The sequence below is a fragment of the Copadichromis virginalis genome, linkage group LG2 (assembly GCF_057382275.1).
Source record: "Copadichromis virginalis isolate Kocher_CV1m ecotype Utaka linkage group LG2, C_Virginalis_male_GT1.1, whole genome shotgun sequence".
Classification (NCBI taxonomy): Eukaryota; Metazoa; Chordata; class Actinopteri; order Cichliformes; family Cichlidae; genus Copadichromis; species Copadichromis virginalis.
The window spans coordinates 23,986,589-24,130,767 of NC_140619.1; the positions used below are offsets into that span (position 1 = coordinate 23,986,589).

The 144,179-nt window shown below is 41.7% G+C and overlaps 3 protein-coding genes across 8 annotated transcripts in view; all 3 read right to left on the bottom strand.

The window, feature by feature from the left end:
- The window catches only part of LOC146717336 (teneurin-2-like), a 106,807-nt gene extending 106,525 nt beyond the window's left edge, over positions 1 to 282 (bottom strand). For all 4 annotated transcript variants that reach the window (XM_085474628.1, XM_085474613.1, XM_085474622.1 and 1 more), the window contains exon 1: positions 1 to 282. This exon is cut by the window's left edge and continues 462 nt beyond it. The gene's annotated coding sequence lies outside the window, so the exon portion shown is untranslated.
- Positions 283 to 18,186: 17,904 nt separating this feature from the next.
- Positions 18,187 to 19,529, bottom strand: LOC146717337 (general transcription factor II-I repeat domain-containing protein 2A-like). Its single transcript, XM_085474641.1, has one exon. It carries the CDS (start codon positions 19,523 to 19,525, stop codon positions 18,350 to 18,352), a length of 1,176 nt encoding a protein of 391 aa, XP_085330767.1. The 5' UTR covers positions 19,526 to 19,529; the 3' UTR covers positions 18,187 to 18,349.
- A 10,012-nt stretch (positions 19,530 to 29,541) lies between these two features.
- LOC146717338 (teneurin-2-like) lies at positions 29,542 to 115,999 on the bottom strand. 3 transcript variants are annotated; one of them, XM_085474651.1, is made up of 4 exons: positions 115,467 to 115,999; positions 57,004 to 57,356; positions 32,896 to 33,189; positions 29,542 to 29,863 (listed from the first exon to the last, which is right to left on the bottom strand). In XM_085474651.1, exons 2-4 carry the CDS (start codon positions 57,227 to 57,229, stop codon positions 29,823 to 29,825), a joined length of 561 nt encoding a protein of 186 aa, XP_085330777.1. In that variant the 5' UTR covers positions 57,230 to 57,356; positions 115,467 to 115,999; the 3' UTR covers positions 29,542 to 29,822. The 3 variants fall into 3 exon arrangements, with proteins under 3 accessions (XP_085330777.1, XP_085330795.1, XP_085330785.1); XM_085474669.1 differs by lacking the exon at positions 115,467 to 115,999 and adding an exon at positions 104,896 to 104,956; XM_085474659.1 differs by lacking the exon at positions 115,467 to 115,999 and adding an exon at positions 64,550 to 65,477.
- Positions 116,000 to 144,179: the final 28,180 nt, after the last annotated feature.

Below are 144,179 nucleotides of genomic sequence, written 5' to 3' on the forward strand. Positions count from 1 at the left end.
CTGTTGCTCTGCAGAGATGAACGGCACAACACCAAAACACCGGTGGGGGGGGGGAAATGATGAGCGCAATGCCCTGCACTGCTCTCCCTGCTTTTCCAGGAGACTGCAGGTCTTTTTTGTCTCCCCTCCTGCTTCTAGTCCTCAGTCCTTTTTTTTGCTCAATCCGTCACAGATCAAGGCCAACTCGGGCACAGGGGAATGGATGGATGAGAAAACACTGAGAGTGAGAGCGCCTTTCAGCCTGTGGCAGGCAGCGCAGAAGACAAGGAGAGATGTGGCTGTGGCTCCATCCTCCATCTGCCCACAGCTGAGACTGAGAGCAGACTCAACACACACACGCACACACACCAGCTCCCTCGCCCTCTCTCTCTCCCGCTTGCTCTCTCCCTCGCTCTCCCAGCAGCGATGCACCAGCGAGATGGAGGGGGAGTAAGGATGACGGCGGGAACTAACGAATGAGCCGAAGGAGAAAGAGAAAAGGGGTTGGGGTGAGACAGTGAAAGAGGGATGGTGTAGTGGTAGAAAGGAGGAGGAGGAGTAGGAGGTGGCAACGAGGGCGGCAACACGCAATGGAGCCCACAAGCGCTAGAGAGAAAAAGAGTGACAGAATCATGGGAATGTGACAAAGCATGCACATTAGAGGAAAGGGGAAGGGATAGAACGGTTACGAGGAAAATACAAGGGAGTGGGTGTGAGAGAGGAAAGATGGAAAAAGAGAGGAGGAAAGGAAAGGTAGGAGAACAGGGGTGAGGTTAAAAGGAGAAAAGACAAGGCAGCAAAGCGGAGACGTGGAGCAGGACAGGGGGGAGGAAGGGCAGAGGACACTGCGGCGCTGAAGCCGGTAATATGTCAGATCTCACATGGGCACGCTCACATCCACACCGTGTGCCTAAAAAGGAACGATACAATGTCAAACAACGCAGGACGATAGCAGCCTGTGAAACAACACTTTTTAAACCTCACAAGATAAAATAAAAAAGCGGTACTTTTCATTTTTCTTTTAAAAATAAAAAATCATAAATTATTTGTTCAGTGGCAGACAATGATAAACAGAAGCTCGCACATCAAGCTTGTCAGACAAATCTTCGAAAATACAAAACTGTACTTTCTATCTCCATAAATGGACTCCGGCCAAAGTCTCAGGTGGGAGGTTACCAGGTGAGTGAAGGTCCTCGCACTGCCCAGCAGAGGGCACACATCTAGTCAAATATCAACCACAAAAAGAAAAAAAAAAAGGCTGAGGCCAACCAACTCATCATGTTTTTACAATATTAGCATAACCCCACATGATTAAACACATTAATCAACATTCAGTATGCATCCAGGCACATCATTTAAGACACTTATCAGACATTATGCAGCGATGCATCTTCAAAGCTGCTCATCAGATATTTCAACGCTACTATGAAAGATATATAAGCTAGTCATTGGTAAGCCAGTCTGTACGTTCCTCTGTTTTTGCACGCTGGAGAACCAATGTGGAAGGTAAACTTTGCTATAAGTCAGACAACAAGGATGCTGCTCAAAAAGAAGTGGATGCTTATTAAACAGATACAGTCTTGCATGCGGTGAGGGGCAGGTATGAAGCTGCTACACAGGCAAAGAATCCGGTGTGTGTAGTAATGAAGAGAGAGGACGAGATGAGCAGGTATGACCCATGAGGCTCTACTCCAGGGGACCACTGTCAGCCCCATTTTCTATTTCTTCATGCAACATTCTCACACGCCATTCATCATCCTCAACGAGTCACGTCGTGACTTGTGCACAATGTGCCGCTGCGGCACCCTGGCGTGCGCACACTCCAGTTGATATGTGGGGGCATGTACACACATGTTCGCACATATGTATGCGGAGAACAAGAGCCGCGCGCACGCGTGCAGGTACTCTCCCTCAGCACCCACGGTAGCAGGTGCTGAGAGTCGATTTACGGCGAGAAAAGGAAGGGGTGGCAATTGGGGTGGCGGCGGAAGAGGGTAGAAGGGAGGGGTATGGGGGGGGGTGGGTTGTGGTTATGACTTCATCATATTAAAGTTGAGAGCGCAGCCTGGGTAGAATCGGAGGGGGTGCAGGAGGAGATGCTGGATTTTTAGATGAGGTTCACGTCGATTTGTCATGATAAAGAAAAAAACATCTGAGAGAGAAACAAATTGCTTTTTTGACAACACCTTGTAATACTCCATCATGCACACACACACACACACACACACACACACACACACACACACACACACCCCTGCGCATATACACATGTTCGTACATACGCGCGCAAACACAAAGCAATGCATTTTCCTCAAGCTGGCTATTTATCAATGCCATTCAGCATCATTATACCTGGCATATCTGTATAACCATATATATCAGGTGTATACATGTATGAGAGCTACACACACAATTTCCCCACTCAGTGTGAATTGCTCACTGGAGAGGCCGTTCAACCTGTAGTTGAAGTATAGAGGACACAAGGCTGTGCGGCGAGGATGTAAAGAGAAGCAGACGTATGTGTTAAAGAAAAGAATATGCAAAGGTCACACAGGCAAAGGTGAGCAAGGCTCATGTAACTGCATGAGCTGAAGCGAAACCTGTGCAGCCTTTATGCAGATTTATATTCCTTCTTTCCTTTTCGTCATCTCACTATTACACTCACAGGTTAATACGGGGTTTCTAGAGCTCAAACTAGGCAGTCTAAATGGAAACCTGTCAATTTATATATTCCTAGCAGGTCACTGAGTACTTTTTCCCCTTTTCGTGCTCTCTATTCAACAATTAGTTTCTTTCTTCCCTCAGTGACACTTTTTGTTCTTTCTTCCTTACTTTGCTACCATCCACCTACCTTCTCGTTTCTCCCACTACTACCCACCTCATGAACTGAAACACCAGGGGATAGTGGGTGAAGAGGAGGGGAGAGGGCAGGTCTGCTGTAAGGTGCCCCATGGGTTGAACATGGTCATTTGTCATGAGGCTGAAAGCTTAAGAAAAGACTAGTTAACCTTTACAGCTGATTCCCGCGAGACGGGAAAGAACACAGCCAGGCAAAACACCTCCAGGAGAAGGCGGAGCGTACATGCATGTGTATACACACGCACACACACACGTGCACAGACGCATGCATGAATGGCGCTTGCGGCATAGTCTCCAGAAATCGATATCTACGGGAAGCAAGAGAGGTTACCGTTTTTACACCACCACACCACCCTCCCCGACTCGCTTCTCCCTCGGCATAAAGACTCAGTGTCTCCGTGGTCCTTTTCCTTCCTCCTTCATCCCACCACCCCCCAATCCTTCTCATCCCCACACCCTGCCAGAGTAATTAATCACCTTGTGCTAATGAGCTATTAACTAATGACAGATTGACATGTCGCTGCCTGTGTGCGCATGTCTGAGTGTGTCTGTGGAGGCATGTGTGAGTGTTGCCAGAGCCACCCTCGGCACACTAATGTGATTAATAAGGTTAAGCTCTTATTACTGAGGGAGCAACAAAAAAGGAGTACACACACACATACACACACATGCACCGGTGCACACAACGGCCAACATGCATGCACAAAAATACAAAAGTGACAAATTTCTTTCATGCACAGGGCAAAGAATGACTAGTGTCAGGCTGCTTCAAAGTATAAATAAAACTAGGGCACAGAAGAAAAGAAAAGACATCGAACGCTACCTTTCACCATATATTCTCATTACCCAGAGGCTGACTCTGCTATACACAATCACATCTCAGGGAAAAAGAGGGAAGCATTCCAGTAAAGCACTTCACTACAATTGAGTTACAACTGCCTAAAAAAAAAAGAAAGAAAAAAAACCTATAAAAAAACTTACAAGTCTTCTTGTGTCTTTGTCAACATTTTCAGTCACTTGTCAACATTTTTACAATGATTCAGTCGACCACTCATAGGTGCCCAATTGTTGGTTTGCTGCTGCTGACACATACCAACACAGGCACACATGCCTCCTATCACGTTAAGCCTGGTTTCAGCACCACGGACAGCTACACAAAGGAGGCGCTTTATGAACACATTTCAAGAGTCCCTGAAACAGCGTCCTTTGGCGTTTTGGTGCACAGCGAGAGACTCCTTCTTTGTAATAACACTCACATCCTAATATGTGTACCGAACGCACCGAACAATTACCGTGCCAAACAGACACACTATATCAAACCGTAACGCAAATAGGAAGGTATTGCTTGAGACAGGTAGTTACGCCTGAAGAAGTCACTACCTGGAGCCTGTTTAATCGGATGTATTGGACTGTAATGTCTCTGCACTCCAATTCTAAGAGAAATGTAGTTACAGCAAGATCATTTGATACTCAAGAGGATCCTTGCACTACATAATAGCGAGTCTAACTCAGCTACATGTGAGTGCATAGCATGTAAGCGTGTATGTGCGTGTGGCAGCACATGTACTGTACTGTATGTGTGTCTGTGACCTAACAGTGCGTCCCCCTGGAGAAGTTTTGGCGCATACCGAGACTCATTTGCATTCTCGCAGCTCTCTCATTTTTTTCCGTGGCTTTAGAAGTGAACAGCTGCTTAATGGTCATAGCTCTTCAGAGACGGGACATTGGGAAGCGCAGAGGGGGTTAGCCAGGGTTTCTGCGCTGCCAAACGCACAACTACACGGGGTGGAGACACACACAAAGGCACATGCACGTGCGCGCTTGGAGCACACACCAGGTAAATCCTGGTTTAGCTATGGCTCTGAGAGTGAGATGTGACCATTTAGCAGATGTTTTCCTTCCCAATAGTGACTTTGGAGGCTTTCCACACTGTTGAATTTAACTACAATGGAAGACAAACCAAGATGCACGCGCATTACACTTGAGCTGATGTGACAACAACAGAGAGAAATCCTTTGCTCAGTATGGCTAAAACAACACTGGTACGTGTATGTTAACAGTAAGCGCCGAGCTGGTATAGCTGCATGTTCCAAGCAAGTGATAGCAGCATAATACCTTTTCTGTAATCCACTGAAATCACTTAAATCTGGATTTTTATTGGATGGATGGCTGGACGGTGCAGTGGAGGATGGTTGTAAAACCTGATTTAAAAAGCAAAAGAGGGGATTGTCAGTGGATGTTTTTAGGGGGGCGAGGGGAGGTTGAGTGCTTTCTCTATTTTTTTTTCCATGGCGCACGCAAACTTAAACCCCGTGCCACAGACACAGTGACACACATTCGAGCAAGACTACATGAAATGGCCTTCATCTCCATGCGCATTTGACTGCTTCGCTTGCCGACACACACACATGGGTTGTGTTTCATGAGATGCCAAAAGAAGGGATTTGGTGAAGTGAGAGAAGGTTATCACCTCACAGCTGGAAGTGCGAAGAGCCGTTCTGGTTCCACGGCGCTCTTCTCAGCGGGAAGCCTTGTGTTTTGACCTTTACGTGTTAGAAATTACTCAAAATTGTCAAGAGCATGTCAATGAAGCATACCAATATATAAAAAAAGGCAAATGAATGATTGGGTTGGCAGGGTTATTGACCTCACAGATCATAATTTAGTTACCGGACCTAAAAATAAATCCAAGAACAAAATGTTGAAATATATTTGATCTAATATTACAAAATGAAAGGTAGCTGTTTTGTCTTAATTGAGACAAAAACAACAGGAACTTGTTGAGGATGATAAATGCAAAATATGTCTATTTTTAAAATGACCACCTCTTGGCAAATCCATATTCAGTTCAGTTTTATTTATATGGCCTCAAATTACAACAAGAGTCACCTCGAGGTGCTTTATGTTGTGAGCTAAAGGCTGCATAATAACAGAGATAATACCCCATGAATCAGATGACTACCTATGAGCAAGCATTTGGTGAGAGTGGGGAGGAAAAATCTCCCTTTTAACAGGAATTCTCCTGCCGAAACAGATTCAGAGACGGGAGGCTCTCTGTTGTGAATGGTTGGGGTGAGGTGGGAAAGACAGGACAAAAGACACATTGCAGAGGAAAATGTATTAATCACTAATGATTAAATGTAAAGTGATGTATAAACACAGAGAGTGAAAAGAGGTGAGTGAAGAAGAAACACTCAGTGCATCATTCGAATTCCACGCTGTGGAAATGCTGTGGAAAGTAACTAAGGGAGGGTTCAGGGTCACCTGATCAAGCTTTAACTGTAAGGTTTGTCAAAAAGGAAAGTTTTGAGTCGAATCTTAAAAGTAGATTGTGTCTATGAAGACTAACTGACCCTTCCTGCCCTAACATACCAGACATGGTCCCAGTGAAAGCCAAATATTATTTACTTAAAATATGGTAAAATAAAATGTATTTAAACATGCTGAGTTTTTGTTACTTGTATTAACAGACTTATTTTTTAAAAAAAAAACAATCCCCCAAACTCCAAATATGTCTATTTGAATTGCTTTTAAAGTGGCATTAAAAGACTTTTCTTTTAATATTTTTTTAATCGTTTTGCAGATCTTTCACAAAGTCAGTACATTATCTATATCTATATAGACAGTATGATTGGTATAATAAAAATATTTGGTTGGCAGGTGTTCTGTCTGTAACCACACCACGATTATTAGCACATCTGTTGCCCATCTGTTCCTCCTGCTATTATCCGGTGCTACTTGGGACTAAATAGAAACACAAGCTAGTATGTAAAGTATATGATTTATTATTGGACTAAAAGTTTGAGCAAAAACTTAACAGGTAACTAAAAGTAATTGATAGGCAGCAGAAAATAAGCAAATGTAATGTGATGGTCAAAAAGCGAATGAATGGTTCAAGTTCGCTGCTAAAAGTGTGATCGCCAGTTTAAACGAAAACCAATAAAATACAATAGACGGCTAAAATGATTTTATTTTATTCTAAGGAATTAAAGTGCTTACAATACATGGGTAAGACTGGTCACAAAGCTTAATGAAAAAAGCATCAGGACAACAGTATTGGCTGAATGGCTGCAAAGTAGGCTAATAGGACAATTTAAGGACAAAATAAGATCTATTTAGAATGAATTCAACTGAACTCATCTGAGCATGAGAGGATTTAATGAAGATGGTTTTTTGGGTCTACCTGACTGGTCTGTGTTGTTTGTCAGATGTAAAAAAGAAAAAGAAAAAAGTTGATAAGATATGTAATAAAAAAAACTCACCAAAACACAAGTGAGCTTGTTTGTCTCCTTGTTTAAAGGTAATTTTGTAGATACAATCTAGCTTTATTTTTCATCATTCATAACAATTCAGTTATTCTTGGCATTATTCTTTCTCTGACTTAAGCTTGTAAGGCAACATTTCTTTCAGGAAGTATCAATCCAGCCTCTTTCTCTGTGACTCACAAACAGGTAGAGATGTCTTAATCTGTGAGTAGCTCCTTAAAATAATCTAATGACCACCAACTTTTCTTCATTTCCTAGCCGCTATTATAACACACCGGCTTTAGCTTGTTGGTTGCACAGACTGTGATAAATGACTGGTTTCCTTGAGATGGATTGGAATATCTGTCAAGGTCTGCAATGTCTTTAGATTTTCATTTGTTTTTCTTCTTGTGTTTTTGCCTTCTACCCGTCCCCGTGTCTCCCCTCACTGCATTTTCTCTGCTTGCCTGTGTGTTTCATGTCCTCTTTTCTGTGGCTTCCCATTGTATTTTGAAGGTTATGTCCTGGCACGGCTTGCTGTTTCTACTTCCCGTGTTTGTTCTTTTTCTGCCCTCATTATTGTTTAATTTGGCTTACCAATGCCTTATTACCACTCTGAATATTTCAACAGTCACTTTGTCAAGTTATCAGCCTCTCCTCCTGCATCTTCCCTCATGTCTCATGAGTTTGTTTTTCCTATCATCTTTTTGGCTTTCCAGTACTTTTCCCGTTGGGCTTTTTAAAAATTCATTTTTATTTCGTTTTTGCTAGTCTTTTTTTACATTTCTTTTTTCTTGCAAACTACCTATCTGCTTCCTCGATAACATGCACTTGACTGTTCAAGAACTCTCCCTTAAAAGAAAAACAACAATATCTCCTTCATGGGCTCAGCGTGACAATTTTCTCCTGATCTAAACATACAGCACCATGTTCAAAATAACAGCGGATGGATGAATGGAGTCAGACAGGGCCATTATGAGGATGCTTTTAAGTAGTTTCTGTTTGTCAATTTGTTTTAAACAAAGTGGCATACTATGTTCTTCTTCTTCTGTTATTGAGTCTGGCTGTGCATTTGCGGTCACCGTCATGAAGTGCAGAATAAATTCTACACCGAACAGATGCCTCTGCAATGCTTCAAGGGTCTAAAATATTTATACAAGGCCATACATTAATGCAAAAGAACAAAAAACAAATAAAAAATGAAAACAAAACCCCCACATATATCAAGTATATCTGATGAAGAGTTACAAGAATTTGTAGGATCCAGACAAAACAAGGGAGGGAGACAGGACAGCTCTAACATAGAGACAAATGACCTCCTAGCACCATGAACAGGGTGGGTATGAGCAGTACCGGGTTAAAAAAAAAATCAAAGTTTGTATCCAATGAATACAGAAGGCAAAATACACAAAGGTAGATGGTGAGAGCTAGACCAAACACAAGGATTGATGGCCTTGTAATTTCTTCTATTCTGCCTGCTAAAGATGATGAATCCCTCCACGAGGAATTTAATCAAACTCCAACAGTGTACACAGGTAGTGCTACAGCTAACCTTTCATGGTTAAGCAAACAGCGCGGTACAAACAAATACAAAGCTTACGCGTAACCTTATATGTGACGTGAAATAAAAATACACATAAATTCTCAAATTCTGGCCTCGATTCAAAGTCACGTTATCCAGCCATAAACAAACACTACAGTCCAGAATGCATGTGTGCATTTTCCTTCTGGAAAGTGTGTGTACGTGTCCTGTATTGGCTCTTTATTGTGTAGACTGAAGAGATTACAATACCCAAGCCTCATGGATCAATACTCACAAGCTATGGACATATGAATTGCTTGTGGCAATGTAAGGAAGACCACAAAACTTGTGCAAGGAAGAATAACCCTTGGGGGAGGGGAGGGGCGACGTAACACTGTGTGTGTTTGTGTGTGTTTGAGCTTGTTGCCAGAGTCAGCTGTGCATGCTTAAAATAGTTATTGTTAGTCAATAAGCAATTTCTGTGTGAGAGGCTTCAATATACAGCCTTATTAATTCAATTACAGCAGTCGGCCTTGACTCGACAGTAAAATATGCAGAAAAACAGAGAGTTGCAGAATGGAGCGAAAGCAAGAAAAGGGGGTAAGAGGAGAGAAGAAGCAGGTGAGTTTGGGGGTTTCTGTCATTATGATGGATAGATCAAGCGAACAGGGGCTCCCACAAGGAGGGATATAAAAATAGGCGAGCACCTCTCTCTTGCCGGTGCTCCACTCTGCCCATTTATCGAATCACAAGTCTCCTCGTTTTGTGATTCCCTTTCTTTTCACCTTCGACTGCCGTGGCCTTGCGCTTCCCCTCTCAAAACTATTCTTCTTCACTGGTTTCTCCCAGCATCCTCCTCCCCTCCTTCCTTCTCTGCTCATTGACATGACTGCTTACCCCCACATCCAGCACAGACAAAACACAAAACCAATCCATCCCACTGGGTTTCTTCTTCATCACACTCAGCCAGAAAGGGTTTTTTTTTTTTTACTGATCCCAGATGACACACTAACTCAGTACCCACAATTTTTCCCCTTCTTTTTTTTTTCTTATGAAAAACCTATATTTACACCCAGGGATTGCTTAGAGACTCTTCTGTCCTTTTATCTCAGTTGCCTTTCCCTGCTTTGTATTCATGCTGCTATACAAATTCAACACATTCAAACTAGTGGTCTATGAGGGATACTAATGGAAGTCGTTCAGAGCACCACTTATTGTCCTGTGTGTCTCAAATGCTCAACAAACCAAACAGCGCAGAGACCGCTAAGGAAAGAATAGAAACAGTCCTCTGCTGCTTCCCCCCCAAGTTTTCACCCAAGTCTCACTTCCATTCTTCTTCTGTCCTCCCCAATCTCTATCACTTTCTCACTCATTAACCACACCCCCACTGCCATCCCTCCATTCCTCTTCCTCGCTCTCTGGAGAGGAAAAACAAACAGCTGTCAGGGTCAGGCTCGCAGATGAATTCCAAATGACTTTGAAGGGCAGAGGGGCCGACCAACTTTCTCTAGAGGAGAAGCTGGTTACAAACATGCACGCAAACAGCATAGAATAAATATGGTCCATTCATCGAATCCCCCACCCCCAATACCACACTCACAGAAGCAGAGTGCTGCTACTCCTTGAATCAATACTGTGTCTTAAGTCGGCCTGCTGTCAAGGTAAAGGGAGCTTGTGTGTGTAAAATGGATCTGTGGGTGGTTACACACACACACACACACACACACACACAAACACCCGCATATGCTGAAGTGTGTCAGTGAGAGTGTGTACACAAGTGGCCAAAGCTTGCTCCCATGTGATGACACAGATATTGTAAATCTCGATAAACATAGAGGCATTGAGCACAGGTTTGCTCACTTCCTCTTTGATTGATTTCACAAGTCCTCCTTCAAACTTTCTAAAGACGCAAGAAGTCAATATCTCCTTCACCAGCTTGCCACCCATGGCTCCATTTGCAGCTCTCGCTGGGTCAAGATGAGCCGATGAATCATTTTTCATCTTATCAATCATATCTATGCGGTACCTCTCCATCTTGTCTCTTGAGTCCACTCTCTATCACTGTCTGTTACCATTCATCCATCATGAATAAAGGAGACCTTTGAATTATTCAGTGGTGCTAAGCAAAGGTTTAATCAAGGCATTAGCTCCATTCTTAATTCTTTCATGATGTTTTCTCACTGGTAGCGTCCTCTGAAGGACCTCAAAGGTCACAGGCCCCCGGGATTCTGTTTGCTTGACCAGGATCATGGAAAACATGGTTACCTTTTTCCTTGATCTATACCCTGGTCACACTGACTGATTACAACAAAACAAAAGTTAATAAACAGAGTTATATGGACAGATTTGTCCATATAACCCTTTGATCCACAAGGGGTCCAGTCATTTTCAAGACACAACCAGCTAGGCCTCTATGTAAGACTGCTGCTCCTCCCTGAGTTTGGTTCTGCTGGAGGTTTCTTCCTGTTAAAAGTGAGGTTTTCATTTCTACTGTCGCCACGTTCTTGCTTAGAGTGGGTTATCTGATTGTTGAAGTAATCTAAAACCCACTATACCCACTTTTTACCTAAACCAAACAACTTTTTCCAAAAGTCAAATGTGTCATGTTAGGAAGAGTGACCATGTAAAACCAACTCAAAACATTTACTGCAGCTTGTTTGATCAAACTACTAGAAAGGATAGTGTTAGTTTAAACTGACTGTACCAGCTGCATGTTGCCTTGTTATGGGTGCATCTGAAATTATTATTATTATTTTATTTCTTACCCATCTGTATATATTGAATAAGAGCCTCACTACAATGCAATGTATGTATGCTTACTATATGCCGGTGCTAATTTGTTTGCTATAAATAAAACCACGATGGTTGATTAGATTCAGTGTTAAAATGAAAAAAATGAGAGAGTAATAATTTTTCCAGCCACACATGTAACTTGTACTCATGTCTCACAGGTTTCAACACTGGCTGACGAAATTTAATTCAAGACTTTTTAGCACTCGGGTATACGTCTGTGTGTATGTGCCTGCTCGTGTGTGCGTATTAGTCCTTCCAAGTCTTTGAGTTTTGGCAGCAAGATCAGAGGAAATGTGTGTTGTTGTGTTTGCGAGTGTGCGTTCGTGATTTTGTGTGTGTGTCACAGAGAGAGAAACGTTTGATGTCGAAGAACAGCGTCTGCTGTCTGTCTGCCAACTGCCAACCCTCTATCACCGTCCCAACACATGGCCTCCGCAAAGTGTGTGCATGCGAATGCGTGTGTGTGCGCAAGTGGCCTGATTAGGCGGGGACTTGGCGATGTGACACTGCTACAGAGCTAGTTAGACTCATAACGTGCACCTCACTGTGTCACAGTGTTAATGTGTGGGCCTGAGAACGCAAAATAGGATTTCGTTTTGAATCACATGACAGAGATGGAGGAAGAGGTGCGCGTGTGTGTGTGTGTTTGTGGGCGTACTGGAAAGGGTGAGTAATCTGTCACATTTTATACCTCTCATCTTTCACCAGTGATCTTTGGATGGCTCCTTAACATACAGAGTCAAGTATACTTAAGCCTAATTGTTAATGTTGTGTATGTGTGGCTCTGTGCATGCATATGCTGTATGTTTATGAACATATCTTTGGATCGTGTTTGTCCATGTGTGTGTAGACTGTGTTGCAACACTTTGAGAAATACTGCAAAAGCTATTCCAACATGTCTGCAATTACAGACAAGCAAATCCTGTTTTTAACTTTAACTCCAACTTTGTCCAACTAAGGTTAAAAGAGTACAAAATACGCTTGCGAAACAAAGAAAAAGAAATAAAAAAAAACAGCAAATGAGACATACCGCTTGCTATATTTGGCCTCAGAAGGCCAAGGGATCCCTTTATGACGAGTTTTACTTTGCTAAGAAGCAAAAACAGAAAAGATCCGAAAACGTCTGAAGAACTGAAAGCCGGGGGAACAAAAAACATTAAAAGGGAGATGGAGAAGAAAGGAGAAAAATGAGATCTGTTTAAAAAAAAAAAAAAAGTCAAACACTTGTCTTGACTCACACTAGCAGACGTGCGTGCCTACGCAAACTTAAGCACAAACAAACAAAATAAAAACAGTGATTGAGGTACTAACAGATGCGCGCGTACAAAAACCCCCAAAACATACTGAAACATTGGCAGAGCAAAGGGCTCAAAGATCAGGTGAATCTACAGAGCAAAAGACACATGGGTCTTTCTTTTGCACCCTTCTTGACATTTTCACTCTGATAGGGCCAGATATAGCTCTCCTGCCTCCTCACAGCTCACAAACACGCACACTGTGAGAATGAATAGTTCAAGATCGAGGGGGAGTGAGTTATTTTGGAGGAAAAAAAACAGAACAGAATATGGTAACAAGAAAAAAAGAAAGCGAACACTGGAGAAGCGATGGAAACGTCTTGTGGCAACAGACAAATAAGTGGTGCTACTGGAGTGATCCCGGCACCTCGTGTCGGCTACATTGATGAGGAAATTCACAATGCTGAAAGGCTTGAGAAATTGAAGAAGAAAAAGCAGAATGAGATGGGGCCTAGAATCAAAAGTAAGAAAAATCAATACAGAGGCTCGAGACAAGATACAAAAGGACTTGAGACTGAAAACTGGTTTACACTGAATAGATAAAGACGTGGAATTTTCTCAATGCTTTGTGCCCTTTGTGTGATATTTGCGCTTGCAATGTCGTGTCTCTATTGTCTTTGGATAGAAACATAGAGGCAAGAGCGCTCCACCGATCTGCAATTAGTCGGTTCTGAGGGCTGTGTTGCATTAATTACGCCCAGGGGTGACAGGAGCATAATAATATTGATCGGTTTGGATGATTCCGATTTAGTCTTTTAGTTGCCAAGGTGTGGGGTGAAAGTTACCTGATGACTGCATCTGCATACGTAATGTGTCAATATCATCAATTCTGGCCAGTGCTGGGTCACGTGTTAACCTAAGACTGCCTTAGAAATTTGATTAATTTCGCAGTTTGTCTCTACAGCTGTCTGTTTTTTGTGAGCATTATCATATGACAGCTCTTGTAACCTACTTTTGTTTATAATACTATGTGGTTAGGTTCAGGAAAACATGCTCGGGGGGAAAATAGCAGATGGCATAATGGACTTGTATGTATATTGCACCTCAAAACATCTTCTACTACAAGTCTCACCCATCCAGTCAGTCAGCACTTTTTGTCTAACATTCACACACACATACAGATGCACAGGAGGATGCTTCGACATGCAGAGGTGATGAGCTGGGGTTTGATACGCCAACCTTCCAATTGGTGGACGACTTGTTCCACCACTTGACTCGCAGCCACCAGACTTCAGGGTACTCAAACTTCTTTTGACTGCCTTGACTCCCTTGCAAGGGGTCATGACACTGGATAATCATCCTGATGGTTCCAATCTCAGTTTCGGGGATCTATCACATGCCAGGCAAATGTACTAAACAAGGGCTGCCATTGTTCTTAAGTATATGATGGTAAAGCGTCCAGATTTAGGATATATGTGCAATAAGTTGGGAGTAAGACCCATCTCACCATTGCAATTACCCACTGAGTACTGGCACTCATGCCAAAGGACACCTTGTGTGTACCTCTCAAACATGAGCAGTTTTGCCAGAATCTGGAAATGAAAATAGGTTTTTTCTTTCCATCCTGACATAATGTGGTTCTCTCATTTCCAAAGATCTACTGTTAATTGACGATTAAACAATTTTATCAGATCTTTTATAGATGTTTATCATCACTTAACATTTTAATTAAAACCCACTGCTGTTAAATGACCCACAGCTACAACAGATTTACAGTTCTGAATTGGTACAAGAAGAACAATTAGTATCATAAACTTTAGATTTAAGATCTTAAGACACTTGTCAGATGATACTTGTTGCAGTTAAACGACTCTGTGTTTGAGAAAAACAACTAATGGTTTTCTATGGCACTTTAATACTGTTTCTGTGCAATGAGCAGTGCCAGTGTGGAAGTATAATGGCAGGAAGGTTTGAACAGGATTTGGACTGCCTCTCTCTTTTAATCCTTAGCATATGCTCTCAACCAACAACAGCATTTTAGTGATGTCGTAATCCTGCAAAATGTTGCTGAAATAGATACAAAGCTGCTGTTTGTTTTAATTTAAAGCAGATCTGTTGGCATTGACCGCTGATGGTTGCTACTACTGAGGCGGCTGTGTTTTGTGCACACGCTTACAACCTTCGGCATCAAGATATAGTTTTACAGTATTTTAATTCATACCAATTTTTTAAAACATCCCTCTGCAACTGATCTCAAGTATAAGCTTATGTAGGATACTGTAACGGATATCAGCAACTTGCTGTTGTCTCCTAAAATAGATAGTTATGACTTTGCAAAGGGACCACTGGGGACAATGGATGGGGTAGTCTAGAGTGACCCATTGATTACGTACAAAGGTGACCGTGGCGCACTATCGATTGCAACTGGGCAGGACAGACATACTCCTGCATAAACCGGACAAAGCTTCCAATTTGACAAAATGGAGAAAAGAGAGGAGATGAAGACAGACTGAACACTTCTCCTAGGTTTTTTTTTCTTTTGTAAAGTCAAGACATTATGAAAATGGCAGCTGATGAGAATCCAAATAGTCATATTTCTCTGTTCTCTGGGCTTTCGCCTGACTGCCTGCCTGTACAACTGATACTTGGCTTTGCCATGGAAAGGGCTCAAAAAGGAAGATTTGGGACCAGCTGAGATACCAGGCTGTCTCCATCCCCGTTTATGGAGATGGAGGATAAAGTCAGATACTTGTCTGATGATTAGCCAGCACTGAGTATTAAGTGGCAAAACAAAGAAGACTTGCACAATTAGAGGTTAGCGACTCGAATATAGATCTATTCATCTCGTCTCTTTCCTCCCATTTGACTCGCCGTGAAACAAAGCCAACCTATTAAAGCAAGTATTGAGTGGAGAAGAAATGGTTTTAACAGAAATATTGACATTACCACTGCCTGCTTGTTTCTGCTGAGCAGGGCGCTTTTAATCGGAGTCTGTTTCTTCGTTTGGTATCCATACAATAACTGAGCACAGTGTTTAGGTTTTATGAATGCAACAAATTCATGAGGAAGGATGGTCTGTGCCTCGTGTTTAAAACCAGTGAATTACTATATATGTGTTATATGTGACACGACTGATGGGTACATCTTTTCATCACAGTGGTGCTTGTTGGATAGTGTAACTGAGATATCGTAAGGTTTATTCACACTTTAATTTACCACTACAGCACTAGTGGCAATGAGAGAAAATAACTGTCCAATCAGAGATAATTACCTAAATTTGCTACTGTAATGCCTAACACCCTCGCAAGCATCAGGCTCATAAGAGGAACCTGCTACTTCAAGTCTGTATGTGTGAAACAGTAATCATCAATAGCGAGAGCACCTCTTTAATCTTAATCTAGCAATGACGTTCCATAGGTGGGTGCATGTGTGCTATAGGTGTCTCTTATTAAAAATGTTGCTCTCTGCTGCCAGACTGTACCTGCCTTTTTATCAGGTAATCTCCCACTCCTTCTCTTTCACACATAAACAAACACTGGCCGGCAGAGACCTGCAAGGTAACGCCATTGCATGCCTCGCCATGCTGTGTGATGCCCCGCGGTGCTGCGCTCCATTCGGTGAGGCAGCATGAAGCACAAATCAATATGGATTAAAACTCTGTAAGGCGCTATCTACTCACCTCCTCGCACTACATACAGAAGGGAAACGTGTGCACTTAGTATGCCAGATTGCTGAATTTCCCCCCTTTTAAATCAGAGAGGAAAAGTGAAGAGTTTGAGATAAGCTAGCTGTAAAGTAAGGGTTACCCTGACAATGAAGAAAAGCACCTGTGCTGCGTCCAGCTCACGACACCCGTGGTTCATATCCATCATGCTGCTTAGAGGGCAGCATGATGGGGGGGCTGGAATCAGCACCTTATTCCACCTGCCACACCTAGACTGAGCGTCGCACACGAGGACTCACACATGCACATGGAGTGACAGCCCTGGTGGTAGGCCTCAACCCCCATAGCAATGGTGGGCCTCCCACAGTGCACTGCAGGACACCAGAGATTATCCCGACACTTGCAGACAGTCACAGAATGTTAATCCTCAGCCATCTCTTCTACTGTGCTGTTAAATCTGGATCTTACTCTCAATTGCTCCTCCTACAAATCTCCCTTCTTTCTTTATCCATCACTCACCACATCCTCTCCCCCACAATCCACTAGAATCTTCCTCAAATTCCCTGCTCTAACCCCTTCCTACCGCCTGTTTTTAACTCCATCCTCTCCTCCCCTAAAATCTCTTGATCCCTGTTTTCTACTCGAGAGCGACAAGGCATCATCCCCATTTTTCTCTTATCCTTTCTCTCCGCTCCCAGCCCAGCCCTCGCTATCAGCGATCTTCTCATCCCCAAGAACACAAAACACCAATCAGCCTGTCATAATCACTCTGTTGGAAGAGGAAGCTCTGAACGCCAAGCGCAGCTGCTACGTGTTGAATTAGAGAAAGCAGAAATGCTAACGCTGCAGCTCATAGTAGTATGGGTTGTTTTTGTTGTTGTTGCTTGAACATTTTACTGGATGCGTTCTATTTTTAAATATGCAGAAAAGGGAATTCGAAGGTTTATTAACTACACTGTTGATTCCATTCTGCTAATGATAATACTGATTCTCATTCCTTTTTTATTTGTATCCTGGAACAATAAAGCGACAGCTGCCGGGACTGTTCATTTAAAAAATTACAGAGGAACAACCTCTGAATGGTATCTGGTCTCCCGCAGCTTCCCTTCTTATTCACTGCGATTTGACTCATAAAAATTGCCCTCTACAGCTTGTACTTTTTTTTAACTACTCGTCCCAAAGGATTTTTCATCAGGACACTGTGTCTGCTAACTTCCAAACAATAAATGCAGTTTACGATCTGTCAGCAGTCTCCAGCCCGTTAACTTCCTCATACTGCTGTTGTCATGCAAAACACATGCAAACTTCTTGTCTTCATATACGTCAGCAACTTTCCACCACTGGTGATGTTGAAGAGTCAATAAAAGTAAGGTTGAAATGTTTTCTGTGATGCACTTAGATCTTAATTAAACATTAAGAAATACAATCACGGTGAAAAGAAAAGGCTCGCTCTTTCCCTTCTAAGGTTTGATGGGTCATAGAAATTGAAAAAAAAAACAAACAAACAACAAATCCACAAGCTACATCTCATACTCTAGAGCAGGGGTGGGCAAACTTTTTGATTCGTGGGCCACATTGAGTTCTAACATTTGACAAATGGGCCGGAACAGGAGTAGATAGATGGCATGCTTTGAAAACATCACCTCATTGGGGGAAAAATACACATCTTGGGATATGGAGAAAACATGTGCTTTAATTTCATTTTTTTAAATGAAGTAAAGCATTACAATAAAATCTCTGACTTCGAAATGAGCCTTTAAACACTGAAAATCAAATAAATGAACATTTTATTTTAAAGCACTGAAAGTTCTGTTATCCTTCAGGATATCACATCACTCTCCTCCTAACTTTTTTTTTTTTTTTTTCCAAAAACGGTAGGAGATGCAGATGTACTTGTCCTGTTCCTTTTATTCAATTTGTTTCCCCGGTGCCAAAAGTCAACAACGACCAGTGCAAGTTCGAAACAGTTGCAGCAAGTCAGTCTGTGAAGCGTTATATTTGATCTGCGCGCACTGTTCATTTTAACAACGTGCGTATCACGGAGACACACATTTTAATGGGAGCAGTGTTGTTGGTCTCCTTTTTTAGCCAGCGCATCAAAGTCTGGAGTTAGTTTTGTTGTGGCGATTCTCAGGATTGATCTGAGGTGTAGGTCTGTTAACTTGGATCTGTGGCTGGCTTTGTTGATGTTCATGACGCTGAATGTCTGTTCACACACGAAGGTAGAGCCGAACAAAGCCAACATCATCTGCGCTTTTCGCCTTAGATTTGGAAACGCGGCATCATTGAGTGAAGCATAGAAGTCATTTAGTTTCAGAGAGCTGAATTTCTCTTTTAAGGCAGGGTCGGACTGAAGGTCGATGAGTTCGAGCTGAAGCTCCTCTGGAGCTGTTTCGGGGTCTTGTGACAGAGGAAAGGCCACCAATTGAAGTGACTTGTCAATTTTATCGAAATCCAAAAACCGACGGCAGAATTCTCCGTGCAGTGCATCCAGTGACTCACTGTATTTCTTTACTTTTGCTCCGGCCTCTTTCAGCGTGGCTAGTGTAGGAAAATGAGTGAATGACTTGTTCAAAATCTGCCTGGAGAATAAAGCCAGCTTGGATTTGAAGGCTTTCACGTTTGTGTGCATGTCATGCACAAACTGCTCCTTCCCCTGCAGTTTCACGTTGAGCTCATTCAAGTGTGAAAATATGTCCGTAGCAAACGCGAAGTCACACATCCAGCTCTTGTTGCTCAGCTCAGGAAATTCATCAGTCTTCCCCTGCCGCTCCAAAAACATGCCAATCTCCTCTTTGAGCTCCCACACTCGTTGAAACACTTTGCCCAAACTCAACCAGCGGACACGGGAGTGATAAAGCAGGTCCTGGTGATCCGCATCAGTTTCCTCCAGGAACGCAATGAACTGACGGTGCTGAAGTCCCCGTGCGCGTATGAAATTGACAAGTTTCACCACAGGATTCACAACATGATTCAGCTGTAACACCGATTTACATAGAGATTCCTGGTGGAGGATGCAGTGGAGGAAAATCACATCCTGGTCAGGGTTTTCATCTTTCACTTTATTCTGGATTCTCCTCAGCAGGCCAACGTTTTTTCCCGTTAAATTTGGAGATCCATCTGTGGTGACGTTAACAAGCTTACTCCAGGGAAGCTTCATGTTTTCGATGGCAGCAGACACCCGTTCAAACAAGTCCTCTCCCCGTGTTTGTCCTTTCAGAGACTCCATTGTCAAAAACTCCTCCGTTATTTCAAAGGTTTTGTTGATTCCTCGGATAAAAATCAGGAGCTCAGCAGTGTCTTTGACATCATTGCTTTCATCCAGTGCTACAGAATAAAAAGTGAATGACTTCGCCTTTTTGTTTAATATGCTGGTGATATCTTCATCTATTAGTTCTACACGGCGAGTCACTGTCCGCCGTGATAAACTGATTTTCTCAAATTTGTCTTTGGTCTCCGGGCACAAAATACCTGCTGTCTCTACCATACATTCTTTTAAAAACTCGCCCTCTGACAGTGGTTTGCTGGCCTTTGCTATTTTGAATGAAAGCATAAAACTGGCCTTGGTACTTGATTCTTGAATGGCAGTTTGACGGTGAAAAAAACTTTGCTGAGCCTTCAAATTAGCTGCCAACTTCTCAGCAGCAGCTTCCCGTTCTTTTGTTGAGAGCTTGCTAGCATAATTTGTGTGCTTTGTGGCAAAGTGACGGCTAATATTATACTCTTTAAAAACCGCCACAGTTTCTTGGCATATCAGGCAAACAGCAGATGATCGGTGTACAGTGAAAAAATATTTAGTTGTCCACTCCTTTTTGAACACTCGACATTCTCTGTCCACTTTCCTTTTCTTGGGTCCGCTCATCTTCATAGAGGGGCGGTAGGTCACAGGGTAAAGTGCAAACGTGGAGTAATAGGCCTACGCCGCTTCACCTCAACAAAGCCAATATATCTAGAGTGCGCCATCTAGTGAGGAAACATCAGAATTGCAGGGGAAATAAAACATTAACAAGGTTAATTTATTACATTTTTTTTCCAAGTTTGGCGGGCCGGATCAAAACGTTTAACGGGCCGCACGTGGCCCCCGGGCCGTAGTTCGCCCATGCCTGCTCTAGAGGCATCAGTTAGCATGTTAAATTTGATAACAGTACAAAATCAGAAAAAGGCTGAACAAGTATTGTGGCTTGTTTGGGAGGACTGCCAGAAGAAAGACTCATCTCTCTAACGAGAACATGGCAGCGCAAGTTTGCAAAGTTACAGCTGAACATACATGAAGATGTTTCGCAATAATGCAACGCCGTGTTTGGAGCAAACCAAACACAGCATCAACGCCTGATATCAACTGTCAGGCACGGTGGTGGAGGGGTAATGATTTGGACTTGTTTTGCAGCCACAGCATCTCGGTACCTTGCGGCCACTGAGTCGACCATGATCTCCTCTCTATGAAATTTGACAGCGAAAGCTTGGCTGAAACTGAGTCCCACAACAGGACAACGATTCCAGGCACAGCAGCAAATCCACAATAGAACGTGTCAAAAAGGAAAGAATAATGCTGTTGTTAAAGTTGAGACGAGTGGGCCAGAATTCCTCCACAGCAACGTGAGAGACTGATAAAGTCATACAGAAAATTGTTACTTCAAGTCAGAACCACATTACTTTTTCTTCTATCCAGATGCATAAAACCTAAGTAATGCAAGAGTGCATACTTTCTTCTTACAATGACTGTACTGTCAATCTGTAAAATGTATCCTTAAATTATTTACACATATTATAGTTTGTAATTAACTCACTCTTCCATATTGTTCTAGAGTGCCCTAATCACAAGACCCTAGGGTCATCCACACTTCAACCGGTGGTGACATTAACCAATGCTGTGACATTTTTTTTCTGTCTTTTTAGTCGCTTCTCATCTCACAGCTTCATGTATTATGCAAATATTCAACAAACAAAATAGTTACATGATTCAGCGACGTCTGAGAGCAGAATAAAGCATCAAAAGCACACTAGAGATGTCTTTTGTTAATGGTTACTTTTTTAACACTGTATGGCAGTTCAAAATGTTCTGATGCTGTTCGTTTCTGTTTCTGTGACAAGCTGCAAGCTTTCTGCTAGTTTACCATCTAAAGTATCTGTTTTCACAAATTATATATTATTAGAAATTACTGATATCACACTATTTAACCAACTGGAAGGGCTTTTTACACTGTGTGACGCTGTCTGAGAAGAAAGATGGCTGTCGTCAAAGGAACGCGGTCAGCTCTGAGGTCATCAATCCAGAACAGCGATCCTAGATCGCGCTGTGAGAAATGTTTGGAGCTTTGGCGACTACAGTGAGCCTGCAGCAAAACCGAGGCGGTGTCAGAAACATAGGATTACACTCCCACAGCGTGGCTGCTGTTACAACCCACATGTACTAGCCAACAAATCGGTTTGTGATTGGTCAGTGTGACATTTTATATGTGCCATTTAAAGAAAAAAGCCTATATTGATTTAATAGCGTTATTGGAAGGAGACAGCCAAGACTCTCTCACCCACTGTCATCACCCAAACAAAGCCACGCAGCCACTCTGAAACTATACACACATTAGACAAGAACATTAACAAGTGCACAGCAATTATTATCAAATTAGAATACAATGTTCTACTGGGACACCATCAGTCTGGTTTGGAGCAGCAGTGGGATGCTCAAAAGAAACTGTTTTCTTCACATCACTGAACCATGGAGTTATTTATGGTCATTAAACAGTTACAGTCACTGATCACCCCCTAACTAGATAAGAGGTCCATGCCCTGTTGGTAAGCCCTGGTTTTGTCCATAGGGTGATTGTGTTTTGTATGGAAAGCAAAGTCAAAATCAATGTGAATGTGGGAAGGAAACATCAAAAGGAAACCGACAGTGTTGCTTTAGTTCATCCCAAGCGAAACATCACCGTCTGGATCAAATTCATCTAATAATTTTGACTTATTTTCATTTATGCTAATACAGGGAAAGTCAGATCACCAAAGTGATTAAGGTTTATCGTCTGGGTACCACGAGAGTTGTGAAAAATATCCAAAATGATCTGGCAGTATAAGGTTACTACTATTTCAGAAAGTGTGAGAACAGTGGAAAAAACTTCTAAGCATATATAATAAATGTTAGACATATAGAAGTGAGTGTTAACAGATGAATAAGCAAAAACAAAACAAAACAAAAACAAGCAAGAGACACACACAACAAAAAGGCACAATAATTGTATAGGTCTTTTCAGGTCTAGTTATGTACCTATGCATGCTGAACATTGGAGCTCATATCAATATAACTGTTGAGAAGACTGATGATAGAGTAGCTTGTTGTCCTCTACAGTGACTGGTGGGGTTGTATATCATTCTTTGGACATCTGACATCTGTATGAATGATTTAGCCAGTAGACAGTTTGTCAGTTATTGGTTTCAGATTGTAGACGTTGATAAGGCTGTCATCTTCAAAGATGTGCATAAAGATAGTTGGCTGCTTTACACAATTAAGTATTTATACTCATATAGCATGTCGCTGAAGTTAAATTAATTTAAACAAGGAAATACATGATAAATAATTGTATTTTATAATTTGAATTCTTTCATTTTAAATATAAATTACATGGACCTTAAATGATATTTAAAGCCCATGGTGCTACTGAAGCGCTGAAACAGAGTTGAAATACACCGAAATGAAATACGGCTTTAATAATTGCAGAACTGGTGGTCGGAGAATGAGAGTTTTTTGATTTGTGCAGTTGTCAGGATTTGGCTGATGACCGTACTGTATGTTCTATATTAGTATCAGGGAGGAGCCGGCGATTTAGATGGGAACTTTCTCATCTTTTTTTTTCCATTTACCTAAATTGATATAGTTTCTTTTTTTATTGCTACCCACTCTCAAAGTAAATGCATGCGAATACAATAAAGCCGTTCCCACCTATTGTATTTCTTGTGCGCTATAAGGCAAATGCAATATACAGTTTTTTAAGATTTTAATTTCCAGAGAAGTCATGCTATTTACTCACCACAGAACACTGCGCAAAGCAAATAGTATATTTCTGACTTGCTTCCACGGACAGAAAGTAATAAAATAAGGCATTGAGGGAAATTATCATCAGCAAATATCAAAGGTAAAAACTTTGCTTCCATAAGGATTTAAACTGAGCCAGAAAAGCAAACTCTGTGAATTTATGAAGCAACAATTTTAACCTGAAAGTGTCAGTGTCACAGCCCTCTGTTATTTGTTTATTGTAAAAGTGTGGGTCAGAATATGTCAAGAAGATAAACCTTTACATGATCCGATTTAGATAATCTGCGCTCCAACATCTCCTCACGTCTTTGCTGCCACGTGAATGAATACCTTTGTATTGCCTTCATGGTTGCGAACTTGAGAAAAATCCTGCTAAACGAACCATAATGGTATTAAATAAAAAATAACCTTCAACCTCTAACATAAAAAAATGTTTATTTTCCTTTTCTAATACGCACTCTGCTCTTACTCCTTTCTACCACTTCTTACTAATAAAAACAGATGAAAACTCTGCGGCCCAATAACACGAGCATTAACACTAACCCACGCTCACAGAGACAAACAATCTCTGAAACAGGAGTAAATATGGCTGACTTTTCAATAGTGGAGGAGGAGAAAAAAAATGGACCCTCTGGGAAATTTTCTCTGATCAAGTGCAAAGAGATTAACCAGTTGGACGTGTGCTAATGAACAGAAGATCATAATGAGAGGCGCTCGTAAATGTAGATGAGGCATGTGAAGAAGAACAGTGGCTTCGTCTTGTATCAGATGAAACACAAGAGTAATGTACGGAAACCAATTATTTTACTGTTCCCTTTCTACCCAACATCCTGACACTGTCTAATGATGGACTGATGAAAATGTCAAGTCTTGATTTAAAGCGTGGATAGGAAAATAATGCTATAATAATTTCCAGCGGTAGCCAAGTTAGAAAATAGGATTACATAGGTTGCAGTGCCTATACACAGCAACTAATATACACTTCTCAAAAAAATTAAAGGAACACTTTTTAATCAGAGAATAGCATCAAATAAATTTAACTTCTGGGATATTGATCTGGTCATTTAAATAGCAGAGGGGGTTGTTAATCAGTTTCAGATGCTTTGGTGTAAACTCCTGCAGGATGGCACATCAATATGTTTGCTGTGTCGCCCAGCACCATGTCTAGAGCACGGAGGAGATTCCAGGAGACGTGCAGTTAGTCTAGGAGAGCTTGACTTGGTTGTAGAAGGTCCTTAACATATCAGCGGGACCGGTATCTGCTGTTTTTTTGAATGAGGAACAGGGTGAGCACTTTGAAAGCTGCAAACCTGCAGCAGGACACGGCTGTGAATGTCTGATTAAAAAACAAACAGAAATAGACTTAATAAGGGTAGTCTGAGGAACCAACACCCTTCCTCTCGTGGACCTTGTGCTAACTGCCTGGCACGATTGAGCCAATTAGCATTTGCCATAGAATACTAGAATTGGCAGGTGCACTACTCGTGCCCTGTGCTTTTCACAGAAAGAAAATGTTATCCTGAGCACATGTGACAGACATGAAAGGGTCTGGAGATGCCGTGGAAAACTCTATGTTGCCTGTAACATTGTTCAACATGACTGCAAATGGGTATCAGGATGAAATCCTTGGACCCATTGTCGGACCCTATACTGATACAGTGGGTCCTGGGTTTCTCTTGGTCCACAACAATGCCCAGCCTCATGTGACGAGAGTGTATAGGCAGTGGAGGATGAAGGAATTGATACCACTGCCTGGCTCCCATGCTTGCCAGACCAGAATCCAATACGTTCCAATAATCCAGTACCTCAGAGACATTATGTTTTAGTCCATCCGGCGCATTGCATCCTCAGACCATCCAGCAGCTCAGTGATGCCCTGCTCCAGATCTGGGAGGGGATCCTACAGGACACCATCTAATGTCTCATGCATACAAGCACATGGTCAAACTATTAAGTACTATTTTGAGTTGCTGTAACGAAACTTTGGTAAAATGGACTATATCGGGGGGTTTTTTACTTTGATTTTTGCAGTGCCTTTGAATTTTGCCCTCTGTAGTCTAATAATTTCCATTTCCATCAAACAATGTCACAGCGTTCTGTTCCTAACACATCATCGGGTCTATATCAGTGTAGATATTCAGCATGATATTTCTTTTCCCATTGACCCGATGTGTTTTCAGAGTGTTCCTGTAATTTGTTTGAACAATGCATATTACTACCAGTTAAATATCGTAGCACATCACATACAAGGGGATCTAAAATGGGTTCAATAATCACAAGGAGGCTACAGTCAGTTGTGACTTACTGATCACATAGTCTCCGAATGGATCGTCATCATCCTCATCATCCAGGTAAGCTGGAGCAGAAGTAACGGAAGAAAGAAAAGGCGAGAGAAAAGAAACAAACAAAAAAAAGATTGTGAAAAATCAAGAGAGAAAGCATGAGAAACAAACCAAAAACAAAACTGAAAGTGCTCAAGACAATCAGAGAAACGAAAACAAAAACAAAGCGAATTTCAGTCTTCTAACCTCCGATCATCTGCCTTTTTTTATACTCATTCTTGTTCTCAGCCTGATACTTCCAGCCTTCATTAGGAGGCAAAGCGCTGACCATTAAACTACAAAAGTAGTTTCAGCACCACGCGGAGGAAAATATGATCACTCATAATTGACTAGAGAATTCTCAGCTTGCTCTCAGCGCTGCTTCTCACCGTTACACTCCTTTCTTTCTCTAGGCAGGTTCTGACGATGGCATGAGAGCCCATTACGGCTCACTAAATTCCCTATTAGGATGGCAGCACAGTCGTCAGCAAGTTACAAGTCCAACACAAACGATATTTTACAATGTGTGTAACTTCTTTTTAAAAACTGATAATAATATTGTTACTATGAGTGGACCCTCACTGCCTGCTTACACCAGCAAGTTGGCACAATAACGCATATTTGACTGCCCTCTTTGTCAGCTGTATAGGAAAATCCCTCCCTCATCATCCTCTTTCCATTTATTCATCGTTTAGGTTTTCCTCTTCTTCTCTGCCTTTCTATCACTCCCGGTTCCCTTCCCTTAATGTGAGTTAGCATCCATCTACTGAAATCGATATCCCGGGGCTTTTATTAAACACTGCTCTTATGCATCTGTGTGTGTGTCTGTGGTGTGGACCTGCCTGCCCGTCTTTGTGCATGTGTATTATCAGCTCCAGGTCCAGCAATACCATACAGTCAGAAATGCTCGACAAGGACAGGGAAAATTTTTTATTCATCGCTTAATTTTGTGCGAGTGTGTGAGCACGTATGAGCACCATGTTGAATAGACCAATCATTATTGATCCTGACTGCGGGGAATATTTCAAACCCTTGGCTTAACCAGAGGACATACGCATGCAGATGGATGCTGCATGCGCGTGTGTGTGTCTATTACCACTTTTCTCATTCCGGCATGCACGGCGCTTAGTACATGGACAAAAAGTCCTTGAACCGCTGGGTGAAGTATGGAGGTGTACGCACACATACACATAGCATGCGCACGCTCTCAGTGGTGTGTATTTCTGAAAGCGAACTGTCAGTGCTGCTCTCACACACCATTCATCACAAGCTACTAATTCTGTTAGACCATTGTCGAGCCTTTCGCACCCCACGTTGCTCTCTGAAAACTCAATCAGAGGCTAATGCCCCCAACCCTCCCAACACACAAACACGCGTGCTCTCACTCTCAGTTTCTTACTCGCACACACTCACAGAGACCCTGAGGGGACAGCAGTGGTCTTGGGGGACCCCACCAGCCCAACTCTATAAGTGTTGCTCGAATTTGATAGACAGGCGAGGCACGAACTGAGTTACTCATGTTGAGAGTGGCTGCAGTGTAAATCTAACTGCTAACACCTGAAAGCAAGAAAAAGGTCTTACAGTCACTCTGTGGCATATAATTATAATCTGCGTTGCATAGTATAAAGCACTTTTTATTCAAAACGAAAATGATCATAATTAAACATTATCTTAATATCCTTGATTACAAGACAATCACTTGAGCGCCGTGACTGTCTAAGGTAAAAAAAATTTAGAAAAATCCCTGTCAGCCGATTTGAATGCAGTTTGATTTACGGTTCACATTGTGGGGGAATATTAAAAAAAAGAGGACAGCGCTGGTGCAGGCACTCTGCCACCTGTGCTAGTAGATTTGATTAGTTAATCAGAGGAATCACTTTGCCCAACTCTGCTTTTATAAAGCATAATTACAGCTCCAGCTACCAAGGAAATGAAAAAAAGAAAAGAACAAAAGGGGAAAAAAAAGTTCTCAACTGCAGATGTTTTTAGAGACATTTGGAAAGTTTTGTTTCTGGTCTTTTCAAAAAAGAGAATTAACACTTTAGCATAATAAAAGCATCACAGCAAAGCTCCTTAATAAAAACAGAGTGAAGAAAGGCTCTGCGAGGAGGGGAATTAAGGCATTTGAGCAAGCCCAGATCGGGGGCAGGGTTAGTCAGAAAAGGCCAGACTAAATTTAGCGCCACCTTTTCATTCTCTAATTATGAGATTAATACATCCTGTCACATACGTCACAATACAACCTCATGATTTATTATCCAGTCAACCAGATGGAGAGATTGAGCCAGAGAAGGAAGGAGGAGGAGAGGGAGTTTGTCTGAAAACAGCTAATCAGCATGCATGTGTGATTTGGGCCGGTCCTCAACTGAGCGGCTAGTCTGTGTATATAAAGTTGGCAGGCGGGGTAAAGGCAAGATTTATTAATGGGAAACAATGCTGAAGTTGAATTTGATTCTGTATGTTTTCTTTAAATGGCTGCTGTATAATGAGAGGAAAACACAGAGGCATATGGACCACACACACAAACACACACAGAAGTATATGAGGAGCGCTGGACTATGGATTGTGGCCATAAAGTCTGGCCTGGGCTTCAGGTTTAAATCAATGTCAGAGCCTGATCTTATTTCATTTAATGCATGTTTTAATCATTCTCCCTTCTGATCAATGCAGTTTGGATGTGACCATCAGGCACTGCTGTGGGAATTTACAAGCACTCCTGTTCTCCTGCCTGTGTTTCCAGACGGACGTTTTACGAGGCAGTGCACAGTGTGACAGTAAATCTCTTCCTCCACTTTGCCAAAATGAAATCTCCAAATGCTGCTCACTATGCCCATATTTGTTTGTCTCCCGCTAAAGAAACTTGCATTGGCTCTGCCAAGTCAACGTTCTAGTCTCTTTATTTTAATAGTGTCTGGAAGGGGCAATAAACGGGAAGTGTCTTTATTCAATAGTCGACAATAAAACTGGATGTAGGGAAACTTTGAAATCCCTGAGTTGCGTTTATGAAACTAATTTAACGGGCTTTGCATACTTCTCTGTAAAAGGAATTTACCAGTGAATGAAAACAAGCGAAAAACAAACCAGAAAATGAAAAATCCTCTCTTATGAACTGAGAGTTAGATTCAGGAAGCTGGTGTGACAGATACCAGAGCTCTGCAGGGGAAATGAATACACTCAAACTGCTCCTTAAGCGGTAACTTATTCACTTAACGGTCAATTCATCCTCATCAGTGGATGAAGCTCACAGAACAACATGTAAAATGTCAGTAGGAGGAGCTCGTAGCTATTTTGTATTGTTCATTTCCCATTTTTTGGATATACATAGATACTTAAAGGGAAATATATTTAGATTTCTTTAACCTACAGTTTCTGCAGACCCTTGACACCCATCCCCATATCAGCTCTGTCTATTTGTGTTAATCTCATCGATGCCTTTTGTGATGACAGCTACTATGTTCTTGCTGCTTTTGCTTTCCATGTATGGGTGTGGAATGGTGACAGGGCCTGTAAAACAGTCACACCAGCAGATATGCATTAACAAGCCACCTTATTAAGTGCACCTTGTCTAACCCTCCTTTTCCCTCAGAACTGCATTAATTCTTTGTCACATAAATTACTATTTATTTGAATACACTATTCTACATATTATATATTCACTATTATACAAACTATTAAACTCGAACTTGAGGGTTATTCAGCTGGAAGCAGTCATCAAAAGATAGCTACGCTGTGGTGATACAGAGGTGGACATGGTCAGCAGTACTCATGCAGGTTCCAGCAAGTAATTGATGCTCAGTTGGTACTAAGAAGCCCAACGTGTGCCAATAAAATGTCCCTCACACCATTAGACCACCTGCAGCCTGAACCATCAATACAGGGCAGGGTGGATCCATCCTGACAGTACTGTCTGAATGTTGCAGCAGAACAGGCAACTTCTAATGTCCAGTTTTGGTAAGCATTTTCAAAATATCAGTGTCCTGTTCTTAGTTGACAGAAGAGGAACCTCGTGTCATGTTCTCTGCTGCTCAAGATTACTGTGGCCTTCTTTTCAGCTCAAAGCAATCAGCTCAAAGTCACTTGTGACGAAGGCACCCGCGACACACAGCTTTACAGGCAGTTGAATGTTTATTTATAATGTCTCCAGTGACTCCAGTTAGGCAGTTTTGCAGCCGCCTCTCTCTAGTGCAGTACACACAGCTCCGCTGTCAGGTCCCAGCATCCTATTCAAACAGGGAACGCACAATTATACAATGGAAATCAGCTGTGTTGGTAAGCCTTCCTCTAACACCACACCTGCTGCTCTGCTCCACCCCCCACCCCTCCATTCTGATGCCTGATTTGAACTTCAGCAGTTGATGTTGACCAGGTCCACATGCCTAAATGCAATGAGCTGCTGCCATGTGATTGGCTGATAAGATATTTGTGTTAATGAGCAGTTGATCAGGTGTACCTAACAAAGTGGCTGGTGAGTGTAAACTAAAGTATATTTCCCAACGTGAGACACTGACAGCCATTTTAAAAGCACAGATGGGGTAAATCTTTTTTCGAATGCAGTTTTTATCCCAAATCATAAATATAGTTCACTTTGCAAACACTTCAGATCACACATAGTGACACTTGTTGTGCACTTTGTTTACCTATGCAGTGGCTGTAAATGTAAAAAAACGGGAAAAAAAACTGTATTCAAGATTCTCTAATGTAACATCTCCTTAGGTGTATGTACAGTTTGAAGTGCTGATTGTGTTGAGACTAACAAAGGCACCAGGCATCGTGATTGCTATAAAAAAGATAACACTTTTTAATTTGTTATTGACTCAGCTTTTGTTTTGATTGTTTTCCAGGCTTTTCACCTCCTCCAGGAACAAAGATACAAAAATAGTACATGTAGTTAGGCACTCAGATATACGGGTGTCCAACTACACAGTTAGGGAAACGTGTGTATTTTGTTTGTTCGCTGTTATAACGACATAGAATGGAAAAACAAAGATCACAGATGTGAAGTAAAAGAAATCTGTAAATATATACTTCACTGACTCTTCAGTCAGTTGCCCTGCTGACAACAAAAAATAAAAAATGAATAAAAAAATAAAACACACAAACACAAATTGTAATAACCTGGAGGTTTGTAATATCTGTCACGGTTTCTGTGGGTTTTCTATTTTGGTAGTGAAATCTGCAATAGGGCACACGCAGACATTCATCCACATGTACCCTGAAGGGGAACCTTAGACCCTCAAACTGAAACCTGTCAGTCACACTGCCAAGCTATACTGACAGGAGCGTAACGAGAGCTGGTGAGAGGCGCCGTGCGAGCGAACAGAAAGACACAAGAGGAAGCTTGAAAGCTGGAGAAGAAAGATGGGAGAGGAGTGAGATGAAGAGGAGGAGGAGGAGGAGGAGGAGAAGCAAGTGGAGGTGAGACTTCTGAAGATTGTTAGAGACACGGCGAGATGAGAGCGGTGCAGCATGCTGCTTGGTGTTTTGGCACGTCACCGTCTTTTTGATTTGTTAGCATGTGTTTATGATGTTGTTTCTCTGTCTGCTTCTGTCAATCTCTATTATTAGACCCTCAGATCCTCCTCCTGCTGTTTTGACACTCCCGCTGCTCCTGTTTCACACTTCCACTTACACGGTTCAGACTTATACACTCTCACGCCGATAGACAAGCGATATAGGACACATGTCAAACTCAGAAACATATATGCACGTGTGCAAAATCGACACAAGATCAACACGCGCGCGATGTATGCTGTATCTGGTGTTTTGTTTGGAAGCAGAAGCAGGAGCAGAGGGTGAGATTTCCTCACTCAGAGAGACTAAATAACTAATGGATTGACTTGATCAGACACACATACACTCGTCTTTTTATCAGGCTGCTGCGTTGCCTCTGATCTCTTCATGCTGGCAGAGACACCAGTGCAGACGCCTGATCTAAATCTACAGTCTGTGAAACCACGAGACGGGCCTAAAGGTGTGAGATGGTGGTTTCCCTAATGCTTCTATAGAAGGCAAACTTTTGAAGTGGAATTAAATTAAAATTACTTTGATTTGAGACGTGTACTGCATAATCAAAAGTATGAATGTCTGACCCCCCCAGGAGCGTATAAATAGACTTGAATACTACTTTTTTGACAACGTTTATGTTGCGACACTGACAAGCGACATGTTTTGATCGCCTGAACAATCGACACTCGGTGACATCATACTGCAGGCAAGTGATTATCACAATACAGAGGTGGATTAAGAAGCTAATTCTGCAAGGTCCTGAAAAACAGGCGACAGAGTACTCAATGCTGTTCCTCTGGCCCTGAAACAGAGAGAGTGAGAGCGGCGTCTGCAGCTGATATCTGTGGCTGCAAGATTAGCTTGGTAATTAACCACAAAGCAATTATCGGGTGGTTGGAAGAGAAGCGCATCTCAGGGAAGGTGTTTCTTGACGTGTTTAATAGGTGTTGAGTAGTTTGATCAGTCGACAGAAGTTGTTTCGGATTCTGAGGCTCACAGTCCAACAGAGGTTGATCCACAGCTGATATGTGCGGCTGCCGAGAATTCAATTAATTAGACTGTTGCTCTTCCTTCCATCCACTTTTCATTAACCTCCATTGACACCTCGGTGAGGCCCGTGCGCGGGTTTACGACTGCGTCAGGATTAACAAGGAAATGGGAAGTTGGCAATAAACAAAGTTGCCGGAGGAATGAGATTTCCCCTGGGAGAAACGCACTCTCGCAGTCACGGGGCGATTTAGAGAAAAGATGCAATTGGAGAAGCGAGATTAGCTCCTCTCACAAAAGCTAAAATGCAATCGGCGCTCCCCCCAAAAAAGCTCAGAAGTTGTTTTTTTTATCTTCTTGTTTTGAAGACTGACAGACCAGTGGTGAGATATCAGCAGATAAGTGGCTTAAAAGGGTGGAGTTAGAGGGTTTTGGCTAAGTGCTATTGATGAAAATAAAGAGGCCCTCTGGGGGGGTGTCCAACTACTGTTCTTCAGATCACAAACAGACTTAATCAATAAATCCAACTCTCTCGCAATTCAAGCAATGGCTGTCTGTCGGAGAGAGGTTTTCACAATATTGTGTAAGATTTATGCATACATTCCCTTTCATGATCCCATTTCATATAACATCAGCCCAGAGCATCAGCCTCACTATGTTCACACATTCTCATCGAATTCATACTCTTTTTTCTCAGATTATGGGCCTCAACTTTAATAAATGAAACACATCTCGATCTTCTGAGAGTCCTTTGTCCTACCTGACTCATCATCGGACTTGTTATCATTCTCAGAGTCAGTGAGGGTGAGGGCTGAGTTCTCGCGACTGGACACTCCTGAGCTTCGGCGGGACTTTACCCCTCCTCGTCCGGCCCACAGCTGGATGGCCCGCTCTGGAGACAGCGGCCCCTCGGGGTCTGAGTCGGCGTCAGAGCCAGCGCTAAGGGAGTAACCCCGCTGGAGTAGGCCGAGGTCGGGACAGTAGGGAACAGCGGCGGGGTGCGGAGGGGGAGACGGCTCGCACACTCCGAGCTCAGCCAGGGTGAAGTTGCCCCCTGCGAAGGAGAAAGATGGGTTTAAGGGGATTGCTGAGAATAATGTGCGTAAATGCAGCAAAACTGATCGCACTAGCACAAACGAATGCTCGCACAAGCAAATGCTCACGCACGTCTGGAAAACAAACCCACCATCACACGCAGAGAAGCACACTAATTATGAAACCACGGAGGCGGAGGAGGAAAATTGCGCTTTGTTGTGGCAGGCAGGAGGGGGAGAGATGACGCAGCATGAATCAGGCACAAAATAAAAACTAGCTGCTGGAAGAAATATGTACTGGCCTGCAAGCCTGTTAAGGCTGGCTGAGAAGGCCCGGCTGCCTTGCTTTACTGATCCACATTGGCATTCATGAGGTGTTGATGTGAGATCAAAGAGTTGCTCACTTGAGGCCTCTCAGACTTTAGTGGGGCTGCTTCGTTGCCTTCTGGGTTTGATCATCTCCCCACCTAGTTGCCATTGCACGCTGGACCCCAGGCTTGCCGAATGTACCGCAGTCTGCTGCAGCACCAGCCCCACCGCCTAACACTCTTCCCCTCAAGACAAACCGACTCGTCACGTCCAAAATAAATATATAAAATTATCCAAATTAAAGCACATCAAAGGCGATCAATAAACAGAGCTGCGGCCCAATTAAATCCAAGCTGAGGAAAAAGCAATTAAGGAAAAAGGCATGCTCAACCAATTTATTCTCTATACTAATTAAAAGAGTATTGTGGATGCAATCGCTCACCATCAGCTGTTGGGGTAAAGGGATCGGGGGAAAAACAGTTGTGATTCACTTCATTAGCAGTTTGTGAGGGAGGGTAAAGGAAGAGGCGAGCAGAGAGAGAGGTTGGCATTGTGGCGGCACACTATATGAATCAGCGCGCTGGGAATCGCACAGCTGTGTGACTGGGTTAACTGTGACTCATCAGGCGTACGGACGCAATCACAGAAAGAGGAATTAAACAGATGAGAATCGTCTGCTGGATCTTCACGGCTCCTCTTCACAGGCTCGGCGGAACTCGAGAGTTCTGCTGAAAGTAATGCGGAGGGAAACGCAGCCAGGGAAGTGGTGAAAGGCTCTATACTTCTACTCAGGCAAACAGATGGACTAGGCTAGAGAGCAGAGGCAAGTATAAAGCTCCACAGGTGGATTCGGCTAATGCGCTACAGCTTGCCAAGCTTCCAACAAGCTACAGTGCAAAGGCACCCAAGCACCACAAGACATCAGCGAGTATTACCATTCCTCGTTTTCCTCGCTTCATTGTCTTTTCCTCCCACTTCTCATAAAAGGGAGACAAAAGGAACCTTCTTTACAATCCGTGAGCCAAGGGACTTTGACAATTTGTTGGCAATTTACACTACAGGATCTAACTAAAGTCGATGAACTCATACCTGAGATGAAGTATCGCAGGAGGACAGGAGAAAACTCCAGGAGGCCTGAGAGAGTAGAGCACATGGGTTCTTTAACATCAGTCAGCAAATTATCCAGAACTGTTCTGCTTGCTAGAAAAGCGTCTACTCCACAATCACAGTCAGGATGAGTTTTTATGCAGATTATCCCATCCGCCTAAAATGACAATAATTGGGCTACAAACACAGCTAGTCTACACAAACACTGCGTGGACACAGTTACACAACATTTAAGTGTATGCTTGAGTGCATTTGTATGCATTGTGTGCGTGCATGCACGTATCTAATGTTACATCCCACAGGACACCGCTCTGTACAATTAACATCTCATAACCAGTGATTACACATGTAAAATCCAATCTCTCCTTATCACCATCAGCTGGAGACACCGCCCGATGCACTATGTATTCAAAGAAAGATGGATTGGGGCGAGGGGTTGAAGCAGACGTGAAAATCTATCTCAGTTATTCCTCAAACAGAAAACCAATTGCATGTTTGTTATATGATATTATGACAGATGTGGGGGCAAAATGTGGCACTGAATTCTAATCAAATCAGTCCCTGTCCGTCCATACGACACCGTCGCTGTCATGCCCGCCCTTATGCGCATTAATGTGTGTTTTAAGGCTTGTGCCATTTTGGCAGCAAACTTGGGCTGCTCACATCTGTGTCTGTTAATTGTCTGTGTGCTAACAAGTTTCAGGATCCAAAGAGCCAAAAGCTATCCCACCATGATTTTACTGATGTTCCAGAGAGCTTCTGTTCACTAAAGGCCCAAGTTTATCAGTCTTCAAGTGCGCCACGGTACCAATAATACTTGCAAATATATAGTACTTTGCGAAAGTCTGTATATTTTACTAGGAAATTTGAAAATTGAGACATATGCAAACATGCAGGGCTATACAGTATATAAAGTAAAACAGAATGCTTTAAAGTCAGTATTTGGTATGACCACCTGTCTTCAACACAGCCTTAACTCTCTTAGGCAAGCCTTTTTGTCACTTCTTTAAGTAGCCTTCATGAACAGTTTTCAAGGCTTCTCGAGGGACATTCGAAAGTCTGGCAGCCTGTTGTTGACATTTTCTGTAGATTCAACAAGAACTGGGAACAAATGATGTCCTTTGGCGTCTGCTAGCTAAGAGGATTTAAAGCTGGTTCTTTGCTAGCTTGTCTTTCACATGTAGACGCAACAGTTGTTCCTACCTTGAGTTACGTGCTTTTTTATGTTTTAATCATTCAAGCATAAAAAGGTCAGTGTTATGTCAGCGTTAAGTGACTTAACAGAAAAACCAATCCCCTGAAAATTGGTACAAGGACACTGAAAATGTGTGAAAAATCAGCAAATGTCCATAGAAAACCTATAATTTCTTTTAGAAAGGCTGGAGAACAATTAGTTTAGAGCACCTTTAAAAAAGTACAAGAAAGTCTGGCTCCTTGGAAGCAAAATTTAAAGAAAAAAGGGGTGGCTCAAGTTTTTTATTGTAATGCACTGAATAAAAATGAACTGAACTAGTTCTCTAGTCGCAAACTTTATCTCAGCATCTGTATCTTAGTCCTGGCTTCTAATATCTAATGATCAGAAAGACTAATCCGTGATTAAAAATCAGGTGTGCTACACAGAATATCCACAACCCTCATCTCCACTCCGTGATATTTTGCCACGAACTGGCTTGGGCATCATACTGAAAATCTACCGAAAAGTTATATTTATAGCTAGAAAGGCATTTTTAAAACACAGAAGTCATTCAGATATTTATCAAAATCAGCAGACAGATACTGATCATTAGCAATCCCATTTTTGACGTAAACAACCATGCAATACTCACTTCATTTTACACATGACTTCACCTCATCACCATGGAAACAGTGATTTGCAAAGCTGTTTATTCATTTTCCACCACCGATGTAGGTTTTTAAAAAATAACCATATAAGCATAATAGTATTGTGAAAATAGTCTCATATCGTCCATCCTTACTTCAGACAGAAAAAGAGACCTTGAACTTTGACCCTTTTCTTAACATGCATTCCCATTAAGGCCAACCACCTTCCCCCTGCTCTTTGTCTCTCTGCTGAGGTGCTTTCATTAAATCCACTTTATTGCCGTTTTGTTCACTGCTCTGTCTGTCTGCTCTACCTCCATCTTTTCCTCTTTTCATCTCTCTCCCTGCAAAGAGTGTTTACCATGACCAAGGATTTCATCAGTCTTCACTACCGCATCTTATGATCCCCTTTTTCGTCATCAGCTTGCCTCACTCTCTGTTTCACTCCCTATTTTTTCCCTTATCAGCTTAAAAGGAAGCGCACCCCCCACCCCCATCTTCACACACAGTGTAGCACAGCGGCAGCCTGTGCAAATGAAACTGTGGATCATTTTTCATTGCTTTGACACAATGTTAATTCAATCACCAGCTTTCTCACTCAAACTTTAAGGAACTGTCTCTGGACTATATTGATATTAAAAAAAAAAGTTAAATCAAAAGTATTTTCACTTCATTAGGATATTTAAAAAATAATAATATTATGATTTTTTTTTTAAAGAATCTTCAGGCAATAAAACTTAAGTCTTACAGCTCTGACAGAGCTAGCATATTTCAACAAGGCCTGAACTGGCTTCACTTGGCTAATTAGCATAAGCAACACCAGTGCATGGCTAATTAGCATACCATTACGTGCACACTTTTCTCTGCTACTATTTACAACCTATATTCACACAAACTATTTACAGCAACAGAAACGTTTATTTTAATCTTTTGAAAGGCGTTCTTAAGGGAAAATCTCACTCAGTGAAACTGCACATTTTAAAGCTCCGTTTGCATACCTGTTACTAGTAGTTTCCATGCTAGAGTTTCTCTGTCACATAATCCTCCCATTGTGTCGGTGTTTATGCACTGAAGTGTTTCAGTTTTACAATCTTCCTTCAGGTTACTATTGTGCCTCTATTAGTAATATAATGAGAGCTCAATAAGGTCAGGTAGCAGCAGGTAGAGTCTGTGGGAGGATAGGGTCCTGTAGCTATATGCGAAAACAGAAGAGGTGAGGTTCGTGTTGGTCTGCTTCAGGATCCTTAAATCCCTACTAAATTCCTCTGCATCTGTTTGCATGCTCTTATGTCTTGTCTAATTGCACAGATTAATTATGCACTCAGTGGAGACAGGTTATAAGATAATAAAGATAAATTGAATTTTGGGAATTTTTTGATCTGGGAAGCATGACCCTTAACTGCAAGCTGCGTTTATTCTCTACTTGGTCATTTCTGCTGCTTCCCTGACTCTCCTGTCCTTTTCCTTTCTCTTGGATCTGTTGAAAAATGTCATCACTAAAGCATTTATTAAGAAGCAATATAGATGTATTTTTTATTGCTTCAAAATTCAGATAAAAGAAAACACAAAAGAGAAGTTCATTTCTTCAGGCATACTAAAGTGCAGCGCAGATGAATTCAGAATTGGATGCAAATGAAAATGGAAAATATTAAGAAATGACACATTTTGGCTGCTATTAGCAACAAATTTCTGCATTTCTTAGCTGTGCCAAAGAAAATAAGGCTTTTACTGTTATTAACAGTAATTTTACGCATGTCAGGAGATTGTTGGAGAACCTACCGTGAACAGTGGCATTTGCTTCCTGATTTTGATGCAGCCTCCACTGAGGAGCAAATCAGTTCACTAGTTCGGCACTTCAGGGCAAATCAGAACTTGTTCTGAACTCGCACTCCCTTGAATGCTGAAAATGGCATGTCCGAGGGTGGCCCGGACTGTAAACTATTCAATCTGAAAAAAAGCAGCATAATTGCAGGCAATGAAACCCTCAAGTTCTGCCTGCTTTACATCCTTTACAGAATTACACGGTGGGGTGGAGGAAAGTCAACCAGCATAATGCAGAGTCCTGCTGCCTATACTTTGCCTGTCAAACTGCTAACAAGCACAAATGATTTTTTAATGATAGGCCCTCTATCCCACAAAGCTGTCTACTCACAAACAGTCACACTTACACACATACACTGTGCATTGCACACTTTCGCTCCCTCACGCACACACACACACACACATAATGAGTTTTATCAAGGGAAGTACATTTGGTTTAATGGATCACTGCCAATGCCATACCCACTCACACTATTGTATTGTTGTAAGTTTCAGCAAGATGCTTGCTATTTCCCCCATGTCACTTATTTTTCTGAGGCACAGCGTGTGGCGCATGAATACTCCAAATGATTATGTACTGTACCTCGGGTAAAGGGAGCTAAACTTACTGCTGAGCAAAGTAACAAGTAAATCTGCAGCTTATAACATGCAGTGTTTCAACCAAATGATAGGTCTGTGAAAGTAAATCCAAATAAATCTACAAGACTCTGTTTGGCTGAATAAAGAAAAAAACAAAAAAACAAAAATCAAACAAACACTGTTTGTACCAGTGAGGCAATACAGTCATTTCACTTATTGTAGAGTTTAAAAAAACAACAACTGCATATTGGTTAAAAGGAGATATTAATGTATTTTTTGTTTGGTAAGCCACTTAACACTGACCTGTGAATGATTCAAGCATAGAAACAGCACCTGACTTAAGGTATGAGTTAGTGTTATGTCTGCACATAACAGACAACAATTTTATATTGTATCTTTGTTACTAGCAGCCTGTCAAAAAAACAAAACAAAACAAATACACACGCACAATCTATGAATATAAAAAATCCATTTTCCCAGCATTCTGTTTTGTTTCCTAGCAAAGTACACTATCAACGTTTCAATACACCTCTGAACTTTGATGTTTTCCACATTGTCCACAAAACACAGAAACATACCGTCCAACCAGCATTTAGTATTTTGGGATATACAGGGAGTGCAGAATTATTAGGCAAATGAGTATTTTGTCCACATCATCCTCTTCATGCATGTTGTCTTACTCCAAGCTGTATAGGCTCTAAAGCCCACTACCAATTAAGCATATTAGGTGATGTGCATCTCTGTAATGAGAAGGGGTGTGGTCTAATGACATCAACACCCTATATCAGGTGTGCATAATTATTAGGCAACGTCCTTTCCTTTGGCAAAATGGGTCAAAAGAAGGACTTGACAGGCTCAGAAAAGTCAAAAATAGTGAGATATCTTGCAGAGGGATGCAGCAGTCTCAAAATTGCAAAGCTTCTGAAGCGTGATCATCGAACAATCAAGCGTTTCATTCAAAATAGTCAACAGGGTCGCAAGAAGCGTGTGGAAAAACCAAGGCGCAAAATAACTGCCCATGAACTGAGAAAAGTCAAGCGTGCAGCTGCCAAGATGCCACTTGCCACCAGTTTGGCCATATTTCAGAGCTGCAACATCACTGGAGTGCCCAAAAGCACAAGGTGTGCAATACTCAGAGACATGGCCAAGGTAAGAAAGGCTGAAAGACGACCACCACTGAACAAGACACACAAGCTGAAACGTCAAGACTGGGCCAAGAAATATCTCAAGACTGGTTTTTCTAAGGTTTTATGGACTGATGAAATGAGAGTGAGTCTTGATGGGCCAGATGGATGGGCCCGTGGCTGGATTGGTAAAGGGCAGAGAGCTCCAGTCCGACTCAGACGCCAGCAAGGTGGAGGTGGAGTACTGGTTTGGGCTGGTATCATCAAAGATGAGCTTGTGGGGCCTTTTCGGGTTGAGGATGGAGTCAAGCTCAACTCCCAGTCCTACTGCCAGTTTCTGGAAGACACCTTCTTCAAGCAGTGGTACAGGAAGAAGTCTGCATCCTTCAAGAAAAACATGATTTTCATGCAGGACAATGCTCCATCACACGCGTCCAAGTACTCCACAGCGTGGCTGGCAAGAAAGGGTATAAAAGAAGAAAAACTAATGACATGGCCTCCTTGTTCACCTGATCTGAACCCCATTGAGAACCTGTGGTCCATCATCAAATGTGAGATTTACAAGGAAGGAAAACAGTACACCTCTCTGAACAGTGTCTGGGAGGCTGTGGTTGCTGCTGCACGCAATGTTGATGGTGAACAGATCAAAACACTGACAGAATCCATGGATGGCAGGCTTTTGAGTGTCCTTGCAAAGAAAGGTGGCTATATTGGTCGCTGATTTGTTTTTGTTTTGTTTTTGAATGTCAGAAATGTATATTTGTGAATGTGGAGATGTTATATTGGTTTCACTGGTAAAAATAAATAATTGAAATGGGTATATATTTGTTTTTTGTTAAGTTGCCTAATAATTATGTACAGTAATAGTCACCTGCACACACAGATATCCCCCTAAAATAGCTAAAACTAAAAACAAACTAAAAACTACTTCCAAAAACATTCAGCTTTGATATTAATGAGTTTTTTGGGTTCATTGAGAACATGGTTGTTGTTCAATAATAAAATTATTCCTCAAAAATACAACTTGCCTAATAATTCTGCACTCCCTGTAGTCACCCCAGAGTTCTCAGTCGCTATACCCCAGTAGAGAATAAACGACACCGTCAGTATTTCTAAGTGGCCAAAAATGACACATGTTTGCATTCAAGCGGCATAGTGTACCTTAGCAGTAGTAATGATCACAACAGGAAAGTAATAAGTATACAGAGCAGCAAGGCAGGCAGGAAACGTTAACAAATCTGTAGACAGAAAACTTTTTTTCCTAACCAATACTTCATCTAAGTGTCCTTTAACAGTTACCATACATGAACCGGTTCATTCTTGCAAGCATAATGCCAGCGCTCACTAATTGCTACGCGGTAGTGTAGTAGTTTAATTAACACACTGTTTTTTAACTAAAACCATAATGTGAAGCCTAACCCTGACCATAGCAGCCCTTGATCTTCTACTGCCCTTTGCTTTATTAGAGCAAAGTGTTGAGAACATTCTAGTTCCTAAAGCTTTGTCCTATTGCAATCCTCGATACAGATGTCTACACTCACCTATACACACACACACACTAATCTATTTGCTTTGTTTATTTCTCTCTTGTTAGTTCAATTTCATTCACTTAAACCTACTCTTATTGGAATTGGATTTTGATTATACTGATTACCATTCTTGTGTACCTTGTGTTCCTGTTTCCGTGTGCACTAACAGTTGGTATCTAACTTAGTTGTCTCGCTCGGTGTCTTTCCGTTTCTTTCTCACATACAAATGATCATATTTCTTTTTAAATCTCGCTTCCTTCCTTTCCTTGCTCTGTTTTTCCATTTACAAGCTACACTTCACTCAAGCTAAAAACACTGAGTGAAGTGTTCTTCGAATTCTTGCTATTTATTGTGAGTCAGCGGCCAGCAACCAAGCTGTTGTGGCATTACCTTTATTGTGCGACTGACATGTCATGACACGATGGCAGCGCACACTCTCAATTACACACATATACATCCCATAGCGTGTGACATGTCATTAACGCCACCATTAGCAGTGCAATAACGACCTAACAGATACGCACAAATCAGACTGCTATGGTCAAACACTTCCCACACCTCCCAGATGACACCCGTACTTTCAGTTCCCGCCTGAGCCACAGGGGCCTTGCACCTTCTAATGAAGAGACCAAAATAGGTGTAACAAATGTCATCCATTCTTGATCTCATTCTACTTCTGCCCAGAGGACAGCAGTCCGGGTTGGACAGGACATGACGAGACATGACACAACACCATGCACTTGAGAAGAGGTCTTGTCACTGAGAAGTGTAGCTCTAAGCAGTGAGGTATTTCTCATCCATAATCAAGGAGCCAAAACTGACTAGACTGGGAGACACGGCTTATCCTTGGTTATGACACTGGCATATTTCTTTGGCATTGGGATTAAACTGACTTTTATTAAAGCGTAAAAGTAAATGTGGGAATAATTTTAATCGTTATTATTACCCAATATTGTGAACACAATTATTTAACAAAATGACAGATTGTAGGTTACTTAAAATATGTGTCCTTGAAAAAGTAGATTTGTTTGTACTTTTTGATTTCTAACGTCATCGAAAAAACTAATAAAAGTGGATTAAACTAAACATGCCACAGCCTGGCAGGGAGTGAATCTGGAAAGACAAAAACAAGACCGTCGTCATAAAATGTGTCAGAATAATAGGTTTTTTTTAAAAATCATGATTACCTTGTTTTAATAATCACTGGAGACCAAAATTGTAATTAAAATTAAAGTTTGATTAACTGAACAGCCCAACGTGACACATGAAGCCCAAGGCACCTGTCGAAATGTGCAGCTGACTAGCACTACTTTGGGGGGTGTTTTTTTAATGTTACCACGGTTTTTCTTTTGTGTTCAAAATTACCAAATCAGTCATAACTGTTTATAGATATAAATCTGCTATCTAAAATTTAAATTTACTAAAAGAAATTATGAATGATGCCGTTAGAGCTTTTCATCAAGTGTCACATTTGTTTTTAAAAAATCAAGATCAAGATTTGCAGGATTGTTGTCATCGCTGGAGAACTAAATTTTAAATCAAACAGATATGATTTATAATTTTTTCTTTTACTATTGTAAATACAAAAGGAGACATGCTGTGCTGTTTGTCGCAGAGCTCTGGTAAGTGGTACAAAACAGCATCTGTAGTGTTCAAAGATTCAAAAGAATTTCCCAAATATGGGATAAATAAAGTACCACTGTCTGTCTCTCTCGTTCTCCCTCTTCTCTGCTTATGTATATATAAACTGCTTCATCATTTTCACAACAGATGTGCAGCCTTTAAAATGTGGAAGAAAAAATGGTAAAACCTTCTCCAAATATAAAAAAAATGCCAATTACTGCACTGAGCTGCCCGTCGTAGGATCCAGGTCCACAGAGCAGACAAAAATTCATCTCTCAGTCAAGGGTATATTTAACTGCAGGTAACCACAGCAACAACAAGTCTGCTTTATGCTATGGTACCTTCACCTGAAAAATAGATTTACAGGGTTTAAGTTAAAAAAAAAGATGACTTTTTAGCAGGTCACAGAATTTCCAAGGCAAACCTTGATCGGAACAGGAAGATTTTTGCTTTATTTATACATTTGTCATCTCGGTTGCCTAGAACGGCGAGGTGGCGAAATGTGTTCCATGAGCCAAATCAAGGTTGAAATCCTACATTTCTTTACTCTGCACCAGCTGTGTAATGTTTTAAACCTTGGTTTCACCTCGGGCAGCCCAGGGTAAGCAAACAAAGGATATTATTCATGTGATCATGGGGGAAAAACAAACCAAAAAAGAATGCTTCCACTGAGATTCTCACATCAGGAGCAATATATCATCATATACAAAATAATCAAAAGAAAGACCACAAAAGATTTTGGAATTTTTTGCCTCATCTATTGTTCCACTATACAAGAAAAACCAGGGGGACATATTACAAAGCAACCTAAGCAGGATTTGTTTGTGTTAGCTGGCTTGACAAAACCGCAGTCAGAGATAACAGGTTTCACAAAGGTGGTTAGCAACTTTCTTTGTTAACACAGTCTTTCTACTTAACGCTCTGTGTGTGCTCACATAAAAAGGTGTCACGGACCCAGCTCTGGAGGACTCGGGGTCCGTGAGCAGTTTTGACTCACCTCCCGTTGATATTGTTGTTATTATTATTTTGGTGATGTGTGTGTTTTTCTGCACTGTGCTGTGTTAGTCTGTGTCCCACTCATATGTATAGGCAGGGTATGGGTGTGTATGTCTGCGGGTGTGGCTGGAGGATGGAGCTCAGCCACCTGCAGGCCTGAGGGGTGTGGCCCTGCGGAAGGACTGGCCACACCTGAAGTTCATGCCACACCTGTTGGTGATCAGGGCTCGTCGGGGGAGCTACTTAGGGGAGAGTTGGAGCTCCCACCGGCGCGGGATCATTAAGCTAAGAGCCCAAGTCAGTGTGTAGCATTAGGAAGTGCGGATCGTGTGTGTGTGTGTGTGTGCGCGCGGGTTCAGTGTTAACGACTGCTTCTGTATTGTCCTGCAGGTGAAACGAGGGACCAGAAGGGCAGCACGCACAGGGTGTGCAGTAACACAACAGCGGGGAGCACGAGCACGAGCACAGACGTCGGAGGGAAGCACGCACATGGGGTTCGAGGGAGCAACGGGGAGTTATTGTGTTTACAGCTTTCCACTGTAAATAAAGAGCACTGTTTGCATCGCAGAGTCTGCGTTTTGGGTCCTCCTTTCCCCACATCCCCACGGTCTGCCCTCCAGACCGTGACAAAAGGAGGTGTTTGACGTGACTTTTCTTCTGCACAGAGTAGATCAATTAAGCACTGCCTGCTCCAATCACAGCCATAATTGAGGTGAGAGAGATTATAAAAAATAAGAGTAACATGTAGCTTTAACACTGTTGATATGAGAATAGGAAAGAGAGAAGAAGAAAGAAGAAGAAAAGGATAACTGTGTCGTTGTGAATTTTTGAGTAGTGCTGAAAATAAATATATTTTAAAAAATGAATGGATGAATATTAATATTTTTATTTTCATGCTCAGTGTTTCTAATGTGACAGCTGGACATTAGACCTCTGTAACTTTAAATGTGATCAGTTAACACGAAAGGGTACTCGGTACCTTCGGATACTTTATTAGTTGCTCTGTCGTCTGATAAAGGAGACGCAGAAATCGCTTCAGTTTGTTACCAGATGAAAGTGAAATGAATTGTATTGATTAAACAGGGGATAAATAGCCTGCAAATATAAGTCAATCATCAAGTCGATCAATTTTCTAAACTGTGTTCTAGTAGCTTTGACTTCAGCAGTGTAAAAGAGACTTAGCAGTAGAATAGGGCCAGGCATAAAAAGCTTTATACATTTTCTACATCACTAAATGAATACATGCAAATTCCAGCGACAATGTGAAGCACAGTTTGCGCTGTTGTAACTTTACAGCTGGGCTTTATTCGGTCGAGTTACCAAGGCGTGGCTTAACAAATTGCATATATGAATTGCGCCCTTTCAGCAGATGATCTATATCACGCTTACTGGAATCAGTTTAAAATGTGGCACTTCAAGCTGATTTTAAGCTCAAACTCTGAATATTACCTTCTCTAGACTAATTATGGGTTCAGCATAAGTTAACATGGTCAGGTTAAAAAGAGACACCTTCATGCCACTGTGGATGACTGAGAATTACACAGTCATGCTTCATGACACTGAAAACTCTAACTTTACGCTCAACATACACTGTAGTTCCAGAAGTATTCCTTCACCCATCCAAATCATTGAAGTTCTGTGTTTCAATCACTATAAAATCAAGCACATAGACGTGCAGACAGCTTTTACAAACATTTGTGAAAGAATGGGTCCCTCTCAGCAGCTTGGCGAATTCCTCTGTGGTACTGTGATTGGATGCCACCTATGCAACAAGTCCAGTTGTGAAATTTTCTCTCTACTGAATATTCACACAGTCAACTGTTCATGTTATTATAACAAAGTGGAAGCAACTGGAAAAGACACTAACTCAGCCACAAAGTGGTAGGCCACAGAAAAACACATAGCGGGGTCAGCAGACGCCGAGGCACACACTGCACAGAGGTCACCAACTTCCGGCAGAGTCAGTTGCTACAGATGTCCAAATTGCATGTGGCCTTCAAGATTAGCTCAAGAACAACGCGTAGAGATCTTTATGGAATGGGTTTCCATGACAGAGCACCTAAATCCAACCCTTACATCAAGCACAATGAAAAACTTTGGATGCTGTGGTGTAAAGCATGCCGCCGTTGGACTCTAGAGCCGTGAAGATGTATTCTTTGGAGCAACAAATCATGCTTCTCCATCTGGGAATCCAATGGACGAGTCTGGGTTTAAATAGATTGCTGGGGGATCAGGAGGTAGAGCAGCTCATCTATTATCTCTATCAGAAGGCTGGTCGTTCAATTCCTGGCCGGTCTAGTCTGCATGCCTTGGGCAAGATACTGAACCCCTAGTTGCTCTCAATACATTCATTCAAATATGAATGTTATGATGATAGAAAGCTCTTAAATCTAGAATGTGTGTGTGAATGGTTGACTGAGACATGTTGATGTAAGTCCTTCGAGTGCTCAAGTAGAGTACAAAAGCACGATTTAAGAATTGATCCATTAATCTTGAGCAAGTGTGATACCATGATAGGATTCCACCGGTTCATCTGTTGTTACTTAGGCTTCTTTACTGAAACTTATAATTCCCAAGATTTTTATGCATTGTAATCCCATGACATATGGGAAGCCTACCTCTACATGCTGCAAAATCAGCTGCAAACCCAATCTTTGCACAGCCCTCCTCACCCACCTTTCTGTTACTTGAGCAAGGACAGGGGGAACGTCAAAACATATATGGACATGTATAATGTAAGAAATGTGGCCTATATCTTTGCACGCAAAACACATTTAAATTCTGTCGCGGGGGAACGTGTTTAATTACAGCCTAGGAAGCAACTGACTCCACTGAGAGCGAGCGAGAAAAAAAACACTTGATAACAGTGACATTTACAATCTGCCTCATTTATCAAAAGCTGCCAAAGCAGAGTCAAAGAGGGTCATTACATAGTAAACATAGATTAACTCAACTCTCACAAAACCCACACAAAATTGTCTGATAAATGATTTTTATTCTAAGAAAATTGCAAATGTCAGCATGCATTTCCCTGGACTCTGTCAATTAATAGTGTTGTTTGTTACCCAATATTTGTGTGTGCCCGTGTGTCTGCGAATAAAAGCCTGCGCCGGTGCTAAATAGCTGCCACAATCAGCATGCATTTCCCCAGCCTCTCCCTGTTATTTGTCTCATTTGTTACCCTGTGTTTTCATGTGCTGTGCATGCACCTGTGTGAACATCATTCCTAATAGCGAAGCACTTTTACTTTTATAGCACGGGGGAGGATTTGACAAAACTAAGCCGAGGTGCATTTTGGTTTTGTGTAGATGATGTCGAAGAGTGAATTCCAAGGGCACATCGGGTTCTGATAGGCCCGCACTTACTCCCAAAACAACTCATAATCCCTTTCAATCTTTCACAAACACGGTTTATGTGCACAAATTCGTAATGCGGGGAAAAGTGTTTAAACCAGATCCCTTTAATATATACGCAAGTCTGTGTGCCAAATGCTGGACCAGATGCTACTTTGAGTTGTAAACCCCTTTAAAGACATCCTTGCATGTTTAGGGGCCACATATACAAACCCAGATGAGCAGTTTCCTGTCTAAAAGAGCGAATGTGGGGATGGGGTGAGTGGGGCGCATTGAGGATCGGAGGAGTGGAGTGGAGTCGGCCCCAGGATATTCTTCAGCAACTCTGCTGCTCTATTGCTGCAGCTACGGGATGCTTTTGAGTGTCAGCAGCTGGCAGAGGCACAGAATGCCAGGGAGAAGACAAAGATAAAGAGGGATCGGAAGAAGAGGGGAGGGATTGTATTTAATCTCACCGCCATTTATTTTTAATAGCATGCAGCTGCTTTGTTCTCTCTTTGATCATCAGCAGTACAGGTTGACAGTAACTCGGTGGAATGCACGAACACACAGACAAGCATGCGTGCATGAATATACACAAAGAAGAATACAAAACTTGCATTCTCTATTTTGCTTTACTTTAATTTTGTGGAAATTCGTACTTGTTTACACTATTTTTTTTTACTCTTCTGTGTCCCCGGTGCAGAACAGCTATGCTATTGGTCCACGAAGGGACCACAAACAAATGGGCATTCCTTCTGAGAGGCATGGTGCCACCGACTGCTGCAAGTGATAAGCACCACTAAGTAAGGAATATGTGGTAGGTACAATCTGCTACCCTAATTCAAATCACCACTGTGTAAGAGTCACAGCCAAGAAGAAGACAAAGGAGTAAAGCATCATAAATGAGAACACCGACTGGCTTCCTACTGGGGATCACAGTTGAAAGTTGTTGGAAGCCTTGCTTTAAGGACTAGAGGCACCTCTACTTGTAATCACACATCAGATGGAAGAGACAAATATATTGCTTCTTCAACCGTGTACCCACGGGATGTTTATCTGAAAGGGAAATGCTACTACTGTGCAGCTAAACATGTTCACAAGCCACTGAGGGTGCTATAAACTAGTTTGTCACTGTAGAGGGAACTTCTTAAAGTTGAATTAGTATTTAGGGCCTGAACATGGCAAGTAGGAAAATGAAAAAAATATATAATTTGGGTCCAAATGTGGATCTGCAACAAATCGTTGGGGGCTGAGTTCCAACAGCAATGCCCATCATGAGTTTGACACTGCTAAAATCGGTGGACAGCTCACTCTGAATGGAAAGAGGCCTTTAGGGGATGTTTGTGTGGCCGAGTAAATACACACCTAAGCCGAGGAGCGATTTGAAATAGTCACACTTTCATCACGTAAGACTTTACACAGGTTCCTTTGATCTTTTCATGGAGGATTCTGCAAACACAGTCACACAGAAGAATGCTCTCTCCAGAGGGTTAGGATGAGTCCCTGAATCCTGCTGAAGAGGACATATTATGAGAGGTTGCTGCTGCTGCTTTTCTCACAGATATTTGGAAGTCTCCCCAAAGAATGGAGAGGACAGAGAAAACAAAAGAAGCCTCTCTAGCATAAAGCTTCTTCCCAGCCACCTCACAGTGGGTTTTCCTTGCCATTCGGTCTTGAATACAGACAGCGGAGGTAATCGTGCCAGGATACGAGTGGCAGAGTTTGGCCAGAGTTTTTGGACAAGGCATTCCTTGGCCACTGTAGTGATTTGTCAAATCAAAGTCAATGGAGAAAAGGGAATGCAAAATGAGGGAAAAATGGCCACACAGGATATATAGTGCAGCTCTTCAGATTTCAGTGGCCTCATTCTGGTAATATAGGCACACGCGTGCACATTTGACCATATCTCTGAAAACGAGAGGCCAGACCTATAGAACCCACATAGCTGGCAAAGCCTGTGTGCAGTCTAAAATGAAGTCACACCCCATGAGCTTGGTCTCAAATCCATAGAGGGGGCCTGAACATAACACAAAAGTGTGATATGACCACTAAAGCAACAATACAGGGCCAGCAAGGGTGAAAGAAATGGGGAGAAAGTGAATGTGAGTGAAAGAGCAGACATGAAAGGTGTGACAGAAAAGCAAAGAAGGACATCAAAGAAAGTGAGAAAAAAAGTGAGAGACAGAAAGAGAGAGCAACAGATACACAATTGAGAAGGGACAGTAGATGATGTTGAGTGTTGTCCAGGCAGTGAGGTAGATAGGTGGGTGGTGGATTCTCTCTGTGACACTGATTTCAAGCCCTGGGGGTAAAACAGCAGAGGAGAATGTAGAAGGGCCCATTTAGATCCATCTGAAAGGAAAGGCCACAGCTTCTAGAGACTGCAGTGGCTGTGCTAATGCCTGCTGTCTCGAGGTGGACCTGCAGGGATGACACACCCCTGGGATGCGCTAAATAGGAGCCGCGGAAAGGACTTGGAGAGAGACAAAGAGATGTACTATGAGTTGAAAGATCAGAGAGACAGTGAGGTGAATACAACAAAGAGAAAGTGCAGTAGGAGAGTATGGGGAAGTGTGCCTCTGCACATCGCTCAGAGTGATGTTTTACACTTTTGTCATATTTTTATATCTGTCGTGGGTTCAATTTGGAAGCGATTCAAACTGCTAACAAACCAGCTGAAAAAAACAAGACAGGGAAATGAAACTTGTCACAGTTTTATGTATAAAATAAATCCAGCCAATGCGTCTCTCGTATTCGGCTTTTATGGGAGTCAGATTTGCGCCTTATTGGGATCACTCGTGTTTTCAAATGCATGGCTTTGTGGTGTTAAGTAGTGAACACTTGTAATGAGCTTTCCAGGCTGCTGCATGTTATGTTGAGAAAAAGACTGTGTTATTTGGCTGTGCTTATCCAAGCAGACTAGGTAATAAGTGTGTAATGGGGAAACAGTGGAGTTGATATCCAATGAAAGTGGGGGGTCTGTTGGAAGACACAACTGAGCCCGCTTTATCAGGATCTCCAAAGAGCCATTTCAGACAGCTAGTTTTCAAACACTAGAAATAAACTGAAATGAAAAAGGGCTGCACAAATCTGCAGTATGTTTGGACTGACATAGGATCAAAAAAACCCAGAAAAAAATCAAGGATTTCAGCCACATGCAGGAACATATTGCACAATTCATCTTTCAACCAGATAAACAGACCAAATTCCTAAATGCTTCATTCAGCCGCCCATGAATGAACGTTAGCTGACTGATTACCTCTTAGCAAGGCAGAGGTCATTTTGTTCTGTTGTAGTGATGGGATTTCCGGCTCTTTTTAGAGATCCGGCTCTTTCGGTTCGGCTCACTAAAAAGAGCCGGCTCTTTCGGCTCCGAACCGGCTCTTCAGGTTGTTTTGTTGCTTTAATTAATTTATTATTAACAATAATATAAAATTATGCACAAAAGGAATTACTAACGTAAAAACAAGTGGTTTTATTTATATATGTTTATATATAAATATATGCGGTGGCCCCTAGAGACAAAACACGTACAAACTCCAAAACACATTTCTAGCATGAACTGAACTTCCAAAGCAGAGCTACTAGATCACTTAAATTACACAATTGAAAGCATGTGTGTATTGTTTGTATATTTATACACAGGCACTCATATATATATTCAAATAATTTAAAAAAAAGTTCATTTACCTGTTATTACCACACACCAAATCCGGTCGTTGGTACTTGCTGGCTTGTGTAGCCACAAGATAACAAAGGCTCAACACTGCGCCCCAGCATCCTGGAGCACTTCTGTTGTCTTTTGTACGTGTTTTGAGTTTTTATGTGCTTCTGAGTTTTTATATGCTTCTGAGTTTTTACGTGCTTCGGAGTTTGTACGTGTTTTTACGTGTTTTTGGAGTTTTTACGTGTTTTGGAGTTTGTACGTGTTTTTACGTGTTTTGGAGTTTGTACATGCTTCAGAGTTCGTACGTGATTTGAAGTTTGTATGTGCTTTGTCTCTAGGGGCCACCGTAAATATACTTTTATTTATTCACTCCACATAAAATGTAATAAATAAATCATATAATACAAAAATCAACTATTCACATTTCAAGTTTTAACTATTTAAATTTTCAGCTTTTTCCTTTCACAAATTTAAAGTGAAAAGAACACAAAACACTGCAAACCACAACACAATTAAATATAAATTATAATATGAAAACTAAAAGAACATGCATATTCTCTGTCATATGGACCTGCATGAATAAACTTTCTCAATCCTTTATCATCTGCAACCGAAAATAGTTGTGGATGATTACTATACCTTTCTAATGTTGTTGTCCCTGCCTCTCTTTCTCTCTCTCTCTGGCTCTGTTCCTGTGCTACTGAGTGTAACTACCGCCCCTCCCCCCTCTGCCCAGCGTAAAGCACAAGGCTCGCGTGCAGAGTGAAGCGGGGAAAAAAGTGCGAGAGAGAGGCTGAGAGAAAAAAAAAAAAAAAAAAAAAAACCCACGTGACGGCTCGCGATAAGGAGCCGGCTCGCGTCGTTCACGTCAAAGAGCCGGCTCTAAGAGCCATTTCGTTCGCGAACGACCCATCACTATTCTGTTGCTATTTCAAATGAATGATACCTTGCAAGTCACATGAGGTGATAATCTCTCAATATCGTTGAGTTATTTCTTTAATTATAGGAAACAGCAGTCAGTGAACACAACTCAACATGCTGTATAGTTCAAACATTAATGTGAAATGCAGAAAGCAGATGAACTTTTGTGATAAATTTTTCATTTGATATGTATGCAGATGTATCTTATACTACGTCTGTCAAGGTTCTTAGTCATCCAGGTCATCGTAGTCAAAGGAGATTGCAAAGAAAAGCGTCTGGACTTCTTTAAGTTACTTGAAGACGTTTCACCTCTCATCCGAGAAGCTTCTTCAGTTCTAAGGTCAAATGGTGGGGAGTCCCAGATTTAAACCTAGTGGGAGTATCCCCCCGCAGAGGGACAAAAGGACCCCCTGATGATCCTCTAATCGCCTGAGCCAAGGTGTGAAACTGGGTGTGGGTCCCAATCAGCCAGAGTTTCGGGTGAGCTCATTGTGAAACCTGGCCCCACCTTATCATGCGATAAGGTCAGATGGCCCAGGATGTGAGTAGGCGTTAAGGCGTCTGGGGAGTCCATAGTGGACCACAGACCTCATCACAGCCACAGACCAAACAGCCACTTCACAAGTGCATGGCACAACATAGAAGAGCCACCTCCACAGGATAAGACTTTGCATGCCACCTGCATCTTAAGGACAAAGGTCACTCTTTCGAGGATGCCAATGTTCACATTTTGGACAGAGAGGACAGATGGTTTGAAAGAGGAGTGAAAGAAGCCATCTATGTCCACTGTGAGCGACCATCTTTGAACAGAGGCGGTGGTTTACGACACCAACTGTCTGCCATCTATAATCCAGTTTTGAGTTCCCTCCCCAGACGCCTTAATGCCCACTCACATCCTGGGCCATCTGACCTCAGGAATTCGCATGATAAGGTGGGGCCAGGTTTCACAATGAGCTCACCCGAAACTCTGGCTGATTGGGACCCACACCCAGTTTCACACCTCGGCTCAGGCGATTAGAGGATCATCAGGGGGTCCTTTTGTCCCTCTGTGGGGGGATACTCCCACTAGGTTTAAATCTGGGACTCCCCACCATTTGACCTTAGAACTGTAGAAGCTTCTCGGATGAGAGGTGAAACGTCTTCAAGTAACTTAAAGAAGTCCAGACGCTTTTCTTTGCAAGCTCCTTTGACTATCTTATACTACCTTTAAAAAATTAATACTACAAAATCCAGAGAAAAATCTCATCGTTGCTGATTTCCAAAGCACACTGCAAATATGCTTCCAAAACCAGATGCTGTTTTTAGTTTAATTTACAGCGCTGAGCAAAAGTCATGAACTGCTCCGGAAAATCTTTCAAGTTTTTTGAACTTTTTTATTTGGACACGTCATCTGATCAATCTAATGCTTGGCCTAAGATGACTCCGCTATTATAAATATGCTAAAGGTATGCTAAATTACACGAGAACTGAAAACCAGTGACAACAGGTCTCATGGAATGATGCATCTGAATGAGAAATTTATTCTTCAAATTATTCTCAATGTGTACAGAGCAGGTCAGGAGATCCATTATGGTTTGAGGCTGCATTCAAGCCTCAAGTGTTCAGGATCTTGTCAAAACTGATAAAATTACGAAAGAAGAAAAGTACCATCAGATATCGATCCACCATGCAGTAGCATCTGGAAAGCCTCTGATTGGTGATGGCTTTATTTTTCAGCATGGCCAAGATCCCAAACACACTGCCAATTGAGTATAAGCATGTCTGGCTAGAAAAACACCCAGTGGAACACTAACAGTCATGGACTGACCTCCCCAGACCCCAGACCTCATTATTGAACATTATCAATATTATTGAAGCAGTAAGGGATCATCATGAGAGGGATTGGAACAAAAGGCAGCTAAAATCCAAATCCATTCATGAATACTTCTTACAAAAACTACAAGAAATCTTGCCTGAGAAAGTTCAGGCTATGTTGAAGAAGAAAGGTGGTTATACCAAATACAGACTTCAAAGCTTCTTATAATTGTGAAAACTCTGTTTTTTCCATATATACAGTATTTCCATGTATTCATTTACATGTAAAGGAACAAGACAGTAAAAACCATTATTTGATTATTAGTTATTCTACAAGACAATATAAACTGAGTCTGCATTTACCTTTAAACTACTGGTATATATTCAAAAAACTTGCACATCACATATCACATGCACATCTGAGCTCAGTGGGTGCCCTATTCCCACCTGTGCTCGACTCAAGCTTTGCTTTCTTACACATGACTCTAATGACAGCTGTAAGGGTGAGTCAATATGCATTAGCACACGACAGAACTGCAAATTGGTTTGTGTTACACAGAACCATTAAAGCAAAAATAAAAATGTGAGAAAATCTTTAGATGACCTCAGAACGTCTTGACAACACAAAATAGAAAAATGCCAGGATGGCTTACCTACTCGATCACAGCTGATTGTATTTTTCGTGTGATTTTATCAGCTATTAATCAATAATACTACAAATCAGTTTCAGATATCAAACTGTTCCTCCTTGGGTTTATTTAGGTTTTTTTCTTTTTAGAAAATCAATAGAACAAAAAGTCAATATTCTGAGTCTACCAGCTACTATCTGTAAGGAAAATAAAGTATCTCGCTTCTTTCTATCTTACCGCTAAAGTACTTGATAACGACAAAATATGAACACATTGTTTCCATCCCTCGTTATCTCACATACTAGTTATAAAAATATCTAGTTGGAGGATCATGGAAACTCTGTCTGCTGCTTCTTTCGCTCTATCTTTCTCACACTCAACTCCTTCTCTTTCTCCATCCTTCCAGCACCATGCCTCCTCCCGTAGTGTCACAGTCCATATGGTGCTGCAACACTGTTGGTCTCCTGTGGCCACACTTCCCACGATGCATCTGCGGCTCTGGGCTTTCGAGGGAGCCGATAGGCTGAGAGGACTTTGGTATCGACCAGCTATTGCCTGGTGTGAGGTCAGCTCAGTGCAGCATTGGAGTGTGTCCGAATCTACACACACCACTGCTTCCAGTCTTTCATCCATTCTGCCAATCAATCCTCCATTTTCTGCTGTTACCTTTGCCTCAGAAGAAGTATGTTCTTCTGTTGTATTCCTTTCTTCCAAAACCTTTCTCCCCTGTGAGTGTGCCATTGCACATTTTCTTCTTTAAACTACTGCCCGATTGATCCATTTCTCAAATTTCTTGAGACCACATGCAGTTAGAAGCTGCTACCGTAGCTTTACACCTTTTCTTTAAAGCTTTAATGACGATATTCTATTTGCAAAAAACCACCAAGGATTCTTCAACATACTATACACATTTATTTATGCATTTGTTTGACGGAGGTGGGGGGGATTTTGTTTTTTATCTATCGTAGGCATTGTAGTGTTGTATTACTCTGAGCTGGCTTCCTCCTCTGTCTGTGTCCATGCAGAGAAAACAGAGCTTAGTAGAGATCAATCCCATTGAGTCTGACTCCTTTCACTAGCCAAGGATCAATACTGCCTGTTTCATGTCCCCCTGCAATACACGTACACACGCACACACAAATTCACACATACACATACACACACAGTTTAAAGACATGGGCTACGAAGGCTGACCCACCCCTTTAAAAATGACCTATCGGCCTATCGGCTAGCTTGCTCACTGGGGGATACAGAAGTTCATTATGACAGCCTTGCCAGTGTTAAAGGTCTGCTTTGGTCCTCCTCCGCAAAGTGCAGGATCTGATTACATTAACAGCTTGCTAACAGAAGCAAAAAACGCATAGTGGCTAAAAGTAACGTACAGCTGGAAGCCTTTTTCACATGCAACAACGTGGCCGTTCACAATGTGATAGAATTTTTTTTTTACGTAATGCTGGATCACAGAAAAGGAGTGGAAAGGCTTTTGAAATCTATGACTGCGCTAGGTTCACCCACCTGTGCTGGACAGAACAATACTGGAGTTACGCAGGCATCAGAAATAATTGTTCAGATTTTGACAGGGAAATGTTACCCCCAAGAGCTTTGAGTTTCGCTTTTTAATCTCAATTAGTAGTCGTCATCTCCTATTACCCTGGATGCATATTGCCTGCAAAAAAAACCCAAACTCTCTTTTATGCTTAATACAAAGCTGTATTTTATGCAGGTAAATTATGCATAATGCAAAATGTTATTCCAAAAAATCATATGACACTTTGGGAAATGTGTTATTGCTCTTTTGCTGAATGAATCTGAACCTTTGCTTCATTGCCCTAAAATATTTAAGGCAACGAAGGTACAAATAGAAAAACAAAGAGATGCTATATCACAGAAATGTCAAACTCATTTTACATCATGGGCTACATACGACTTTGATGTTAAGTAGGCCGGACCAGTGACCATTATAAATGTGTAAAATTACAGAAAAAGTTCTGTTAGTTCATCATTCCTTGCCTACTGAACTACCAGAACTGCAATAAAATATACATTTTTAATAAATTCACAGACAATGCCCCTTTTAGTAGAAAGTAGAAAAACAAGAACTTTTCTGTCATTTAATCTGTTACTTGATTACTTTAGTGTAGTATGAATGGCAATTGAGGAGGGTCCTTTATTGAGTGGAAAAGCTGTAAACCAGTGCGCCTGATTGGAGTCTTTGTGAGGCCGATTCTGGTCCCTGGCCTTATGTTTGACAGCCCTGCTATAGCTGTTTATTGTGTTGCATTTGCTCAGTGTATATGCAATGTGCAAAAATAAGACATAATTCAATACACCTTCTTAGCCAACAGCATGTTATTTTTATATCATTATTTTTATCTGAATACATAAATAAGCCTCTTAGGTCTCGTTAGGTGGATTTCTAACCTTTGGGCAAATAAGCAAAAAAGCAAATAAGTGTGTTTCCCAAAACAGATGTCCTTTGAGGTCATAAAGGTACATGATTTTCTCAGTAATGTCTTGAGTCCAGCATAGAGTGGGTGCATAAATATATATATGTACAGGGGATTTTAGGGCAAACTGACCTTGCCTAGAATACTCATCAGCTTCATGGTGAACCAGGTCCGTCACACACCCGCCGTAGTGCAGCCTCTGCTCATGGTCGAAGGCCTTGAGCGTTTCACTCGAGCTGTAGGACTTCTGGGTAGGCACACGACACTCATCGGCGTCCAGGGAGGAGGTGTTATACTGGGAGTCTTTGGAGCAGCGGCCCCTGGTCAGTGAGCGATTTCTGCGGTCCTTCAGATCCATGCTGATGTTGTGTGGGGGGGGGTTGAATGCAGCGAGAAGAAGACAGAGTAGACGGAGGAGAAGGCAGTGACGGGAGAGGAAGGGCTCTCCTAAGGGCCTCCCTAATGTCAGTCTCCACTTCAGTCACCTGGAAAACAGAGACAGGAAGAGGAAGAGATGGAGAGATGGGAAAAGACAGAGACAGGTCTAAAATTAATGGATGCACTGCTGTGACTCACTCTCGCCTCGCACTCCCAGCAGAATATACAGACAAAGTAAGACAGGAGCAAACAGCATGAGTGGACATGAGTAGCCAGGCAAATATAAAACACATTAGAGTATTGATGCAGGATAAGTAAGGCTATTGTAGGTACCATTAGGATTTCCACAGATTAACTTGTTAATTTGTGTGATTAAGGTGAACTAAAAAGGAAAGAGTCACACCGCTCCTCCAGTCACTTACTGCAACTGTAACTTGATAGCAGGGCAATAAAACCCCCAAGTCCCCATTGTTTCTCTTCCTTTCTACTTTTACTCTCTGACCCCTCTCATGTCTTTGATGGTTCTCTTTTAATTAGTAACAGCAGCCACAACACAAAGTCTTCCAGCAAACTTTACCGAGCAAGCAACAAGAGCAACAAGGCAAGTTCTCAACTCCGCAAGGAAAACAAACCGCTTTTTCTTCAACCTGTACACACACACACACACACACACACACACACACACACACACACACGCACACACACACACACACACACACACGAAACCACAACTCTTCTGAGCCTGGCTCATCATAACCAGACCAAGGGAGCACTGCCAGCTCGTGGAGCTGCGCACCAAGGACTTTCCTTCTCTTTCATGCACTAGTAATTTCCCATACACAGGTATCCCAGTGAAATTGTGCACAGCTAAGCTTTGCTTTTATTAATGTACATAAACTGGTTTTGTTCACTGAGATGTGTTATTATGTATCCTACAGTCAAAGCTCGCATTTCAGATTTTGTTTTGTTTTCATCTAAAACATGTGTTCACGTGGTGCACATTGAACATACGGAGGCATATCACATAATCTTCCTGGTGCATGCTCGCCCTCCCTCACATACACAAAGCTCCCTTTTAGTTCTTTAGGTGGGTACATTTAGTAAAACTGTATATTACCTTTATAAATACACACTAATTCCTTTATTACTGCACAGGAGTGAATGCTGCCAACCTCTGCTATTAAAAACTCCCAAGTCCTTAAATATATAGTTTATTGCACTTTAGGAAAGCGATGAATCAGACGATATAAATTTCCAGTCTTTTTTATTAAACTTAAATATTAACTGAATGAAAAAATGTGCAATCCATCACTAAAGAGAATTATTTGGTGCAGATGTTTTCCTTCAGTCTAAGGTGGCTCCTCTAATTTGCTTCCCTTCCTTTTTTCAGAGCATCCCTGTTGCGCTTACGCTTTGCAGGGCGAAACAGAGCTGTTAGCACTGTGGTCCACAGAGACAGTCAGCCATTGACCGCGCTGATGAAAAATGGTCAGACGGCATTTAAATCTATTAGAACAGAGAGGGACTCAAATGCGGTCATCCTAAACCAATGCTGGCGGAGGTATGCACACAACGAAAGTGGACAAGTGCAGGTGCATTATCGAGACTAAAAAGAAATAATAATAAAAGAAGATGCAAAAGGCAAGAAAGAAAGAAAGAAAAGCAACAGGAAGGATGGAAGAAGAGGAGAAATGACTTGAGGGCATTGCTAGTCTCTCCCTCATTATCAGAGTGGGAATGAATCCGGCTCCCTTAGAGGCTTTGAGGGATAATCAAACACACCCAAACACAGATACACGCAAACAGAACATCGCTAACACACATATTCAGTCCAGCGATACCTGAGACAACAGAGTCTCCTAAACTTGACATAAACTGTAAAACAGCCTGTAAGGCAACTAAACATTTGTATTATGACACTGCGTCTATGATACGATAATGACGCTAATAAAGCTTGATGCAAGTTTTGCAGCCTTGTGGAATGCATTACGCTGGCGTCCAAGGATCAAAGTACAATGATATGACAACAACCAAACAGCCAGCTGTAATTGACAGGCACCCTTCCTCCAGCTATAGCTACTATGGGATATTTATGGTAATGAACCCATGGTTCCATTACTTGAGGCTGAAAAAAGTCCGATCCACCCACAGAATTACAGCGTTGCATTGCATTTGCACCAAAAATACTGTTCAGTCTTAATAGTTTTTATCAATATGAGAGCAGACAAGGGCATCTCTAAAGGACAGGCATCATTTCTTTTTTGAATATGTGATGTAATTAATTACATGCAGGAGCAGAGGAAGAATTAGAAGAGAGAGGAGAAGGAGAGACAAGTATACAGAATGTGAGTCAATCTATTCAATGAGGGCTCATTTTAAAATGCTTAGAAGGTAGTATTGAAAAGTGCCCTGCTATGTCCATTGATTAACAGTAGGTATTAAGTCTCATAAAGAGCTCATTATGCTTGGGCATCCATCACACAGGCTATTAGGAGTTCGACCTTAATGTGTTTGTACCTTGAATGGAGGGCGAGGAAATAGAGAGCGATACTGGCTCAGAAAATGTGGGGACATTCAGACTGGGGTTAAAGAAATAATGGCCCAACGAGTCTCCGTGTGGAGCTGTGGGTGTGCACAGGTGGGTGACAAATTAAAGGAAAAAACAAAACCAGAAAGTACCCCATTGATCTTTAAAGTGAAGAGCTCTTGTGTATGCTCCTGGGCATTCTGCTGGAATGGTTTAGGTCTACTTGACAGACGTGTGACCACAAACGAATACAGCGGTACTCTGTGCGATCAGATTTATCCCACCCCTTCACATCTCTATCCTCACGGGAGTGGTCTCTTCCAGGGTGACAATGCCACCATCTATAGGGCATGACGGGTCACTGAATGGTTTGAAATGTATAAAACGGATGTGAATCATATGCCATGGCCTTTGCAGTCGCACAGCTCTAAACTTGATCGAGTATGGTAGATTCCGGACTGACAGCTCAGTCCGCTGCCATCGTTAAAAACGTCAAATGAGGGAATATCTGTGGTGTACTGTAGAGTTTCTGAGCCAGTGCAATGGCACATTAATGCTGGTCTACCAGCATATACTGAGCCAAAAATATAGGCAAAAGTTGGTCACTTTACATCAGATGAAAACTTGGATGTCAAATCGGCTGAGAAAACAGAATTACACTAATGATGCAGACTGTACTGTCTGTACAGTTGAGCTTCACTGTACAGAATAAACTGCGAATATGAACACTCATCTGTCGTAAGTGGAAAATTTCCCTTTAGTCATCCAAAGGTCTAAGCTTTAGGCGTGAGCCTTACACACTGAGTTGTGATGTCATAAACTGGATTTTGTGATTTTACTTTTTAATGGAAAAAAATAGTAGAAGCAGAAGAGAAGACACACAATAGCGGGCTGATGGATAGACTGGAGGAAGCTAAGGGAAACAACCTTGAGATCTGGAACACATTATCAATCACATCCCATCCAGCCAGGTGTTTCCTCAAGGTCACTGAAGCACATACAGGCAAACTTTTCTTAGTTAATTACTCCAGCGACAATAGTCCAACCCCCCAGATCGTCACAACGAGGCAGATCATCTCATTTATCAGAAGTACAATGACTTACTGTCATTCTGACTGTTCGCATACCACAACTCCATGGTACGCTAGCACGTATGTGCATGCATATTTAAGTGCAGACACCCACACAGACTCAGCAGACAGACAAACACACGCATAAATGCAAAACTATAGAAAGACGTGCGCGAGCCTGCAAAACAGCCGCGTCTCCTTGACAGGCAAGAAAGCGTGGTTAGATGAAGGAGAAAAGAGACATGCATGCAACCGTGAAGTGACCATGAAATCCAGGCAGAATGAGAAATGTAATTGGAAGATGACAGGGAGGGCGGGGAATTCATTTTGGAAATTACAGAGGTGAAGTTTGGTGCAGATAATGGCCTTTTCTCTGCAAATAACAGCTTTGAAGGGGGAAAAAAAGAAATATGGAGCGCACAATGTAAATCCACTGTAACTAGAAATCACACCCAGTTAATAGGATGTTAATGACATCAGTGGATTAGCAAGTATCAAACAAGACGGTTTTGTGTTCAACCTTAACAACCTCCTAAAGAACAAAAACCAAATATCAAGGAAAGCAAAGTAACAGACAATGAAGATTCAGTTCTTATGGATCAAAATGAGGCTTCATTTTCTTCACCTGGCACAATCGAAACACAAGTGACATATTAAGTCGTGAACAAATCCCAATTCTCCCTTCCTGTTTTCTCGCAAACTATTCTATCAAACTAGCAGAATATGGGGGTGGGAGGTTAAAGTGAATAAGACCTACTAATCAGTGGGCAAATTGGTGCATTTGTGCCTTGAAATTGCCACAGGTATTGTTCCATCGTGACACAAATCTGCCTCAGGAAACCATTACCGAGATATCCAGCTCTGGGAACATGCTGGATACATTTGACCGGACTCAGACCTCAATCCTTTGCTCTGTTTTCTGATGATTACAGGTAGACTGGCACGATCGCCGAAAACAATTAGCTGCAAATCTTCCATCCAGCCACTGCTCACATTTATCATACAAATAAGCACGGAGGCGATGTGTGAGCGCTAGTATAGATGCTGTTTAGGGCCATCACACTGTGGGAGGCTTCCTGACCAGATGACTCCTACTGCAGCCAACCAGGAGGTTACAAATAGGGCATGTTCACTCTGCTGACTTCTTCTTACAAGACACCAGAAATAGCTGTTGTTGTTCTTAGCTCTAAGAGTTGTGCACTTGCATTATTGAGAATATTATAAGTCTCAATAATTGTTCATATCAGAAAATACAGAAAAGTACATGTCCTATTTTTGTTTTGTTAGATGAGATGCTTAAACGGGTTTTCAAGAAATAGAACACTAAAGTAGTGCTACATTATAATATTACCTGTAACTTACACTTCTATATAGTATGTTGAACCTGTTAAATGTATTTACAGCTGTTTTATCCATAGTAAAACTTCATTTACTCCATTTCTCGTTTAACTAAAACCATGTAATTACATCACATCCAATTTTATGCATGAGGATTTGATTCTGTTATATAGCTTTTCTTTTGTTCTGTGAAGGTTTAATATTTTTATGCTTCTTTAAAGCATCAAACATAAGAATAATTATTACTGTTTTTTGTTACTCCTTCAATGTACTTTTTAATCTTTTATATCCTATAAGCATCTCATCTGATCTTATCTAGTCTTATCTTTATTTTAGCTTCTTATCATTGCATTAGAGGAGCCTGTAACACAGCCATTACCTGGCTCATTTAATTCAATTGTAACCACACCAAAAGCAGCAATCAGCCAACAAGACTGGCAGCTAAAAGCCTGATAAAACACAGCATGGAGCCTTTCCATCAGAAAATTTATCCACTCTTCCAGCACTCTTTGTCAACAGGAGATGAAGTTGTTCATTTGGTGTCTTTTTCTTTCCCCGTCTCTCTCTCCCTCTCATGATCTCTTTCTCTCTCTATCGCTCGCTCTTGTGTTTTTTTGTGGGGGATTTTTTTGTGGGTTTTTAAAAATTTGAATGGAATTTGTATAGCAAAAGATGGCCTATTGAAAACCTGGCCCTGTTATCACAAAAGACAAAATTGTGGCTATAAAGCGTTTGGCTTCAATTTTCTGCTGTTTTTGTGCCGCTGCTCAAATTAAGTTGTTTACGCAGTTTGTTCACAAAGACAAAGAGAGGAAGACACGGAGTGACTGAGAAAAAACAAAAGAGGAGGCAAGAAGAGAGCTGAGTACAGAGAGGTTGTGAGAGAATAAAGACGGAAAACAAATCCTTGAATGAAACTCATACTCAATTATACATCGCCACAAAGCCTCTGTGCATCTTGACTTCAGGAGTGAACATCCAAGTCAAAGTCCAAATATGCTTTAAATGGAAATACTATATGCACAGTTCATCAAAGCATTCAATTACATGTTCAGATTTAAAAGCAGCGTGTACTTGACATCCGATGTGTAGGTGTAAATCCTTATTATCCTAACATATAATTTGTTCTTTTCACTGTAAAATCTTTTCTTTTCTGTGCTGAATACAAGTAAAGGTGAATCATAGTAATTAGTTTTTAGAATGTGTAGTAATAAAAAAAAATCACTTAATTTCTTATTTTATATATCAGAATTCGAGTTTCATTTACAGATAACAAGTTAATGTTGTAAAAATAAACGCGTGTTTCTGTGTCAAAGGCTAATAGGAGCTTCAGCAGATAAATATTCCTGTATTTATACAATTTTATCAGTGCACTGCGACCTCCATTATTCGTCGTACAACTCACACTATGAGCTCTGCACTGCGCCCCGACGGAGAGGCTCCTCACCACGAACAGCCATTAATCATGTCTTCGATCTCGGGTGGCTTTGAATATTCACACAAAAAGGTGTGTAGACTCACACGTACAGTATACACACAAGGCAAACGGATGGACGCATGCTTGGATGGCTCCAGTTCAACTGGAAACTACAACTCCATTTTGGATCCAAGGTGCTTTGCGAGCCAGCAGCTGAGGGGTGCAGGACAGGAAACATCTCATCCCTCGCTCTCTCTCTTCCACAAACCTCGCATCATTACCTCCAACACCTCTTTGAGCCAAATAGGTAAAAATCACTTGCTTATTATGAGTGATCAGTCGTTGTATTCACTGGTTCTGTCATTATTTGTTTGTGTTGTTGACAAACCACACAAACTTAGTGAAAAAGAAAATTGCTTCCATTGTAGAAAATTGCAACACAGATGCAAAAAATACAATAATAATAAATAAGATATTGACACTGAAATGCCAACACAGTCTCATTGCAGTTCAAAAGCACAACGTATTCGGTTTGTTCAAGGGCAAGAATTTTTTTTTCTCTTTTTAATTTTATTTACTAACAACAAACAAAAAAGGTATTGCTGCTAAAATACCAAGACGTTGCACGTCTTATGGCAGTTCAAAACATAGTGACCAAATTTTAGCTGTTCATCAGCATTAATGGAGGTGAATTATAGTCAAGTGCTTTCAGTTTTAAAGAGCAGCGTTAGTTAGTGGCATCATAGGATTTTCATCTACAGAGACAACTCTTTAATAACTACATAGCTTGGCAGACTGTCAGTCTGTTGACTAGCCGGTACTGAATTCCAGTTAGCCAGACTAGTTAAGGAAGTGAACACTTGTTTGCTAGCGTTAGCAGGCTAACACATTGATCTATCACCCTTCAGTATATCTTTCTTCAAAATAAAATGCTACTGCTTCATCTACCTCCACGCTGGTCAAGTAAGGTACATGACATGACTGTTATATCCAGATCTTCAGATCGTTTTAGGCTTAAGCGCTATTAGCTATTTCACCTGGTACTTTGCTAAGCTAATGGCTTAGCTGCAGCGCACGCTACAAGCCTTTCAGTTCACTTGTTTATAGGGTTGCCAACCGTCCCTTAAAATACGGAATCGTCCCGTATTTAGAAAAAAAAGTACACGTCCCGTATTGAGCTAATAAGGGACGCACTTTGTCCCGTAATACAGTGAGAATCAAAAGTAGTCTATAAATGTTAATGGAATTAACGCTTTGTTTGAAAACATAATTCCCAGCCTCTCTCCTGCTTTGTGACCAATGAGCTGACAGCACACTTATGACAATTCGAGTATGACAATTCAGATTACCGCTCATCTCATTGGTCGAGGAAAGGTCGCTTACGGAGAAAATACCGGAAGACAACAGGTGACCACAACAAGAAGCATGGCCAACAGGGAAACAAACGCCGACACTGCGGTGCAAGTCTCGGACGACAGTACACCTAAAGCTGGGCAGACACTGTGCGATTTTTTCAGTCGCGATATTCAGCTCCTGCTCAAACTGCACGATTGACTCGCAGGGGTTAGAAGTTCATAGGTCACGATGCAGGTCTCACACTATACCGCCCGATGCTCTGATGCGACCTGAGAGCTCACCCTGTGCGTCCATAAAATGAAGGTTATAACAGAAAATCTGTCGCTCTCTCTCTCTGTCTCTCACTCACACAGACACACCACCACCATCAACTTTGCTAAATTGCTAATGAAAAACATTGATCAGGCAGCTGTGATTGAGCAGCAGTGTAAATCCAACTATTTTCACGGTTGTTGTGGTCGTGATCATTTTGTGATGCCACATCGAAAAGGCTCGGATGAGCTTTCCAAAGTTCTACAAGTTGTGCCTCCATCGCTTGTGTCCAGATCACACGCTGCACTGCCGTGCTGCGCCGTCTTTTTCACCGACGTTTACGTGTTTGCGCGTGAGCAGTGTGAGCGGCTGTGGTGAGATCCTCACGAGCGATTGATGATCGGGAGCTGGTCGTGAGGTGTTAATTGCTTCTCGTTACCCCACGTATACTACACGACGCACGATGAAGGCCAAAATCGGTCCGATCACCAAAACGGTCGCACGACTCAAAAATCGTCTCAAAATGGGCCAAAAATCGCACAGTGTAAGCCCAGCATTAGAGCAGCAATGTTTGTTCGCCTCAGAGAAAGGGAAGAATGGGAAAAGGAAAACACCTGGCTGGAAAAAGTTACTATGGGCATGTGCAGTGAATATCAGCGCTATGTGGCCAGAAGTGTGATAATATAATTTATTTTGTGTAATAAACAACTGCAAGGATAGATGATTACAACAAATAGATGACTAATACATAAAAGTAATACATAGGTGAATAATGATGATGAGTTAAGATGCGTAATCATGGGAACAAGCGGGTTTACAAACAGGAGCAGCTGATTAGCATTAGAAAAGCTGAAATAATACCTCAGCTGAAGCCAATTGTACTAAATGCACTAAATGTGCACTGTTACAAGAATATTTTTCTTTCTATTGTTTTCTATTATTTTAAGTTAAGCAGGACAAAGTTCTTTTAAAGAAAGATTTACTTATATTCTCAAAAGTTACGCATGACAGGCTTCTGTTTAAGAAAGAGACCTGTTTTATGTGTTAATGTTGTCATTTTGAGCTAAAAATAAATGGCTAAATGATCATTTGTTTCACATGTGTTCATATCACAAAGAATAGAATATGCATCTGCTTAAATCAACTTCAAGTCAAATGGTTAAAAAAAATAATTTCACACACAAAAAAAGAGCTAGAAAATTCACCACACTGGGAAGGGTGAAGACAACTGGGTTGCCCGGCCCTGGCCACGAGGTGTCCCTTATTTATTTTTCAGGGAGTTGGCAACCCTACTTGTTTAGCACACAAAGGTTTGTTTCTGAGTTCGCTTAAAGGGCAATCTTGGAAAAAAAACTTTCTGCTGAAACACATTTTCTTCAAAGCATTGCTGATTTTCACACACAAGAAAATAAATTACATTTTAAGAATAATATCAGGTTGGAGATGCATGAAGCTGTCAGATTTACATGATAATTGTAATGGTACCCGTGTTTGATTACTGTGTACATTCTGGGTTTAACTACTTTACAATGCAGCATCTGAGTGCAGTGATGTGCGGCAAACTTCCATATTTCAGATTTTGAAACAATCATTAGCAAGTGTACACATAATGAGTCTGTAGTAGAGTTTACAAATTAGGCTGCCTTTCATCTGCACTGCTATGCAACAATAAGGTCACCTAGAAAAATAAAGCAAGATATATTCTCCGTAATTGAGCCTAGTTCTATCGTGTTTCATGTCCCTGCAAGCTGATTTTCATACTGTACTGAAATAGAAAGGAAAGCAAGAACACATTCATTTATCTCCAGTAGTACAGGCTTTGGAAAATGCTAATCAGAAATGCAGACAGACAAGATGGAATTCTTAGTGAGCTAATAGTTGTGTTAGGCTTTCAAGCCAATGCAGAGCCTTGTTCTGTGCCTAGTTTGTGCTCTGCTGAGTATTGGGTTTGAGTGAGGCAACATCCCCTTTGATCAGCCAGTAGTTATGAAGTATTGTTGGGATTGTACATGGGTACAGGATAAGATTTAGGCCTACCAACCCCAGAGTCTGCATATGTGACTCACAGTTGCTGGGAGGAGGAAAGGTCCCATCCACCTTCCATTTTCTCGCTCTCTCCTCTCATTTGCCAGGATGGAAAACAAATGAGGAAGGATGTGAGGAGGTGGTGGGTGGATGGGGGGGCATCCATCCCTCTCTCTTTCTTGCACTTGGTGCCTGTGTAATCTCCACACTGGGCTGCAGAGTGCCACAGAGCCTCTGTTTATTAGACTAATCCTTAAATCCACATTCTGCAGGCCTCGCAAACGCCTCGCAAAGCTCTAATCTGACTCAAAACAAAGGGATTAGGAACGACAAGGTCCCTCTCTCTGTCTCTCCATGTCTGCCAGAGCGGGCTCGGGGTGGCGCACACATGTGCTGAGAAACACACAAGAACTGTTGCATACTCTTGCCTGTCACGCCCATATTTGCTAAAGACTGATTGGCACATGCAAACCCTCATGCACACGCGCGCACACACGCACACACACACATGCTTCCTGTGAACACAAGCTGGCTGTGACAAGACAGCCAGTTAGAGCCAAGGTGCAAACAAACTGGGTAATTACACATAGCTCAAAAACTCATGGGAGAAATGACGGACAAGATGAGAATGAGCTGTGGGAATGGGACGCGGCGACAGCAGGGAGGATATACTTGGCTAACTAAACAAACCAGGCTTATATTATAGACTTACACTGTTACGAAAACAAATGAGAAAAGGTTTTTTTTATGTGTGTGGATTGTTTTTTTACTCACAAGCATCAAATGCCAGAGGTCCACCTTGGGTGTACTGGCTTGTTTTAGTATACACACAGCATAGAGCCAACAAATCAATATTTGTTGAGTATTTATCTGTATTAAAGGGCCTTTACACCCAAACAGTGCAACAAGTCAGAACCTGCTACAAATTTACATTGCACTTCAGTCTCTCCACGAAACCTATTTGCTAGCTAGAATTTGCTCTCCAAGTCTCTCTGTGTTTTTCACACAATTCCATCCCGTTTCCCCTCAATATGGCAAATGAATAATGCAAAAAAAAAAAAAAAGTCACTGCTTAAATTGTGTTCACCCAGCTGTTAATCCTAATTTTACACTATAATCTTAATAACTGAAGTTCCATTTTGGAAATGCAACATGTAATAATTCTGACAAGTGGGCTCGGTTTATTTTCTGGTTCATCTCTTCACGGGGAAACTTTTCAAAAAAAACTTTTCTTTCAATGAGATATAAAAACCAAGCAAGCACAAATACAGGCAAATGGTGCCAGTATGTGGGCACGCTGACATATTGCTAACATTATTGGAAAGATTTTTGAATGATCTTATTCAAGTACTCAAAGTTGTAGAGCCTGAATGATGTCTACATTTACAAAGACAGTTTAACTTGGTCTTTTCACAGTTACAGTGGGGCAAAAAAGTATTTAGTCAGCCACCGATTGTGCAAGTTCCCCCACCTAAAATGATGACAGAGGTCAGTAATTTGCACCAGAGGTACACTTCAACTGTGAGAGACAGAATGTGAAAAAAAAATCCATGAATCCACATGGTAGGATTTGTAAAGAATTTATTCGTAAATCAGGGTGGAAAATAAGTATTTGGTCAATAACAAAAATACAACTCAATACTTTGTAACATAACCTTTGTTGGCAATAACAGAGGTCAAACGTTTACTATAGGTCTCTACCAGGTTTGCACACACAGTAGCTGGTATTTTGGCCCATTCCTCCATGCAGATCTTCTCGAGAGCAGTGATGTTTTGGGGCTGTTGCCGAGCAACACGGACTTTCAACTCCCGCCACAGGTTTTCTATGGGGTTGAGGTCTGGAGACTGGCTAGGCCACTCCAGGACTTTCAAATGCTTCTTACGGAGCCACTCCTTTGTTGCCCGGGCGGTGTGTTGTGGATCATTGTCATGTTGGAAGACCCAGCCTCGTTTCATCTTCAAAGTTCTCACAGATGGAAGGAGGTTTTGGCTCAAAATCTCACGATACATGGCCCCATTCATTCTGTCCTTAACACGGATCAGTCGTCCTGTCCCCTTGGCAGAAAAACAGCCCCATAGCATGATGTTTCCACCCCCATGCTTCACAGTAGGTATGGTGTTCTTGGGATGCAACTCAGTATTCTTCTTCCTCCAAACACGACGAGTTGAGTTTATACCAAAAAGTTCTACTTTGGTTTCATCTGACCACATGACATTCTCCCAATCCTCTGCTGTATCATCCATGTGCTCTCTGGCAAACTTCAGACGGGCCTGGACATGCACTGGCTTCAGCAGCGGAACACGTCTGGCACTGCGGGATTTGATTCCCTGCCGTTGTAGTGTGTTACTGATGGTGACCTTTGTTACTTTGGTCCCAGCTCTCTGCAGGTCATTCACCAGGTCCCCCCGTGTGGTTCTGGGATCTTTGCTCACCGTTCTCATGATCATTTTGACCCCACGGGATGAGATCTTGCGTGGAGCCCCAGATCGAGGGAGATTATCAGTGGTCTTGTATGTCTTCCATTTTCTGATGATTGCTCCCACAGTTGATTTTTTTCACACCTAGCTGCTTGCCTATTGTAGATTCACTCTTCCCAGTCTGGTGCAGGTCTACAATACTTTTCCTGGTGTCCTTCGAAAGCTCTTTGGTCTTGGCCATGGCGGAGTTTGGAGTCTGACTGTTTGAGGCTGTGGACAGGTGTCTTTTATACAGATGATGAGTTCAAACAGGTGCCATTCATACAGGTAACGAGTGGGGGACAGAAAAGCTTCTTACAGAAGACGTTACAGGTCTGTGAGAGCCAGAGATTTTCCTTGTTTGAGGTGACCAAATACTTATTTTCCACCCTAATTTACGAATAAATTCTTTACAAATCCTACCATGTGAATTCATGGATTTTTTTTTCACATTCTGTCTCTCACAGTTGAAGTGTACCTCTGGTGCAAATTACTGACCTCTGTCATCATTTTAAGTGGGGGAACTTGCACAATCGGTGGCTGACTAAATACTTTTTTGCCCCACTGTATTTACCTCTCTTTAGTGTTAGTGTGAATCCTCTGCGACAGGGATTGTTGCCACAGCTTCTGCCACACAATCTGCCATTGTGTGATCATCAGCTGATAAGGATCCAACCCAACACCTGCCAGCCAAACTAAATTTGAGCAGACCTATTCCTCCACAGGCATCCAGTGTGCGGACATCCTCTCAAAATCTCCTAATTCTAGATTTTTCAAGTTGGAAAGTGGTGCTATATTTTTAAAAAAAGAAACTTCAGTGTATTTTGGAGTACCATCCATCTCGGCATCTTTGCAGTGATATGAGGGCTGGATATTTCCAGCCACTTTACAGTAGTGTCTTATTTTGAGGTTATGGTGCACAACCATGCTGGGCTGCGCGTCTGACAAGAGTGTTATAATGCAGGTGAAGGTCATGTGAGATATAGAAAGCTTGGCAATCTGCAGATGGATAATGTCAGCAGTTGGGTCACAGAGCTACGCTACCCCGTTCTTTTATTCATTGAGGGAATTCCTGCTCATCCTCATTCAGCAGAATCACACCCTTGGTAGTGTGTGGGGCTTTTTTTTTCACCTGTGCCCTAGGAACTAGCTGCAGCACGGAGAGTGAGGGCAAACTTCGCTGCGGCACTGCCACTGAGTTATTAAAACAATCGAGTGCTGACAAGCCCTGCATTCTGTCGCAGAGGGAGAGGGCTAGGGCTTAATAACTCAGTGTCACGCCTTGACATTCTTACCATCTGTCTGGGTAAAATATTCAAATGTGCAATAAATGTCACTGGGGACAGCCGGTGACACTGTCTAATTAACACTATGACAGAGGTGACACACTGAAGACTTTGGCTGGCTTTTACTGTACAACATGCATCGTCTGTGTGTGTACGTGTGCATGCCACAACTCTGTGCGGAAGTGAAATGTTGAGGGACACTGTAGCGATTATACTGCCATCCTGTCTCTTTAGAGGGTAGTCAGCTATTGTTTAAGTTAACAGAAAAGTGTAGCACTAACACACATATTACAAAGTGTAAATGACAGCAGCTATAGGGCTGAGCAACCCTGGAGCGGTGAATAAATGCCAAAGGTTTCATTTCTTCAGGCTGAAATGTCAACTAGTCAGAGAGCGGGGAGGAGACACACCGTCAGCCTTATATGGGTGTCTTACCTCAGCTCAGGTAGATGTATGTAGGTCAAACACAAGCTGCAGTGATTCATTCCTTAACTTAAAATGAAACAAAGTAACCCCTCCCATACACACACTAAAAGCTGAGGGAATTCCCAGAAAGAAGATCTAAAAGATACTTTATTTATTGGGTAAATAAGAAATGATGTCTTCTACTTATCCTAACAGCGAAGTCTGCGTGCACTTTCAAACTTGAGTGGCTCTAACAAAAATGCAACGGCGAACATGTGACAGTTTAAAAGAAAAATGTGAAGGCCAGGGATGTGTCCAAAATGTATATTTTTGCTTGCCAAAACACATTGCAGCATGCTCATATTCAGTATAATGTATCCTCCAGTAATATCATGGTTTGCTTGCGAAGTAAGGTACTTTGCAAGCAAACCATGAAAAGGAGAAAGTTATTTCTGTTCAATTCAATTCAGTTTTATTTATATAGTGCCAAATCACAACATTTGCCTCGAGGCGCTTTATTTTGCAAGGTAAAGATGCTACAATAATATGAGCGAGAACTAGGGGTGGGTTTTTATAATTGATTCATCGATTAAAATCGATTCTGGCTTGGATAACGTAAAATCGATTCATTAAAATCCTGAATTGATTTTTTAATATAAATTTATTTTGCCCAAAATGCCAGAATCTCTGGTGAAATCTCACAAAATTTCAGTTTTTCTGTGTTTTATCTTCAGCTACTTTGACACAAAGGCATCTGCTGTGACGCTCACACCTGTGATAAAGTCTTGCATGTGTCAGCTTCCTTTTTATTGATACAAAAATATGTAAATGTACTGATCTGAATTATACTTCTGACTGTCAAAATTTCCCAGATTTAAATCGAATCGAATCGAATTAAATCGAATCGTGGATCGAATCGATTCGGGACCTTGTGAATCGGAATTGAATCGATTCTAGAAATCAGTGACGATACCCAGCCCTAGCGAGAACCCCAACAGTTCATCATGGGAAGCCCCCAGGACCCTAGGCCTATTGCAACGAGGGAGGATTCAGAGTCACCTGATCCAGCCCTAACTATAAGTTTTATCAAAAAGGAAAGTTCTAAGTCTATTCTTGAAATTAGATAGCGTATCTTTCTCCCAAAGTCAAACTGGGAGCTGGCTCCACAGAAGAAACGCCTGAAAGCTGACGGCTCTGCCTCTCATTCTACTTTTAAATATCCTAGGAACCACAAGTAGGCCAGCGGTCAGAGAGCGAAGTGCTCTGTTGGGGTAATATGGTACTATGAGGTCTTTAAGATAAGATGGGGCCTGATTATTTAGGACCTTGTATGTGAGGAGATGAATTTAAATTAGTCTAGATTTAACAGTAAAGAGAAGCCAATATGGGCAAAATATGCTCTCTCTTTCTAGCCCCCGTCAGCACTCTCTCTGCAACATTTCTATCTGCGGTCATTTATATTTGGTGCCATGGTTCTGCTCTGGGACCTTGTGCATACGTGGAAAGGGAGGAAGGTAGAGCAACAGCAAAACCCCAGCTCAGATAACAGATGTGACAGTAATTAAGTCAGATGCAGCATGAAACGGGGAGGCTGCGATGAAGGTTGGCCACCAAGCTTGCAGATATGCAGAAGGCTGTGAGATTAATCAAGTGAACACACAGGACTGTATCAGCTCAGCCATCACGTGATGTTTGCTGGCACTGAGGTCAGTTGATCTACCAGGACTGCAGCTGAACTCGACTTTCTGGCATGCCTGAGCTAATCCTACGCCCGACTGAAAAGCCCCGGTTTATTTCCAGATAAAGAGGCATTTGCTAGCGATAAAAACATTTTATGCACTACAATGACACAAGGACACTTCATAATAAAATGTATCTGTGCTTACAAATGTACAGTTTTAAACAACTTAATGAGCAGAAAAGTGTTGCTACCGCATGTTTTACTGTTCAAAGCGTCATAAAAATGAATCTGCGTATAAAGCGGTGTACACATGTACACCAGAATGTGTTTGAACTTTTACCACCTAAAAAACGCTCTTGTGCTCTGTTTCCCTCTCAGTCTGTTCTTTTCTCACTTCCCTCTCTGTATTCTCGCTGAGAGGCTGTTGTATGAAGCACCTTTAATGGGTTTGTGAGGGATATATTGGACTTCAGTAGGAGATTTGGCACACTGTGTGTGCGCGTGTGCGTACCTGTAAGTGTGTGCGCATTTTGGATTGTCATGTAGGGTCCTATAGTACGGTGCTTTTCCACTTGTGTGACTGTGTGCACTCACACTCCAAAGCCATTAGATTCTATACAAAATCCTGAAGCTGAGAACTTTAAAGCTGAGAGTGGTGCAATTGACAAGCCGGTCTCCCACCGAGCACGTCTCGCTACTGTTGATCTCTGGTACAGTAGCGATCTCAGCTGGAGCTACAGTTGCACTTTCACATGCACATTTTGACTCCGTTACTTTTATCTGTTCTCTACAGCCCACACATGGGTACCTCTGTCTTCGGCTGTATGCATGGTACCAATATTTCAGAGCTACCACTGATAAGTGCCCGCTACTTGGGACTATATTGTTTGTGCCTACTGTACTGTGAATGCTTCTAATGCCACCGACATACCGTCTTGAAGTGTTTGTGCCTTTGGGGCCAATAGAAGACAGCCCAGGCTGCTCCAGCACCAATGACATAGCTGACTGGTCCCATTTAGCATGCTAGATTTAGCTTCATTAGAGAGGATATGGCTGGGAAGGCACACAGAAGAAATGAAATGAGAGGTGGGGTGGTGGGATGGGGGATGGGATGGGAGAATGACTGCTCAGCTTTTGCAAGGGCCCACTTTGCAGAAGAGGTGGACAAAAAGCTTAAGCTGTCTCATAAAGATACTTTATAAAGCAGCCATATCCATAATGGCAACGCAATAGAGAGAAATGGATGAATGAAGGAAATCAATGCAGCAGTTAGACTTGAATTAAAAAGTACCCCACACTAGGCTACATTACGGCCTGGCAAGCAGCTCTTGCAAAAGTTTGCTGTAACTTGCAAAACAAAGTATGTGAAAACTGCATTTAACAATAAAGAAGAAATAATGAAAACCAATTACAGACCAAAAATAATAATGATGTTTTATTTTATTCAGTCTTCCCGAAAATGTGTTCACCACATTTCAAGCACAAAAATCCAACAATCTACCCGGTGGGGTAAAGGTATTACATAATTTCTTATGCAACAAGTGTTCTGCCTGCTGAAGCTTTAAAACCCCATCTTAATTCAAGAAATGTCCCACTTTGGCATGACAGATACAAATGAGCTATCGCATCCAATTGGCAGATTTGTTTCTCTTCTATTAAGGAAAATAAGTCTGCAAAATTGAAAATAAGAATAAATGACTTGTCAAGATGGATACTGCTCGCAGTGATGGGAAAAAAGAGAAGTTGAGGCGATTAATGTGTTGCTGTTTGAGAGGTTAGCTAGGACTGGGGACAGATGCTGGGTTAAAAATCTGTCATTTCGAACAGCATACCGAGGAAAGGAAGGAGACAGAATCATCCTCCATGATGATTGGTACATGTACATGTTGCCCTTTAACCTTCTCCCTAATCTCTGCGCATTCAAATATGCATGAAGCCGTGTGACCTCACACAGAGACTGTGTGCGTGCGGTCTTGTGAAGAACATGTCCCTTAGAAACACCGCACAGGTCACCAAAAGACACCCTGCAACTAATGGTGTGAGGTCATCACACTCAGGTCATGCTCTAGGTCAGTGTCACAATAACTGCTCATGATGAAGGGGTTTCCAAGGTAACCGGAGGGTTTTCAGCAAATCAGAGAGAGGGAGAAAGGACTCCTCTGGGTGTGCATGTCTTGTAGCAACCAGAAGACCTCTGGTGATTTATCCCTCACTGCTCTTGTACCACGCTAAACCATTAGGGCACAGTGATAAGAGATAAACAAAGTCTAGGACAGAGTCTGTGGGGTAGATAGGGTAGAACACAGCCTGCTCATTGCCATGTGAACCCGTCTCTGGCTGTGCTGTAAAATCATTATTTTTTTTCCCTTTAGAAAGGCTGGAGTGTCGAACGTACACACATACATTAATCACAATTTTGAGACATTTATACCACCTGCTGCTGCAGCTCCTGTAACTATACTGCCAATCACTTATTCTGTGGTGGCCATTGTGATTGCAGTGGAAATAATAGGCAAAGGCAGGACTTGGAAAAGTTGCCTTTTTTTATCCTACGCCTACACCTGGACTTTAAAATACCATGTTTATGAAAAGTGCTCAAAAAGGCCACAACTGTGCTGCAAAATGAAACTCACAAGTACAAGTGCATGAAATGTTTGAAATCACCCGTGTCTGGGGGCATTTTTAAGATCCACAAAAGATCTGAAGACATTTTTAAGAACCACCTGAATCACCTGCTCTGGTTAGCCACAAAGATTCATTACAGCTCTGCGGGGAACTCTTGTAACCAAAAACCCTTGCAGATTGTTCCCTTTTTTGTCTTTGTAGTAAAGGAAATAGCAGTTGGTATTGGTGTTAGTAGTATCATGTGGCATGGAGTGGTCAAAAAAAAAAAAAAAGTGGTCGTATTATGGTGGCAGTAGCCACACCAGTCTTGTATAGTGCTATATTGATGAAGATTGGAGTGGAGTGTTCTCCCTCCTCCTTAACGCACGGGCCTATATTGGATTTCACGCTGGCTGCCCATTCACCAGACACTGCAGTGCATTCCTACCAAAGGCCTGGAGGCAATACGGCTGCTTTATTTGTTTATAATGTTTAGGCTTCCCGCAAATGGCTTGCGCTGCAGTACCAATAACTGTGCATAGTTACATTTAGGCAATCGACTGGGGTCGTTTCGACATGAGTGCTGCAGCTCAATTCATTTGGAATGGACTAAAAATCCAATAGAGTTGTCTAAGTGGGGGGGAGGGAAAGGGAGAGGAGGAGAGAAATATGGATAGAGAAAAATGGAGGAATAAAGAAGAAAGACAGGGGAGGGGTCAGTGGGACTGATGCTGAGCACGAAGAGCTGATACGTTTCTGTCAAGAAAGCGATCAACGGAAAGCAAAGCGCAGATCTTCTCCCTCGCTCAAATCTAACTGACAAATAAAATATAGATGCCCTCTGAGTGCTCGCAGTTACTTAGGCATCCCTCGCCATGTTGCACAGCTCTCCGCCGTGAATTCCTCTGGCTGCAGCGGCGGCAGCACCCAGAAAATGCGAGAGCCAACTTTCACAACTTTGGGTCCATTAAGAGATTTGAGCACATCCAAGACAAATTCCCTGGAAACACTTGCCGGAGTGAAAATATAATTCACTGAACTGATGACAGATGATGACACGCGGGTGACAAGGCAGGAGAAATTAATTTAGCGGTGTTGCAGTAGGTTGTCACCGAGATGACACACAAATGACGGCATCTGGAAAGTGAACTGGTGTGAGTCATGTCACTTCGCGTGTGCGCCACCAGCTTGAATCATCATCGCTCGCGTCTACGTGCCTGTGTGTGTGTTTGTGTGCGTGTTTGTGAGCGTGCGTAAATCTCCCATCTTCTTCACTAGCCTACTCCTTGTCCTCTGCCAGCTGCTCAGCTTCTCACTCCATTTGCTCCAGACTTCATACACATCTGCTCGCAAAAATCCATCCATGTCTCAGTTACCCACACACACGTACACACATGCACACTATCTGCAGTCATAAATATGCCCAAAGGCCATTGACCGAGGCAAAGCAGAGCATTCACTCTGATGCATCACATAGCTCCTAAACACTTATCTTCAGCTTGTCACATGAACAAACTCGACAAGAGTGGCACAGCTGACCAAGGTCAGCAGAGAAATTCTACCTTTTCTCCCTAATTACTTTTGCCTTTTCTTCAGTGAGTTTGCCGCACATTCTTTCTCTGTGTGAAATGGAACGTCCTTGCAAACTTTAGGCGATGTCTCAGAAATTCCTTTTCTACGTGGTTGTAGCAAATAAAAAATCTGAAGTCTCCCAAAGGCTCCTGTGAAGTGAAGGATGAAAGCCAGCGAGCAGGAGAGTGGGTAGAAAAACTTGGAGTGAGGGGTTTGATGCAGTCTCCTGAGTGAGGGGAAGGGAGTGAGAGAAAAGGGAGAATGTACGGGGGAAAAGTGTCCTCTTAAAAAAAATAATAGTTCATTGATGCAACCATTTCCCCTTAACCTCAAACGGCGAGCTTCAGAGCTAAGAAGGGCAGAAACCAGGGAGTTTTTTTTCTTGAAAAAGAAAGGAGAAAAAAAACATCTGTCCTCAGCCTTTTCTCCTCCTCCCTCCTCCTCCTCCTCCATCCTTCCTCTCTTTTTCTTTAGGCTCTTTGAGGAAAAGCAGGAGCATCTCTCAGAAAAATGACAGTCCTTATACTGGAATTTGGTTCTGTGATTAACCTGCTCATTTGCTAATTTGACTGTAATCAAGCCTCTCATCTTTCCCAGCGGGGTGCCAGAGCGCTTTGAGCAGACAAGGCAGAAGACAGTAGCAGTGAGCTCAGTGATGAGTTGCATCAAGTGCCTCCTCTCCTTTACTTCACCTTCGAGAAAAAAAAAACAAAAACAGCCACTTGCGTGCTTAAAGGAATGAGCAAACAAGTTCAGGTAAGACGCATAGAGGACTGTGATACATATGGTGTAGTGTTAAAATAAAAGCGCAGTAAAGGACGAGACATTCCTTGAGGCTCTTCATGTCTGTTATAGCTCTGCTGCGGATCTCAGCCCCCGCAGCCTCTTAGAAAAGCACACACATTTTAGCAAAACATTTTAGCAAAAGAATTCAGGTATAGGTATTCTTCGTTCCGAGCCCTTCAAAGCAAACAATCCAGCTGACATTTACATCTGTCAAGACCCAGTGTGTGTCCTTTTTCTTCTCCTTGAATGATCAGAATCCAGCATATCTCTTTTGATTCCCTCTTTATTCAGGCTGTTTTGCTTGGTCTATCACCTCTCTCGCTCACATTCAATTCAAATGGGCGGCACGCACTCTAGAAAAAAAAGAGGCAGACTGTATTGGTAGCCAGTGGCAACAGAAGCTTGGGGGTAATGGCCTTAGACTGGCTATCGGTTTTGATGTGAACTTCATAGTTAACAATTACGAGAGCCGCGGCCATTACGGCAGCATTTCCACACCGACCGTTAGTCCATTCGTGGAGCCGACAGAGCTGCACTCACAAATGCAACACTTGAGCTGAAGTAAACCAATCAGGCTAAAGTTGAGCTCAGATTTTGTACTGGGCGGGAGCCTTAGCCCCGCCTTAGCCCACAGAAAATCTGTTCATTGGATGAATTTTAGAATAATAGCTCCAAGTAATTATCAATCAAACAGCGCAGATGCATTTATTTCATCTAAAAGGATTGTTACTACATTATCATATCTGTGTTTGTTTTTCTTTTTTCATAGGGAATATGTAATAAAATGCCATAGCTAAAAACTGTCCTGATGCTCAGCTGGGTGCACTAAAGGTATAATCTTCCTGTTAGTGCAACAGGTTGCCGCGATAAAAAAGCGTTTTAATCCAATTAGATGATTGGCTGAACACACTTTAAGAGCCAACATATAGTTGCGAACAAATTAAATATAATACAGATCAAATTAGATGAGTTTTTGGCAGCGTTCCTTTAATTGGCAGAAAGAAAGTCAGAGGGAGAGAGCTTGAGGGAGGCTGACAGAGATGAGAAAGAAGTTATTTAAGAACAGAGAGGGTCTGACTCAGAAACGGGGCTGCCTGTGACAGTCAGTTTCAAGAGAAAGGAAAAAAAACACACTTTGACGTGCCGAGTGTGACTGAGGAAGTTCTACTCATCCAAACCTTTCCTCTGTCATTCTCTTTATGTCTAATAGTTTTTATATATAATTCATAAGCTGACTGCAACCCCAACTCTGTCTTGGCTGTTTCTTTTCTCTTTCCTTCGCTGCTTTCCCCCCCTCCTTCCTTCCTTTTTATTTTAAGCACTGATAAGTGGTGATTCCGACTCTCCAGATGTCGACACAGCAGGTGTTGCGATCGGTTGGGATCAGCTCGTCTCAGCTCAATCAGATGCACAGAGAGGTGTCCAGGTGAACGGGAGCAATCCCTTAATGAGACTAGCATACTGACATAGTTTGCGCACACTCAAGAAAAGACATGCGCACCCACATGTGAGATAAGCACGTGCCACTGGCGGATTGGCTCGGAGTCAGTAACCTACAACAGAGAGTCGCCAAGAAATGGGAACACACCGAGTTAACCTATGGACACAAAGGAATCACCCCCCCCACCCCCCTCCCCAGAAAAGGTAAAGTTGCACACAAACAACTAATGATGGTGCATTTTGCTATGTTGTGCAAAGCATCCCCATGCGGTTGCCATCTCTTCAAAAAAGAGGACCTGCACAAAAGCAAAGTGGTCGGTTGGCATGACGACGGCATTGACTCAAAGTCTAACGAGCTGACGGGCCCAATTATGAATGTTTGGTCAAACGTGCACGTAATCACACACCCACATACATATATACACATGCTGATTGGATGCCGTAACTTCCCCTCAGATGTCATAAAGGTGAGCAAAAGGAAGTCTCTACTGAATATTAGCCTCCTTTTCACACTCTCCCAGGTTTTCCCTTCACCATTCCTCCAGTACCAGAAAGCATCTCACCTCATGAACACCATCTGGTATTTCAATCTGAAGATGATCCCACAAAGGACCCTTTGCCTGGCCTTGACCGGCTACAATGCAACATCCAAGTACTTCCCCCCCCCTTTTTTGCACTTACTGCAAAAACTCGCTTAGTGAAACAAAGTTTTATGCCTCCAACAAAAAACAGGAAAAAAAGGTTACATGAAATTTAGAAAAAAAACGCAAAAACCTAAAACTTGTGCTACTTTTGGTTTCAATTAAATCTTTCTGCAGCAGTTGCTTGTGGGGGCCCTGGCTTTACTGTTCTCTTCCTGCTTTCTTTACACTATACAGAGACATAACTCGCCTACTCTTCAAAAGGCTGAGCCGCATCAGGGCCGCATAAAAATTCCCTGATGAAGCAAGAACCAAATGAGCTGCGCGTTGCAGTGGAGGAGAAGTCAATAAAAGTGGATGGATTTTCAACTGGGGAACAATTACGTGTTTTTGTTGTGGGATGATGTTTACCTCAGTATTTGCTTCTCTTTGTATGTGTATCTTTTTGTATACATGTAAGTGTTTCGATGCTTTTCCCCCCTTCATGTTTTGGAGATAGTGGGGCTATCCAGACCCCCCAGAAAAGAAAAACAGTAAACATCTACACATCTTGAACCCGTGTGCTAACGTGTACATACACAACCTGATGAAATAACCTCTTAAGCCATGCACGGCCTTTGCGTAACACCTCCAACCCTTCTAGGCCTGTCCGGAGGGGAGCGACGATGGTAGACAGAACTCACTCACATGCTCCTGCTCCTGTGGGATTATGACTATTTTTAGATAAGCGCCCCCCTGGCCGGGCTGGCGTGCAGACATGTACCTGTGACTAATCCACAACACATGCAAACACACACAGACACACAAACTCTGCTGGAACACATGCACAAAGATCAGCCTGTGCATGCAAATGTGAAAGATATGACTTCATTTATGATTTTAGCGATTCTGCAGCCATTACGGATTCTGGTGGTCGAATAGGAGAGAAAACATGGAATAACTCTTTTAAATATAACACTTAACACGCAGCTTGTGTGTGGGAGCTTTTAGTTCCGTGACCTCCTTACCCCGAGACAAACCGCACTTGCCACAGCAGCAGTGTCGCCACCTAACCCTTCCCCTACGCTCTCACCTCTACAGATAGAGAGGTCCCATCTAAGTTTCAAATCCTCTAAAATATTCATCAGCACTAAAAAAGGAAAACTTTTAATACACATGAAACAAGACCTCGCTACCTTTGTTGTTGCTCTCTATCTCTTTGCTCCCTTCCTCCCTCTTTCCTGGTCCCTCTCTGTGGTTCTCATGAATAATGAAGGCCTATAGAATCCAGTGGCTCAGATTGTCCCTGCAGTCGGATACAGCTCCCCTGTATTGATCAAATAAGGCTCCTTAAATAATTAACCAAGCCTTTGTCATGCAAATGAGTGGCCACAGCAGTGTGTGTGTGTGTGTCTGTACGCTTGTATGGCTGCAAGTTCAAAACGTTAGAAGTTACCGAGGGTTCATGTTGGGGCCTGAAAACAAGTCGCACCTTACTAACTAAAGTCACACAAGAAAACCAGCTACAACATTTCCACAGGGATCGAGCAAACAGGCTTCTTTCCTGTCCCGTTTTAAGCCTTTCCTGTGATAAGGTTGATTTTTTGAGCGGTAATGGACACAATAAACAGTAGCAGTGGAAAAGCACAACGAGGTCAGACACTACAGAAAAAATGTCATACCTTTAAATTTATACCTATGAGCAGCATCTGTGCTGACCTTCCAGTTTACCAACCAGGGGGATGAGATAACTTTCACTCACTGTGAATCTCATTCATGCCAGTTCTTCCATATTTCTGGCACCATACAAACACTTGGAAAGAGACTCTGCCTCGCAAGTCTTTCTTCCAAGGACAGACTCTATTGTAATGCAACAGTTCTTTGCAACAAACAGCTCATTTCCATTCAACCCCTGCATTTTTTTTCCATTCTCTGACTTCTGTATGATATAAGCGGAGTCTTTTTTTGTGGTCTCTACCTTTTTCCTTTCAGTTACCGTTTTCTTTTTGAGGGGTAAAGCTATTTCAGCAGCAAAGAGATGAGCAGTGATAATATTCTGATTTATTACAAAGCGTTTTTGGATATGTAGACTTATTTTGACTGTTAGCTGCAGCAGGCAGTCAACAGCTACAACATTAAATTTGTGACTTTGTGTTTATTTTTTATTATATTGAAAAATCCAAGTGAAATATTGACGTTCTGACCTCCTTTAGTCACACATGTCATTAATTATTTAACACACAATTATACACAATGACAACATTTATACAGTATCAATTCACAACAACTGTTGCCCCAGGGTGCTTTATATTGTAAAGTAAAGGCCTAACAGTAATACAAATTCAGACAGTACACTATGAGTAGGCACTTAGAGACAGTGGGAAGGAAAAACTCCCTTTTAACAGGAAGAAACCTAGAGCAGAACCAGGCTTTCATTAGGGATTTACTTTTATTTACGGTTATTTCTGCCAGTTTTTAATACAATTATTTGCATTTAAGGACAACATGTTATTGTAAAACGTGACAGAACAACTATTAATTTGTTTCTGCTTCGATTTTCAAGAGACTTCCACGTTGGCAGCATCAAAGTATCAAAGTTTAAATCTCATGACCCTGCAGCAAAACTTTTGGGCACAGAAAAAAAACCCAAACAGCACTTTTTTTTCCAAGTTGGACCAAACTTTTGATAGCAGACAACTAGGAAAAAAAAGGGGGGCACCTAGCTGGCAAGATATCGAACCTCCTCAGCCATTGAGGTCTCTGTTCCACTGTAGATTTCAAGAGTCATTAGTAACTCCAGCTGAATAATGGTAGGTAGTGCAACTTCCAATCAGTGCAAGTCGGAATATGGCAAAACAAGTACTTTGCTGTGAGAGTTTTAAAGTATAAATACATATACCCAAATACTGAGTAACAATTATATTGGTTGAAGAGAAAAACATTTTCTGAGATGATAGTGACTCTAAACCCTTTACAGCAACTGCAAAAGACTTTTAAAAGAAGTAGAAAGTAGAACCTGGCCAAACATGTCCCCTGACTTTGTCCAATAGAACACCTTTAGTGCATTTTCAAAGTTGAAGGCTGAGGAACAAAATCCATCCAACAAAGAGCTGAAAAGAAGCATCTGGGAAGAAAGAATAAACATCTCTCCACAGACCTGTGGACAGACTGCTATCATCTCTGCTAGAATAAAAACAAAAAAATCCCAGAAAAATGGTAGAGATAAAGAATATATGTACCCTGTAGGTACAATTTCCTTTGGAGAATATTGAATAAGGGGATAACTGTGGAAGGCATTCTGGTCTATAAATCTAATTTTACCTTCGAAGAATTCGACACTTTTTTCTCCACATCTTTCTTTCAATTCAGCCATTAAGATTTAATTCACAAATTGTCCCTGGGATGTCCTTGACTGGCCGTCTCTGTCACCAAATTTTAATCTAATTGAAAATCTTTGGTGAAATTCAAAGACAAGAGCTGGCTGCGAAGAAATGAAGGCATACTAGTAGACTTGGAAGCTTTGTGTTTGAGAAATGGGGTAAAAATATTCAAATGAGTGATATGAGAAGCTTGTTTGAAACTACCAAAACATTTATCTGAGGGTTAAAGGCTGCCATTCTTAAATGCCAATTCTGGGGGTGTGGTTGAATAACCTTGTTTATAAGGTGGCAGAAAATGCTATTTGTCTTTGCTACTATTAATCACTTCATATTATCGTGTATTCTAATTTCCGTTATTGACTGGCTCAGTGGCTGGTGGTGCATTTATATATAAATTTATTGCATGCTGCATTGTGAGATTATTTCCACGGGGCTCTGGAATGACACAATGCATAATGATCGCTCCTGTGCCCTTAAAAAAACCTGAGATACAGTGAAGGACAACCTATGGCCCAACTTTGCTTTCTTTCCAACTCATTTTTCATTTCCATGGTAACTGGCAGCATGTACTCTATTCTCGTTTAATCCTTTCTTTTCCTCATTATGCTAATTAAGACCAACTCATAAGGATCACACCAATAAGTGCTCTTTTCTCTATTTTCGTGTCTCCGGCTCCTCTTCCCCACTCTGCGCTTTACTCTGCTCATTTAATCAAGATGGCTCAGCGAGTTAGGAGCATAAAAACAGAGTTTTAACCCTGCTACCATTGATACACTTTTCATGTTGAATGGTGTTAAAAGCTGATTTTATACCAAATTAAATGTTAATTTCACCCTGCATAGCCGAGCAGTAACGTGCTTCTTTTCAAATGTATCATGAATGTAGCTGAGGGAATAGCGTTACCTGTGTGCATGTTTGTGTGTGTGCTTGAATGAACACGACCGTGGTTGCCACCGTGACTGTATATCACTTTTAGGGCAGGGGTGTCAAGCTCATTTTACATCCCGCTTTGATCTCAAGTGGGTCGAACCAATAAAATGACACAATAAATGTGTAAGATCACAGTAAAAGTTCTGTCTTTTAATTATAAATTATAAAAATTCACAAAAAAACAACCTGTGGATTCACAGTAAAAAAAAAAAGGTATTTCTAGAGCAGAAAACGGGAATGTTTATCTATTACTTCATTACTTTGCTGTGGTGTGAATGGTGAATAGGAAAAGTAATAAAACTTAGGAAAATGCAGTTTAAAATCTATGCACTCATTCATATTTTCCAAAGCCATTCAGTGGGCCGGTTTGGATTCTTTGTAAGGCCGAAAGTGGTCCCCAAGCCTTATGTTTGACATCCCAGAATTAGGGCACACCAAGTAAACCCAACTCCCTCTTCGAATACCTTACAATTCTCACAGGGCAACTTTTACAACAGCAAACATGGCGCATCAACGCTCGGCTTTGATCAGCCGAAGACATTTTGTTGCCACATTCGTATTTCTGATGCACAGCTGACAATGTTGCCAATTAACGTTGACTCTTAGTCACCACACACACACGCACACACTTACACACGTCTTCGTAACTTTGGTCCTGTGCATCTGCAATCAAACAGGGACAAAATTCGCCAAACATTTTTGATGCCTTGTCTGTCTCAAGGCATCGTCAGCCTCCTGTGGCTGCTTCTCTTTCCCTCTCTTAACTGTGAGTAGCCAGAGGAGAGCAATCTCACCAACTGTACTGAACAGACAGGCGCCAAAAAAAAGAGAAAGAAAAAAAAAGGGGAGAAAGCGAGAAACAGAGATTGCCACTGGGAAGGAGATGGAAAAAAAGGAGAGACATCGCTAAAAAGAACCAAGGTGCTCTTTTATAATCTTTCTGCCAGAATGCCTCTCATTGAATGCCTTTTTTTTCTCCTTTGACTTTATAGCCCCCCCCCCCCCCCCGAACAAATGAGCAATTTACCTTGACAACAATGGTACATAACATAAAATTGGAACAGAAAGGAGCAGTTGACATTTTATGTAGATTTTGTCAATAGGCATTGTCACCCCTGGAAACCCCATGTTTAACGGCAGCAGACCTTGATTTAATTACTACTCAAGATCCACATCTATTCTCTGTCACTCACACACCATAACACAAATGCCAAAGAGACAATGAAAACATGATTAGAGTGATGGAGGAGATGTTTTTTTTTTTTTTTTTTTAGAGGTGGTGCTTTGAAAAGGCCAAATTCTTTGTTTCGTGCAAGACCAACATGCCTTTCACAAACAACACGAGAAAATTAAGTAAAAATCTCTTAACTAAAAAAATGAATGGACAGACATGTAATTTTGTCCATGCATTTTTTTGGTCTTTTTTGGTTCGGTTGTCTAACATATGGCTCTTTGGTTAAATCTCTCATTTCTGTGTTTAAGACTAAAGTTCTCAATCAGCTTACTCCCTGAAACAGCTTTCATCTCCTCTCTGTTTCCAACTCACGCACGCCTTCGGGGACTAAAAGCATTCATTCCCTCAGCTATTCTTAACATGCTCACTTGTTGGCTTTAGTATACAAACACACACAGACACCCACATATATATACGTGTGTGTCTGTGTGTATACACCCCCCCCCCACCCACCCACCCACACACACACACACACACACACACAGACAGAACTTGGCGGGGGACGGCAGACAAACTTTCCCCCAGCGCTGCGACATCACCTCAGGACAGAAAAAGTAAATGAACGAGAGTGATTTGTGTGTAAGTGTGGAACCAAACACACAATGTGTTTTGCTGTAAAGCTTTTCTGTCAGCTCTGCAGGCTCTGAGAGCACACGGCCCATACAAATAGGCTGCCCCAGGGCTGGCTTCCTCTAATATGCCACAACTATCAGCAACAGATGACAGAACAGGGGAGGGGAGAAACACAGAGAAGGAAACAAAAGCTAGATCACCACTAACAGAGGGAGACACGAGGCTGGCTCAGGGTACAGCGAGTGTAACGTAAGAAGGACCGGCCGGCACGCGGACGGGAAAAGATCTGATTGTCCCAAACAAGCAAAAGAGTGCTACAAGTAAAATCTGATCTTAAATAAATGGAGCTGAATACTGCTGTATAGGTGAGAACTGGCGAGGCAGAATGTTTACCATGCAGGTCACATGTAATGACTGAGCATTATGGGTTGCTGAGAAGATAAGTGTGGGTGTATAAAATAATGATACGTTACAACTGAGACAGAAAGGCAAGCGAAAGCGCGTCTAAGACAGAGGGGGAAAACACAGAGAAACGAAGGCAAAAGAGATAAACAAACAAATTAAATGACTGACAGAATTTGACAGAGACGGAGATAAAGTGGGAAGAAGACTGGGAAAAAAGAGGGGAAGAGACAGTGAGTGACTGAGGAAGAGGGAGAGAGACATTGCCTTAGACTTTGCTATGACAACCTTTACAGAACTCAGCATGCTCCCAAATGTGCAGCTGAAATGTCACCGACAGTAAGCAAGCGAAGAGCTCCACACAGAGAAAGACATATCTGCGCGGAACAGGCAGCACAGCTGACAGAAGCAAATCTTACATCAGGAGGACTGAAAATGTGATCAATTCTGTGGCTAAATAAAATCCACATCTCAATTCCGAAAGGCACGTCTTCGTCTGTTTTACCAGAAGAAGTCTCGCTTTCGACTCTTTCTTTTCAGCCTCCGCCACTTTAGCCGATGAGTAATGGTCTTCATTCAGTCCCATTTGGAACTGATATTGATTCAAGGTTTCAATCAGAAGTCTCAAAAAACCTAATAAAATTAGCATCATGAGACTAATTTCACAGGAATTTAATAAAAGGTAAGAAAGCACGCCTGGTATGACTCATATGTTGCGCGTTCGAGCTCCTTTGTTTGTGTGTTTGCTGCGCATTTTGTTTTGTGGAGCCTCTGACAAAGTTGAGGAGTGCCCCACCTGCTTGAGCACCTTTTTAATGATTATTGATGAAGTTGTTCAGTTAAACAGAAAAACAATTAGTGCCCTGCCAGTACAGAGTCCATACTACTAATGAGCGAGAGCGTGCCTGGGCCTGCTCGCTGTACTGCTGACTAGTGTGTAAAACCTAATGGAGGCGACGCTTGTTTTAATCGCACCTGAATCCTACAGGCTCGAGGTAGCTGTCAGTGTCAATGTCTTTACAGGACTTGAGCTTATGGGGCTGAAGCAAACAGCAGATGGGCGACGGCTTCGCGAGCAGCAACATACGGTGAGTCCTTGACTGTGCAGCTCGCTGGAGCCTGGGGTGGTGGCGTGTGCAGGTGCCTTTTCCACATCTGCTGTTTACACATGGGCAACCTGACCCTTCCCCTCCGCTGCAGGCCCCCGAAGAACCCAATAAAATCATCAGCCTCTGCTCAAGATGACTGCCTTTGCCTCCCAAAGCATTTCTGAGCTTGTTTTTTTTTGCTGCCCTCCTTGCTGTCATCTCATCTCTACTCTTTTGTCTCTGCACCGCCTACTCGTGGCTCTTGACCCCCTTCTCTTCCTCGTGTTCTGTCATTTCCCAGCACCCCCTTTGCCTCCTTTGTCTACATTCGATGTATTCTCCTATAAGACAATTGTAAGCATCCAACAGCGGCTTTAGCAGAACCAGTGACTGACTGACCTTTTGCACTTCCAGCTGTTTCCTCCTCCCTCTGGCTTCACTCTTACATACTCTCTCTCTCTCTCTTGTTTAACCCATTTACATTCAGAGGATAGGGGCCATAGAGGGACAATGTGTTACATAGTGTGTGTTTGTCTGTCTGACTGCAAAAGAAAGTGTGAGTAATAGAGCTAACGTCGTCCTCCAAAGAGCTCTGTCTGAGAAACATTGGCGCTTCCTCTACGTAGGTATGGGTAAGTGTGTGTGTCACATAGACAGCACCAGGCCTGACTGGGGGATTAACACAGCCCATATGTGGGATTCACCCAACCACACACACACACACATCCTCACATACACACACACACAAGCGCACACACCGTCACAGCAGCAAAATCCTCAGCTGGATTTGCGAGCATCATTCTGTCTTTCTTACTGTCCACTCATTCCCTCAGTCTGAACCCCAATCTCATCTAGGAGAGGATTTATGACGGGGCGCACCTCATCCCTTCAACACAACACAATCTCAATTGGACTGAGTACAGCCTTATTCCAAACCAGACATCCATTAAACCAAGGTATTACTGTAATACAACTATCGGACAACTCTATCTCTTTCTATCTCCCTCTGTCTCTCTCATTCAGGCTGAACATCAGCAAGAGTGATGTTATTAATATAGATTCTGCTATAGTGCGAAGGCATTTCATTTCTATGTATATCAGATTTAAATGCCTTACAGCAAAGACCTTATATATTTCCATAGAAAAAAAAGCTGCTTGGTTCATGATTAGGTTTGGGTCTTGTTTAGACTTGGTGTTGAATTCTATCAAGTAAATGAGTGTGTAATATGCTCCATAGCCCCTCTTGGCTGATAGGCTCAGGAGAAAAAGGTTTTAGCCCACGTTACTTCCCTAGTGTCTATCCTCCTTTCCCCAAAGACTCCCCGATCCAATTACCAACCTGGCACTGCTTGGCTCAGCACTGACTCTGCCAACCTGTGTGAGCTATGTCTTTCAGCTCCACCTCCCTTAGTTTGCTTTCATTCATTCACTCTACTTTTATCTTCTATCTCTCCTTTTATTCATTATGTGACGTAGTCACGGTCTGTCAGCCTGCAGCGGGCGCTTATTTATTTGTTTTTTTGCTTTGCATTGTTGTGTGTCTGTGTATGTGTTTGTCAGCTGTGTGCTGGGATGGAGTTTCAGGCTGATTAAAGAGATGATTTATAGGCACACGATGTCGGAGGAATTCCCTGATCACTCCTCAAATCGCATCTTCTCAAACGAGCTCTCGCCATTCAACCACAGTCAGCTGCAAAAGAAAGTCACCCCAAGACACAAGACACACACACACACACACACACACACATACACATATATATATATATATATATATATACATACATACACATATATTTCTCTTTACACATATCACCTTACATCTGCACAGCTGAGAAGTAGCTCAGATTTTGACAGTGATTCGGTGCCTTTATATTTCGGAGTCACTCAGTGAAAATGTCAATTCCACACAAAGCCTCAGACTTGATTACCTTGGTATTTTTTGGACTTTACTGGATCACAATCGGGTTGGGAAAAATGCTTTTGCTCCTACTTCTTCTGTTCGGTTTACATTTACCTGTAAAATCTAAAGCTTACCAACTTCAGATCATCTTTCTCCATCTCACCCTATCCCTAGAATCCTCTGTCACACCAACCCTCTGCACGTCCTCCTTCACTACATCCACAAATGTTATCTGAGTTCTTTTCCTCCTGCCTGGCAGCTCAATATTCATCATCCTTTGTCCAATATATCAACTATACCTCCTTTGTACATGTCCAGATCATCTCAGCCTTGCGTCTCTAACTTTGTCTCCAAGCCGCTCAACCTAACCTGGTCCTCTGATGTACTCATTTTTAATCTTTTACAGTCTGGTCGCTCCCAATGAAAATCTTAACATCTTCAGTTCAGCCTCCTGTCTTTTTGTCAGTGCCACCATCTCCAAACCATACGTCACAGCACATCTCACTATGTTCTTGTAAACCTTCCTTTTCACTCTTGCTGCTATCCTTCTGTCACAAATCCCCTCTGATACTTGTCTCCACCCACTTCACCCATCTTTTTCCCTTCTCTTGTGCACTGTCTGTTGCTTTGGATGGTTGGCTCCAGGTATTTAAACTTCTTCACCTTCACTGTCTCTGCTCCTTGAATCTTCACTGTAACACCTGTCTCCCTCTTGTTCACAGACATGCAACCTGTTTTGCTTCTACCTACTTTCAACCCTTTTCTACTCCAGAACATACCTCCACCTCTCCAGGCTCTCTTCCACCTGTTCCTTACTTTCACTACAGATCACAATGCCATCTGCAAACATTATAGTCCACAAAGACTCCTTCGGGACCTCATTTCTCAACCCATCCATCACTGGGAAGAAGAAGGGGCTCAAAACCTATCCCCGATATAATCCTGCCACCACTTTGAACCCATCTGTCACTCTTACTGTTCACCTCACCTCTGTCTCAGTGTCCTCATATATGTCCTGCAAGATCCTCCCATACTTCCTCACGCAGCACCCTACCAAATGTTTCTCTAGATCCACAGACACAGTGAAACTCTTGACCTTTTCTGTACTTCTCCATCAACACTCTCAATCTGTAGTGCTCTTTCTCAGCATGAGGGCTTACTGCTACTCACTAATTGTCACTTCTCGTCTTAATCTAGCTTCAACAACTCTTCCCCATAGCTTCGCAGTATGACTAATCACCCTCGTTCTCAAAAATCGGTATCAGTAAACTTCTTCTTATACATTCTTTGGGCACTCTCCAGGATTGCATTAAAGAATCTGGTTATAAAGTCCACTGGCATCTCTCCTACCGTACATCTTTGTACCTTTGCAGGTATGTTATCTGGACCAACTGTCTTTCCACACTTCATCCTCTTCATAGCTGCCCTAATTTCCTCCGTACTAATGCCCTGCTCTTCCTGATTCACTAACTTTCCTCCCCATGTTCTCCTCTCTTTGTTATTATCTTCATTCATCAGCTCCACAAAGTACTCCTTCCATCTTTTCGGCACACTGTCTTCAAGTGTTAGTACATTTCCATTTCCATCCTTAATCACCCTAACCTGCTGCACATCATTTCCAGCTCGATTTCTCTGCCTACCCAATCGATACAAGTCCCTTTCTCACTACAAGCCTTTTCTTTTTCCTTTACCACCTCTTTCCCATACACCTAGCCTCCCAGTACTCTTGTCTTATTCATCTACACCATGGTAGAACAGCTTAAATCCACCTGCTCTTGCTTCCCTTCCACCTAATTTCCTGCACACACAATATATCTACCTTCCATCTCTCCATCATGGCAGCCAGCTCTCTCCCTTTAGTCATAGTCTACACCGTGGTCACCGTTAACCTGGATGCACGACTAATCTGTTATGGCTCAAACTTATTCTTGGTGATATGCATATTTGGTTTGGAAAGATTTTCTACAGGATACTACGGCGGCCCTGAGAGGCCAAATGGACTGCAACTTAAGAAAACACCAGCAATAAGAAAAACGTTGCAAAAGCACACAAAACACAATGGAAATAGGAAAAACGAAAACGGAAATAGAAAAAAACAGATTTCCAAAAAGCACAAGGGAAGTGTTTCTGGGGAGACAATAACCCGGTGGACCAGTTGCAGGAACCAAAACATGCTAGGTAAGTGTGTTTTAATCTCATGGTTCTTATAATACTGATGAAGGATTGTTGGGGTAATAGTTAGGCTAACACACTTACCTCTCATCTTTTCTTTCCTCTCAAAACTGATAGACCTTCCACTTCTTTTAAGTGTCTCCTAGTGCAATTCTTAGCATATTTTGGTTCCTGCAACTGGTCCGTCGGGTTATTGCCTCCCCAGAATCTGTTTCTTCCCATTTCTGTTTTCATTTTCCCTATTTCTGTTTTCTTTCTTCTTATTTCTGTGTTCGTTTTTCCTATTTCCATTGTGTTCCGTGTGCTTTTGCAGCATTTTTCTTGTTACTGGTGTTTCCTTAAGTTGCAGTCCAATTCGTCTCTGAGGGCCACCGTAGGATACTCACCCTGACACAACCCTTCCCATTTATCTGGGCTTGACACCGGCACTAGCAGTACACTGAAATTGCTACTCTTTACATGTCTTCCACAAACCAGACACCTAAAATCTAACCTACTTTGGTCAATGTCTGTTATGTTTAAAGCACCAAGCTCAAGTTCCTGTTATCAGTAATATGGGCTTACAAGATAATTAACAGTTTATGTCACTGTTTTAATTGTTGTTATTTCAACACAGAATCTTGTTTATGAAAATTTGTAGTTCTATAGAACTAAAGTAGCTAGAGTTATAGAGCTATATAGAGTAGCTCTATATACATGGTTCTCTCTCTGTCTCACTGTGGCTTATTACATTAGGTAATATTTACAGTAATGTAGGAATTTTCTTGAGATTCTGCCTGCTTATCAGTAAAGCAGAAAATGCAGCTCCTCCACACAGCGTTGGCTTTGTTTATGTTGTGAACTACAGTATGCATGCTTTTCTATTACCATGTATAGCACTGTCATCTAGACTCAAAGAATAGGTCTAATTGGGGTAATAAGGGAGTGAGCTAATGTGAGAAGACATGTACACTAATTGGAGCAGGAACAACACAATCACAGAAAAAAAATGCTTTAATCTCAATGTTAGCTACTTTTAACATGTGATATTTGGGTCTACTGGTTAAACAAATTGCAGAAATTACCCTTCTGTTGTATCAACCTTCTCCTAACCATCTTTGATCTAAGTGTGCTTCATTGATTTTCTGTATTTCCCAAAAGTAGGTTATGTCTGTTTACTCTTGATTATTAGGTTGTATTATTGATAATTTACATGTCTATCTTTCTCAAATGAATCACTGGTAACATAATTGTATCAAATTACATTGTCAGTCTGCTTTGGCACTGATGCCTCGAGCAGCAAGTCCCCTGTTTCGATCTTGGCTCATTCCCCTACTGTCTTTTCCTCATATTCCCTTTCTGTTTTTTATGTTTCAGTCAATAGAGCCCGAGCAAACACACATTCTCAGTATAACACCACAATGAATCTGAAATGAAAAAATTAAAATGTAATTGATGTGCAGACCTGCAGTTTTACCTATGCATACATAACAGCTCAGTTTTAGAAGCTGAAATTTAACAATTGACAGACAAACCAGGTGAGGCCTTTTTCCTTGTTATTTCATAGTAAATTAAGCAGATACAAGGTCTTGAGCTGAACTCAGTAGAATTCTGAATGTGGGGTCCAAAGGGATGTAATGGAGAACCATCATTAGACTTAAAAACCAAAATAAACCAATTGGAGAGATAACACAAACTTTGGGAGTGTGCAAATCAACTATCTGGTACATTCTTTATTATAAGGAATGCAACAACCAGCTAAGCAACACCAAAACACCTGAAAGACCACAAAAGACAACTAAAGACTGTAGAAAAATTATTTAATCTCCAGCTAAGTCAAGAACACTCTCAATGACATAGTTGCGACAATTCTGCATGATTTTTAAAGCCTACACTCAAAAATAAACGTAAATGGAACGGGTTTATCACACAGTGCAAACACTCAAGAACCGATTAGACTTCGCCAGAAAACATTTAAAAGAGCCTGCACAGCCCTGGAAGAGAAAATTCATTTGACAGATGAATACAAGATTAACCTGAATGATGGAAAGAGAAAAGAGAAGAAAAAAAAAACCCAGACCGTGATCCGAAGCATACCACATTATCTGTCAAACAAGATGAAAGAAATGTTATGGCGTGGACATATATGGCTGCCAGTGGAACCAGGTCACTAGTGTTTATTGATGATGTGACTGCTGATAGAAGCAACAGGATGAACTGTGAAGGGTACAGGGCTGTAGTCTCTGCTCCGATTCAGGCAAATGCTTCAAACCCGATCAGACAGCGCATATGACAGCACAGATAATGACCCAAAGCATGCCACAGAAGGAACCCGACAGTTTCTCAAGGCAAAGAAATGGGATATTCTTTAATGGCCTAGACAATCACCTGATCTCAGGCTGTTTTTCAGTTACTGAAGAGAAACCCTGATGGCAAAGGAATGCAAAATATATAACATGTAAACCACATATTGTTATGTCTTTGCAATGTGAAGAGAAAATAACAATAACAATGACACACCAATCTATGATGCAATCTCTCTCCCGCTGCCTTCTCATTCATCTCTAAACATCTTTTCTATCAGTTTAACACCCATTGATCAGACAGAGCCCTCTTTGCTGTAGGGCTAATTTTAACATGCAATCAATAGCCACCAACTTGTTTTTGTTTTATAACTATTACAAGCAAATTATGTGTTTGATGGAAAAATATAGACCAGCTGCGTGTTTCTGACATACTCCTAGTCGCTTCAGGTAATTTATTCTCTACTGGGAGAGACATTCGATTTTTGACACATTGGGAGTGTTTATTTTTTTCTATTTTCTTTTCCTTGCCTGTATTTTTTTTTTCAGCCTGCGGAGAGAGTACGAGAAAGGCCTTGAATAATGATGAGTGTGTGCTGTAATGCAACTTCAGTTCAGTTGAGAGATTCATTAACAAACTCTGATGATTTCTTTTTCTTTTTCTTTTTTATTTCTGCCACATCACTGAGCACGGGGGTTTTGGTTGATGTTATACAACGTTATCCTCTCTCAAGGTTACGCATTCTCTCATTTCCCCTGACTCCTCTGTTTCTTCTTAAAAGTAATTGTTTCGTGCTATGGCTGTATTCGGGCTATGTGAGTTATTAGCTGAATCCTCCGGCAGGAGTGTGGGCTAAATGGAATGGTGTCAAGAGGCTGGCTGCCCTGCTGTGTGGGAGGATGACTGGGAGTTAAGTAACAATGGCCAAGTGAACACAGCGTGATTTTTTCCCTTTTTTTATGTGTGCATCAGTACATGTGTCTATCACAGCTTTTTTCTTTTCAATGCCACATCTCCTGAGCAACATTTCAACCTGAACGTCAGATTCCAGTACATACCATGACTATTTCTACACAAATTGAAATGTATTGTTGGTCAGTGAAGATAAGTGTGAATATATAATGGATTGCATTTTTTTTTTACACTGATAGCGGGAATACCTAGAGGTTAGAAAAAGGTAAAATATGTGCAGCATCCAGTCTGAGATGCTGAAAAAAGCACACTGCAAAGAGTAATAAACAGAAGTAATAAGCTAGAAGTTAAAGATCATGGTAAGTTTTTTTTCCGTTTAACCTTTTTTCAACAGGAGAGTGGAGAGTATACAGGAAAGTAAGGCGACAGTGTGGGGGAATGACCTACATGATGTTGTCTAGAGTAGACTCAAACACAGACCCTTGCAGCAAGGACTCTTGCTTGCAGTATACAGGCCACCAGCTTCACCAGGTGAGCTATAGAGACACCCTGAATGAATATACTTGAGGACACTGAGATACCGTCATCATAGCCTGTGTTTCATCGCTTGATTGTTAGCCATTGGCTGATTAACTTGAACATTAGTCGGTTCTTACACAGAAATAAAGCTGTTTCTAACTAATCATAGTCTTTTAGGAAAAATTAGACCCCCCAAAATAGGTACCACAGGGTTGCAATTAGACCCCATTCCCAGTAACTGCAGCAAGGCTTTAAGAGAAACGATCCTGCAACAAATCATACGAATCCTAAGTGCTTCACTCTCCACCCAACTTCCTCAACTGCCTCGCTACAAATCTAGCTGCTTGGTAATGACGAAGAACAAGCCACGATAGCTTTCTTTCAAAATAAGGGAACACAATTCTTTGTTCATTTTTTCAATTCCTAATTTTTTTGATAAGATTGTAAGACTACTGCACAGTATTAGTATTTCACTCATAAAACTCTAGTTACTCCTAATGGGGAAAAAATGGCTCAGAGTTGGCACAGGAGAATTAGACAAACTCCTATCACCTTACACCAGGGGTCGGCAACCCTGGGCACGCGTGCCACGGTTGGCACGCGAAGGGTTAACTGATGGCACAACCATAGCTGGACTGGCCACTGAGCATACCGGGCATTTGCTCGGTGGGCCGATGGTGATTTTTCGTTTTTATGGGCCGATGATTTTTATTTATTTATTTATTTTTTAACAGTATAAACAATGAAAGGTGGTTGATTGGCCAGATGCTGGCAGATGTGTAAAAATAACTTGTTTGGTGGTGGCTATGGCGGAGCTGCCACAAGAGGCCAGGTGGATGAGGGAAAGGGGAGGCAGGAGGAGCAGAGACCCGAGGCAGCCGCCGGTCTGAGTGTCAGGTGAACTGAACTTCAGGTAATAAGTTATGACCTGCAGTCTATCTGGGTCAGATATAAACCAAGTTTAGGTGGAGTTTATTTTCGTTGTGCTGACTTTTTACCCTCAGTTACAATAACTGGTACTGCGTACTAGCTAGCATGACACAGTTTCTATACAGCTGGGTGGGTGCTGTGATGTTACTGGTGAACTTTATGTTATTCATAAGGTTAGTTAGTAGAGTTGCCAACCGTCCCGTACAAACGGAATCGTCCCGTATTCAGAGAAAATATTACGCGTTTCGTATTGAGCTGAAAAGGAGCACAGTTTGTCCCGGACTTCAGCTAGAATGAAAAAGACACAAAGCTGGATTTATTCTGTCTTTACGCTGCACAGCTGCCTCTTCTTCTCTCATTCAGTCATGAAACTGATCAATGATCAGCTGATCGGCTTTTCTCTCTTGTTTGTTTATCGTCCACTTTGCAGCAGCACATTTAAGCTTGATCAGCTGTTGTTAGAATTTATTTAATATTAATTTCTAGTATCAGCTGATGTTTGCTGGATCCACAGCTGTAAAAGCTGCTGGTCATGATATTGGTTTGGTTATCTGGTGAGAGGGAAACATGAAGATGAAACCAGGAGATGTCCTTACTGAATCACCAGAGCTGAACAGGTGATGGAGAAACAGGTTTACTTTTTAGGTGACATGAATGAGTTGAAGGGAAGTTATGAACTGTTTCTGAGAGATAAATAACACCAGGATCCTTTTCTGTGTAGCTGACAGCTGGTAACTGTGCAGGGGCGGGTCTAGGAAAGTTTTGCCAGGGGGCCAGGTAGGGCATTAACAGGGGGGCACAAAGAAATACTTTTCTTTCTTATTCTCATTTAAAATGTTTCATTTTTATTAAATAATTATCTGAATCTTACAACCAATGTTTTTATCTGATGTACAACGTATAGAAATCATACATATACCAACAAGACTGTACATCACTGTCACGACAGCGTTTGTTTTCATTCAAAGGCTTTATGGCTTTAATACCTGGTGGGCCGGTCTCTGGTCAAAATGCCCGGGCCCATTTTTTGTCCCAGTCCCAGGGTGCATTAAAAAATAAATGGCTGGGCCAGCAGTGCACATCGCAAATTAGCTCGCATAGATACATTAGTTGTGCCACTTCTTAATGACCTTATCTTAGCTAACAACCCCAACTACCAGATTCAACTTGTAATTGGCTAAAAATCCCCTAGCCTACTGGTGAGAGGGGCATTGCTAGCTGTCAGTTTTTTCAGGAGATGTTGAAATTTCCACATTCTGACACTTCAAATGCCTCAGGAGCTGTCCGCTCAGTGCAGCAACTGTTAATATAGAGCGTTATTAAATTTATTGCTAATGCAATCATATGGCACATTGACTTCTGAGGGAAATTTTAGATGGCACTTGTCATCAAAAAGGTTGCCTACCCCTGCCTTACACAATATCTTCTTCCTTGGCAACGCATGGCAACTGCAGTAGCCCAAATCCAACTCAACTTATGACATTATGGGCAGAGTCTCTGGGTGAGCTATACCACACACAGCTGGTCTATAGCCTCCAGGAACTAGCTGTTTATTATTTTTTATTGATATCCACCATGGGTTAAAGTGGGTTTTGGCAGGATGGGGGAACTCAGAGATTGGCTGTAGTGGCGCAGCATGGAGAAAAAGGGTCACTTAGAAATAAGTCATATCATAATTTTTGAGATCCAGTAGATTTTTACTTTTACAGGCAGGACATTTTCTGCTACTCCAGATCGATCCAGTTCATTGTGGTAAAAGTATATGCTATGTCACCCACCACCGTGTTTCTGTCATCTTCTGCTGCACAGATACCTGCTAGTGTTTCCCTTCAAGTCACAAAAAAGACACAAAGTCCCACTGATGCTTTGCTCCTCCTCTTCTCTTTCTGTCAGTCTTTGATTCAGACACACACACACACACACACACACACACATACACACACACACACACACACACACACACACACACACACACACACACACACACACACACACACACACACACACACAGAGCTGACCTATTAAAAGCTTCAGAAAAAAGAGGGCTGCCTTTGTCCTATTACTGAGTAGTGGAGCTGATGTTACTGAAGTTGGCAGCCATGGGTGACTGGGAGCCACCAAGGCCTTGGTCAGCTGACATTATTCTGGCCCTCAAACATTACCCAGCCCCTGCAGCGGTGTCTACCTCTGTGTGCATGTGTGTGTGTGTGTACCTCCTGTACTATTTGTCCTTGTCCAAACTTCTGGATGGAGTTGCCATTTGCGGCTAGGTGGACAAGAGAAAAGGAGGGAGGGCCAGAAAGAGACAGAGAGAGAATAACAAAGAAGGTCGTAATCTGAGCGGATCCAAGCACTGATCCTCTTTGGCTCTCGTAGCGTGTGTACAGGGGTCACATCAAGCTTGAGCTCCAGGATAAGACGGGCAGGAAAGCAGCAGAGATACGGTATTTGGACAGGCAGTAAAGTCACCAATGACAGATTGAGAAGAATCAGCGTTATCACAAAACAGAAAAAAATATGGAAAAATAATTTGAGTTATCCATCTGTACTGTTTACGTCTCGACGTGTGTGTGCGTGCCGCTATGTCTGAGTCAAGAGCTGCATCTGCCGTGGGATTACTCGCATATCGCATATTGTGATTCATATAAAAATTGTCCGAGGTAATTTCGGTCGATCACCGACAAAACTTCGCCACAGCTGTAATGCCGGAGGTCTGATTTAAGTAAAGGCAGCAGAGATGAGCACTCCGCCTGTAGTCCGGGGATGAAGCTGAAAACCAGCAAACAGTCCAGATGGGTCAGCAGCACAGAGCCAAAGCCCTCCTTAACCTGCTGGATCAGGGAATCAGCCATGCTTCACGACTGAAAGGCAACACACACACAGTCCCCCACATAGAAAAACACTCAAATGAATGGCGACACAGGCTCTACCTGCACACAACCCTCCCATTCACAGCAGGTGTAACAAATCGGGCGGCTTTAAAAATTCTATCCACACTGCAAGTGATAAAGCCCAGCTCACTAGTTTGTCTTTGGTAACTGCTGTAAAAAATAGCAAACGCCCCGCTTTATAGATTCAATGTCATAAAAAGATCAATTTGTTTCTTTGGGAATAAACAATAATACGGTGAATGTAATATTCTTTTTTACAGACTTGTTTATTTTCATGTAGACTGGAGCATTAGAGATGCCATTATAAGGCTGTCTAAATTGGTCCACTGAGGTTTGGGCTAGCCCATAACAAGCGCGGCGTTTCTGAAGCATTTATGCAACATCGCCCAACATTACAGCTTTTAGTGTTTACTTCAGAGAATTGTTTGGTCCCTATAGATGATCAAGTGTCTCGCAAATTCATAAACCAGTCCTCTGCCAGTTACTTCTGTCTTCTCTAGTCATGTGGAACTGTGTGAAGAGGCGCAGTTTACACCCCCCCCGATTCCCACTCCAAAAAGACATCCATTAACTTGTTTTGACTTTTTCATTCTATATCAGTAATTAATGGAGAGTTAGCACGCTGGCCATCCTTAAAACTTTGAAGTCGTCAGGAGCAGGTTTTGAAACTAATTCTCTCTCACGCGTTTCTAAATTGTATGATTAAGCATACTGGCTGCAGCTCTGCCTTGCTGCACCGCCGACAAGTTGGCGCGCACGTACAATGCCACCAATTACTTTTTAATTTTTTTTTCCCCCTGAATAATTGTCAGGGAATTGAGGGGTACACAGAATAAATAAGAACATAAGTCAGGTTTAGGGCACATTGTTATCACAGCTATGCCAGTGCTGTGACTGTGAAATGGAGAATAGAGTTTCAGCGCTCTCGAAAATCGCTCTCGCCCACTGGGCCAGTGTTCCTCTAGTTCAGCTCACACAGAGTGATATCCTCTTGCCGAGGGTAAGTGCAGGGTCCTGAAATTCCATCCTACACTGATTTACCAAAAAACATTACGCTCTGTCTTTGCTCGAGCTAAGTAGTGCCAACTCCAGCACTCCTCTAAACAACTGTGATGCTGAATTTTTATAGCACTCCAACGCAGAAGAAAATCTTTTTGTTGTTTTTTTTGTAGTAAAACAAAACTGAGACAAGTGATAAATAAAGGAAAGGAAGAGGGGGGGAGACAAATTCACAAAATCTCTTTTTTGGGGGAGAAACATAAAATAACCAATCCATTATCTGAGCACCACCCCTGCTGTGTTCCCCTGATTCCTTCTAGCTATTAGCAGCTTAGGACACAAATAGATCACACAAGATATTAAAAAGCAGCAGGAATCTAACAGTTTAAAAGCTCTGTCGTAGTCCTTGCTGTGGAACAAAAACATGTCTGAATGCAGTCAAATTATTTTTCCGCTGATTCTTTCTTCTTTTTTTACGGTTATTGTTTAGTATTCATATTTTATAGTACATGTTTTTTTTATTATTAGAGAAGGAATTTTCAAAGAGAAGATGCAAGGCAACAAAGGTGATAAGCTACTCAGCTGAGCATCCACACAAACCCTGCTGGTGGTATATAAAACGTATGTAGTCTTAACTCCATTTTTATTCCTTTTCCCAAGTAAACATGACTCAAATGAATGGAAGGCATTATTTTGTGCCAGAAATATAAAAGCATCTGGTTATACAGTGGCAGTACTGAGGCAGATTTAATAACAAAACCTCAGGAGACAAATGTAATGTGGTTCATAAGAATGAAAACGTACAGATATACGACTTTATTGTATTTCCAAGCTTCGCCTTCCAAACATCAGCCACAGATTTGCGGTTGGCAGGAAATAAAACATTCTGTCAGAAGCGATCAAGGTATCAGGATGTGAGAGGGGCTGGTGGCAACAATTGTTGCCATCATTTAATTGACAGTAGCTGCGACCCTAATATTGTTAAACTCTTACACGAGTGCAAATCCTGGCACACAGTATGTTTTTATCCTTTTACACAAATGTAAAAGGAACATAAGGGAGCAGACAAAAAAATAAAATAAAATAAAATTGCTGGCTTCGGGTAGGAAAAAAGCAAGAATTCAAAACGTCCTTGAGGTTTTCGATGGACTGTGATCGTGTCCATGAAAACACTTAATACATTCATGCTCTTGCACCTCTGATTTAATGAGTATTCACATTCTGCTTCAAACTCTCTTTGGGTTTAGCTCCTTTCTGGGGTTATAAAATCCATGTTGAGGAAAATATTATACTGGCAGACATAATAAACATGAAGGCAGTTTAAGTGATTATGTCAGTGCGCCTTCACCAACTAAATCCATGAAAATCCACAAAACTAAATCCATGAAAATAACACAGGATGCAAGTGTTTGCTCTAAGATATAGTCTGAGCAGTTAAAAGCAAAGCACACACACTCCTCTAAATTGAACTTGAGCCTTCTCACATATCTTATGCTGACCTTATAGCAGATGATATTTGAGGTGATTCAGTTCGAGGCAAATTTCTAATTTAGAGTCTAATCACAGACCCGAGCTCTGCTGCCACCAAACTTCGTGGATACGACTCAGTTAGAGCTGAAGTCATTTTACTAGACATTATGTTATGTATGTTAATGCTATGTTACCCTTCCTTTTTCTTTTATATCACTGAAAATATCTTCTTTCACATCTTTTCTGCTTTTGGTGTGAAGGATTAGTAAAAAAAACACTATATGACTTTAATGTATTTAATATATTGCACAGGGATAGTTTTAAAGAAGCTATTAACGCCTGTCTTGCAGGTTGCAGCAGGAAGAATAATTGTTCATTAGGAGCCCAGTTTAGCTCTAACATAAATTACTTTCAATCAAATAACAATCAGTTTAGTATATATGTATTTTGTGTGTCTACGATATCCATATTAGTTTGGTTTATTTGCAGTCTTTTACTTTAATATGTTAAATTGTGTCCATTCTTTGAATTACTGATAAATACTCACCTGTAGTGTGTTTGTAAATTACTAAACTTTTGAAAAAAACGTCACCAAGTTTATGAGAAACCATCAATTGATCACAATCCACACAGCATTATCGCCACAGGCGTTTTCTTGTTCTGTGCTGGCTTTTTTGGATCCCGTGTCACAATTTGTCAGTTTCTGGCCATATAAGCAGATAATATATTTACATATAACACTGTTTCACTGGCCTCACAACCTTTAGAGTTCAGCAGATGGTTTGTGTAACTATAAGTCACACATCAATTGGATAGTTTAGAGATTAGCTGACAAAAAAACCTCCTTGTAATTGCTTTGGTTGCGAGCAGATTGCTACAGTCACCCATAGTTTGTACAGAGATCCCCAACTGAAGAATGTTATCCTTCAAAGTAAAGACTGATATTAAGACATTTGAAAAGGTGCAAACTTTTATTTTTAATGGTCTCTGTTTCCAGTTTGCATCGCAGTCCTCACAGTTTGAATACCTCCCAGTGAGCAGATGGTAAGGTGAATGAGACAAGTCTGTGCCTTCCATGGATGACCATGGCAAAGCAAATTTCCAACAAGCAACCTCCTGCAACCAACTGTCAACCAGTCGGGGAATACATATTATTTCCTATCAACTGGTTGTTTCCAGGCAGTACTAGAATTTTATCATCACTGACAACATTCAAAGTTCACTCAAAACAAACAATTAAAAACTTGAAACATCCAGAAAACCTTACATTATGAACCAAATCCTCCTCCTGTGAGCAGTCTTTCCCAAACCACTCTTGGCAGCTGTTCACATATGCCAACCTTTAATTATTTGTTAAAAAATGTCAGGTTTGTTTAGGCTTTTTGTGCTCATGTGGGATTTTTGTAGCTGATAAGTAAAATATTCCACCACAGATGACCTACCACATTTCACCAAACACAGAGGTCCAGTAATATTATTAGTCCTGTACATTTTGGTGATTTTGGTGTCTCTTTTTTTGTTTTTCAAAGTTTTATTTGCTGTCCTCCACCTCTTTCTTCTGTCTGTTTCCTACATCAGAGTTAAAGAGGCTCTGCTGGAAATTATCAAGAGGCTCATGTCTTTACACAGTATGCAGACCAAGTAACAGAAAGCAGGTTCAAATCTATCAGAAGAGTGACATCGGGATGATGAGATGGATAACACGCAGTGCGATAAGGAACATTTTGCTGTCTTTCAAGAGGCTCAACAGTTATTACGTGGCGTTCCGTGCAAATAGGGCTATATTCTTAAATCAATGTTGAGCGACAGCAGGGTAAAGAAAACAGAGAAGTGGACTTAAAGATTAGACCGCTCTGCCTAGATACAACCGCACAAACACGGTGAACGTGAAGTGCCCTTATTATGCACAGTGTCACACCGCACCGCGAGCTCCATCAGGGCTTGACACTTATAGAAACAAAAGAACTCTTGAGACGCGACAACATGTGGTAATAATAAAAAACCGAGGCATTAACCTTAAGTGCGAATGTTCTGTGCAGGAGTTGCAAATATAACTGGCAAAGTCGAACACGCCAAGATCACATTTTTAGAAGACACATTCACACACACAAAAGTCTCAGAGGGCATTTTCAAGTCCAATAACATCATTACATCCATTCGTGTTATTACTATTCACATGAGTGAATAGTAATAACATCAAATATGAATATGGTGTAGACAAGTCATCTGTGTGTGAGTGTGCGTGTGTATAATGTGTGTATGCGGGTTATGAGATTAGAATCATCCAGGACATTCATCTATTCTGTTGCTGGTGAGGCGATTGAGTGGGGCTGGGTGATATGATGGCACTTTCACAAAGGATTACATTACTCTCTTTCATCCCCTTCATGCAGTACTATTTTGCTCTCCCAAATCTTTGCATTTGATAATGGACACTCCTTATGTTATGAATTAAGCTGGTGCTATATAAAGGATTAACACCCAAAGAGATAAAACACACAATCGTCTGCGAGTATATGTTCACGTTAGATACGTATGCTTCTCTTTTGCCAACTTGCATTAATCCACCACTCCAAATTGCCTTCACATGCACATGCGACGTAATGCAAACAGGGCTGCTGTTGCATTTTCGGTGGCAGATCAGTTTTAATTATAGCTGGGAGTAATAAAAAAAGTAATAACCTCATTTAAACTCAGGTTGCAAGTTAAATGCTTCCAATCTTCAACTTCTCGAGCTATGCAACTGACTCCAAACTCCTTAAAGTCGACACCAAGAGGACAGAATGCAGTTCAGATTGAACCAATTAGTCTTTACTGACTTCTTAATTTAAATAATGAAAGTTTGTTTAATAGCTCTGTAAACTGCAATCCGGTTGTTCAGTGATGACGCGACGAATCCTACTTCCGGGTCTAAAGTAGTCTGCGTTTAATATGGCTTTTGTGTTGTTAACATGTTTAATGTTATGTATTTTCTTCTATTTGATCTCAAAAAGCTCCTAAAACAGTCAGTGATCCCTGTTGACCTCCCTCGGCTATTATTACCGCTAATCATTTATTTAAGCTCAGTTTTTAAAACCTTAGGATGTAACTACAGCCCAGCCCATGCAGCAGTATATGAATGACTAACCTCGTATTGTGGATGGATTATCTCAGTTGTTCTCCTGGCTGAAGTTTGGTCCTTTTACAGCATCCTGCCATGCGATTACATTTGTTCCTGACCACCGAGAACACTCACGTTAACTTTTATCGAGTGGAAAAAAAGTTAGCTTGTTTATATTATGCTAACATAGCTGTGTCGCTAGCGGTCACGTAGCACATCATTATATACCAGCTAGCCCAACTTCAGTAACCCTACAAACGTCACTGCTGTTTAGTTTTCTGTCTTCATTTATGCTGGAAGTGATAGCAGAGCTGTACGTTTTAATTTGTTTCCAAAACCCCGCAGTCAGGACATGCTATATTGTATTTAGATAGAAGCTAGCGAGCTAACTCCCTGCTAACTTCTAACTCCGATGTCATAAATTCCGTTTTCATGGATGCCTGGATGTTAAACTCAATTGTTACACCTGGTAGAGCAGAACGCTGATCATTTTATTAAAGATGAAAGACTTTAGACAGTTTTTCAACTCTCAGTAATGCCATAGTGCCATATTTGATATATGGACCTGCAGCGGAGTTTAGACCCAGACAGGGCTAGTGACGTCAGACTGAACAATCGGATACTAATAATGGCTTCATGTTTTGTATTTTAGCAAAGCAAGAAGCTTTACTAAAAAGCATGCTTCTCACCACCGCTAACCACAAGTCGGACCATGGTGGATAAGACTAACATTAATGATAAAAATATAGAACATTTTTACTGATTATAGTGCAACAACAATAGCTTATAAATCGAGACTCGCTATACATAAGGTACACCTATGTGGGTAGACATCAATTACATTCCCACACTTAGAGAGAAAAATTTCTCCTGATTCTGATTTACTTTTAAAAACTGTACCTGACAGCACATGCAAACATATATCAGCTTTTTCTAACTTCCCCCCCCCCCCAAACTGTAGCCTGTTCTACAATCTTCTCTCACTTAAACAATTTCAAATAAAGTGCTTTAACCAAAACTGAACTGAAAATGAGCTGCTGTACACCGACCTTGATCTATTTTTACCTTACCACCTTAACAAAAGCAGGAGAAATAGACTTATGTAACAAAACAAATGTCAGGGACTTATATATACATACTGATAAAAATGATGTATGTAAATTCACCAGATAACAGGACATTGACCGTTTCCCCCTTTTTTGTTCGTCTCCATAATTTCCCTCGTAACTGCTTTGATCCTTTCCAGATGGCTTTTAGCTTTAGCCACTTTGTCTTCTTTTGATTTAATAGTCTGACTAGTTTTTTGCTATGAACGTTTTCATAGCTTACTCTGGTGGACTTAGCTAATGACACTTTAGCGTGAAGCTGTGACTATTTGCTTGCGCATGCATGAAATAGATCCACTCATAATTGAACATTATGAATGGCTGCTCACTGGTAAGGGATGATAATGCTAAAAATGGGCAGACTCCGGTCCCTGTCTGCTCCATCGGTGTAGTCTTGGATAAAAAGCTAACCACAATTTACAAAGCTAATGGTCAAAAGCTTTGGTGTTAGATGCTCATTTTATCCTGAATTTGTTCAAGTCTTCCTGTCTTGCTAGAAACATTTAATTACATGATTACATGACAGTGTGTTTCTACAAAACTCATATCCCCACCCCCACCAATGCCCACCCTCCCATCCAGTCCCAGGAAAGAAGATGGACTGCATTCGCAGCTATACTCAATCAGTGATACAGAGACATAGCCAGCTCTGTGTCTTTGTTACTATGTAAAGAGGCAGAGAAGCAGAAATGACAAAAGCATAGGAATCTAAGCTACAGTTGTCTGTAAATGCTCTCCATTACAATAAATGACTTCATTAAAATAAAGATGTGTTCAACCACCCTCTGTGTTTCAATGAGTACAACTGCGGAACAATTTGTTGAAGTGCGCTCAAGTAATGGAGCTTCGGATGCAGCCCGTTGTATTTACACTTATCCTCTCAATGTGCTGGCCCAGGACTGCCAAAAAGTATTTGTACCTGTGCAGAGCACCTGAATATGCACACTTATGTACATAGACACAACTGTATCGCACAAAGAGGGCCAGATCCTGCCTTTCTCTGTGCTTATTAAGACATTGAAGCTGTTAGCACCTAGCAGCACTAATCCTATAGCCTTATGCTCACTGTTAGTGGAGCCAAATGGCCTTATACAGAGCAGCTCGCACTCTTTCTCTCCCTCCCTTTTCTGACTCTCTTTCTCCCTGTGTGAGTGTGAGCATCTGTGACTGTTTGTGATGAATGGACAAGGCAAAAGAGGAGAGGGGTGAATGTGAGACATTGCACCACTGAGGCCAGTGAGAATAGAGGGGGAAAAGACAGAATGAACAAGGCAGGCAGAGACGAAAAAAAAGAGGATATGGGTGTATATGGGAGTGTGATTTTGTGTGAATACATCCGTCTGGATGCTAGGTGGAGAGGGTCGGGGAAGGGGAAGGTAGGGTAGTTGCACATGAATTGCATACAAACACAACTACATGCACTCTGGCCCAGCGTTTATGTCCAGCTTGTTAAGCATGCAGAGTGTGCGCGTGTTTACACCTGTGTGTGTTTGCTGTGCCGTGCGCACGCCCGCACGTGTGTGCGTCCAGGCATGTGCAAGGCCGAGCTAGGTTAAACTTGTATTCGTGAAGTGTTCCCAGAAGAGATTAATCATCCTGTGCTGGAATGCAGCATCGCGGTCATATATCATCACCTGACCTCTCTCTCTCTCTGTCTCTCTCTCTGTCTCCCTCACGTAGCAGTGGAGTCAGGGTAAAAGGAGTGTCATTGCATATCTGCAGTAAACAAACAGCCGAATGCTTTGACAGAAGTGGGAAAGGTAGGAAACTGCGCTAATTATCAAATACCAGTGTTCAGCATCAATCAGATGTTACAGAAACCTGTTAAGGTCAGAACCATTTAAAAAAAAGAGAGGTAAAAAGAAGACAATGCGAGCTACAAATGGGAGAAGAAACTAGCAAAAAAAAAAGAAAAAAAAAAGAGGAAAATGCTGGCCTTCAGCTGCCTCTGCTGGAGACACGCAGAAGCAGATGGATGCTCTAAAAGTCTTTATTTTAAACAGAATCAGAGCCACTTTAGCTAACTCCAACAAAAATGCTAAAGATGCCAGCCTCATCTCATTGCAGTAACCACAAGAGCATCACTACTGTGGACTAATTTGGGTTTGACTTGGCTGTATAGTCATGCAATATATACTGTCTATGCTGGGAAGCATTAATAAATGCCTTTAAATACTTCCACAAATTCCTAAACCACAGAAACTGTAACACATTGTGTGTGTGTGTTTTTATTGTTAATCCTGCATCCCAAAAATATAGATATATATAGCACAAGGTCTGAATGACCACTTCTTTGAAAGGCATTATTTTTGCATATATTTTCAGCATACCCTGCCTTGGCCTATGCATAAGTGAAACGTTTTCCTGGAAGACCCCTTTTTTAAGGAATCAAAGACTGAATGGCTGACTGGTTATTTGTTAAGACAGCCAAGACATCTGAAGAAATGATTTCCAGTAATTGTATCCAGATGACTTCTCTCTTTTTTTTTACAGCACTACATGAAAGCAGTGTAAACCATGTATAACTTCATAATTCTGCAAATGTACCTACACACTGTGAAATCTTGACCTTCAGATGGATTGCAGCTTAATTCAGAAAATGCTTTTGGTGCGTTTAACATTTTTTTTAAAGTGCACTTATGCTTGCGATAGCCAGTCCATTTTTTCTTTTTTTTTTTGGAGTAGGGACTTAGGTGAGGACAACGTGTGCTTCCAGCTGGTGCTTAAACATTCAAGGGTGGACGGGAGGTAGAAGATGCTGCTCAACAAATGTTCTCATCAAACCTTTACATCTTCCCACAGTGAGAACAGGAGGCCAGCCATAAGTCAATGCTATTCTGTGCGAGCTGCAATGCATGTGGAAGAAAGGACCTTTTACTTAGTTGTGTTCAGCAATAGGAAATTGATTCTTTAATATTAAAAATTCAACAGCTGAGTTTCATTACTTTTCTGAGTCTATCCCCTTTCCCTTGTGGAGTGGGAAAATATAACAGTTTATTAAATTACTTCTCTGAAAAGTCTCTGGGGATGCCATCTTAACTCCCATCCTCCTTCACAAGGCCATTTTAGACTGTAACTAGACATGTCTGCTTAGAAAGAGAGACAGAGAGAGGCAGAGAGAACATGGATAGATGGTATACTAAATATACAGATTCCACTGACTGCCACAAAGAGTTTGTAGTTATTTCATTGGCCAAGGAAAGGCATGGAATTGAATGATCCCACATATTAAGGGAAGGGATTATTGTCAACTGACTGGTCTGAAACTGTGTGCATGTCCGTTGCTTAGCTATATCAGTGCTATCATGCAGTTATTAGAGAACATAGATGACATGTTAAAGATAAAACCTGAATGCTTGATTCCTATAGTAAGGCTATTCACTCATTCCACGTGTGCCCTGAAGGAAATGGTCACTGCAAACCAATACAAAGTTCTTCTGATTGACCACTTTTATCCTATATGGGAATGCTGATGGAAGTGATCTTATTCAGAATGGCAATGATCCCATGCACAGGTGCCAGGGGGTCCCAGAATGAGTTGGTGAGTAAAGTCTTTATATCCCAGTCCACTTAAACACTTGTGGAACTGTTTTGGACTGACACATTAAATGATAATCTCCACCAGTGGAATTAACACACAAAATAAGGGAATATTTTTGGGCAGGATAATTTGCCATCCCCCCAGTAGAATTCCAGAGACTTGGAGGATAAATCCCAAAGCATACTGAAGCTGTTCTAATGGCACATGGTGGCTGAGCACCTTACCCTTTACTGCCTTAATGCTGATTTTCCTCTTGAAGTTGTCCTCAGTCTCTATATGTTCGACCAGACAAGGTTAAAGCGGATACCTGTCTAATCCCCACAATATTCAATAGTTCCTGGGTCAGAGGGCTTTACGAAAGTTCACTCTTACAAAAGATCCTTAAGTATCATCAATGAATGCTGTTAATACACTTCCTGATCTAAGGAGCAATGGGGTCAGGCCTTAATGACTCTGTAAGTCTAAGTAATAAAGGCAGTATATTTGAGCATGACTCAACCGGTCACAATGTCTTCTTAAAGGCAGATAAGGACTTTCCCACTATTAACTCCACTCCTCGGGAACAGAAGGAAATAATTTTAGTAACTTGTTAAAAAGAAAAAAGACTGTCTACACTGAGAAAGAAAACCCTGAACTGTTAAACAAAGACCAACAGACGAAGGATGTTATTTCTTGGTGACTTCAATTAAGTTTCCTCTGCGAAAGTTAGCCATGAAATTCAGTTTCATTCGTTTCCAATAAGGTGCATGTTCAGCTGTACCATGACTTCTTTGCAAAAAGATCAGCCTTCAGCCCGTTTCATACACAGTGCTGTAGGTGTCATTTTCACTGACGGATGACTGACAGTGCTCGCCTTCGCTGAAACATCAACATGAACGCTGAGCACCTAAATGAGTGAACACATCACTCACTGGTCAGCGGCCTTTGTTTCTGTGTGTTCCAAATTTCACCCACATCATCCGCTGAAACTGATGGTCTTACACAGCCTTGTTATGATGAAAGGCTCGGTACCAGCCGTTGTCCACATGCAAGCAGGCGCATGTGCTTGGCTGCACTTCAATGCAGGGAGGAAGCTCATCACAAAGCGCCATGAGTCCATGAGAGGGATGAGTTAAAACCAGTCGGTCAGCTGTCAGACAGATGTAGTAAATATTATCCCACTCTGCCATCACTTCCAACACAAAAACCCACAGGATCCATGAGCATGGTAATCCAAGATGAAGGCTGCTCTCTACGAGCGTCACTTTCTCCAAAGCACAGCTAATGCTGGGTGTCACACACCGCACACATGCAAACACACACGCATACGCTCTCATCATGTAATGCTTAGCGGTGTAGACTGAGCAACACACACACACACACACACACACACACATAAAAAAACCCGTCAAATAAAATCACAGGCCACAAAGGCTTCTGAGGAGTGTCCAAATCCCAGATGAACGATGAGTTTATGGTTTTCAAATTTCTTGTACGTTTAGGAAAAATCACAGAAGATCAACACAACACAAATCTCAGACTATTATGCATTTTAAAATTTTATTCATGTTACGTTGGGATCTAAGTATTGGCTGCTCCGTCATCTTCTCCTATTATATGTTTTTTTTCGTGGCTATTTTAAGAATCCTTGTTGCGATAAAGAGCTATCCAATGCTCTACGTTAATGTGATCTCTCTTTTTCCACTGAAAAATGCTAGATAATAGGGAGCAACAGCCATGTGCGTCATGGCCTTTTAGAGAGATGCTAAGATGATATGTTGAGTCAGTGTTTTGGTTCAATTTGATGGGACTACTGGAAGCACAGACATTAAGGAGGACTGTTAATTGAGGCGCTCTTGTAAAAAGTGCTTCAACATAAAAAATTTAACTGCACTGGCAGATTCGTCACACGTAAAGTGGTACCAAACGTAATTGAATTCAGTCTTGTAATCACATCAGGAGGTTAATAATAATAATAATACTAATACTAATAATGATTTTAGCTTTCCTTTTATGAACTCCAGCCTTAAAATATCTCAACAGAAAGCCACTGGATATGTCATCTTCTATTGTTTTTTTCACACTCTGTGGTTTCTTACTCATCTACCCACCAATTAATCAATTACTGCAATTAATATAATTTTCTCCTTCATCAGCAAGCCTTTGTAATTTTAGCCTCTCAAAAACCCACAGCATGCTATTCCTACCTATGCCTTGGCAAGCTCTTGAAAGGAGGACAATTAATGTTGAAAGTTGAAATGTTGAAATATAACACAAAGAGGACAATCGAGCATGAATGGATCAAAGTGAGGCCTCGCCAGACGAGGCAGGAAAAAGGAAGGGGGGATAGTATGGAAGCATAACTGGTTAACTGAGTCTGTCCTTATAAAAGCCTTTCCGACACGGTTGTATGTCATGCTGCCCAAACTCTACTGTGTAGGAGGCCAAACAGGGCAGTATCATAGGAATGAGCCCATTCCTGCAGCAGTTTCTCTATCTGGATGTGGATTTATGACACTGAGATGATTGTATATTTGGCTCTAAAAAAAAAAAAGCAAAAAAAGCCCTGAGCTTGTGAAATAACTGGGAGGGTGGAAGGCCGGGCGGACCTGCCTCTAATAGAGCTGTGCCACCAAGCTTAGTATTTTCTATTTACTAGCACGTCCTGACAATTACAGCAACAGTGTAAACATAATCACCCTCTCTGCATATTCTGACAGAAGGAACATCCTTTTCACCTACCTCTACTCTCTCTAAAGGTCAGTGTTCTTAGTTAATCAGCAGTGACAAGAGGCTATTTGTCCTCTGTTACTACTTATCCTGTTCTTTCCCAAATTATAAAGTGCTATAGTCTAATGTACTGTAGAGCAGCAATAATTGCTAATATATATATATATATATATATATATATATATATATATATATATATATATATATATATATATATTAACATCACAAATTGTTCCGAACCTTATACGACCAGATTGTTATAACAGGAAAAGAAGTGGATGCTTCAAGATACAACTGTGTGTAGATTATCTGGGTGTGATTGCTCAATTCATTCTTCCAAGCATCTTAAAAATAAATGAAGATCTAAACTTGGAATCCCAAATTGAACCCTGTGGATTTAAGTTATTTAAAAACTTGCTGATGTTGCTATGGTTGCGCTGTCAGAAACAACAGTGCTTAGCAGTTCACACCCTGTCGAAATGGCCAGGTAAAGGGAAAAAATGTTAACACCAAGCAGCAAATGGCTGTTTCCAAAACCAAGCCAGTCAACACATGAAATCATGCGAAAGCCTTCAAATAAGAGGCACTTTACTGCTCTCAGGTAATTATACCTGAGAGACATATAAGCAGCTTTTTTCCTGTGACATCAATTAACATGGTGCAATGTAGTTCTAGTTGATAGGAATCAAAACAAAGGAAACAATGGTAACTGGTTTGTGTTTAAAAGGGATTTTTGGCTCTAAATCGGCAACAAAATTGCACTGGCCTAGTCACAACTATTCAGCTACTATGCTGGTTCATTTTCCAACACTAAGTAAGCTCTGAACTGGTTGGGGAGGACAAAATGTATCAACCAGGCTTTCAGTACCTCTACGGGTTCACACCTGTAAAGTGAAATCGAACCTTTGAGATTTTCTTATGCGCTTTCCATCTGTGACTGTGGACAGTCCTGCACAGTGTGGGATAACACACAGCACAGAGGTCAGACTGGATATCGCTGACCTCCGAACAGCCCCGCAGCCCCCAAAATGCGCGTGTGCCTGCTGACATGCACATGCATTAGGGTTATTGTGTGAAGCCTTCAGTCTTTTAATCCCCTAATCTGCTGAACCCTGGAAATCACTTGCAGTCATCTGTCAGCCAGGTCGGAGTGGGCCACAGGACTCAACAGATTCGCACACGAGTGCACACGTACACACAGCCAAACACACACGCACACACACAGACACACACACACTTTCTCTATGCTAGTCATTTATTCAACAAGGCCAGCCTCATTGCAGGCTAATGAAGATTGATGCTCCTCTTTCCAGGACTCACAGGTGTTTCAGTGAAATGTATGTATAAATATATAACCCATATAGAGCACTGTGAAAAAGAAGAGAGATTAACAGAAAGATCGTGCCCAACAACATCTATGTGTGATTTAACAAATAAAAAGCCATATTTATGTAGAAGTCAACCTGCAGAATATCTGCATGGCAACAGCACTGACTTAATCTTGATGATTAGTTGTGAAGGGACGGCAAGGACATGGACTCAGGGAACCTGTAGTGCTCAGACCCTTAAGTCAACTCTATGCATCTCAGGCCTATTTGTGCATGTGTGTGTGTCATCATGCCAAATAGGACACCGTCAAGGCTAGTCTGGAGATTGCGGTTGACACATCCTGCTGCTCTCCGGCGTGAGCGCCTATTAGCACTTAAGACCGAGTCTCACTATATGCACACACAAACACGGCAAACTGGCCGTGATTACACCTGGCAGGTCAAACACTGTGGCAAACAGCTGAGCCTGTGCACTCGTCCTTGCGAGCGAACCAGACAAATGGCGAGAGAGAGCAACATATGCACTTGTTTCCATATGCATGCATTTAAAAGTGTGTCAGAAGTGATCCCACGCAAATCTGAGGGCTTTGCTTCCTTTTTGATTTCTACGCCCCTGTCAAAAGCTCAAGATGGAGGAATGGAAAGCGGGAGAGAGATCAAAGAGCGTCAGAAATCACACAGACGCAGGCGGGCTTGAAGAGAGCTAAAAAGGTGGAGGAGGAGATAGCAGGGCCGCAGAGAGAAACTGTACCAGTTAGATTGAAGTGTGAATCTCAACAGTGCGTCTCATCACCAAGATCTTCTCGGCATGTGTGTGTGTGTGTGTCTGCGTGTGTGTTTCATGTCATAAGGTGCCGATGACTGCCAGGCTCTGGGATATACAGCTGGTGTGTGGGCCTCATATCCCTCGCCACCCTGCTTGATACACAACTGACTTTAAAAGTTTTCCTTATTCATCCTTAAACTTTGTGCCTGAAATCCTTAACTAAAAGTCTCACTCATGCTCATTCCTGTGTGTCCTACACTGTTATGTTCTGCTGCAGCTTGAAGGGGGGCAGCTATCCTGTGCATGAGCACATCACCAAAAACAGCAGCAGAAGAAGAAAGCTCACACTTCCTCTGCCCTCACCTCTGATATAATACCAAGCAAGCAGAATAAATATGAATGAAAAAAGCTGAATAAAGTGCAGTGCACAAGACAGAAGAGAGGAATGCATCGTTGCTGCCGTCCCGAGGAGGGGAGGCAAGAGGCAATGACAAGTCAAGCAGCCAATTAAAGCCCTCCAGCAGCTCCATGTTTGTTATTATGAACTGAAAGCGTGATTTTGGTTTCTTTTCGAAGGGCACTCACTTAGGTTACTTTCTCATGCACGTTACGGGGATCGCTGAAAAGAGGATGCTGCGCTGCGGCAGCCATAAACGCGTCGGGCAGGAGCTCTTCATCACGAGTCACGGCGGGGTCTCGCAGTCCACCCTGACTCTTTTAGGGTTAATACATTTCTTTAAAAAATATGCAGCGCAGAATCGCCATGTGGAAACCTCTCACGCCACAAAAAGTCCACCGCAATTAATAAGGTCATTATTGACGGGACTATATTTTTTGGACGTCTCTACGCATGGCACGTGAACGACACTGCAGTCGCGGGAGATGACCCCGATCACCAATGTCAGGCAAGCGTCAAGGGCTCGCATGAGGACTACAGAATGATATTCGGATAAAAGGCACCTCAATGTCATCGCTCTGCGCTGCCCTCCTCCCCTTCCTACTTGCCACAAGATATGACTGTGCATGTCACACACACACACACACACACACACACACACACACACACACACGTGCTGCTCGGTCACAGAAGCTGGCGGGTTAATCAGCAGCATCGTTTCCACAGGAATACATTGCAAAATTTCACGTACCTGTTTATAGTTACGTGCGGCACTCACTGCATAATCCTCCTTCTTCAACTTGAACTTTTTCCTTCCCTCCAACCGAACCAGCCCGAAGCTACTTGACACTTGTTTATTGCATGCTTCTCTCTCGCTCTTTTTTCTTGTTTTGTTTGTTTGTTTTTGCCCTGACTATCCTGTCAAGCCGCTATTGAACGCGAAGTGAGATGACAGCACGAGGGGATGAGCTGATAGAGAGGGCAGGCAAGGAGCCTCCAGTTCAGCATCTCACCAAAATCGTGGAATCAAACGGAACCATCCGTTCAGCGCTGGTGGTCGTTACAGGCAAACAGTGCTGACTGGCAAAAAAAGGGGGGGAAAAGAAAAAAAGCAAACCCCCAAAATGGACCAAAACCGGATGAATACGGCTGTGCGCAAACGGCACGTCTTCCGTTGCTTCTCTTCGGACCCGAGAAACGGCGGGGCGAGCGGGCATGCTCTGAACACTGAACCACGGCCGATCGGTAAAGGCTGCGCGCAGCGGCACCCAGGGAGCGACCATTCACACACACGGTATAGAGAAATGACCGTGGCTCGCGGAGCGCGCGTTCACGGCCCAGCCAAAGTCAGTGGTCATTATCAGCGCATGCCGAAGAGTAATCCACAGTAGGCTGTTACAGCCACAGCTGCAGCACTACGAGATGAGATGCAGGGGATCAGCAGTGACAGCGATTAAACCATCTGAATCCCAAATGTTGAACTATGCTATGTTGAATAGCAGATCACAATTGAGGGCACTTCCTCTATTAATCTAAATCTATTTACATATTATTGTCACTTTAAAACATATTTAACATGGTGTAGGATTTATTCGAAAAATGCATATTCCACTCAGTATTAATATATGATTACTTGAGGACATAATGGGACAATTTCACGAGAGGCAGCGGCAGCAGCTACATTGCCACATGTATTTACAGCCTAACAAGCAAAAATTGAATCTCAGTGCATTTTTCAGGAAACTTACACATGCCCGCTTTTGGTGTTAGTGCCTTCTTTCCAGGGCCTGGTGCTCATTACAGTGGTCCTCAAGCATCTCTTTTTAAACAGTGCACCCACTGCACTGCAGGCTACTGTTCACATTAGCACACTGCCTAATGGGCTTTCTCCGTATTAGCAGCAATAGAAAGGTGCAATAATAGAAGCATGCAATTATGCACCATAACTAGGGAAAACATTGTTAACAGTTACCCTATTGCCTCTCACTCTCCGAGCTGTAAATGCATATTTCCCAATGGAGGTATGATAATAACGCCTGCTTATTTGAAAACACCTTGTAAGGAGAACCTTGTGGCTCTTTTGATAAAGATTTCATTTCAGAGGCATTTTTATGCATAACTGGGGATTGGCAGGGGACATAAACCTCCCACTTTCTGCTTTATTTATTTATTTATTTTACTCTTTCATTTTCTTCTTGTTTTTTGGCTTTGGCAATCCATCAACCTGCACACAACTGGTATATTGATTGGGACAAAGGTGTCCACTTATAGCGTAAGTAAAATTTAACAAAACTGCAAATGGGTTTGAATTCACAGATGGCTTGGTTGAATTCAGAGCGAAGGGTAAAAGGAACGAGGAAGGAATCACTGGATCTCTAGTGGGTAACACAGGTGCAGTACAAGATGAAAAATGCAGATGAGGGTAGGACGGCGTACTGAACCATTTTAAAGTCCCCAAGTGATAACCTAAAAAAAAAAAAAAAAATAGAAAGCTTTGACTTGGGCTCATGGTACCCATTCTTAATCATGCAGGTGCAGCTTTGTCCAGGGATTTTTATTTGTCTCATACTGTCCAATGTGGAGTTTTGTTTTCTTGAGGCTAATGAGCTTAGCTACATTAAGATATAGCAAGGCAGCGCTAGTTTGTTGACAACAGTGTATGATTGCTTTCTATGGTTGCATCCACATCTTTGTTTCTTTAAAGTAAAAGACACAAACCAGAAGACCACATATTATCATAATGGTAAAAAAAAACCCCAAAAAAACACAGAGGCACACCCCCACCTTTCCTTCTGATTTTGCAGGGTGTTAGTGTGGACTTAAAAGCAGTGATGTCAGCAGTATTAAATCAGTCCTTTCTATCCATCTGCACTTAAGTCCTTGCATATGGACACACCTAGAGATTAGCCCTAATATGTCCTATAATAGGCCAACACTTAGCCAGCGAGATGCAGAGACTGGCCAGTGAATAAACCCCAGATTAGATCAACCAGAAGCTAAAACCACACACTTGCTCACGAGCATTTTGCTCATGGTTTTTCTTTTTAATTCGAGCTTCTGCTTACGGCCCTGCCACAAAGCAGGATCAGTTGTGGAAATCCTCCATCCTCTTGTCTTTACTCGCTTCCAATTTTCTGTCAGTATTAAGTAAATTGGTCTTCCCCTACAAATCCAAACAATGAAGAGATATTGTTTCTAGTTTCTGAGTAAGCTAGTTTTTAAGTATTGTTGTTTTTTTAGTTAGTATTTAAAGTTGCACAAAATAAGTTAGTGTGAAAACCCGATTCTCGGTGGTTGTCTTGCCTAACTCTCGCCACGTAAACATCCTCCCTCATTTGGCCGCTCTCACACGTGTACGTATGCATACAGAGACATAAACACAGACAAGTTTGTGCAGCTCCTTTGCATATATACTCAACCTTAACCTCAACGTGACTAACCCCAAGCCTTCATCTCACTCCTAACTGTGACCCACATTCAATCTTAATGCTTTGCTGATAATGTCACAACTTCTGCCAAAAGGACCTCACTCCTGCACTCTAAAACACAAGCGTGAGCCTCGCATAGATTGACACAGACACAAACAAACACAGGCTACACTTGGCAACAAAACAACGGGCAATTAATCAAACACCTGTTGACGAAGCATGAATTAAGCCCGCAGAAATGCTAATTTTAGCAAATTGTCACGAACGACCTAAAAATAAATGCTAATTGTACCTAACATCTGTGTTTAATTGGCCATGATTATGAAAATTATTAAGAGTCTCACATTAGCAGCAGACAAGAGGCCAGACTGTCCATCCATTTATTAATTAAAAAAATGTTTAAAAATGTTTATTCTAATGTTATTCTAATGTAGACTATCTGAGATTAAATGGGACGAGATGTGTGGGTCCTTCTCAGGAAGGTTGGTGATCAATCCTAGAACGCGCACAAAGCAACAGTGTGTAGTGCATGCAGACACTGAGAAAGGCCTCAGCCACCCAGAAACTCCTTCTTTAATCTAAGACTAGTTAATGCCTTGCACACTTGCTGCAAACTGCCATCCTTAATCTCAAAAGGGGGTTGCACTGCATTTCCTAGCCTTTTCGGTACCTAGCCTTCTGTCCCATCCTTCTGCCTTACCCCGTAATTAGAAACAGTGAGGCACACAATCTGACCTGTGGATGAATGTGTTGCTTGAGACTTGCTCAAATGAGGAAAAAAATAACCCCGAGGCCAGTTGTCACATGCTATACGTGTAGATGAGTTAGTTGACCTTTCCCTATCATGAGCCAATATTAGCACAGGCTATTACAACCTATCAAAACTTAATGCTTATAGCCAATGCCCAGGGTCCATGAGCCTTACAGCGCTCTGACTGTGAATTGTGTTCCTAATGCTATCTCTGCTATTACAGACTGCATAGTGTCAGGGGTTCTATTTAACCTTGTGCAATGAGTTCTGTCCAATAGATATATCACCATCAGTCACATCTACATCCATAAGGGTTAACTCTCAATACGAACTGCACGTGAAAACGTGTGCCTTACAAACACAATGAAGAAGATGCATTGCACTGTTAATTATATAATCAATCTGATTAATTTTCAAAATGCAAATGAGCTAATTAAAGGACCTGAACTTATAGAATTACCACTGATTAGCTGGCTAAGCACTATTGCTGCCCTCTGGATAGACCCTTATTAAGCTATATTAACTGTGCCTTTCTCGATACAGCAGTAATATAGCTCATAAGTTATAACTATTCAAAACAGCATGAAAAGGATGAAGAAAACCTGATGGGCTCTGAGTTAACAAATATGAGAAAAAAGCAGCAGTAATGGGTGTTAGACACACAGTTTCTTTATCCAATTTGCGCTCAGAATAACCTTTGCTGCACAAAATAAAGCTGGTTATTAAAGTCCATATTAACAGGCTTTTGGGCATTCCTTTCAGTCTGTTTCTCCAGCGCCTGTCTATTTGTTTATCTCTTCAGTAACAAAAGGCTGTGACTTTGTATTTCTGCTCCCAACCATTTCTCTTTTTCTCTCATCTCACCCTCAATACCGCAAGTGCCACTGGGAGCTGGCTGATGTGAGGCAGTAACAGGTACATCGGGGACTTGGAGAGAATGGAAAGGAGCCCGTTCGGATTGGCACACAAGTCTGCTGTAATTACGTCGAGTAGCGGGGGGGTGCAAATGAGCATATACTGTGTATTTGAGGGGCAGGCTATGCTGTTTTATGTTTGCATGTTTCATTATGTCCATGTGTGCACACATGTCTGCACATTCAAATGCGTGCCGGCGTGTTTTCGGGGGAAGCATTAGATCCATCAGCATGAGTCAAGAAGCTTACAGGCAGCTTACAGTGCAGCGGGGGGTTTGTGGCAGGGGGTACTGGAGAAGGAGGGGATGGTGGGTAAGACATGAGAGGAGGAGGGTGAGGAATGCTGGAGGGCTTACAGAGGAATAGGGCACAGCTGGTTTTTAATTGAGTCTCCCCCTCTACTTCACCATGTATATATGTGCGCATGAACACACACCCACTTATTTTTACTCAGCAATTTCCCATGATGGCTCAGAGAAACTAAACACTTCTGTGTGGCAGCAAACTGCATTCAAAGACCTCCGCAAGGGCTCACTTTTGGTTATATGACTGGTACATTTTTCCACCAATCAAGGCCTCTGACAGCTGCGTGCGCCCCTGAATTTTAGTGCTAAGTCTCAGCTCAAGGCGAAACAGCCTGCCTCCTGCCGAACATCAGCCTGTGATCTCAGCTGGGAGGACCTGGGGTTACACCCAAGTTCAACCTTTTTCTTTTTCCAGTGTTAATGACTAATTATGAGCTGGACCAGTTTAACGAAGATTCACTCTCGGCCAGTTATTTGCCAATTTGATTTCATTTCTAAGCTTGCTCGATAAACAATTTAGCACTATCGCACATTCGCATATAATAAATACATTCATTTCCTTTTCTATTACATACATAAGAAAAATATGCTGCTTAACGAAATATTTTGACAATATGAAACAGTGAGGTCTATTGCCTTAAGAAGAAACACAGTCATTATCTTCTAACATTGAATTTAAATGTAGTTAAGACTGAAATCTGTTTTAAAACAATGCCATTATAAAAAAAAAAAAAAAAAAAAAAAAAAAAAATATATATATATATATATATATATATATATATATATATATATATAATCTCCATGAAAACAGTTTGCAGTTTTTATGAATCCAGATCTTGGATTCATAACTATAGTTAGAGGCAGCAGCTTAATCTAGTCCTAAGAAAACTAGTTAAACTGCTAAGTCAATATCTCAACATGAGCTGAGATACAGGATAAAATAAAACATTATTATCTCTACAGTTCGCACTCTGTTGCTTAGTCACCCTGGAAACCTTATACATTGTTTTCTTCACTGTGTCTGTTTGATTTTCTTTGTATATTCAAAATATATGTTTTCAACTTCTCATAAATACAGCTGCGCCTTTTTTTTTCAATCACTACTGATAAGAAACAGAAAGAAACTTATTTCATAAAAACATCAAAAAACATTACTTTTTGCTGTTGTCTGCTGTCAGACATGAATAATACCTGGCAATCTAAAACCCAATTTAAAAAAACACAGACCCGATTTTATTTACAATAAAGCGTAGAACATTGGTCAAATGTTTAGACATGTTTACTGTTTCATTAGCAGCTCATTTTGAATTTGATGGCAGCACCACATCTGAAAAAAAGTTGGGACAGGGGCAAACAAAAGGTTGGAAAAGTATGTGCATCTAATTAGGTTAATTGGCAACAGGTCGGTGACATGATTGGGTATATAAAAAAAAGAGCATCTTAGAGAGCTAGAGTTTCTCAGAAGTAAAGACACCAATCTGCAAAAGAAAAAAAAAATCTGTCTACAATATGAATCTAATGTTTCTTAAGAGTTTGGAAATTTCATCATGACATGATATCGTCAAAAGATTGTGAAAATCTGGATAAATCTCTGTGCACAAAGGAAAAGGCTGGAAATCAATACTGGACGTATTACGACACTTCATTAAAAACAGGCATGGTTCTGTCATGAAATGTCAGAACATTTCCAGAAATCAATGTCTGAGAAGAACACAGATCACTGTGGCACCCACAAATGCAGATTAAAGCTCGATCACGTAAAAAAGAAGCCATATGTGAACATGATCTACCGTCTTCTCTGGGACACAGCTCATTTATAATGGACCGAGACAAAGTCAAAAACTCTTCTGTTCTGAAATTTTAAATTCTTATTTGAAAATCATCAATGCCTCATGCTCCAGGTTAAAGATTAAGAAGAGAGGGATCGTTTGGCTTGTTATCACTGCTCGGTTCAAAAGCCTGCATCTCTGATTGTATAGGGGTGCATCTGTACCTATGGATTTGGCAGCTTGCACATCTGGAAAGGCACCATCAATGCTGAAAGGTATATACAAGTTTACACGCTCCCATCCAGACAGCATCTTTTTTCAGGGAAGACATTGGACATTTCAGCAGGATAATTGCTGTTAGAAGAAGAGGGGATGGTATAAAATACATTTTATGGTCTCATGTAATGATATGATATCTTTTTATGTTCTATTGTAAATAAAATGCTGCTTTTTACTGTTTTGTCTTTCTTAGATTTGCAAATCATTACATTCAGTTTTTATCTACATTGCTAACTCTTTTGGGGGTTGCGATTGTATACCAAAGCGTTGGCACATTGCGCTTTGTTGTGTCTGCATGAATAGACTGCACATCTGACACCCAAGAAACACCACAATGCAACATTTTCAGCCACTATTATTTCATATAAAAGACAAAGTTTGATCTTAGCTCACACACTGTGTGAAGAATCACATAGTGATATCAAGGTCCATGGTTCAAATCCACAGTGGAGCTACTACAAACACTGTGAAACAGCCATAAATGGCAGTAAATGTTACTCCGCAAAAATAAAAGTCTTTTTCTGCTCTCTGTGCAAACAGCTCAAATTTGTATTTCCATGATGCAACACAAGAACAAACAAACAGCGAGAACGTCTCTTTGTTTTGATGAGTTGTGAGAAAATATGTGGGATGTACAAGGGAAAGGGATTGGAGCACTAACTAGAACAGAGCTTTCCTCTAGATTGTATCAACAGAGTGATAACATATTTTCTGTTCCAATCCCAGAAACAAGCATAAAGCAAGATTAATGATACAAATCTTTCCCAACTTACTGTATAGTTAAAGCTCACTCATGTTTAGATGTTTATGCCTGGATGATGTAATGATGTGATGATCTAGACAATTATCTCTGCTTCCAGTGACTACACTGTTCATTTTTCACTCGTGTCTAGACAGTAATTGTTGACTTCCTATTAAAATAAATCCAATTTTATGCTTTTTATAGGTTCATTTTGAAATAATGAATGACCATGCTTTTAGCAGTATATGGGTAAACAAGGCAGCAGAACTAAAAAAAAAAAATCCAAACGGTGCATTAACGGACTGGAATGCTTTTTGTCGATGGTGTCCGCTTTATTCTTGACCACAACCGAATGCTATCAGGGCCCCCGTTTTGCACTCTGTCTGCATATACACGCAAATGCACACACGCACAGGCCCACAAAGATATGGTGATGAGCTCCTTCTGCTTTGTCTGCACTGCTCTTTCAAAGTGGAGCTGACGCCACATGACTGCCACCTCATTAGAGGCTTTAGGCCCTGAGCTAACAGGCCACAGAGACAGAGGGCCACGCCACGTTTGCTAATTATAATAATAACAATAACACTGCCTTAGGATGCTACTTGCTTTTCTTTTCAATTAATTTTATCAGATTCACTCAAGGGGAAAGAAGTGGAGGAGGCGGGGGTGGGTGGTGGTGTGCATGCATGTGTGTGTGTGTGTGTTTGTTTGGGGGGGGGTTTCAGCCACAGCACACTTGCTCTATAGGTGGGAAATGATGTGTTTATTCTACACACTTGGCCTGATGACAGGCTGTATAATTGCTGCCAAATAACAATAGTTAACCTGTTTTTGAATAAAAATCGTTAATGCCTGACGATGCTGCTGATGTGACTGATATTGCTTGCTAGCAACAGTTGGTGATAGTTTCACCCGTGGTAATGCTTCGACAAAGTTGCAGAGACGTGGCATGCAGAGGACCCCTTTAGCCCCATGAGACAGCTGATGTTTGCTCAAGACTTGTTTCGAGGTACACTGAAGCGACTGCACAGGAGGGAGGGGGGCTGGACGGCAATAAACAGATGTTTCTAAAGTGAAGCTGTGGCCATCTTTGAGATATTGCTTTTGATACTCCTCAACTTTCACCTGGATCAGAGTTCAGCCTCTGCTATTTCATGTTATTATGTCTGGAATGGATAGCAGTTATCTGCAGGTGCCTCCTCGACACAGATACCGCGCAGCTCCTAAAATCAGTACATCGGTATAAAAATACACACTGAATCATAGTCAGGTTGTGTTGTGATAATGTATTCAGATATGATATGTGTGTCTTGGAGAGATGTATAATTTATTTTGACACTTTTGTCTGCCATATTACCATTTCCTGGCACATTCTGCAACAAACGGGGTAAAACACTATTCTCACTCTGCCAAGGTGAGATTTCAAAACAACAGCAAAAACTCCAGGAGCATATGCTGCCTTCATTCTCTTATTGTACAGAACTGGCTTCAAAGACAGCTCACAATGTTGCAATGTTGATTAGTGCAGGGTTAAAGATAGGCCTGACAGAATTAAACTAATTACAATGAAACAAAATGCTCTTTTTTAAGCAAATCTGCAGTCATCTGATATATAGGCTGCTCTGTGTCAGTTTTCTTGCAACTGTTCCAAAGCATCAACGCTACAGTTTTTAGTTCAACTCCAGTTGGATTTAACGTAAATGCACGTCAGCTATAAACATCATATTAGAATTTCTTTTAAGATCAGACCTTAATGAAAATGCTTGGTTACATCATCCATCCATCTATCCATCCAGATCTGTGTCACAGGGCTGTTGGAGCCTATCCCAGCTGTCATATGGTGAGAGGTGGGATATACCCTGGAAGGGTTGCCAATCTATCGCAGGGCTAACACATAGAGACAACCATTCACACTCACCTTCACACCCACTGCCAATTTAGAATCACCAATTAACCTAATCCATGCATTTCTTTGGATTGTGGGAGGAATCTGTGGGACCCAGAGGGAACCAAGAGTGGCATAGGGAGAGAATGCCCTTCCAGCCAGTGGATTCAAACCTGGAGCTTTTTGGTTATGAATCAACAGTACTAATCACCACATAACTGCACTAAACCACTGCACTGGGTGTTTGCAAATTAAGCTGAGTTACAATTTGTGTACATTCAGTCAAATCTCCCAGCATATTTCAAACTCAATTTACACTGTGTAAGGAGTCCCAGGAGACCCCTCCCACCCTGCCTCTAAACAGTAAAATTTGTATAGTCAGGGGTTAAAGTGGATTCAGCAGGTGGAGGAACCCTAAAATTGGTTGCAATGGCTCAGTGTGGGGAAAAGAATCATAACTCACAATAATTTATTTCGAGAGCTCCAGTAGATTTTCTTAATGTGCAGGCTGTGATCAGTTGACCTGCTGCTCTTTGTGGCTGTAGACCACTTAATTAAACCAGATGTCAGCAGATGTTTCATTGGTTGTCCATCCTCTACACTGACAGTACACTCTTTATCCTGTGTTTTTTCTAAACGGTATAAAGTTAGTGAATGGATCTCAGCATTTTCAGATAGAATTCAAATTCAAATTCAAATTCAAATTTTATTTGTCACGTACACAGTCATACACAGTACGATATGTAGTGAAATGCTTGGACAACTGCTCGTGACCTAAAGAAAACAAAAAAGGAAAAGGCTATGAATAAGATAGGAAATAAATATGAAAAATTAAAAAGGGTAAATTTAACTAGGAAGGAATAGAATATAAATTAAGGTTAAAAATGAAATAACTGTACAACACAAATTAGAATGAAGGGTAAATTTAACTGGGAAGAATAAGATAAAGATAAATATATAAATTAAAGTTGAAAATAAAATAACTGTACAACAAAATACACAATACACAATATAGAACTATATAAGAATGTATGAAGAAATCTAAATATAAATAAATATATACACAATAACAGCAGCTGTACAAGTATTAACCGGAAATGAAGAATATAGTGACCAGTGTTGTGCAAAACCAAAGTCCAGAAAGTCCAGTGTGTGTGTAAGAACTGTATGTGTGGGTCAGTACTGTGTGGTGGTGTGATTGAGAGACCGTATCGCCTGCGGGAAGAAGCTCCTCCTCAGTCTCTCTGTGTTGGTCTTCAGGGAGCGGAATCGCTTTCCTGACCTCAACAGAGAGAACAGTCTGTTGTTGGGATGGCTGAGGTCCTTCACGATCTTCCTGGCCTTGGTCCAGCACCGCCTGCTGTAGATTGAGTGCAGGTCAGGGAGCTCGGAGCGGATGGTGCGCTCAGCTGATCGCACAACCCTCTGTAGAGCTCGTCTGTCCTGCATGGTGCTGTTCCCGAACCAGGTTAAGATGTTTCCCGCCAGGATGCTCTCTATGGTGCACGAGTAAAAGTTCCTGAGCACCTTGGAGGGCAGTTGGAAGTCTCTCAAGCGTCTGAGGTGGTAGAGACGCTGTCGGGCCTTTTTCACCACGGTGTTGATGTGACAGGACCATGACAGGTCCTGCGTGATGTGAACTCCGAGGTATTTGAAGCTGTCCACTCTCTCCACTGGGCACTCGTTGATGACGGGGGTCTGGTAGTTCCTCTCCTGCTTAGTGCTGAAGTCCACTATCAGCTCCTTTGTCTTACTGACGTTTAGAAGGAGGTTGTTCCTCTGGCACCAGTTCTCCAGATTCCTAATCTCCTTCAGGTAGGCCGTCTCGTTGTTTTTTTTTTTAAATGACATCAGAAACAGCAGTATGCGACATTACGTGATGGCAGAGCTTCAGTTCATCCTTTGTCATTTTTTTTTTTTTTTTTTTTTAATAAATAGGACAGGGGGAATGAATGAGAGAAAGAGGGGGAGAGAAAGAAAGAAAACCAAAGGGGAGAAGAGACGGTGAGAAGGGGGGGGAAGAGAGAGAAAAAAAAAAAAAAGAACTCCTGGGTCACCTGTATGGAGAAAAAAAAACAAACAAACAAAAAAAACAAACAGAGGAGACAGCAAACAACAAAGAGTAACATAATAATAGAGAAAACAAAGCACCATCACAATAAACTAGCTAGTCATAGATATCAATATTTACTAAATAATAAACGATATTGTGCAGCACGCAAGATAGACAGCGCACAGTGTGCTTTGAGGCAGCAGCCAAGAAAGCTTTAGTCCGCGTCTGTGAATACCCATGTGTGCATACCTGTGTGGATCAGCATGCTTGCATTCCAAAGGTTTCTCCATGTAATGATCTGCTAGGGAGTGTGGGGGGGCCACAGCCCCGTCCTCCAGGGTGTGAAGCGGGTATGGAGGAGATCAAAACTCCAGACATCCAGAGGCCCCCAGAACACAAGAGACCATGGAAGACCAACAGAGGGGCAGCCGCGCCACTGTTCCAGTAAGAGCTGAGGAGAGTCCCAGATGAGGGCTCGCCCAGCAGCCGCGGAGCAGAAGTCAGGGGGAGTTGCAGTGACGCGCCCGTGAGCTCCGCCGGCCCCCAGCTGTGCCTGAGTGACCGAGCCCCAGGCCGAGAGGCCGGGGGCACCCCACCTCCAAAGGGGCCCGAGTCTCGTTGTTATCAGAGATCAGGCCCACCACGACGGTGTCGTCAGCAAACTTGATGATGGTGGTGGAGCTGGTAGTGGCCACACAGTCATATGTGTACAAAGAGTACAGCAGGGGGCTCAGAACACACCCCTGGGGGGCTCCAGTGCTGAGAGTGGTGGAGGCTGAGACATGTCCGCCCATCCTTACTGCCTGTGGTCTGCCAGTTAGGAAGTTGGAGATCCACTGACACATAGATGAGCTGAGTCCCAGATGCTCCAGCTTGGTGGTGAGTGTGGAGGGAATTATGGTGTTAAATGCAGAGCTGTAGTCTATGAAGAGCATTTTAACATAATTCCCCCTTCTAGTGTCCAAGTGAGTGAGTGATGTGTGGAGGAGATGAGAGATGGCATCGTCTGTGGAACGATTTGGACGGTAAGCGAACTGTAGTGGGTCCAGTGTGTCTGGTAGTGAAGAAATGATGAAGTCTCTGACCAGGCGTTCAAAGCACTTCATCACTACTGAGGTGAGGGCTACAGGGCGATAGTCATTGAGAGAAGCAGGGTGGGGTTTCTTCGGGACAGGAACAATGATGGACTCTTTGAAGCATGTGGGGATCACCGACTGAGATAAAGAGATGTTGAATATCTCAGTGAACACAGGAGCTAGCTGGTATGCGCAGTCTCTTAGGATACGACCTGGGATGCCGTCTGGTCCTGCTGCTTTCCTGGTGTTCACTCTCTTGAAGGCTCTCCTTACTTCATGCTCGGAGATGACGAGCACGTTTCCGGTGCTGGCAGTATCTTCCTGTCTGCAGCCGTTAGCGCCACTAGCACTAGCATTGTTGGAGACCTTAGCTGCAGCCTCGAAGCGAGCATAGAAAGTGTTCAGCTCGTCTGCCAGAGTCACGGCCGCGTTCGTCATACCGGTTGTTGGTGCTTTATAGTCCGTTATTGTCCTTAGTCCCCGCCACAGGCTCCTAGAGTCACTCTGTTGGAGTTGTGACTCTAGTTTCCCCCCTTAGCGCTGCTTCGCCTCTTTCACCGCCCTCCGCACGTTATATGACGCGGCTTTGTACGGGTCCATGTCCCCCGTCATGAGTCCCGTGTTGTAGGCAGCGGTGCGGGATCTCAGAGCGTCGCGGATGGTTTTATCCACCCACGGCTTCTGGTTGGGAAACGTTGTGATAGTCTTTGTCTCCACGGTATCATCCGCTAGTTTCCCGATGAATCCCACAACCGCTTCCGTAAACACGTTGACGTCATCGTCGGAGCTGTTTCTGAACATGCCCCAGTCTGCGTCATCGAGTGCGTCCTGTAACGCGGCCACCGATTGATCCGTCCAGCGCGCGACCTTCCTCTGAACCGGAACTTCATGAGTCTCTGCTACAATTGATGTGACCTAAGTCTGACCATGCAACCACAGCCACTGGGCACCATTCACACACTGTTCTTTGCTTTAAATCCATCACAGTACAGGAAACTAACCAGTTCATCCTTCACTAAAATGCAACCTTTAAATAACAGTTAGTCTACCTCTGTTTGTTTTTCAGCATGTTTCACAATATAATAAAACATAATGTCAGATGCACAATATCGGATTTAAAATGAGATATTGAGGACTTACATAAGCTTTACAATTACAGTTGATCAAACAGCAGTCCTTACCTTTAAATTTACCCTCTCTTCTTCTTTCTTATCTTTCTCCATCTCTGAGTGAAGTTAGCTCTCCTTCTTTTCTCCCCCTGTGAAATACAGCAGCTGGACCTTTAGCTAGCAACACACTGTGCGACAAACTGCTCACAAACAGTCTCTGTGTTTGCTGATGTTTGTTGAACTGATAGAAACGTTGCATTTGAAATTACCTGCTACTAAAAAAGTCACTCCCTTTATGCTCCTCTTCCGTAGGGGTAGCTAGATGCGGAAGTACCGCAACCACAACTATGTATGTAGTCGTTGTGGCAAAAACCCCCAAACCAAAACAAACAAACAACAAAAACAAAAAAAGCCGTCCCACGTTTAACCCCCGACTTTGACAATCGTCATCTCTTTTTATGCGAACAGGACTTCCTTCCATGTGTTTCATATCGCTTTGATGTTTGGAGGCTCCTAGTGACGAAATAATAACTCGACCCAAACACAAAAGTAACGAGTCTGTTTTGAAAATGTAAGGAGTAGAAAGTAGAGATATTTGTTTAAACGTGTATGGAGTAAAAGGAAAAAAGTGGTCAGAAGAAAAAACACTTAAGTAAAGTATAAATAACTGAAAATTGTACTTAAGTACAGTAACAAAGTATTGGTACTTGCCTCTGCTCAGGACCAAGCACATCCTTACATAGTTCTGAAAACACAACACTGGCTAAACAAAATCACCTTAAGCAATTAAAGGAGCTCATCACAATGATTAACATTATAATTTTTCCATGAATTCCAGACAGTTCTAAAACATTTTTTAAAATTTACCAGTACCAAATGAAATATGTTCTATTTGTGCTAAATGTGAAATAAGTCATATTACTTTCAAACTGCTGCTTCCATTTGTTCAAACTGAAAACATCAGAGCACGTCAGCATGCTCAGACTGTCTGAAAATACCCTCAGACTCCCGAGGCATGCAAACAAACATAAAACATGACACCGGGGTTCAAAAGGCATCAGCCAGTGTCTTGGAAATATTTACTGACCATCACCAGCTAGCTCAGCATTAACCTCAGAGACTGGATGATGCACTCCGGGATTCTTGCAGTTCAAACACCCTCAAGCTCTTAACTAAACCGACCCATTCCTGAATTCCCGGTGAGTCTGCAACATATAACTAAATCAGCTTTGAAGTTACCTGAAGACAGTTTCCTTTCACCTCCAAAACCTTGAGCAAACTGAACTTGTGCCACTTCAGCCAGTCAAATGAACGCAAACAGAATGGTTAAAGTGGATAAATGAATAACTTGGTATGTGTGTTTCTTTTTTTTTTTTTTCTTATCATGATGGTTTGCACCTTCCACAGGAAAGTAAAACCATTTGGAAGAAGGACCCTCTCGAAAAAGATATAAAGGTTTCCCAAGCAACCACACTCATCATTACTGACAAGTGAAGGACTAATAACACGTAAAGTCGCATTAACCAGTACTGAACACATTAGTAACAACTTGATGAGCCACGAAGGTTGCTGCTCAGGATCACAAACTAGTTTTAATCACATCACAGTTCAATAGTTTATTCAGCAGAATCACGTATTCCTTATATAGAAGGCTGTCTATAATATAACATTATCTCTACTCTTTTGTATATTTTTGACAGTTGTGCCAAAGCAGAACTACCAATCCATGCATTTTCTTCCACTTATCTAATAATAACAATAATAATAATAGTTATTATTATTGTCATTGTTATATTATTATAAAAACAAACAATACTAAACACTGTCTCAAGTGATTAAAAGCATTCTCAAGTAGGATGTTGATTAATGGAAAACCAAGATGACACATTCATTTGACGGACCCAAGAAAGGAGAGAGGGACAAGAAAAAATATTGTGAGGGACAAAAGCTATAATTAAGTAAATTAAACCTCTCTTATTTGCATGATCTCAATTAATGTGCAGTCCATGTAACTGCAACAGGCACACACCAGAAATCAAATTAGCAGAGATGAGACAGCATCTGTCTTTGGCTCCCATGTCCCTCTGGACTGGAAAGGATGGCAGGACCGGCTCCAAACAGCCCATTGTTTTCACAAGAGCTTGATGAATGGGTGGGTGACAGAATGCTGTATGTCAGTCACAGAGACAAACTTACTCTGTTTAAACACAGGACAGCATACATATGAGAGAACGAGATGGTGATTTAATTAACTGCCACACTGTCAGCTATGAAAGTACTTGTGGTAATGCAAGAGTCTGATCCTGTTTTTTTTCTCTGAAAGAGAGCAATTTGGCAAATAAGACACAAAAGATCCCACGGGCAAAGAGCGCTATTGTTATTTGAGAACAAACTTTATCTTTATAGACTTGTTCTGTTTATTCCAATTTAGAAATCTGGCACGATCATTTTATTCTCATATAGAACGATGGTTTTCATATTAAACTCGCTTCCATCCATACATCCATCAACCTACTTGGGGGTAGGATGTCTGGAGCATACCCAAGCTGACAAGCTATGGAAATTCAAGTACAAAAATCTGAACGCTTAAGTAGGTGGCTTTTCAGCCACGGTGACTGACAGGCATCTCCAGCACATTTATCTGAAGTTCAACTGTAAACTGAGACAGATGGAATTACAAAAAAGTGTTTGTGTTCATATTTTTGTATGTGTGAATGTGCTCGCAGTTATGGATGCATCGTATAACTAGTCACTGCAAACTCTTTTGCAAGCCAATTTATGAACCTTGGCAATAATACCAATTTATGTACCTGAACAATGGCCCTTGTTTGGGTTCTCATTACTGCTCACACACACACACACACACACACACACACACACACACACACACACACACACACACACACACACACACACACACACACACACACTTTGTGCTTGCTTATATTGCTGCATGACTGGTGCTGAATTTAGCGGGTCTTACCTTCATGGAAATAGGCCAATTTTCTTTGTGAAGTATCTTGTGACTTCTGTGAAGGAGAAGATGGAGATTCCTTCTAGTTCCAGCTTGGCCAGTAAATGGTGCGTGTCTCCTCCCATCAATCACAGAGCTGCACTAACAGACAGCTGGCTGCCTAATATACACCTCCATTAGGAGTATCTCCTCCTCACCGAAAATCACTGGAATCTCAGTAGATACTGCAAGTATATGGAGCACTTGTCCTGAGGCGCATTGGCCTACCTTTCCAGCTGAAGGTGTGAATGAGTGTCAGGCTTTCAGTTAACACAAACACTGGCAACTAACATCAGTGGCAGCAGCGAATCGCATACACAGCTGCCAATGATAGTTGAAGACAAATGAACCCGACAGCCTGAATTTTTATTTTAATGTCAAAAACTCTAGAGACAAAAATCTATGTTTGCAACAAGCCACAGAATACTCACTGCAGTTTTACTGACTTATCCACTATTTACTCTTGCTTTGCGTAACTTAATACTGATGTTTTTAATCATGTACACTATGGTATGCACATGAAAGGCTAAACTAAACTGTAGCACGGCACCTTTCTGTTTACCTCCACAATGTAGTACAATGGCTTAGTATTAGTTTTAGACACCCTAAATCCCTCCCCCTCCGTCATTAGTAGTTTTTTTCTTCTTAATCATTTATTTTTTAAAATAAGGCTATTATTAGTAGTTTTTATTTTAGGCTTAAAAGAAGCATGCTTTTCATTTCCGCTCAGCAACTATGGATTTTGGCACCTATAAATACAACTCTACATTTTATTATTTGTAGCTACTGTTAGAAAATTAGTTAGCATTAGGGTCACGCTGATGATGATGGGTTAGGGTTAACCTAAGGGTCTCAAACTCTTGTATGAAATAAGGTGCATTTGGCGTTACTGGGCAAGCTGGACTTGTTAAGAATTCTACCTCGCTTTAAATACACACTTAACCACCCTCTGGTGTTTGTGTGCTTTCAGTATTACATCATTTATATTAAAAAAACCCAAAAATGTATTCAATGTAAAATTTCCCCATTAAAGTGTCTAATCTTAAATATTTTGCTAATTTTCTACTTACAACATCCCACATTATTCATTAGTTTTCAAAACAAACTAAATCTGAAATTGTATTCGATGTAAAGGTGTACCTCTGGGGAAACTGAATAAATACTGCATAATGATGTGCGCTGTTACTGTGTTATTTGTACACACAACAAAACACACAAAGTAAAACATGCTCATAAAGCTTAATTAATATGCTTGTTACCCCACACAGATACAAAGACCTGTTGGATCCACACAGCTGGATCAATACTCCCACGCAACTCATTTGGTATTAAGTCATCAAAACAATATCAGCAATTTTGTTTTAGAAATGCAATATGCTATATGTGTGGGGATGCATCTCTTTTAAACTTTAAACTGTAGACTTGTGCCTTATTTGGATCAAAATAGCCCTCTGTCACATGACCCAGCCCACGCTTGTCACATCACTGTAAGAGACCGTGGTGGATCATTTTACATAGCTTATCATTTTGTACACAAATCCTTTCTATGGTGTTGAAAGTATCAGTAAAAAGCGTGACTAAAAATAAAAACAAAAACAGCACCACTCATCTCCGTCAGCTACAGTAGCTGCAGTTAATTAAAGACATCCTCAATCCACAGCTTCAATTGGTTTGATTGCGATAGCCCTTGTGGTAGAAATTATGTATGTTTAAGATGCTCTCATGCACATCATCTCCACATGTGGAGAATTCCAGACCTTGACAGAGATATTGTGCCTAGTTACAGTTGCTAAGATAGGACTGAAAGGCTGCTCAGTGAGTGAACGGTCAGATGCAGAAAGACAAAGAGATGTGTATTGACTGTCACACCTCAGCCATATCAAACAACCATTATTACTATTTCATATAAAATAAAGACACAGAAAAAGGAAACAAACAGCAATTTCATTGCCGTGCTTATGAAGTGCGCACTTTGTGAGAAGACACAATGAACACTCAGTCAATCAATACTTCCCCTCTCTTCCTGCTGTCTCTCAGTAACATATTGGAAATGGAGTTAGAAAGATTGATTCTGTACACAGCGCTACAGGCCAAAGGAAAATTAAATGAAAATGTAAATGAAGACTGCTGTGTTTGATGTGTTTTCTCCCTCAACTTGTTACCCTTCTTTCAGGCCTTTGCCATAGCTATTTGGTTTTTGGTTAAATCACTGTGTGCCTTTATGAATAAATTCACATAAAGGTAGAAAGAGGAGAGGTCAAACTGAAGGTAGGGGGTCAGATCAAGATTGTTATCATTATTAAACATTAAGCAATGCCAGTCCTGTGCTGCTGCTAGGAAGAGAGCACAAGTAGCAGCCATCGATTTAGGAGAGGAGGATATGGCTGACAGCACAAAAGAGGAGGAAAAACTTCACAGAAAGGTCAGAAAGCTATTTCAGAAATAGGAAAAAAAAGAAGAAAAAAAACATGTATCTGCCACGCAAACTTCCACCGGCACACAAACATCTACGTACATAGACACAAAAGAAAACAAACACAATCACCTTGCCTCAGGGTTAAGGGAAACTGTTCTTCACCTCTGTACAGCCACTCCAGTTGTCAGAAATGGCTTTGAGCTAGTAATGAAAAACTTTAAATCCAAGGAACCTGTTTGGAGTGGTTAAATGTCTGAGCCATACGGCTGTGTACCATTTTATTTTTAGAGAAAATGCTAAATGTTCATGCTCATTCGATGTGTATCCATGATGTTGATGTGACAAAATAAAAAATGTTCTATCACACGTTTGAGGATGTTGCTATCGGGGGAAAATTACATTTAAGAGTTATCCATGTCTGCAGGTCCTCCACAATGGCCCAGTTAAAACAGACTCTTGAAATCTTGAAGCAGTCAAGTTAATTTCCGTCACTTTTGCGATTAAAATATAATTTTATTAAAAATATATTATGAAAATGGAGAAAAAATGTTTCTAGTCTTTGCTTAAAAAAGTGAGATTAAAAAGCAGGTGGAATAACTACAAGAGTTTAACAGCTGAACAGCTGAACTTTGAGCCAGCTGCTAACATCACCATGCCAACATGCTCCTACTGTCAGCGCTAACATATTGATGTTTAGCAATTATAATGCTCATGCCTAACATTGCCTAATCAGCTGTAAATAGCACATTAAATCCATTTGATTCCACACGCTACTTGCCAACAAATTCCCGCTAAAAATCACAGCCAATAGCCCAACGTTGCCCTCTCTCGAGTCGTGTCACTAGCGTGGCTGAAAATTCATAGCTGGGATATTGTAAGGATTGGAAGTGCACTTCGGAAGACACAAAATGTCATGCTACCCATGCAATCTGCAGCGGAAAATCTCTATTCTGATTCAGATGACATTTTGAATGTAACCTTCTCAAACTTTACCAATTCATGCTTCTTATTGCAGGCTGAGACAGTTTCATTTGGTTTAGCACATTAACATTTTACAGGTAGATTCACTTTGACTAATCCTCATAATATGGTCTGTGGCAGGTCTTCTGCAAGCACCTCCACATCCTGTTCTACAAGAAGTGAGATCTACGGATGACAGTCTGTTATAATACCTCATATGAAGGTGTTGTTTGTCTAGATTAAAACCCCTCAGTATTGTATTGTAAGAATCCCATCTTCTATTCTAAACCTGTATAATCCCCGGAGGAAGGTGACAGGCCTATAATGGTGGAGCACAGATCCCCAGCATTGATGTATACAATAGTGTTAACCTCACACATCTCTATTAGTGTGCCCACTGACACAAGCATTACAATCCCCCATGGGAAGTCAACTAAGATAAACAGTGGAGGGTAGCAGACCCGACGCTCATGCTTCAAATATAGCCACTCATTTTTCAAAGCACAGCAGGTGGCGATACTTCAAATGTGATAGGGCATCTGTCTAGTTTTGACTTAGTTGCATTTAATCTCGTGGTTATTCCGCGGAAACATGCTGCATAACGAAAACGGGAAAACAAAAACAACAACAAATGAACACAAAAGCGTATTGCAAGGGAGCACTGCATGCTATAAAATGTGCATCAAGCACGTCTGTCAGAGGGAGAGGGCGAGTGTAGCCGATGTTTTTTGGAGTCTGTAGGAAGGCATAAAGACTTTGATATGCAGCAGTGACACACATTAGTTATGTGTGCACACATTTGCATGTGCTATGTGTGCACTTGTGCGAATGCGGTGGCTGTGTGGGTGATTGTGCCTTTGACTGTGACACAAACCTGTGCATCTGTGTGGGGGCCTTGAGTGTTGGAAAATTGGCCTAACATCTGTGAGGATGTAAGACAACTTATATCCATGGCGGGGACATGGAGGAGATCATAAAAGCCCGGGGGGGGGGGTTCTGGTTGAGTCCAGACCTCCCGCTGGTAGGGGGGGGGAAGGGATGGGGAGGATCAGAGAGGAGTTTGGGACTCTTTTTGTAGGGCTGTGGGCCACAAATGAGCAGGGTGGAGCAGAAGGAAGCAGGGATATGGTTTTTCCGAACATATAAATGCTTCCCTCCCTCATACACCAGCTTCTCTCTCTCTGATTTCCACTGGCTTATCCACAGTATTTCAGGCAAGAAAAAAGGGGTGTTTGTGTGTGTGTTGGAGCTGGGCAGGGGATGGGTTCTGCCTTATTTGCTAATATGATCCAGCCCAACAGAAGGCAAATCACATTCTGTGGGGGTGTCTCCTGTTCCCACTGCAGATTTTTTACACTTTGTGCCACTCGACAATAAATCACGCCACTCCCCCCCACCCCCCCACCCAGAAGGGTTGGACATGCCACCACTGGCAACTAAAACAAGCACTTCACTCATTCTGATTTATTCCTCCCATCGCAAGGAGGAGAAGAGGAGGTGCTAACAGGGTCCCAGGGAATGGTGAGCAGAAGGAGCTTGCTTGCTTTCATGTGTGCTTGTTCAGATGCTCGAGCATGCCTCCTTAAACTGCGTATAAATGAGAAGCAAGAACGAGAAAAGGAGGATAAATGGACAGCATTGCTGACCACCCTGATATCGTTTTTATTGCCCCAAAAGACAACTGCTATCTAAGTTTGGCATTCAAGTTTTGAGTCTGGCTCTGTGCTGAACTCACCCTAGCACCTGCGGAGACTGGAACAAGACCACCTCCAAGCTCAGAATTAAGAGCCACACATGCCGGCATGAGCACACGTGCATGTGTACACACAGAGAGACACGTGCACGCCAGCCCTGAAATGGGCATGACTGAGTTGATATGTCTGAGAAAAGGCTTCCTCCAGATACCAAATTAATCAGCAGGCTGGAAGATGCAAATGACTGGCCTGCATGGAACCAGCAGCACGAAGCCAGAACCCACACAGCACCATAGACAGATGGCCTGCAGGACCACACCAGCCCTCACATAAGCTACCTCTGTGCCATCCCTCTCATCAGCACCTCATTCTATGTCAGTCTTCTTGTTTTTAAATGTCCGGATCCATTTTACATCCTTTTTCTTCTGATCTGCTGCAGTTGTCTGCTTTTCTTTTTCCATCTCTAATTAAACGGAACTGACTTTTAGAGTCTTTAAGGTAGAAATACAAACACTGGCATGAAAACAAAAATGATTCTATCCACTAGAACGGCACGATTTTTAGTTCATGCGAGGCGATGTCAAGCTAAGTAGATTGTTTTTCTTTTCTTGCCATTTCTGACTCAAGCAGGCTGCAGGAGAGCTAGCACAGTGCAGGAGGCAGAGAGCAGAGTCTCTGACCTATTTAGGAAACTGGCAAGAGAGCAGCCAGGGAACATCAAAATACTTCAAAGGCTTCTTTTTGAATCCATCGTTACGCCCAACTTAGTGTGTGCGCGTGCGTGCACGCACACACCGCCGCATGCATCCGGGCACGTACAAATGCATCGCCTCCACGCACACGCAAACTTCATCAGCTTTCTCATACACATGGTAACACATAGACACAGCATCCCCGATATATTCTGTCTGAGCTGTTCGTTTGAACTGTGTCCCACATTGCTAAGTACGGAGAAGTCTGAGAAATCACATTAAACGGTAGGTCTGCCACAGCATCATGACTCACTGTACCTTGGAAATTCTGCCCCAGACCTAGCTGTATAGAATCTATAGCATCCCTCTGCCACTCACAGGCTATACTTACTTTAACTTTGCTTACTTAAATGGTGAAAAATGTCATTAAGACGACTCAGATAACAGCTGATCTTAAAGTGCTTGGGGTATTGATAATAAAATAAAATGGAAAAAAAAGTGAATTTGATTGTTTTTCACACTTTTGTTGAGCAAAAACCCCCAAACACCTTAACAGAGTCCATCGAATTCATAACATGTAAACCAGCTTCTTGCCACCACCTAGTATGCAAGAGCCAAAACAGGTTTCAGGACCTTGGACAGCTCCTGTATCACGTCAGCTTGTCAGGACCTTGGACAGCACCGCGAAGGAAGTCTGCCCTCAAAAAGCAGAAATTACAGCATTGGAAAGCTGCAGGAGCCTGTTGTGTGTCTGTTTGTGTGTGTTTGCATGCAAGTCTACTAGCAAGACGCATCCTTTTGTGACATCCCTAGCACAGACAAGTTTTTATAGCTTTGAATTTGAAGGCTGAATGCTTTTTTAACTCCCCCCTCCTTCCCGTGTAACTTTGACCTTGGACACTTTAACTTCAGATCGCAGATCGATAGAAATGAGATGGGATGCAGCCGATGTCAAACAGAACAACTGAGATAAAAAGTGACTGTAAGAAGTGTTTGAGCTTTTTCCCTACTAGGAATGTGTTTGGGTGCACTGTTTTGCCCCAGGGGCAAACTTCCACGAGTTTATTTGTGTTGGTGTAGAAGGCGTATGTGTGTGTGTGTGTGTGGGGCCATGCAAAATTAATTGGTCTCACTAAGAGTCATTGTGTGTGAATGTGTTAGGTTGCTTGAATGATGTTGTGTATTTTTCTTCAGTGGTTAAGTCAGCTGGTGTGAGTGTGGAAGAGAAAACAAAGAATGGCACAGAAAGAAAGAAATGAATGTCTTGGGTCATGATTTTGTGCCAGTTTACATGTGTACACTGCATTTTACCAGGGGACTTTTCTTTATGCACTGTCCCCAAATCCTACCCCCCCCCCCCCCCCCCCCCCCCACACACACACACATTCTGGTCTTGGAGTGTTAAATAAATGATAGACAGAGCAGAAAGCCATAGCAGTCCTTTTAGTTTGAAGAGACCAGTTTTCGTGTAGAACAAAAGTGAACCAGGATGAAGTCCTCATTTGTCTAAGTGGTTTTTTGTTGTTGTTTTTTTCATGCATATTAAAGTATATCTGCAGTTATTTTGTGTCAAAAGACTGTTTGTTACTGTTTGTTCGTGCCACAGCTCTACTTGTTGTTGTTTTTTTGTTTTGTTTTTTTGTGGTAACTGGAGCAAGTCCAAATGGACCCTGTAGTTGTTGGGGAGAATGTTGCTGCATCCCACTGAGAAGGATCTGGGACAAATGATAGATAGCCTTGGGCAGAGGAAGTGAGGGGTGACTCTGGGAAACATGGAGGATAAGTGCATACTCTGGGGTGAGTGGCTGGGGTCATGGATGTATTCAGGACATTGGAAATAAAGGATTGTATCTGGTATATAAGGCACTGTTTGGTCTGGTGAGGACAAATTCTCAGTAAAGAGAGGTGCAAAGTTTAGGCCACATACTCACTTAATAAACAAAAACAAACAAACAAGTAAAAGCAGCAAATATATCACAATATGCATAAATCATGGAGAAGAAAGATTTATAGATATATAGCTCTAATATCACGTTAATAAGGACGGATAATTTGGATGAGCTGAACATGATTTATTGAGATAGAGAAGTATTGTATGTACTTGGTGTATGGTCAAATGTATTTGGTGATTACTACTTAAAATGTACTTCAGTCAGTGCTCCTGTCTGGGAAACATCACTAGTGACAGGATTTAGGACAGGACCACCTAGAGTCTAGTCACTGGTGGTGGTGAAGATGGAGGCTTGGATGGAGCGACTCAGGTGAGGTGGAGTTGGGGTTACATGATCAAATGCCTGAAAGGGAGAATGACAGAGACCGCAGATTTAAACCATGCACAGTTGAGGCTGATTGGCTCAAAGACGACGAGCAAGAAGATGATTGGACTAACAGCATTGAGTATGACAGTGTGGGAAAGTCGTAGTAATGTAAAGAATGGACTAGCAGCTAAACAGGCAGGAAAGCAGGAAGACAAGTGATTACAGATCTACCTCACTGATCCTATGCATAAGCTTCATGTTTATCCAATAACTATATCCACACAGGACCTGTAGCTGGCAATGCTGTTACTCACTTTGAGTATTAGAAACAGTTATTGAAAAGCAGTCAGTCTTGAACAGTAGTGAGCTTTTAAAATGAGCAAATGTTAAAGTGTGTGTATAAAATACAGAAGATTAGCCATGAAATAACTGCAAAGCTGTTCACACTCTGTTTTATCAATTTGTGTTATTAGGTATCTGTATATAGTTAGTCTTTCCAAAAAATGGCTAAGAATATTATTATTATTATTATTATTATTATTATTATTATTAAGAAGAAGAAAAAGACATCCCTGTGTGCTTGTGGGTTTCCAGGGAGAATCTTGTAAAAAATATTGCAACGTGACTAAATTTATACTTCTGCTGTCACTAACACGTGTAATAACTGAAACACGTCAAGTGACATGTTTCAATTTTTACTTTCAATTTAATGAAATCATTAAGCTAATTAAATCTACTCCATCTTTACCATTTATTTTGTTACTTACTTATTTTACTGTCTTCAGTAACAAGCATTTATAACATGTCATGGATATAGTTATGATGCACTCTCTTTTGTTAAAGTACTGGTTAAGCTTAAGTGCACAACATACTGGCTCATAAAATGTTGACTTGCATACAGGTCTGGTCATATATATATTTTTTTGTTCATGGGAACAAAAAAAACAAACAAACAATAAAATAATTATAAATATAAATAATTATCACCCATGTAGCTCCTGTTAAATGTAATTTCAATCATCCATGATATAAGCTGAAAAAATATTCCGTAAATATACAGTGTAATGGACTATTTTAAAATATAAGATCTTTTTTACGGATATTTTTCATGGATATTTGTCTACTTTAGATTTTGTTGTGTATGACATACAGACATGTCCACAAATATCTGTAAACAATGCAAACACACACTAAAAATACCCCCCAAAACAGATAATTGATGTCAGAAAATTACCAGGAGATATAACAGATTTGTTTAATGTTGATTTTTTTTTACAGTGTAGAGTGCAAGCATTGTTGTTCAGAAGCTCTTAAAAGCATGTAAGTGAACAAGACCTTTGCACTGGGTTACATGCTCTTTCATCATGTTGAAAATAGGCACTGTAGCTTAATCTCTGTTAGTCCGATATTACCCTTTGTACTTCTCTAAAAATCAATAGCAGAAAATAGACTTCAGTCAGTGCTCCTGTCTGGCAAACATATACTAAAAACAATAATTACCTCCTGTTTTTTTAAAGGATCCATACATGTGTGAATTTAAATAAATGTACTCAACGACAAATGGCATTAGGGGTGAGGGCCATAAACACTCCATGGGGAAGTCAGAAAGCACTAACACAAAGTAATGTTGGATTTGAACTCCAATGAGATAAAATAACAGCTGGAAAAATATAGGTGCCAATCTCATCGTGTAATCACATAACATTAAGAATAACTTCCTTACTATGACCTATTGTGGTTCCATAAGGCTATGCCAAGATATAAATTTGTAAACAAAAGAAGACTATGGATTACTGTAAGTACTTGAAAAGAATTTAATTAATAAAAAACTAAAAACTTGATAAAAAGTCTAACATAAAAAGTCTAACATTACAGTTTGTTACAATGTTTTATTGTTGGAGTTAATTCGTTTAACCCCCGAGGGATTTCGATGACCTCTGGAAACTGAGATACTGAAAAGACAACAAAGCTGATAATATTGGCAGATCAAAGGAGATACAGTCCATATCATGAAGTGGTAGTGAAAAGGGCATTGTTGTCTCTTCAAGTCGCTTTCAAATCAATTTGTTGATGGATGACATGCCTTATGTGAAATGGACTAGCCCGCTTGTCTCACACTTGAAGAAATTGCCTTTGAATAGCAAAATGGCAGTTTTTGAACCATCACTGATGTCCTTTAGACTCTGTCATTTGTAACATTGCGGCGTGGCTGCAGAGTACACTTGGTCCAATAAGAGGTGGAACCCTCAACAAATCTCAAAATAAATGAACTCCCCCTGGATTTTCCCCCAAAAAGATAAAGTGCAAGCTTCGATGCACCTACACGCTTTGCCATCAGCCACTGTTTTTTGCAGCTTTCTTAAAATGCAAAGAGACACACAAACACACACTTTGTCTTTTCACACCCAGAGCTGCCACAGCTGGCTGATGGGATAAGGGCAGAACCAGGTAGGCCAGCTAGGCTCTGTGCCACAGCTCCCGGCTCCAGGGCAGTAGTGTGCCTCACAACATGGAGGACGAGGAAGCAAACAGGGGCAAGAGCCACAGCTACTATATCCCTGGGCTGTGTGGCATCGCAATCACTGCCACAACCCTGACATAAGCCACGGCCAAAGATGATGGCTGTGTGCCCTTGCTCCAGACCTCTGCCTAAGTTATTCACTCCAGCCGAACACTTTCAGAGCCCGCTTCAATTATGGAACGAGGCCCTGTACTTAACGCTTACACAAAAACACCTTCTACCCCGAGAATAAGACAACATATCCTGGATGACGAAAACACCTACTGCAATGTTGTACTGGGTTTTAAGGAGCGAGTGAGATGAATGAGAAACACTGAAAATTAAATGCAGCTGGATGCAGGTTTTCCCACCTTGGGCTTCAAGTCTGTCATTGGGCCTCCATCCCCTTGTTTCAGACACTCACCGTCAATGTATCAGGCAGACCCCAGCCTCGAGGGTACAGACCCTCTGCATGCATACTGACGAACCTATAAACAGGCCATTTATTCCCATGACATACTACACACTCACGTCTGACAGGATGTGGGCAGATTGTTCTAACAATATATCCTTTAGACCATCTTCAAGAAATGTGTATACTTCCACATCCCACGCACGGTTAGAAAAAAAAGAAAAAAACGCATCCTGCTATTTTAGCTATGTACAGTGCGAAACACAAATATATTCACTGCTTTCCCCCCTGTCTGCGTTGGATATGGTGCACTTATCTTCTGTGTGCCAACATTTTAGAGGGGGAAAAAAATATTGCCTTTGGCTCCTTCGTGACACAATTTCTTATTTCTGTGAAAGCTGACCACTGGCACACGCTGGCGAAGTGCAATAGTAATCACATATAAAGTAAGCAATGTCTTGGTTTTACTGGCTTGATTTATTTTCTGATTTGCATTTAACTTTAGCACGTGCAAACTGAGGGAAGAAAAACATCGGAAAAGGTAAAATGAAAAAAAAAAGAGACAAATATAGTACAAGGGAGGAGTGAGAGAAAGCGTTTATGTCAAATCTGAGAATAACGGGGAAAGATCGCCAGCTGATTGAGTGGAGGCTGAACTGGGAGAAACTGTGAGGTCTGTGTGCTATAGCGCAGCTTTGCCACAGAGAGAAGAGTCAGCCAGCATGTGCATCATACACACACTACACACACAGACACAATAGAAAAACACACTGAATGAGGTCCTCATAGCCAATGTTTCCTTTGCTTCAGTCTCCTTGAACTGTCACTATGCTTACACACTGAATCATGAGACACTGCTGAGGAAATGACACTAGTTATCCCCAGCAATACCCGCTAGAGAGCTGTGTGGGTCTGTGTGTCTTAGAGTGATTTTGTAACTAGGTCAGATGATTGGAAAAGACATGGACCCAGCATGCTGCTGCTGATAATGTCCTCTGTATGGCCTACAGAGGAGAACGCATTCATTCATCTCGTCTCTCATCATTAATAACCTTTTTCTTTTCCATATGACAAGATTCCATATGACCAAAAGCTGAGAAAGTCCTGAGAAAATGAAGCAGAACTAATGAGAAAGTTCATGTGTTGTTCATATAGTGACCCAGTGTTCATACAGCGATACTCTTAGTGTGAGGTACGGCGCCTCGGGC

Excerpts from the sequence above, each read along its gene's own strand:
- LOC146717338 (XM_085474651.1), bottom strand. The coding sequence starts at position 57,229 with ATGGATCTGAAGGACCGCAGAAATCGCTCACTGACCAGGGGCCGCTGC. Across the intron at positions 33,190-57,003 it reads TGATGAGTATTCTAGGCAAG|GGGGCAACTTCACCCTGGCT; the intron begins GTCAGTTTGCCC and ends TCTCCTTCGCAG. Across the intron at positions 29,864-32,895 it reads CAAGTCCGATGATGAGTCAG|GATGCTGGGACCTGACAGCG; the intron begins GTAGGACAAAGG and ends CTGTTTGAATAG.
- LOC146717337 (XM_085474641.1), bottom strand. The coding sequence starts at position 19,525 with ATGGAGTCTCTGAAAGGACAAACACGGGGAGAGGACTTGTTTGAACGG.